General features: G+C 41.9%; 5 protein-coding genes across 10 annotated transcripts; 1 reads left to right on the top strand and 4 right to left on the bottom strand.

Annotated features, from left to right (window-relative positions):
- Window positions 1-13,955: 13,955 nt before the first annotated feature.
- Window positions 13,956-18,612, bottom strand: LOC143125487 (protein phosphatase 1 regulatory subunit 3D). The gene has a single exon (XM_076286990.1). It carries the CDS (start codon window positions 18,265-18,267, stop codon window positions 17,350-17,352), a length of 918 nt encoding a protein of 305 aa, XP_076143105.1. The 5' UTR covers window positions 18,268-18,612; the 3' UTR covers window positions 13,956-17,349.
- Window positions 18,613-22,470: 3,858 nt separating this feature from the next.
- Window positions 22,471-30,250, bottom strand: atmin (ATM interactor). The gene is made up of 4 exons (XM_076286989.1): window positions 30,019-30,250; window positions 27,405-27,530; window positions 26,538-26,737; window positions 22,471-26,443 (listed from the first exon to the last, which is right to left on the bottom strand). Exons 1-4 carry the CDS (start codon window positions 30,238-30,240, stop codon window positions 24,661-24,663), a joined length of 2,331 nt encoding a protein of 776 aa, XP_076143104.1. The 5' UTR covers window positions 30,241-30,250; the 3' UTR covers window positions 22,471-24,660.
- A 319-nt stretch (window positions 30,251-30,569) lies between these two features.
- Window positions 30,570-35,296, bottom strand: cenpn (centromere protein N). Its single transcript, XM_076288079.1, has 10 exons — window positions 34,994-35,296; window positions 34,250-34,295; window positions 33,747-33,806; window positions 33,448-33,521; window positions 33,160-33,333; window positions 32,506-32,607; window positions 32,271-32,325; window positions 31,874-31,983; window positions 31,612-31,738; window positions 30,570-30,913 (listed from the first exon to the last, which is right to left on the bottom strand). Exons 1-10 carry the CDS (start codon window positions 35,162-35,164, stop codon window positions 30,783-30,785), a joined length of 1,050 nt encoding a protein of 349 aa, XP_076144194.1. The 5' UTR covers window positions 35,165-35,296; the 3' UTR covers window positions 30,570-30,782.
- A 458-nt stretch (window positions 35,297-35,754) lies between these two features.
- cmc2 (C-x(9)-C motif containing 2) lies at window positions 35,755-37,803 on the top strand. 4 transcript variants are annotated; one of them, XM_076288076.1, is made up of 5 exons: window positions 35,755-35,940; window positions 36,172-36,260; window positions 36,509-36,611; window positions 36,932-37,003; window positions 37,220-37,803. In XM_076288076.1, exons 3-5 carry the CDS (start codon window positions 36,531-36,533, stop codon window positions 37,304-37,306), a joined length of 240 nt encoding a protein of 79 aa, XP_076144191.1. In that variant the 5' UTR covers window positions 35,755-35,940; window positions 36,172-36,260; window positions 36,509-36,530; the 3' UTR covers window positions 37,307-37,803. The 4 variants fall into 4 exon arrangements, with proteins under 4 accessions (XP_076144191.1, XP_076144190.1, XP_076144193.1 ...); XM_076288075.1 differs by having other exon boundaries at window positions 36,506-36,611; XM_076288078.1 differs by lacking the exon at window positions 36,172-36,260.
- A 1,013-nt stretch (window positions 37,804-38,816) lies between these two features.
- Window positions 38,817-81,380, bottom strand: LOC143125485 (chromodomain Y-like protein 2). 3 transcript variants are annotated; one of them, XR_012987265.1, is made up of 9 exons: window positions 81,130-81,380; window positions 59,058-59,679; window positions 51,857-52,074; window positions 46,559-46,731; window positions 44,586-44,796; window positions 44,079-44,222; window positions 41,472-42,451; window positions 41,237-41,273; window positions 38,817-40,775 (listed from the first exon to the last, which is right to left on the bottom strand). XR_012987265.1 is itself a non-coding variant. In XM_076286988.1 (7 exons), exons 1-7 carry the CDS (start codon window positions 81,151-81,153, stop codon window positions 42,293-42,295), a joined length of 1,551 nt encoding a protein of 516 aa, XP_076143103.1. In that variant the 5' UTR covers window positions 81,154-81,380; the 3' UTR covers window positions 38,817-42,292. The 3 variants fall into 3 exon arrangements, 1 of the variants encoding a protein (XP_076143103.1); XR_012987264.1 differs by having other exon boundaries at window positions 41,237-42,451; XM_076286988.1 differs by having other exon boundaries at window positions 38,817-42,451.
- Between the last annotated feature and the right edge of the window lie 62,711 nt (window positions 81,381-144,091).

Here is a 144,091-nt window from a genome sequence, read left to right as displayed (position 1 = left end):
GTGGGGGAGGCAGGGAGGGGCTGTCTGGCCTGGGGGGTGTCTGTGTCTGGGTGGGTGGGGGTGAAGAGAGATATCACACAGCAGCCGACACTCGGAGAGGCAGCCCAATGTCACCACACTGGCCCTGAGGCAGGGAGATAAATTAAAGGAAAAAGCTGGACAGCAGTGTGCAGAGGTGTCCGGAGACAGAGAGCATGTTTTCAGAAGGGGTCAAACAACACCTCAGCATTTACTGTTGCTGGTGTGAAGAATTTCACCACACTGCTGTCAGCAGTATGTAAGAAGTCATCTACAACAATCCACATTCTCACTCTCTCTCCCTCACGCTCACTGTGGGTGGACCACGACTACCTTCTGCTCTGCTTGAACTTTCTCCCTTTTCCACCCTCTCCCGTGACTAAGCCAAACCAGCCTCTTCTGCGCTACATGATACAGCCCTTTATCATCATGCTTTATCTTGATGACTTGAACACGCGAAACAGTTCAACAAGAACAACAGTTTTTTCCTCACATGACCACACCATGAACTTCAGCATATTACGTTAGTTCACCAAGTTTAGTTGACTGTTTTGTTACCATGGTTAGTGCTCCAGGATGTCTTCAGTTACGAATCTTTCGGTAACAGTGAGGTTGACCGTTCTCCATACTCACAACAAAATAGAAGAAAAACAAGTCATGTTTGAAATACTAAGGAGTCAGATAATAGTGACACTATGTTGTTAACTAAACTAAAATGTTTTACTGGCATTTTTTATACAGCACCAGATGGTATCCACTTGCCATCTGCCACATGAATCAGATATGACTAAATTCCACTAAATACAGCAATGATCCTCTAAACTGGGACAGCAAACAGCTTATGTTAAAGGGCATTACATATTTGTTTGTCAAGCTAATTTGTAAACAGACTTACCTTGCAAAACTTAAAGACAGTTTCATTGCTCCATCCATGACTTGTTCCAAGATGGTCAGAGGTCTTCAGAGCAAAGATGGCATCCATACTTTTTGTTTGCCTGTATTATTTGTATTTTTTTCAAGGGGAAGAAATAGCAATAGTTGATAGTAACACATGGGAATGCATTATAATGATAGGTATGATAGGTAGTATGGAAATAGTCTGTGAGAGGCAATATGCTGTCATTTGTTTGAGGTCAGAAGATAACATTGATAAAGGCATTTTTGACCAATATATAAAGTGTTCACAGGGCAACTATATTACACTGAGCTAAATGGTAGGTGAGAGAACATTGTAGGAAAACAAAGAGGTGAACATTAAATATTTACAGAGAATGTACCAGTGAGTTAGCTTGGCCATGTCCACCTAGATCTCCTTTCAGGGAGATAGTCTGGAACCCCATAATTCACTAACATTTCCATCAGACCTCAGAAAGGTCAAGCCAATCAAAATCAAAAGTGGCTGCAGTAAATGGTAGTATCAATGCCTGCAAACATCAAAAAATACAGTCTGAAGAATGTGTACATTTATTTACAGCAAAGGTAGGCCTGGCCTACATACATTGTTTCCTGAATGCCGATGCTGTTTAATGTTAGTTTGTAAAGTTTGTGCGAAGTAGGAAGCAACATTAGGAATCAATGTGATTTCCCAATTATGAGTCCCCAGATTCTTTTCATGAAGTGAATAGCTCTGGTTTTAACCAGGCTTCCGGTGAGTTGCTAGTCTTCATGAGGTTTTGTTAGTCTGGTCATCTGCATTTTTTGAGTGACAATAAGAAGTACATACCGTTTTTGCTTATTGCTTACACACTTTTTGCAGAATTTGGCTCATTATGTCAAAACTTTACACACAGCCAAATAAGACATAACACTTGGAGATAGACAACTTACATCTATACCAAAATGAAACACTGCAATCAAAACTAAACAATCCTCATAAAACGTATAAACAAAACCATACACACGTGCACCTTTTGAATTACTCTTTCAAATCAACAGCAACACACTGATGTGCTTTATATAAAACACTGCCGTCTTTGTGTTTCTATTTCTATTTTCATTTCCTGAGACTCAGTCTTCTGTGAAACTCAAAAGTAGAATTTCTGCAATAATCAGCTGACATTTTTCATTTTTCAACAAAGTTTTCACAAAAATACAACATTCTTACAGAAAAAAAAATAGAATCACAGTTATCAATGCAATACTGTAACTGAATGTACTCTAAACAAATAAAAAATGTAGCAACAAAACAAAAGTAAAAAAAAAAAAAACAATTACTGCTTGTATGTGTATGTGTGTGTGTGTGTGTGTGTGTGTGGCAAGGGTGGGGTGGGGGGAATTATGGATCCTGCCTTCTATTCAGATCTGGCCACAAGTCCTCGTCGACAACCCAGGAAATGTCATCTTGGGCTAGGAAATAGTGAAAATATCACCTTGTTTGCCATATCCACCCTTGAACTGGCCCCACCTCAGTGTCTCTGCATGTCCCTTCCATTGCGTGCAAAAGAGGTGTGCAGGTACAGTATGTGGTTGGTGGTCATATAGTTTTCATTGGCACACTGAAAATAATTCTTCGATAGGTTTTAGAAATGGGGCGTAATGGGGCAAATACAGAACTGTACACGGGTACTCAATTTAAAAGTACACACTTGAACAGGTACACAATAACTACTTACCTGAAGTCTATTTGTAGTGTTAAGCCTCAGACTGATTGGTGTTCAGTTTTTTTTTGTGTTTTCTGTGGGTATTACCAATTACCATTTTGAATGGACGTGTTTTCCCAAAGCCTTCAATGACAAAATGTCTAATGTAAGAAACCGTGAGTAGTGTTTCGCAATTAGTGTGTTGCAGAATTGCAAACAATGTGCCAGTGTGTTTAAGGTATGCTACAAGAAGTTTAGGCATTGAAGGCTTTGGTCTAAGCATTTGTTTTTAGTGTGTAAGCAATTGGCAAAAACTGTAATATGCTATACCAAGATTTCCAGACAATGAAAAACAGATAAATACTTTGTGAGTGTGACGCCCCAGTGGGCGTGGCTTCCTCCCTGCGCTACGTTGTATTGTCTTGTGTCTGTTCGCAGGTGGTCGGTATGCTGACTGATAGTGATTGGCTGATTAAGGAGGATGGTGCACCGGTGCACAGGTCACCTGACCCCTTTTAAGGCCGCTGGTTCCCATTCTGGGGGGGGCAGCAGCACGAGGCGTTTGCCTTTGTTCAATCTGGGTTGTGTGCCTCTTGTAGGACTATATGCTCAGTCGCTGCCTACACCTGCTATCGATTGTCTTTTTGTCTATCTTGTTGGTCGCAAAATAAACTGTTCAGGCTTGCTAGACTACTCCATGCCTCCTCCATGTTATTTCCCCTTCTGGGTGTAACATAAGTGGGGGCTCGTCTAAAAAAAAAAAAAAAAACCTTTTTGGAGCTTTCAGATTTTGGCGTCTTCGGTGAGTTTATCGGAGAGTGCCTGTTGATAAGTGCGTCGCACTTTTGTTTGAAGGGGGACGGAGTGTGTATAATTTGCTGGCAAGCGGTAACTTTGATTTGGTTCGTAATATTTGCAGTCCTTTTTGCTTGATTAAATTGGATGGTTTCTTGAGTAGCCGTTTTTTGTGCTGCTTAATATAACCAAACGCCTTTTTTCTTAAACTTTGTTAAATCTGTGCGTAATTTGATTCACTTCCTCGCCCGATTGGTAGGCAAAGTGTGCATCCTTGGGTGCACAGTTTGTTTTGTTTGTTTGTTATTTTTGGACGGCACGGGGCCTAGTAGCAGTCGTCTCGGGGGCACTTCCGATTCCTGCGGAGTTGTCTGTTAACCAACAACTCTTTCGGGCTTGCGGGCTTTGGACCAGCGGGTCCTAGTGCTTAAAATCCCCGGCCTCACGCTGTTTGAAGACTAGGGTCCACGATTTAGTGGGTTTTGGGGGGTTTAGAAGGGCGATGGAAGTCACTTTCCCTTGAAATTTGTTTGATTTTTGAATTTGATATAGTCGATTGATTTGGTTTGGCCTACGTCATGGCTTCTCAAATTGTTACTGATTTTGTGCAGGCTCTGTCCATGGCTCTTCTTAACACAATGAACAAAGACCACCTGTTAGAGGTTGCGGAGAGTTATGACATCGTGGTAACGCAGATTGAAGGAGTCGACCAAAAGTGCCGTCGTTGCTGGTTTGGTGGAACAGCAGATACCGCCAGCGTCTGCAGTGTCTGTTGAGCCACCACCGTCTAGCTTGACTTTCGAGGAGCAAAAGGCCCCTCCTGCTGAATTGAATGTGGCAAAACATCTGCGTTTAGTCCCGCCGTTTAATGATATTGATGCATTTTTCCAGCTTTTTGAACGAGTCGCCGATGCCCATGCTTGGTCAGACATTGAGAGAACTTTGCTCCTTAAATGTGTTCTGACCGGCTGAGCACAGCGCGCGTATTCCGCCTTGTCCGCTTTTTTGCCAAACCGTCGGTCCTGGCTGTTAATGTGCCTGCGACCCCGGCTTCGGCGACGCCTACTGACCGGCCTGCGTCTACATCTCTGTGTGCAGCAGAAGGTGATGAGACGTTCGAGCTGTTTATTTCCGAGGGCTTTGTGTCACTTCCTGGTAGTGATGACAAAGTCCCCGTGAGAATTTTGCGAGATACCGGAGCAAGCAGCTCTTTTATTCTCGAGTCTGCGCTGCCATTCTACTCAAAAACCTACACGGGTAACTCGTTACTGATTTGTGGCATAGGCCTGAATACGTTATCTGTGCCGTTGCATACAGTGCGCCTGGAGTGCGAGCTTGTGCAGGGCGAAGTGGAGTTGGCTGTTAGGCCTGCTCTACCAGTTAACAACATTTCATTGGTCTTGGGCAATAATCTTGCGGGGAAACAAATTTGGTCTGAATTAGTGCCACCCTTGGTGGTTAGTGAAAAGCCTCTCTCTATAGGAGACTCAGATGAGAGTGTGGAACTTTTTCCCGAAGTATTCCCTGCGAGTGTTGTGACCCACGCTGCCAGACAATCAAAGTCAATTGTTAAGGCTCTTAGCCAATTCATATCCATTTTCGGGTTGCCGAGAATTGTACAGTCTGATCGCGGCAGTAATTTTACTTCTAGTCTGTTTGCTGAAGTGCTTCGAAAATTGGGTATTAAACAAAATCTGGCGACCGCATATCACGATCAGATCTAAGGCGCTCTCGAGCGCTTTCATTAAACCTTGAAGTCCCTGCTCCGAGCATATTGTGATGAGCTGAATTGTGATTGGGAAGGGGGTCTCCCTGGCTGATGCTGGCAGCCAGGGAGGTTACTCACGAGAGCACGGGTTTTAGCCCGAACGACCTTGTCTTTGCACACCGAGTGCGTGGATTACTATCTACTCTTCACGATCAGTGGGCTGATTTGGATCCGCCAGATAATTTGTCTGATTATGTCTCGGGGTTTCGCCGTAGACTCTTTTCAGCGTGGAGATTGGCTAGTGACCGGTTGGGGGAGTCGCAGAAAAAAATGAAAACTGTTTGACCGTCGCCCGAACATCGAGTGTTTAGTGTGGGGGACCGGGTGCTTGCGCTTCTCCCTGTCATCGGTTCGCCGTTACGCAGGGCCATATAAAGTCCTGCGTTGTGGTTTAAATGACAACTATGTGCTCTCGATCCCCGTTAAGGGGCAGGAGAACACGGAGGTGTCACGTGAATCTTCTCAAGCCTTTTTACCATCGCGACCGCGACAAACGTATTGTTTCGCCAGTCCAACCTGTGGTGCTGGTGGACAGCTCCCCGTTCTCAAGTGCTGTTCATCCGACGGTGGCAGCGCCGGATGAAGAGTTGAAAACGGTGGATGCAGGGTCGTTTGAAAAATTCGGACACATTAAAAAACTTGTACCCAGTTAAACATCTAGACCCGAAACAAACACAAGAGTTAACTGACTTATTAAAGGTAGTTCTGTTTTCAGACGTGCCTACTCAGACCAATGTGTTGGAGCACGATATTAACGTTGGGGATGCTGAACCCATCCGCCAACGTTTCTATCGTGTTCCCTTGGAGAAGAGGGAGGTTTTGGAGAAGGAGGTTCAGTATTTGTTAGATAATGGGTTGGCTGAGCCTTCTTTCTCGAGCTGGTCGTCGCCCTGCCTCCTCATTAAGAAGTCTGATGGTACTTTTCGTTTCTGTACCGATTACAGAAAACTTAACGCTGTAACCAAGCCTGACCTGTTTCCTCTACCCTGAATAGAGGATTGCGTAGACCAGGTAGGGTCTGCGAAATTCGTCACAAAACTAGACCTGTTGAAGGCAGGTATTGTTAACGGAGAGGGCACGCGAACTGTCAGCGTTCATTACGCATAATGGGTTGTTTTCTTACCGTGTTATGAGCTTTGGCCTCCGCAACGCGCCGGCTTGTTTTCAACGATTAATGAACCGTGTTGTGGCTGGTTTAGAGGGGGTGACAGTGTACCTTGACGACGTGGTTCTTGTGAGCAACGACTGGTCGTCTCATTTGAAGCGGCTGCGCTTGCTTTTTGACCGCCTTGCTCAGGCACGGCTCACGGTCAACCTAGCGAAGTGTGAGTTCACTGGGGCGACCGTGACCTACCTGGGCAAGGTGGTAGGACAGGGGCAAGTGCGTCCGATACGAGCTAAAGTGAGGGCAATCGATAACTTCCCAGTTCCAGAAACTAAACAGGAGCTAATGCGTTTCCTGGGGATGGTTGGTTTTTATCGCTGTTTTTGTAGAAACTTTTCGCCGGTGGTCGCCCCCTTAACGGATTTACTCAAGTCAAAGGCATTGTTTGTTTGGACTGATGATTGCCAAAAAGCGTTCGACAGCGTAAAGACGCTCTTAACCTCCGCGCCTGTCTTGCTGGCACCCCAGCTTGAAAGGCCTTTCAAAATTCAAGTGGATGCCAGCAAGGTCGGTGCTGGAGCTGTGTTAATTCAGGAAGACGATGATTGTGTTGAACATCCAGTTTGCTTCTTTTCGCAGAAGTTTGCATCTTATCAGAGAAACTCGCATTGATTTGGGCGCTTCAACATTTTGAAGTTTATGTTAGTGGGCGTTGTTCACCTGTTGTTATTTATAGCGACCATAATCCTTTGACATTTCTGCATAATAATTCTTTCCAGAATCCCAACCAACGGCTGATGAGGTGGTGCCTCTTTCTTCAGCCGTATAATCTGGATGTTCGGCACATTAAAGGCCCAGAGAACATAGTGGCAGATGCTCTCTCGCGTGCCCCAGATTGTGTAGAATGAGTGTGTGAGTGTCTGTGTGGATGTGTGGGATTGGATGTATGTTTGTGTCTGTAGGTTAGTATGCCTTCTCAGTTCTCATATTACTATTCAGCTGATGCTGATGGTGGGTGGATTGGGTTGGCGACCGTGACCTACCTGGGCAAGGTGGTAGGACAGGGGCAAGTGCGTCCGATACGAGCTAAAGTGAGGGCAATCGATAACTTCCCAGTTCCAGAAACTAAACAGGAGCTAATGCGTTTCCTGGGGATGGTTGGTTTTTATCGCTGTTTTTGTAGAAACTTTTCGCCGGTGGTCGCCCCCTTAACGCCCAGGTAGCAAAAATTGTGCGGGCCGAAAGCGGCCCGATTAAGGCGAAAACACTCGGCCGATCCTCGGCATGAATCTAGGTCCGATTGCTCTGCGAGCACTCGGCTGTGACGCGGCCCTATTGCGGAACGCCGAGTGAGATGACGTAAAGCCCCCGCCCCCAATCCAGTTCCTTGGGTTTATTTTAATTTTATTGATTTCCATTCGTGTCAAGTTAATACCAGAATCGCTAAACAGCCGTTCTTTATAGGCTACAAGATAAACTGAAAATACAAATACAAGTAGACAGTTTTCATGTTTAAAACATTTTTTTTATTATTATTGGAGCACACTTAAGTGTGACACCCTATGATGTCTGCCGGTTTGCCCTCTGGCTTCGGCCACCATCCTTGTCACAGGCCAGCTGCAGCCATCTGGTGATGAGGAGCTCTATCTCCTTTTCGGAGGAATCTTTGGTTAGGGCATTCCGGCGGACTGCATCTGAGAAAAACACAAGAAGAGGGCAGCATGATCATGTGATGTATACTCAGTGTAGCACTTATGTCACTGCAACCGCACCACCTTGCAGTTATCACTTGTGTCACTGCAATCACCACATTGCAGTTATCCAGTACTGACCACACTTTTCAAAATGAGCCTTTTGAATGCAGGCTTTTGGTTGGCCCCACTCCAATTAATGAGTCTCGCCAGCGAGGTGTTCATGGCTCTTGAATGTCAATATATACGTGAACACATCTAAAAAGCTATCCCCCTGGCATTGATAAGTCAAACACGTCTGAATTTAATTGCAAACAATAGCCTATGCAAATACAAGATCTATGCAGAAGGCTAGACAGACTTGCTCATTGTTTGCAATTAACTTCAGATATGTCTGGTCTATCAATGCCAAGGGAATCCCTTCTCAGGGACGTTGGGGTAGGCTGCGGTAACAGCCCAGCTAGTCAATGTTAGCTACCTTGAGCTAAATGGTGTTGTTAGCTGGATGCGTTCGCTCCATAAAAGTACAACTAAGCCAGCTAACTTTTTGTTCCACTTTATTTTCTTCCACAGGTCAAAGACCGTGCTCGTAAAAAACACGAAAATTGCATCCAAGCTGCGAAGAACCCATGAGCTAACAACACCCCAGCTAGTCAATGTTAGTTACCCTGAGCTAAACAGCTAGCTACGTTCGCGCCTTAAAAGCCGGAGACACTTTCATATATATTTTCCCCAACTTGCACTACTTTACTCAGGCAGGCATGATAAAGAATTTTAGGTTGTTGTCCTAATTAATAATTATTAATTGCATTGCATTTCTGAATTCTTTCTTCTCGTTTCATCTGGAGGATAGACGAAGAAACCTCATGAACAAAGTTTAAACGGATCGATAATAATCAATATTTAATCAGCAATAATTCGAAATATGTAGAGTTAATGTAAAATGTTAAGGAAACTCAATTGTTAATGCTTTTTAAGGAAATGTTAGACAAGACTTACCTCAAGTTCACCGTTTTCGCAGTCTGCTCCCATCCAAAGTTTTCGAGTCTTCTCTCATCCAAAGTTGTAAACGTCACTCCAGTGACGTGCTTCTTGACGCTTGCTGCAGGGTCATTCCACGAAATCGGTGCCTTTTCAACTTTAAAAATGTGAAAAATATAATTGTTTTAAACTGATTTTTTTCAATGACCATTTAATTAACACATCTTAACATGACAAGAAACTGTGTTGGGCCATCTCAAGCTATGCATTTTTTTTTTTACCATTCACTTATTACATAGAATATTGTAGGATAGTAACAGGACTGATGGTAACAGGACTGATGATTTCATGCTAAATTGCTCATTTCTAGCTAACAAGGTCAAGGTTAGGAAGGCACATGGTATGTAATCTGAAAGGTTATTACTTCTAGATATTGGTAATATCAGTATTGCTAAATAATTGTTTATGTATACACTTTAAAAAATGGTAACAGGACTGATGTTGTATGCTTGCCCCTCTCTCATAACCCTGAGAAAACATGAAAAATAGGACATTTAAGAAGAGAGAAAGTTACCCTTTCTTACACTGTGGAATCTGCTTCTTCTAAATGATGTCACTTCCTTGAAATTATGTCACTTCTAGTTTGTACCATTATTTTATAGGGGGTTTTGGTGAAAGTAACAGGACTGAGATGAAATTAAGGGACAATGAGAAATTACTTATATTTTCTAAGAAAACATATCTATTTATGTCAAAATCATTGCTTAACAATGAGATTTCACTTAAGACAATATAAAACTGTGAAAATTGTATCATTTTACCAACATTTTACAACTGAGAAGTGCTGTTGAAAAAGAAAAAACATAGCGTGGGACAGGCCAAAATCAACCAAAATCCTTACCCATAGCATATATTTATGTGATTTTAATCATTTTAACTTGTATTTTATTGGGTTTACTTGGTCTTATATTGATGCATATGATCTATAGTAACATTATGTTTTTTAAATTACACATTTATTTGTTGTTAAAGCAACTTTAGAACTGATTATATGTTGTGGGACGCAAAAGGCACCGATTCGGTGGAATGACCCTGCAGTTGAAATCGGCTGAATACGGGTAAAAACGGTCTGAGCCGAGCGCCCAGAGTTTAACAGCAATCACCGGTCAATGCTGGTAAAAAATTTAATTGGCCAGTAAAATGAGTTGCACACTCAGTTGCTAACAAAACGTTGTACATGTAGGCTACCCACCCCATCCCAAGTAAACACAGGATTAGTCTGCATGTTAAAAAATATATGGGCCAGTAAAAACTATATAAGATAGGCTATTAGATAGGATAAGATAAGATAGTAGCCTACTTTATTCATCCCGAAGGAAATTCAAGAAAATATATATTTTGGCTGGCATTTTGTTTCTATCACCCATTATTGGTAGATGACCCAAAAGTAAAAAAAAAAAAAAGCTGTAGGTGCGGTAGCATGGCTGCCTGCAGGTGGCAAAATTACCTGGCCCAATTGCGTTTACCACGACTCAGCCGATGCCGCGACGCAGCCGACAGCGCCGCAGGTTTTACGGAAGCGGCCCGCTCCTACTTGCTAGCTGGGCGGATTTACTCAAGTCAAAGGCATTGTTTGTTTGGACTGATGATTGCCAAAAAGCGTTCGACAGCGTAAAGACGCTCTTAACCTCCGCGCCTGTCTTGCTGGCACCCCAGCTTGAAAGGCCTTTCAAAATTCAAGTGGATGCCAGCAAGGTCGGTGCTGGAGCTGTGTTAATTCAGGAAGACGATGATTGTGTTGAACATCCAGTTTGCTTCTTTTCGCGGAAGTTTGCATCTTATCAGAGAAACTCGCATTGATTTGGGCGCTTCAACATTTTGAAGTTTATGTTAGTGGGCGTTGTTCACCTGTTGTTATTTATAGCGACCATAATCCTTTGACATTTCTGCATAATAATTCTTTCCAGAATCCCAACCAACGGCTGATGAGGTGGTGCCTCTTTCTTCAGCCGTATAATCTGGATGTTCGGCACATTAAAGGCCCAGAGAACATAGTGGCAGATGCTCTCTCGCGTGCCCCAGATTGTGTAGAATGAGTGTGTGAGTGTCTGTGTGGATGTGTGGGATTGGATGTATGTTTGTGTCTGTAGGTTAGTATGCCTTCTCAGTTCTCATATTACTATTCAGCTGATGCTGATGGTGGGTGGATTGGGGAGTCTCTAGCCCTTGTCTTTAGTCTATAGTGTTTATGTCTGTGTTTTTGGATATTCTTTGATTATGATTATGTTGATGTTCAGGAAACTGATTGTTTCCTGTTTAGAAGGGGGAGGATGTGACGCCCCAGTGGGCGTGGCTTCCTCCATGCGCTACGTTGTATCAGAGCCCTCTACGGAGAGCCTCCCCACTCTCTATTAGCTGCAGTTCACCAGAGTTCACCTAGATGGCGATCGCGGGCGAGTCCAAAATACATGGGGTCCTATGGAGCTACATGGCTACATTTATTGTTTTCACCTATTTAACAACTGAAACCCTCAGATTTTTATTTTATTTTTCGCAAAATGGATATGGATTATCAATCAAAAGTGAAATAATCCGGGAGTCATGTCCTTTCGTTTTCTTACAGGTTGGGTCGTTGTTGCCCATAACACGCTAGCATTGATGCTATGCTAAGCTATGATCATGCTCGATCTTGGTTGTGTGCCTCTTGTAGGACTATATGCTCAGTCACTGCCTACACCTGCTATCGATTGTCTTTTTGTCTATCTTGTTGGTCGCAAAATAAACTGTTCAGGCTTGCTATACTACTCCGTGCCTCCTCCATGTTATTTCCCCTTCTGTGCGTAACCGTGAGTTAGAATTAAAATGAACATTGTGTTTTTTGATCCCAGGCAATTGTACTGATGCAATCGATTCCCTTGCAGGCATCTGGGTCATGTTCTGCTCTGTTCCGCCTCTAGCAGGTGAGTTTTAATTATCTCATAATCAATCGCTGGTGCCAGACGGTCACAGAAGGTAACACTGGAGGAAGGGTTCCATGATCTCGTCTCCTCGCTTCTCCTCTCGTCTCCATGATCTCGTATCCTCGCTTCTCCTCTCGTCTCCATGATCTCGTATCCTCGCTTCTCCTCTCGTCTCCATGATCTCGTCTCCTCGCTGCTTCATGTAGACCTTGGATTGTTCACTTATCTCATGAGCTCTGGGACCTCAGTCCCACCCTCTGCTCTTACAACTTGACCTTCATATCCCATCTATGACATGACCAAAATAGCAACCAATAACTGTATGCCCACTGAATTAAAATGCTTGCACTGTTATACTAAATATATAACTTCAGTCATTCATTGCTTTAAAATTACAACTGTTAACAGATGTATGTTGCTGTTTATTCATGGGACAACATGAGTTATTCCCCACGCATTGATTTTATTTTCCACTCTGCATCAAGTGAGAGCACCATAGATTTCAATTGACTGATGGGTGCTGCTGAGGTAGCTAATTTGTTTCAAACCAGTGACTCAAAGCCAGTGAGTTCAAAGCTATCAAAGCTGGATTCAATTTCATGGAACAATATTTCCTGGGTCCGTAGTGTTGTTCAGGGAGCCATGAGCATTGTTTTACACTGGCTGAGCTCAGGTGCCTCACATAATCGCTCTAAAGACAGAGACAGATTTTCTAGACCACTATAGACCAAACCCTGCTGGAAATGTGTGTAAACTAAACGTATCAATACCACTAAAGTTACTCAAACTAAACTTGTTTCAATAAAAGAAGCCAAAGATTGCGGAAACTTTACCCACAGACCTAAACAAAAACATTGAAATGTCAAATGTAAAAATTAGTTGACGGTCATTCAAATTTGCTGTGGTCTCTTAATTTTGAATATGACCGTCAAATCATTCTAATAATAATATAAATGCATTAAATCAACGTTGTGCTTTAATACCACAACTAGTTTTTTCCATTTAAAGTGATGGAAATAATGGGGCACAAACAGACAGCAGATGTACTCTGACATATAAACAGACTGGTACACTAGTCTATTCCAGTGATAATCTTGTCAACTACACTAACTAACTGTGCACATTCCAATATGTCTGGAAAACCTAATAATTCCTTGGGAAACTAAGCTTAGTTTCATATTGTATTTTCATAAACACCACAAGGAGCAGGATAAGGATCATCTACAGTATGTTTGTGATAAGCAGACCTCTAACTGATGCCTTATGTAACAAAATAACAGAGCCCTTTGACGCAGCCTTTCTAATAGCTTGTGTTGGTAGTCACAGACAGCCAACACCCTCCAATCTGCCTTGGGAAAGAGAAATGTAGAGGTCCATGGAGGCTGATGTTATCTGATATGGATCCAGCACAGAAATAACCCTGAAAACATCACCCTGGTACATGTTTATATCAAGCACAGCAGCACCAGCAGGCTGATGTTCCACCCACTGCTGAAGGTCCCAAAGGCTACGAGACCCTGGAGCTTCTGCAGAGGAGACAGCCAGAGCGGACACACAGGATAGTGGTGCAGTCACTGTTCTCGCTACAGGATCTTTTTAGGGTACAACAGCAATATTTAGTCTATGATTAAAGGATGTATTATAATATGTGATTTAATCTACAATGGCAAAAAGGGGAAATTAAGGTGAACACCAAGTGTTCATTATGAAAGAGTTACTTGTATGAGTGTAAACTAGATATGTTTCACCTCATCTGATAGAACTGAGTGCTTTTAGGGGTTTGTAACCCACAAAAGTGAAGACCATCAATTCATACACCATCCTTATGCCACAACTATTTAATAATATGACAGTTATGACTTCATAAGTCTAAGAAATAAAGAAATAACTACATTATTAATTGATTGGTTATTATTATTATTATTAACATTAATGTATTGTATAACACTGTTATTGTTTCTATACTATATAACAATCACACTGGCAAATATTTAAGATGAGTGACAAAATGAGGCATAAGCATTAAGTTCCATCACGAAAAGCCTTTAATACCACGAATTAGTAAAATATAGGCTAATATAAATTACAAATCCACTGTAAAAGTAATGATGGGTATTTTTTAGAAGCTGGTCATGCAACAAGTATGGTGTGGAAAATGTACATTTAAATACAGATTTTCTGAACTGAAGCTTACAGCTTAACTGAAGACATACATGTTGCATAGATACAAAAACAAAACCCAGCCAAATTTCCAAAATTATTTCTGAGACACAAAGTGCTATGCAAAATGCCTAACCATGTGCACAAGAAAATACAGTACAGTAAACAAAATAAACATATAAGGAAAAGTGCATGAAAATATAAGTTAAACACCAAAAGCAACAAGTACAACTTGGTTGAACAAGTTTCTCTTAGATGTTGCTACATTTCAGCAAATCTTCTTTTAAACTGAACAAGATGCTTAATCAACATTGAACTGATCTGAAAAACCTAATTACAATCATTCCTGCCTACATGTCATATCATCTCATCAGGGAAAGTGAAAGGTGCTTCTGGAAGCTAGACTATTGTCCATCAATTCCAGTCCACAGTGTGCAAACCAAGCCAAAGACTTTTGGCCCTCATGACAATGTCAACAGTGTCAGCACTTTATCATCAAGCACATTCATACACATTTTCATTCACATTAGTTACAACCAGACCCCTGGATTCAGCCTCCTCAACACCTAATTGCCAGTCACAACAAAATTAACTTTGTGGTGCCATTCATTTACCTCCGACATCTCAAACAGTGCTTCTGCTTCATTTAGAAATTGATCACAATGATTGTAAGCGTACATAGATTTGAGCAGGATAAAAAATAATAATAACAATAATAATAATAATAAATTCACAGTAATGTGGGAATACAGTCATTCTTACAATCTGTCAACACCCTTCTTACAGCGCATGTAAACTAGAACAATTAAATCAAATAATGTTACACTCTGCGTCTGCCTCTGTGTGCTTACTTTTTGGGCTTAACTACTTTCTCCATATTGCTAACATATACATTAATTACTCACTCTTTTTTCAACACTAACCATCTATGTGAAAGTAAAAAAAAAAAATGTTCTAACATTGTATAATTTCATGATAAAATGGCCTACTCAAAGCATACAGTATATTACTATTGCTTTGGTCGATGTCCATAACTGACTGAACCAACTATTTTCACATTTTCGGACTGCAGGTACACTGATGCACTTATTTATAGTAAAACTGTCACAACAGCAGTTTATAGCCTCCCTCTCACATAAGTGTCAGGGCATGTTAGGTTTCACCATAAAATCCATCAGTCTTTGTAAGATAATGTTCAAGTTTCTTTACTGTCTGGCAGGCCTAATCAGCTCCAATTACATAAATATTGTGCCAGTTTTACACAGTAACATAAATAGTATGAAGGCAAACATTTTTAGTGATAGCTCCACACCAACTCATAACCTGACTAAAACAAATCTCCTATGACATTCAACATGTCATTCAACATGTCATTCAACTCAAGTCAATCCCCTCTATATTACCATGATGGACAGAGTTAACCAAAACAAGCACATTTTAAAATGACTGAAACTAAAGAGAGCATAACATGCAATGGAAGATATCCCAACACTTCACTGACTAAAGTTAACAGAGATTAACCATGTGTCCTGACTTTTAACAGGCCTTGTGTTGACATGAACAATGAACATAATTTTCACTCATGGAAAAACAGATTAAAGACCAAATTAAATACCAACACTTCAGTAAATTCATTGCACATTTTCTGATAGCTGGAGAAGTGGAATAAATGAACAGTGATTGTAACATAGAGCCTATACAATAGTTGGCTTGCTGAAGACTTTATGGCACACTGCTGTAGTTATTTACAAATACTGACAGACTGCTTTTGTGGAAGGCAGAATCCTTGATGAAAGGATATTTCAGATGTTTTGGAAACAGTTTAAACAAAATCCACAAAAATACTTCTGGAGGATTATAAAAAAAAACTGCCCATGACAAAAGCTTTCTTGTATCATTGTAGGGCTAGATTTACTAGAAAATAAAAGGTGTTACCCTGAACCTGAATAAACATATTCAACCTGGATTTACTGACACTGTATTGTATTGTGAGATTCACAATAAATATATCTTTTGAGATCTGAGGTAAACAAGTCCATCAAGAAAACAATGCCTGCAACACAAGTCAAGAGAAATACAATTTCTACTAAGTCCATTTATGTCCTGTCACTGTGAATGTACCACTGCATAGCCTACACAGACTTGTACAGCTGAATCCTTGTGTCAAGGAAAAAACATGAATCCTACTGAATTTGTAAGGCAGTAGTCTGAAGCATTGTTCAAAGGAGTATACCTCCACCACATTCCCTGTAGCCTGCAACCTGTTTACTAAGAGACCAAAGCTTACATCGTATATACTGTACTTTGTCCAGGAGAGATTTACAACAGTGTTGAAGAACAGTATTGTGTCTGACAAGCATATGCTATGCTACGAGTTTAATTTTACAAGTGAAATCAGTGACATCAGTTTGACAATGCTGACTGATCTGTGCTAGCTTAAGAGTGGGTGGGGTGTTCTATTGCTCCAGCCCCTGTTCATACTTTTTTATTTTATTATTGTGTGTAGCCTAATTTACCTGATTCTGGGATTTCATTCAACTTGGCATGAGGTAGGCTGGGTGGATGCTACGTTTTTTCACCCCATAGGATAGGCTATTGTTTGAGTATCACATGCACCAGACTGTCTGAATCTGCCGGTTAGTACACTGTGTACCAATGTCAGATAGGTCTACCCTTCGATACGATGGGCTAAGGCATAGATAGAAGTAAGCGAAATATAAGTATGACATGCATTTTTTGTAATATTGGACACTATGGTGAGATCGTATTGAACCGATTTGTAGCTAAAATCCCATTCCCACGACACTGAATGATGCATTTACGATTACAGCATTCAACTGTTGGCGACAATACTGCCATGACTAGACATTGTGTAACCACGTAGACATAAACCATAAAGTAATATTAGGATCTTGTGCAGAAGGGGGCAGATGACTTCGTTCAGTATCTAAGAAAGACACTGGCTTGTGATACGTGAACTACGCATATGCTATGCGTTTCCTTCTGCACGTGCACATGTTACATAAAAGTCAATAAAAAAGCGACTTGAAATGAAACGCGTCTACATTAACTGTTACAATGCAATCTGAAGACATGTCATATTGAATGTAACACCCAGTGTAAGGACAAATTTGATTGCCAAAGAAGTGATGAGAACAAGTCCCATAAAGCTAACAAAAGCCCTACGCAGACCCAGCGTTTGGGTAGCATTTGCCTTTTCTCAAGGTCTGATAGGCTGCAGCAGGAATTTACGCACAAAAACGCACAGTGTGACGGCGATCGCTATGAACGTTTAAATAAAATGAATCCAGCCATCCTCCCATTCCCGTGGCGGCGAAATTTTAAACTTGTGTCGTTTCACCTTGTAGTTATTCCCATAATTGTTGTCCCAGTATTCCTCTCCACCGACCGTGTACTTTATTGCAAATTGCAACGTACCGCCGCTCTCCAAAAAGGTAGGGACAACCATTTTAAATGAGAACCTGTCAGTAACTCCATCATTCGATTGTGGAACATAGGATGCCAGACTGTCCATACATGTCATCCAGTTGTTGAGAGTATACCTTACAGCAACGCTCTTTTCGAATGCAATGTTTAGGACCCTTATAAACCCAGAGAGGCTGAAATCGTCACTCCGAACACATTCCAACAACACTTTTAACTCTTTCACTTTCTCTATAAAGTCGGGGAGAGTGCCTGGATTTGTGAACTCCATTTCCATCAAAACAGTTTGGGTAGGCACAGAAGGAAACTTGTCAAATCTTTTGAGAAAAAGGGGAGTCTGACACCTGAATTTGGCCAAGATGCGTTCTGGAACCTCCGGCACATCAGTGTCGTCAAAGTGCCTGACCGAAGTAAGCTCCAAGCCCAAAGAGTCTGCAAAGCGAACCTTCTTCTGACATGATGGGCTTCTGGTCCGACAAATCTCAAGCTTGGCTCTCTCGGTTGGGGTCGGCAAAGACTTGCACCTGCGGCGCAGTGTTGGACTCTGTGGCGGTTTGAGAAAGCTTTCTCTACCCCTGGGTCTTTCTTCCACCACCTGGAATTCCAATGGCTCGCAGTCTCCATTTAGGTCCTCATCTCCCTCTTCTTTCACTTGATTCACAGCTGCCAAGCTCCCGAAAAGCCCAGCAATACAACTGTAGTTTCTCGGGATGCAGTTCTTTGGAGGCAGCATGACCACGACAGAGTGCAATGCTTCAGCTTCCATAGAAGGCTGCAGAGTGGTCTACGTGGGGTGCTGCTCGGAGTTTTTGGGGAGGCTGAAGGTACGTCAGGTGTCCGGTGACTTGAGCACGTGTCTGAAGCTGTGGTCGTTGTTAGTGACACTGCGGATTTCTTAGCCAATCTTTTTCATGCAGCTGAGAGAGCAGCCGGCGCACAGAGAAATAGTCTTGGAGAGGCACACCCCCTTTTACTTTCAGTGCCGACAAGGTTCTGAAAATGAGGATATTCGTAAGAATTAAATGACATAAGAGTGTAATTATGATAACTGTCGTGGTGATGTGAAAGCTGCGTAAAGTGTTACATGATTTTCACATGATTTTCAGAGAGCAAAGCGATGATGGTACAGTCGTGATGAAAGGGAACACGATGTGCCGACTTGATGTCTACTTGGCAAAATTACTGAATTTCTAATGTTACGTAGCTTTACAACACTATTTAAAACTACTACTATAAGAAACTGTCATTTTCAATTAAATAGCGTTTTATATCAATGTTATAGCCTATTAGTTATTGCAAGTGAGCTGCTGTCAAATTGCACACTGCACACCAAAATTGAAACGTATGAGGAAGAAATACACATAGAATCACAAAATAATAAGCTTAATAATAATAATAACTATTCTTGCCAATTCTATAATATATTAGGCTACACACTTTATCTTGGCAACACACCGAAACTATTTAAAAACATGAAAGAACTTACCCTTCTAATTAACTCTAGGAAATAGATGCAATGCAAACAATCACGCTGGTATCAGCATGTTACAAGTAACTGATACCGGTACATACTTGCAAAGATGAGGATATGTGCGCGGTTACTTTGTTCTGCTTTCTGGCGCGCCCCCTTTCCAAAACGTCACATCCTCGTTCAGTTCGATTGTCATAGCAACGTTCTACACTTTATGACCTCAGGTTTGTTGTAGCGTCCTGTGTGTGGACAGTTAAAAAGAGATAAATATTTGATGTCCTCGGTCGCCTTTGCCAAATAAACGGACATAGATAGCACTTGCAGGTAGTCCCTACTTGGGGTCGTGTGTGTGCAAAATGTGTAACTCTGCAGGTTAGTTGGTAAGTATCTTTCATTAAGTTCTTATAGACTATTTTGTGTGGGGCTTCGGCACTATGTTATCTAGGCCTATCAATGTTGTCACATTTCTTCGCGAACATAAGGATTAGGCAACGCTCTGGATTATAGCTGTCTCTGCATTAACGTTATGTAATTTGCAGCTTTGTCAACTAACGTTAGGCGAAAAAACTGTCAAAGCTAAACGTTCATAGCTTATTTGCTGAGCCAGTTGTCTAAAGTCTGTGATTAAATGTAGCCTAGAGCATAACGTTAACTTACCAAACATTGCCTTGATGTCCATTTTTAGCAAGTTGCAAAGGTTACATCGGTTAGGCTATATACCTCAAAGCTTTTTCACTTTCTTCATCCAAGTCATGCTTATGAACATATTCATGGGTTTCATCAGGTCCCTTTCCACAGGTGTATAAAATCAAGCACCTAGATTATGAATGCAGACTGCATGGTGTTTGATTAATACACCTGTGTAAAGGGAGCTGGTGAAACCCATGTATAACGTTATTCAGTTGCTAAAATGATGGTTAGGTAATGTTGCTGATGCTGACAAGCCTACAACTTGTGTAGCCTTCCTATAACGTCTCGTTACCCTTTCAGCCACACTCCTCTGAAAGACCATCGGAATGGAGTCTTTCAGAGGATTTGAATCAGCCTGCGAGTATGGTGATGATAATAATGGCTGCATGAGTATGGACACATATATGGAAGAACATCAGTTATCGGACAGGGACCTCGTTAACACACTTTTGGATGTGAGTGAAGAATATTTATCAAACGACCAGGACACTGATGGATTTAGAAATCACAATGGCTGGGAAGAAGCTGTGAGTACCATTCAAAACTAATTCTAAGATTCTGTTTTGTGAATTTTAAAGCATAACTTTTAATGAAGATAGCCTAATATGGTGTTACAACAGGTCTTTAACCAGCCATTTTTTTCTGGTCATTATCTAACAGGTCCATGGATGGGGTAGGGGCCCCTCTCTCCAAATGCAAAGGAGAAGCAAGAGACCAAAGACCTGGGATGCAGACTCTCACTGCCTTCTCTGTGTTGACACAAAGGTAGTGGAACCCCATGTATCAGAGACTGCAAGACATTCTCCTGAACTTTGCAGCAGGTCATCTCCAAAAAACTCAAAAAAGACAATCCCACTCAACATAGAATTATTAAAGGCACGCCCAAGCAGCACGTGCTCCGTCAGCTCTGCCTATACAAATACACTAGATCTCCTGCCAAAAGAAGCTGTCTCGGCAAAAAAGTTCTCAGGCATGAGTGGCCTGCTCATCAACCGCACAGCTGCTACTTGTGTAGGCCTCTCCCACCATCAGGAGGATCAGTGTCTTATGCTGAAAGACCAGCATGCTGGAAATGCCACTCTGGTCAACTGCATTGCTGTACTGCCTCCTCTCAAAACTTTCTTGGATGGAAACGCGAGTTGCCCAAATCACCTAGAAAAAAGTGGCGAGGTCAGCTTTGGAGCCGACAGGCAGGACACGGCTGAAATTTGGCGGAGAGGTGCCTCAGCGACTGCCACTGCTGGGGGCAGCAGTGGTGTCGACGGCTGTGGTGAAATGAGAACAGAAGCTCACCTGGACTCCAGGTCTGCTGAGGATGGTTTACACAGCTCCGATGCCTCCAAGTACTGGACGTGTGAGAAGAGTCACAGCCTGCTGACGGCTTTCAGCATTCCCATCACCAAAAGGTCTGACCAGTCCTTCCCCACCATGAACGATGCAATGCCTCGAGTCACGTACCGCCTGGCGAGGTACCCTAGACAGGAGGACCTGGCCAGATCACCTGCGAGGAATAATAGTGGTAAACTCTACTTTGGTTACAAGACCAAGAACATCAGGCGGGCCGAGCCTAAACTGCCAATGCTGTTTGGCACAAGGGTTGCCATCCCTGCCTCCCATCACCGTCTCTGACACACTCAGGGTACAATGTGTTGCTATCATGGGTCAGTCAGCTGATTAAAGAGAGGTTTGACCTCAGGGCATGTGTTCATAAATGGTGTTCTTAGAAAATGTTAACAGTAAATTAAATGAGCACTAAGATTGAACGGTTAGGTAAATGTTTGTATAATTCTTCAAGTTTTGGTATGAGCATTCTTTTGTGAACAGGTGTCATTCCCCAAAAATAGTGTCTATTGCTGAACCAAGGTGTTTTGTGTACTTGGATGACGCTTTCTGTATTCAACTACAAAGAATGTGTTTAAGGGAGAAAACTTGCAGAGGAAGGGCTCACACTAGGACAATAGTCACTTTTGACATAGAATTAAAAACACGGTACCTCATCACAGATAAGCCTTGCAGATGTCTGTGACATGGAATTTCAAGGCTTCCTTCATTTTAAGGCATCAAGGCTCAAATGGGTATCCCTTCAGTTACCAAGCAAGAGAGTTCCTCTTACAAGAAACCCCAGTGTAATTAAGTTTGTTCAGGAATGCCGGTGTGAAATTTCAGCTGTAGTCATCCTAACCTCTCAAACCCAGTGGAAGTCTCCCTATGGCAAACAAACTGTTCAAGCTACTACAACAATCACTGGAGACACTAATTCAATACTGTTGCTTAACAGAAATAGATTTATATGAAATGTTCTGCAGTTTCTGCCATCATTAGATTAAGGTTTAAAACAGTTTTCTTCCCCTACCCCAGAAAGTAGTCCCAGTGGAACCTACAGGTAGAAGTACTGTTAACAGGTTTTTGAACGTGGGAGTTTGAGCCAGCCACCATAATTTTGGTGTGATGACTGTTACATTGTTGGTGGAATGTGAAATGAACAATTAATAAAATTGGAACATGCATTAATAAATGTAAAATGTATTGAACACAAGTGCCATTTGTTTATTCACAGACTCAGAGAACATGTCAGTTCGTACAATTCATTACGGTCACTGCTTGTTTAGCAGAATAAACTTAATTGACAGTTTACATTTTCAGCAAATTAAGACACCTCCAGGAAGGAAACTCAGGTTAACTTAACATCCACATCATGGCACAAACATGAAAGCATGCATTCTCTGAAAAATAACAAAGCGTTTTAAGTAAACATTTTCAAGTAGAAGTGGATACATTTTAATCGTTTTTTTTTTTGTAAATGGTGGGGGGGGGGGGGGGGGGGCAAGTATATCATTTTCCAGTTAGTGGTCAGATTGGTGTAATGTATTGCTTGTTGCTTGAAAGTTTGAGTTTGGAAGTGTGAATCCAGCATTGGAAAATGCCCGAAATAATTACACACATCAAAGGGATTATATGTTGTTGAACTTGTGGCCTAAACAACTACCAGTAACAATAATGTCATTTAGTTTTATGTTTTGAAAAGGTTTACACTTTTTCCACACTCAAGCACTGGTAGTGAGTAGTGTCATGCTGGTAGGCTCACACACACACACACACACACACACTCATCTATGGGCACAGTGCTGCTTACATTCTACATTAGACATAGAATAGTATTCTCCATCTATGGACAGAACATACATGAAAATGACAGTTGAGATCCAAGCTTATTCACCTTATTCTAAAGGGTTGTAGTACGGATGTTGCCACCCAAGACATGTTTAAATAATTTTAGTACCACGTTTCCAATTATAAACATACATAGCTGCTGAAACAAGTTGTTTCTCAATACCAGCATCTAAATATTTTTATAGAGTACATTTGGTTGATATTCTTGGTTTACACCATAACATGTACACATGCGGTAATGCCTGCTTGGAAACAAACGTCAAAGTTAAAGGATACAGCATGTATGGTTGTATAGAAATACTGGTTATGTTCTTCCCTCCAAACACACACAGACACACACACACTCTTTGAGGCACTCACCCAGTCAAAATGCACAAAGAATGAAAATGACTAATTCATAGGCACAGGTATAAAGTGTTAATTTAGAGGGTTGAAGCAGAAGGTGCTGGATTGAGCTAGATTTATAATGACTACCACATGCGTTGATAAACACTCCATAATCTTAAACACACACACGCACACAGAGTGGTAATAGGTACGGAATGCTGGTTAATATGGCTTCCATGGCAGAAATTCAATCATTCACACAAGTATATTTTTGCTTTACACAGCAGTCACCTATGGCTGGGCAATTGTTGCCCAGACTTGAGATGTCCAGCCAAAAATGTATTTAACAAAGAGGGGAAAAAAAAAAAAAAAAAAAAAGTGTTGGTTTATCCACAACACACCATGGTATATTACACCTGCGCAACACAAATGGCAATTGCTTACCTTCTATTAAAATAAGGCACCAACTAAAGGAAAGTACTCGTGCAAATAGTTAGCAACAGCACAAATAAATACAAAAATGCACATTCAATGCAGGTATTTCTGTGATATTTCAATGTTTGATCGAAGTATCTAGGTAAGCTTAATGATGAACCGAACACATGTAAACAGCATTACTTTGAAATAAAGGAAGTTGCCTCATGATGATGACTAAGTGTATTATTAACAGTCAGCAAGAATAAATGTGTGCATGATTCCTGCTAAAGGAGCACAGCAACCATATCTTCACAGTGACAGACTTCTGTTCTATCTAACAAATTGTAGACTCACAATTTACATCACAGGTCATAAAGGTTTCTTTTACACCTACAGCAAGCGCACACATATGTAAAAAGCAATATATTGGTTAAGAAATATCTTTTTGGCCCATAGTGGTATCTGACTTGAGTATCACAGGATCGTTCCAGTTAGGTCTATGGGCAGTTCTCACAGGTGATGTAGCTTCATAAGGGTCTACTGACAGAGCAACAGTCCATGTGGACTGACAGATGTACATTTCAATATCTTTTCATGTGATTACTGTTAGTGTTTACCCTTCACTGTATTGACTGGTATTACCTTCCAAACTTTTTAAAGAGTTTTCACAAGTACATTTACTTTGACATTCATTTAGAACAGGTCAAAATGAAGCCTAATGAAAGAGAATCTTTCATACAGTGTTGAATTTAAACATGTTCAGACTGTGGAGATGACCATATACAAATCTGTACTTTAGTATTTATGTTTTGTTGCTGTGCATATCACAGAGGCATGTGGAGAACTGAAAGTGCTGCCAGTACATTTTCTTTAATGTTTTCATTTACTCACCACCTCACACATTTGGAATGACATTTTAGTGAGTGAACACATTGGCAGGGGGCTTCTATAGGCTTATTGAGGAGTGTCTGTCTGAACACCCATTCTCTGACCCTTCAGCCTCCCTCCGAAAGGTAGATTTCAGAGGCCAAGAGATGCTTTCTGTGGGATCTGAATTCCAGCCGCAGCAGGGGAGCAGGGCCTTCAGCTGTTGGGCTTCTCCGAGTGTTGAAACAGAGAGAACAGCTCTTCGCAGGTTTGTGTTTCTACTGAGCTGAAATGAGACTCCATGTTCCAGGCTAGGTCCGCTGACATAAAGTCGTCCACGACCGTCTGGGTCTCGTTGCTCGTCAGGAACAGGTGGCCCAAGCTATCGAAGGAGCTTGTTACCGTTTGGGTCTCTGCGCTGCTAAGCCGCACCTGGCCATCAGATGTGCAGGGCAAGGGTAACGTGGGCGGACGGATGTCCGTCTGTGTCTCGTTGTCCGAAGACTCTGTGCTTATATTAAAGCTGGACTGCCTCAGAATGTTTCCAAGTGGCATGTGACCACTTGGGTTGAGAATGAAGTTCAGGTCTGTCTGCGTCTGAGTGTCAAACATCTCCATCTCCAAGTCGTTCGACTGGGTCCTGGCCATGTCACCTCCACTGAGTTTGTCCAGGAGCAGGAAGTCGGTTTGTGTCTCAATGTCGAGCAGCTCCAGTTGTGTCTCTGAGCTTAGGCCTCCCAGATCACTCTCCTCAGTCTGTGTCTGAATGTGTGCAGCACTTAAGAACTCCTCCAAGTCAAAGTCGATGCCCGTGCTGTTCTCTTGCACGTGTTCCAGTCCTGGTCCGCAGCCCACTGCAGACACTGACAGTGTCTGGTCATTCTCTAGGGCCCCTTCTCCCATGCCATCGGACAGGATATTCTCCAGGTCGTTCAAAAGTGTCATGGTCTGAGTTTGGTTGTCTGCCACAGAGCTCTGGTTAAGATTATCTGTTTGGGCTTCAAAACACATGTGTCCTTCGGTTTTGTCGCTGTAGAGCACAGAAGCTGATGAGCTGAGGTGGTCGTGGACACTGCCAGTGTGGAATGGAATGTCCGTCAAGACCGTTTGCGTGGAGACACTGGGCGAATCAGAATCAAAGAGGCCGGAGCACATCACAGACTGGTTCATCAGAACCTTTTCCTCTGGGGTGCCACCAACACAATTAGTCTGAGTCTCCCTGGTGATGTTAAAGGGTTGAAAAGAAAGCGGATTGTGGGTTTCAGTCTGCGCGGCGATGGACGAAGTGGCTTTGGCCCGTGCAGGAAATGTCTGGGTCTGCACACTGACCGGCAGCAAGACCTGAGCGCTCACGCTAATGTCTGTTTGCGAGCAGGAGGAGACCGAGGACTCTCCCATGGAGCTCACCAAAGACCCGTCCCCTGAGGGTCCCTTTTTGAGGTATGAAATGTCCGTCTGGATGTCTGTGGAGGTGCTCTTACCTCGGAGTGCCAGCCCTAGACCCAGGTCCCCAGGGGACACTGCACTGTCCATGCATACCTGGACACCAGTACTGACAACACCAGAGCCAGGCCTGGAGTATGGCACAGTGTCTTTAAAGGTAAAATTCTTGGTGTTTAGTGTCGGCATGACCGCTCCAAAGGACTGGGGGATAAGATGGTACGTGCTCAGAGAGCCTTGCGTGTCCAGAGCCAGGATGACGGACCTCAAGGCACTGCTATCTCCTGATGGGAGAAGGACGGGAAGGTGGGCCAGCTGCATCACGGGCACGTTGACCAGGGCCACTTTAGGCTTTGGTAAGAGAAGCTTCTGCATGCTTTTTGAAGGGTTGGGATTCTGTTTTGCCGTGTCGTGGGTTTGGCATGCTCCTTCAGTAGGGATGGCTCCCTCTGAAAGCTCCTTTTCGGATCCAGGCATCGGAAACGTCTGCTCCATGGGTCGGACTTTAATTGGGCTGCAGATCATGCGTTCCATCTTTCTTTTCTTCACCGGCGGGTACCTTTGGGAAACATGTGAGAGAGAGAGAGACTATTTAGCAAACTGTCCAGCTGGATTGCGATGTGACCTGCTTATGTGTAATGTGAAAAAAGTACCGGTGTTCATCTGGAATCTCATGACCAGTTCTGTAGGTGTGAGACAGGAGAGCAGCACGGCTAGCATAAGGGCAGCCACACGTACAGCTGTACGTTCTCCCACAATCCTCTACATGTCTTCTGAGGTCCCACTCTGTGCTGTAGCTGTTGCTACACTTGACACACTTATGTTTCTTCTCAGTGTGCATCTTCATGAAATGCTGGTGTGCACATATGAGCACATATTAGCATGTTGAATGGCACAGTTCATGTACATTGTGAAATGTACTGACAGCAATTTTCCACGATTTACACATGGTGCTAAATTTAACCATTTTCAAACAGATCATAGACAAACTATAGATATACATTGTTACTTTATTAATCCTGAAAGACATTTTGGAAAACATCAGCTATTCATTGTCTCTTTTTGTGAGTAACATTGACTTATCCTAGAAACTGCTTCCGTAATCTCAGTTTAGCACCAAATATAGAAAGTCTAATGAAATTCAAACACTTCCTTTTGCTTTCAGACACATCAATCGGCTTTAATGTGCAGTTATGTTGACAGTATAAGTATACTCTTTTGATCCCGTGAGGGAAATTTGGTTTCTGCATTTATCCCAATCCGTGAATTAGTGAAACACACTCAGCACCCAGTGAACACACAGTGAGGTGAAGCACACGCTAATCCCGACGCAGTGAGCTGCCTGCTACAGCGGCGCTCGGGGAGGGGTTAGTTGCCTTGCTCAAGGGCACTTCAGCCGGTCCTACTGGTCGCGGTTCGAACCGGCAACCCTCTGGTTACAAGTCTGAAGCGCTAACCAGTAGGCCACGGCTGCCCAGAAAGTCAAAGCGATGACAATGCGAAGATTAGAATAACTTTACCTGTTTGACTAAGGAGAACTGTGAGAAGGGTCGATTTGGTCCTCTTGGACACCCCTCTATTGGACAGCAATAGAGTTTTTGTGGGCCTTTCATGTCCTTTCTAACAGTGGGGTTGACAATGCCATCCTAATAATGAAAAGAAAAACTTGTGACATATCATAACATCATGACATCTTTTCTTTTTTAGTATATTTTTAAGCATATTTTTAAGTATAAGTATATTTTTGGGGGCTTTTTATGCCTTTAATGATAGGACAGTGGAGAGTGACAGGAAGCGAATGGGAGAGAGAGCAGGGGTGGGATCCAGAGAGGACCACAGGGCAGGAATCGAACCCGGGTCGCCAGCGTACGGTGCAGGTGTCCCAGCCAGTTGCGCCACAGCTGGGGCCAACATCGACATATCTTAACAACCACTACAACCATTACAACAACCATTACAAAACTGACACTACATTCTCAACTAAATTACTCTTTCACCAGTTCAACACACTGACAATCCCTATGAAAACAACAATTGCTATCCAAAATAACATACCAAATGGCAAATGAATTAACAAACAGACCATCAGTAACCAATGAATTTTTCTGAGGGTCTATGCAAGTGGACAATGATATAAGACTTGCATAGGAGACGATAGTATTCTAATTAAAATGAGGTACATAAATCCCTTGACAACACCCTGTGATGTCTGAAAAGCTAGAGCAATAAATGTTCTACTGCACTGGAAAACTTGGCAGATGCCAGGTCAGTGCACAGAATCAATGTGCAGCATGATTGCTTACATAACCGTACAGCACATACACGGAGAAAGACATTCCTCGTGGGAGATACTGCATTATCTCAACAGCAAACTATACTCTAGCCTGCACTGCTTTTGATCCAGCCCATGCAGTCTCCGCCTTACGTCATGCTTTAAATTAAATTGTGCTAATAATCCTAGTAATCAGTAAAAATGCAGTGTGTGTGTGTGTTTTTTTTTATTATTATTATTATTAGGCTATTCTATGTTTTTGCTTTTTTATTATTATTATTATTAGGCTGTTCTGCATTCAAATGAAAAGGGCCAATATCAATGAGAGAACTGAGCAGTTTACTGCAACAAAGAGAGAAACAGCAAGAAGCAGCCATAGGTTAACATTCAGCCGACATCTGACCAAACACCATGGTCCTGTCCCCCAGTGTCGTGCTACACAGCATTCATTTGTCTGCCAGCCCTGGAGACACTTCAGCAGGGCCGGCTGGGCTGTTTTGTTTTTCAACACTAGAAGGAGGGTAGTCTGGACAGCCCCGAGTGGCGCACAGTAAATGGAGGGAAGGCTTTTCAGCTTGCAATGTTGAAAGTCAACTAAACGCTGAAATAATATTTTTAGCCCAGGGCCCATTAGCCTCGACCTGCTACCACCACACCCCAAATTTCCTTTACTCGCAGCTGTCTAGCTGCTCTCTGCCTGCAGTCACAGAACTGTAATGTGCACCTGAATTCATACACTTTTTTTTCTGCGTGGACAAATAAATAATGCATGAGGAGAGCTGGATGAGAGTGCGCCACACATACTGCTGCTTACTGATCATGTGTTACTCAGAACATCAGTTCTAAACATCCCACAATCATACAGCCTATAACCAAGCTGGAAAATCTTAAATGACCCTAATAAGTCAATATATGACAAAAACATAACCAATTATGTTCTAAAGATTGAAATTAGAGAGCAATTTTAAGCACATTTTAGTCTACTGTACATGGTCAACTGCAATTTCAAGTGCGAGGACAAGTGAGCATATGGGATCTACAAAACCAGATCTGGGCATACTCTTTCTCTGAACATGCATTTTAATTGGTGTTGCGATCTCTGAGCAATTTAATGAGATCAAAACGAGTTCATAATACTTCATCACCAAGGGCAAAGGCAATGAGATGTGTAAATCAATCCAACGTTGTTTCCATTTGTCAGTTAGGACCTCTTGGGGCTTTTTGCTTAATTTTATCGCAGACCTAGTAGATCTACATTTGACAAAGAAATGAATGCACCATCATAACATAGGACAACAAAACAATCAATGCACATCGTGACGGTGGTTTCCCAGTGGACAAGTGTAGGGCCCACAGAGCACGCCAAGGTGGTGGGATGGATAGGTCCTATGGTGCCTTTCCCCATTGTACCGACAAAAATAAATTCTGAGACCATATAATACCCTGAAGGAATACACTGTCAAAGGACAGCTGAACTTTCTTTGATATTGATCATGCTAGCATGCTAGCTAAATAGCTAACGAATAATGACGTTTGAATGACTCCTACCGCAGCGGTCTGAAAGAGAGCATACACTTTAGGCAAAGATGAAAACTCATTGACAATATCAGCTTTAACTACCAAAACTGTTTTACAAGCAACTATTTTCTAAAGACGTGCGCAGTTTCAATTGCAACTGGTTTGTTATTTCACTAGTTCTAAGCGTTAACGTTGTCGAATGCGATCAAGCTAGAAACTCTCTAAACAAAAGCACTCATGTGGTAGACTTTCACAGCAATCTAGTGTGCTTTTGGATTTGACAAGTGTTTATGTTAAATATATAACATTAGTTAGCCAGTCATCGCTGTCGTTAATACACTTACCTTGACTCTGTGGGACTTAACAAGGTGCATGTTCAGGGCCGGGGTATTTGGAAGGATCTTTCCACATCCTTCAACAGTACATAGGATATTGGTCCGCACCTCTTTTGTTAGCTCTGCTATATCAGGTTTTATAATTTCTTTCGACTGTGAAGGTACCTCCTCGATCACATCTCCGTTATCTGCAATATTGCGTTGTGGCTTCTCCGATGCAGAGGCAGCCATGTTTCCTCTGAGAAGAGACCGCCCTGGATCAGAGAAAGCGTAGCGAAGCAGGAGCACCATATATGCGTTCACGTAAACTTCCGGGAGGGGGACCTTTCTTAGCAACCAGTTACGCCCCCTAAACTCTATCTACCACGCGCGTCGCTCCTCATAAATAAATTGATCTTAAAATTCCTAGTTCTAGATATTTTTGCTTATTATGATCTCTGGTTACTACATATAGTCAATCCGCATATGGTGCGTACTCCGTTATTATAATGCACAACTCACCAGATAATTTGTTTAGAAACTTTATTCAGATACACAAACAGATATAAACATAAACATACATTTCTGAATTTAATACCTATTAAAAAAACAGGACATGCTTTCTCCACTGGACGAACACATCAGTCAAACCAATGTGTGACAATATTAATATTATATAGTTAAAACACTAGCTGCTAATAGATTATCCACTGGAAACAGATCTGATTCCGATGAATGAGTTTGGTGCAAATCTACTCAGACAAGCACGTCTCACAAACACTAACTTCCTGCTCTTAGACCTTTGCTCTAGAGTTCTGGGTGGTGCCGTTGTGTCCTTTGTCTGCTTTGTCTGTGATTACAAAGTAATTCCGACCTTTCTGAGTGATGGATGATAACAGTGGGGATACAGGAGCTTCGGCAATACCTGTACAACAACAAAACAAAAGCTCTGGTCAAGAGTCGTAGATCAGAGGGCTATACTACAAAAAAAGTCTACTGGTTTACCCAGGTATCTTCAGGAGTTACAGCTGATCTCAAAACACCACCTCGCCTTTGAAATTATAGATGCTTGGTGCCGTGTTCTTTTAGAGATCAGCATTCATTCATTACCTGGATAAGCTAGTAACCCCACATCATAGTACTCCTCTCCGTAACAATTTTCAACAACTTTCTGCATTTCTCTTGTACAAGAAATGGTGAGCTGACAGGATTACAAGTACTAATGCCCACTTCTTTGTCACGGGCCCTCTTGTGGGATGACAGGAGTACTACAGGCATATTTGTTTGTGATGTAAGATACGGTAATAATATGATACAGTAATGCATTTATACAGTGAAACTGTTTGACAGCATGACATCAGACACAAATCATTTGATATTTCCATTGTCTTGTTTTGGTAAGTGTGAGTACCTGATGATTTGGGAAAAAACTCTGATTATGATTCCTGCTACGATGTCAGCTCATATTTATGTGTGCAGATGGTCTCTAAAGTTCACAGAGATGTAGCTAATCCAATCTCTACAGACGATGGGGTTATGATCAGTCTGATACTCTCACTGGACCAGTTATCATACAGTAAACGCTCTGTTAGACCGGACAGTCAGTGTAAGAGATGGCATTACCTGACGATACACAGTGACGTAGAGATTCTAGGAGGCTGGTGCTGGCAAACTGAACAACTGTTCTGAAGGGTTTCTCGCCATCAGAAAGGGTATCCATGCCTCCACCCCCTCTGAACCTGGTCTCCAACTGGAAATCAAAGAAGAAATACAAATTAAATCTACTGCTAACCTAAGCAACTGTCAATAATAATCAACATGTCATAATAGTCTGTTGCATAAATGTGGATGTGGAGAGGGAGAAAACACATAGTGGATTAAGTACCGTGTATGTGGCAGTCTCCAGTTTAGGAATGCCTCCCTCACCAAATGCTTCATAGGCTACCTGCTGTCTTTTCTCAGCATGCTCTTTGTGCTCCTTTTCAATATTGGGATCTAAAGAGATGGAAGACATAAAACATACCAAAGCAAGTCAGGAGAGATAGTTATATTATTAAGACTAAAAACTAGTATTATTATTAAGACTAAAAACTAATGTTCGTATTTCAATACCAATGCAATACAGGAAAGATAGCAACATTATGATATTAAATTAAGGAAAGACAATAATAACAAAATACAATATCTTTAGTATTTCACTACAACAGAAAAGTATAAATTATTATGCTGCAAAGTGTTTCCCTTCTAAAAGGCTTCTACTATTGACATAGTTCCATACATACGTGTTATAGGAGGGTTTCTCTCCTGAAGAGGCCTTAGGTGATTTGTTGGAAATGACTATAAAAACAGACAAACAAAATGCATTATTATGACATTACTAGATCTGTTTAAATACACATTCATCATTACAGCAAAGTACTATTTACATTAAGTGTCAAAGCACAAAATTACACAGTCAAGAACAATCTGTTGAATGCAAACATACACATAAACCCCATAATATCAAGCTCATATTACCTGCTGGTAGTGGCCCATCAGTAGGTCCCTGACTGCATGAAGGCTTCGTCCACTCAGATGTGCATCTTTAATGGACCCATGTTTGGTGGCCAGAACCAGGCCCTACGGTTGCCAAACATATAATATGTTAAGTTTTAAATTTAGAAATATGTAACATCCTGTGAGTGAATCATACTGGATCAGCCAGGATTTAGACCAACAACATTATCATATGCATAATACATGTAATGTAGTATGCATGTGTAGCAACAAAGTGATAACACAACTGAGCCACTTAGACAATTAAGTTAACAGTTGTAAACAGAATCACATAAAGCGTTAAGCCAATTCTCAGTCGCAGACATAGGTCACCATTAAGATCAAAAACATTTGTAAGATTATTGATCGATTATTTATCTGAGTAAATTTTACACACTTAAATCATAAATGTAAATGCTAAATGGAGGAAACCACCCCAGCACCTTAAGGGCCAATGTCCCATATATTAATCAAGCCTAGTTTCACTGAAGTTTTGTTTTCATCTAAGACTAGGCTTGATCCATGTATGGGGAAACCAGCCCTAAATATATTATAGTAAAGAATACAGAAGAGTTTGTTGCAATGATTATGCTGTACATACAATAGCATCACAGAATATAGTGTATGGTAAACTACCTGGTACAACAGTGGCTTGTGCTTTGATTTCAAATTGGAGATGAAAACATATGGGGTTTGAAGATCATGCACCACATATGTAGGCTTAAAGTGATTAGGTTTGCTGAAGTTGTCTCCCCAGGCGATGCGTATCCAAACAGCACCATTATCATGCTTCTTTATTTTGATTGAGACCTAAAGGAAGAAAAACATTGGAACAATCAAAAATTATGAGGACTGCCAGCAGCATCAGGAATTCATCACATTTGTAGGAATGTTTATGTGGTCAACGCAAAATGTATTACTTACATTTCTGATCAGCTCCGCTAAGTGGGACTTGAACTGCTCCTTAAAACTAAGCAGCTCTACAGATGTGGCATCTTCTAAAAGTGTCAGTATGAAAAAGGAGATCTGGCTATGTGAGATTAAAAACGCTCAGGCTGAAACCAACACTTTTACAAACAAGATTTGAGATTATTAGTGAGATTTAAAAAGTAATGTCATTAATACAGATTAAACAACACATCAAGCGAGCCACAGACTAATGCAGAAAGACTCTTTGCCTTTTGGTTGCTGTATATTTGTGGTAAAACAATAGTTTGCCATACCGTCAGCATCTGTAAGATGACAGGCCCTCCAAGTTCCTAGGTTTGGATTTTCCATACAATCTGTTTAGATAAATGAATGCTAACGTTAAAGAATTCATTATCACGACTTGAAAATTCACCTGAGAGGAACGCTTCACCGTCTGTAACATCCACCAACATAATAACTTCTCACCATAAATCAGTGATTTATTACACTGGTGGGAAGTTATTACAATAACTCTCTTAACTTCCCACCAACGTAATATCTTCATGCAAACGTAATAATTATTGGGTTATTACGTTGGTGGGAAGTTATTACGTTGGTGGGTTTAAAACTTGCAGATTTTTATTACGTTGGTGGTTTATTAAGTTGGTGGGAATTTATAACGTTGGTGGGTGTTACAACCGTCTCATCAGAAAGTAGATAAGCCCAGTGTCATTAATCTCAGTAGCAGTTTTTAAAAAATAAAACAGTAGTGTTTTTAAAAAATAATGGCATTGGTAATCATTGATAATTCACTTACAGATCATCTCCAGTTCGCTCACATGCCGCGTTGTCAATCCATTTTCCTATCAGACACATTAAATTGTAGTATATGATAAGCTTAAATGTATGTATTGTAAATGTATGTATTAAAATTATGGAAACAATGTATTCTATGGAAGGTGGGTAAACTGAGGCAAAGTCCTTTTAGGCAAGTCCCTCCACTCGGCGGCCATATACCAACGTTTTATGGGCACTCATCGGGCACAGTCTTTGGGTCGAACTGCGCGTGCGCAAGGCTTCACGACACCAATCTTGCTCCAGCGGCGAGATCACAACACATGATTGGCACGATGTCTTCACAACACACCATATGATTGGCTCAATGTATTTACATGTCGACGTTTTGCCGAGGAAGGGGTGGGATATGTGTAGACAACGGCCATGTTGGCGTGACAAACTAGCCCCATGCATTTCTATGGAGTATTTTTTGAGTGCTGTGTCTCCTTATTAGAAAGTCTCTGACTGAGGTAACAACGAAACATTTGTCAAAGCACTAACGTTAACGTTACATGACTTAAACTTAGATGCTAACGTTAGCTCTAGACTATTGATAAACATACACTGGTAACAGCTACTACTACCAGTGGTACCTTAACCAAAGTAGTCCTCTGCTTTAACTAGCAGTTGCTGTGTGAGGTTCAATGCTGTTACGGTGAGATAAACAATTCGTCTAAAAAAAAACAAGGCCACCTGCTTGCTAAAATAAAAACCTAAACCTTACCTCACATAGAGAAACAATGTTTTCATGTAATATCCATTTTGATTGAGTGTAGTTCACAGATTGTTGTTGTCTTCTTGAAAGGTGGGCCCACTTTTTTAGCGTTTCTTCTAACTTTCCAGTCGGTATTTTACGTAACGTTCGCTGTAAAAGGGTCCTTGCTACATCACCCATGCTAGGACTAGTGAAACACACATGCAAAAATACACTAATTCATAATGTTAAACAATACGGAGATACAACTTTGTTCAATCATAAGCCCAAACACAGAAAAACGCCAACCCAACCAAACCGCCAAACAACCGCTCAAAACAACCAATCGGCAATCAGATTTGCTTTTGACGAAACTTCCTCTTCCTGAAAATAGTAAATGATGAAGTCTCTACTGCCGCCTGTTGGTTTGGAAGTAATATACATTTTTGTTTTGTTTTGTTTTGTTTCCAGTTATTTTTAAAATTCGTGAAATTGATTTAGCCTACTTACATATTTGCCTATGCATGCTGAATAAATTATGCATTGAAAATTATTTTGATAAATCCTTTTAATTAATTAATGACCATTCTATTAGGCTTGTAAAATGTTGTTTCCCATAAAACATATTCTATCCATAACCAGCGCTTTCTATCTCGCTGTCGCTTTTATAAAACCATTTTATAAAACCATAGCCAGAAACGTTATGTCACATGTCTACTGTAAACAGTCATTGATTGGCCCATGTTCAGTTGGTCTGGCACGCGTAAGTTACTTCCGGGTTTCCATGCCGTTATGCAAGGGTGAAATAAATGGCAGTGAGTCCTCTGTGGACTTAACGTGGTTATAACACAGTATAATCTAACGTGACTTGTATTCAGACAGTCAGACAGAACAAATCTTATTGTACAGCTGTGGCATATGTAGTTGCATATATCAGCTGTACGGGTTGTTACTTTGTGGTTGTTTCAGTTCAAAAGGTTTGTTCAATGTCATGCCCTGTAGCGGTAGGCTACATTTTAAGCTTAAATAGGGTGATAGCCATGGATATTTTTATGGACCTGGATCTATCTGTTGTAAATGTGTTTTATTAGGCTACATTTACTGCACGTTACCGACAGTCTATGTACCGCGATTTGTCGCCTATACAATCTGGACAGTAGTTCTAGGATCAGAGTAAACGTTAGCACTGTGTACACTTGTTCTTGCAGACCTCACAACTTTACGATATTGCATGACAACAGTGGAGTGATTGAACCTCAGATCTGCTGTGACACAGTCCTCCCTTTCTTTCTTGCAGGTAAGTGCTTCAGAGGGGGAAAAGTTTCAACATGAGTGGTGACGATGGAATGGGATGGGGAGGCTCTAGTATCCTTATTATGGGTGAAATGGAAGAGCTGCAGTAACTTTGGTTGTGCTCTTTATAAAGTCTTAATTCAGTTATGATATATTAATTAGAGTGTATGTGTGTATAGTGTAGTGTATAGTGTTTTCACTATAGTCAAAGAAGCCTGCCTTTTTTGTTCAATGTGTTTTAACCCACAGCAGAGAAGTGAGACCTTAACTGAGGATGCACCCAGACCTGTCTCCTCACTTACACACGGATGAGTGCAATGAATTAATCACACAGCTCAAACAGTGTCACAAAGAGGTAATACCAGTGTTTCCCATACATTGACTTATTTGTGGCGGCCCACCACAATATCAACATTGACCACCACACAATGATTTTCCAGGTTGTACTAAATTGTGCTTAAATCTGGTTAGCATCATAACCACGCTGTGCTAATTTGTTAAAAACTGTTGCATTCAAGTTAATTCTTCAAACCAACCACCACAAATTGAATTCAATTCTCTGGGAAACACTGAATACTCTAGTAATTCAAGACAGTGGTTTATGTGTATTTTTCACATTTACACATTTGGAGTGTTCGTCATGACTGAACTCTTCTTTTCCTTTAATGTCCCCAGCATAATGTCCTACGCTTCTTTGGTACTTGTAATGACTTGGATCGTGCCATGCGCCAGTGTCTTAAAAAAGAGGTGAGGAACAAGCAGTGGTGCATTTAAGCATATAATGTTACATGGACCCCCCCCCCCAACACACACACATATCAGTTATATGTTAATTTTTGTCAGTAAGTGACATACTCCTGTCCTGACTGAAGTCCTAATGAAGATGGCAGCCAAGAGACCATACATTTTTAAATCTTTGTTTCTTAACACTAATGGTAGCATCACCCTTCATTCTGTTTGCAGTACCAGGCCAGGAGGGAGCGAAGCAAAGCTCATGCAGCTGAGATGCAGGAGAGGCTGAAGACAGGACCCAAGGAGAGGGACTATTAAGGGGGGTTGGGCCGGCATGGAGCCAAAGCTGAGGCCATCCACTCTGTGATGTCCGCTGCATGCAGGGTCTCTATGACCTGGCCGTTAGGAAGAGACTCACATAGCTCACTGAGCTCATGGTTTCTGGACTAACAAACAAATATGAGAGTGTGTGTGTGTGTGTGTGTGTGCGTTTGATGATGTGAGCTTGGGTGTTGGACCCTCCCTCTTGGATGGAGAGAGAGCCTTCCTGCAGTTTCCCTGCTCAATGGAGCTTGCCAGAAGCAACAGGACATTTTGAATGTGGCACTGTTCCCTCTTGTCCAGGATTATACTTGACCTAAGCTATATCTGGATGCATATTTAAAGCTATTTTAAATGAACATTCTGTTGTTGGCTCAGTGTACTATCAATCAGGGATGTTTATCCTACTTGAGATGCAGTGTGATGAGTTTGGGCAGTTCATTAAAAAAAATAAAAGAAACTTTTTTTGTGGCCGAGAGGCACCAGCCTGTGAACATTTGTGAAGATGTTCTTTCTTTAAGTGCTCAGTTGATATCTGTGAACATTTGTGAAGATGTTCTTTCTTTAAGTGCTCAGTTGATATCTGTGGACATTTGTGAATATGTTCTTTCTTAAAGTGCTCAGTTGATATCATCTGTTTTCTGGTTTATGGTCTTGTGAAATGTCCAAGCTGAGAACTCCTCTCTATGTCTCCTTGTAATCACCTGGTAATAATGCACAAAAAACTTGCATCATTAGCAGGTGATTACAAAGGGCTAACATGGTAAAAACATTGTACATTTAATATTCTTTTACATTGTGGGCCATATCACATTAAGTATCACATAACGTAAAGGCCTAACAGTAAGAGGAATTTCACCAATCTAAGTGCCATTCTGAACTTGGTGGAGAATTGTAATTAGCATTTCCAGCCTAATGCTGCCAACTGAACATTCTTATCAAATTTGTCCACACAATTATATGTAAATTAGTGATAATGTTTAATCACTCTCGATGGAGTGAGCACAGAGTGAAATCAAGCTGTTTGAATAAGTAATCTTAACACCAGAGGGTGCAACAAGAGCATTAACAAGTGCAACTAACCATCCACTCCACTTAAGAGTAGTAATAGTACATTGTGTTTTTGTAGACCCTCTACAAAATACATCAGCATCATTTGGCAATAGAAGATGACAATGTTGAATAACAATCGACTTTTGTGTGGTTCAGATTATGTTTAGAGATTATAGTTGTTTTTGCTCTGCTTAGCAATATGCAATACCAGTACATATTTTATATATTTCCTAGTGCAATACCAGTTTATTATGTGTTTGAACAAATGAAGTCTGTTGCTGTGTTGTCCTGAATAGCTAGCATAGATGAGGCCACCAATGCAAAGAAAGGACAAATTCCTGACCCATCAATTACTACTAAAAAGGTCATTTTCGATTGTTGCATTTACAAAACAGTACATCTGGACATGTGTCTACATGTCCATTGAGGACAAAATCAACACACAAACCATGAATACGTGTTAACTTTTTATTCTTTCATTGCAACCGTCTCTCTCAAAACTAATGTTAAGACAGTGTTCTACAGATCCTACAGGAAACGACTTCTAAGGCACCCAGAAAATTTCAACTGAACTACATTGTGGTGTAGGAACTGTTCTCCCCTGGCGTTGTCAGGGGGACATCAAAAGATTCTTGAAGGGAATTTAACAAATTCATAAAAGCATTATAAGAAAGTTGGCATGCAATAAATTATCCAAATGCAATACAAGAAATTAATTATGTTTTTAAATAATACAGAGGACATATTTCAACACAAGATTGACACATTAAAAAACAACTAAAATCAACAACAGAAGAATAAAGATTTTCCCCCAGTCAAGTACATAGATGGAATTCTTTGTCAGTTTTGAACGTTTGTATGTGCTGTCTTGCAGAGGTACAATCAAAACGTATTTTTCTTTATTTCTTGTTGACATTGTTGAGGTTATCCATCAATTTCATACAACATCAGTCATTAGTGCGATGGTATGAAATGGTGTTTGATATTATCCAGGATTCCATTAATGACACTCAAGGTTGAGAGGACAAAATCAGAAGTTACTTGTGATGTAATCTCAAATAACTCGCCAAATTAATTTTTTTTCCATATTGCTACAGGATGTCAAATGATTACACACATTTTAAACTGTACACTGCATATCTTCCATGGGTCAGACAAATGGATGACAGATTTGGCAATGTTCTTTGTTTTTTAAATGTATGTAGTATATAAATGACATAAACTTACCAATCAATGTCATGTTCACTCATTAATCCTCTCTAAGATTGCAGTGATTGTACACAGGTATGTCCAGCATCACAACCAAATTTGTATATGTTAAAATACATTACACATAGTTCACAAGCTGTTATTAACGCTTTTACATTCACATGAAATCATTTTCTGGGGTTATGTATAAGTCAAAAAGAAACTCAAATGTGCTTCAGGGAGAGTTAAATATTATGGCACTGTCGCCCCACAGGGATCACTGGTTAAAATCTTTAAATAAATAAAAAAATAAACTGTGCAACATTTCTACAATTGCTCACTATGCCTATACAAAAAACACCAGAAATATAACGTTTTGACGGTGACAATTATCTACAATATATTACATGCATAATTACACGATATAACAGCCTATACTATACTGTAAATGTGTACAGATTCATACCATAAACAGTATCAATATTGTAAAAATGCTCGCAAAAAAACTACATCTGCCATTGTATATAAACAAATATATAATATATTTATATATGTATACACATATATCCTGAAGACATGACATGCAGACAGAGTTACTTCTGCAGCACAACCACCATCACAACAAGGACACCCTAACTGATGACAGGTGTGGTGACACGATCTGATAACTTTGGGACGAAGAGGACATTATGTTTCTCTTGATACAAAAATACACAATCTTATGAACCAAAGTGAACGTATAGTTACTTGACCTAATTTTACATATGGATACAAACTATGCACAATGATTTAGACCTTTGCCTCTCTTATATTTACACCACAAAGATTCAATTCAACCACACACTTTAAAACTAAGAGCAAATATACACACTTTTCTCCAGGAAGCATCTTCTGGCAATAAATAAATAATACAAATCTCCACCCCCTCAAGCTTTTCTCTGAGCTCAAATGTCTCTTCTGACAACCATCCTATGTGGTGTTTATTGTCACTTTGGATATTTCAGTGCTTAAAATGTGCACTTTCCACACTGCCAAAACACAGTGCTGTCATCACTGCTTGAACAGCTTTGACAGAATAGAATAGGAAGAACCACAAGTGCTGCATAATGAAGGCGGCAGTGACGTGATTATGGGATGCTGCGATGCTGATGTGGCTCTTGGTACATCACAGCAGCCTAGTGAGTTGCCCACTGCATGTGATCCTTTCGGTGATTATTTGATAAGCCTTAACAAAAAGTAAGGAGCACCATTTTAAAAGTAAACTCCACAACACATTTCATCACCACATCCTTCAGAAGACATGGTGTATGTCATGTAAGTAATGACTGAATACATGAGAGTTTCAGCTTCAGCTCTTGAATCATTTTACAAAAAGAAAGAAATGCATGTGTTCTCGGTCTCAGGTGCTCTATTCACCCTTTATATACAGAGCTGTATCTGTTAGTAATGGCCTTTTCAATGATCCTTTAGTGCAAAGGGCATATCTACACATACATAGGAAGGACCTGACTGTTTACTATAAGCTACAAACACAAACATTGTGAAATAATGTTAATATTCAATTGTTTTCATCACACTGTTTGGATTTAATCTCATAATACGAAAGCCTCTGAAGTCACAACTCCCTAACCAAGTGGCTGAGCAGGATTCTACAGTCGGCTCAAAATAAATTATAAATAAAATTACCTCCTGTTATAATTAATGTTCATGTTGCTTGTTGCGTCTGTGGGAAAAAATACTTAAAGTTGTAAAAACAAATTGTGGTGTTTATGGTTTGCAACACTGCCTCCCCTTTACGAAGACGGTGCATTTTAGAAGCTTTTAGAAAACTATAATTATGTTCATACACAGTTTCAATCCGCACAGTGAAGGCGAAATGCATGCATTCTAGTCAAAAGCAACTGTGATCTGTGTCACCAACCTTTGGTTTATGATAAGAATATGTGTACATTTACACACCTGGAGAGATTAAAAATCATTATTACAAAATTGAAGACTGATGAAAACCCACAATTTAAATATTGTACTGCTAATCAAGTAATCAAGGAGGAGCACAACTAACATGGCTATCATAGCAGTTTTACACTTCATTGCACTGTTTTGCATAACAAATAAATATGACAAAGGGCTTCATACATGAATAAGTTCAGAAAGTTTCTGCCGTACCCATGGGCAATCAACAAAAGAAAAGACATTTCAATTTAAAACATGAAGCCTGCTTCCTCTTGGTTCTAGAAGTGCTCTGAGATCATTACTCCAGCCTTACCACCTTTGGATGACTTAATGACCTACCACTGAGAGAAAGATGGAGGCCAAACCATGACCCCTCATCTCCTCACAGGCTGATCACACAGCTAGCTCAGCGATCCTGGACCTTCCTTGAAACTAAAGCTCTGGGAACGATAGGGGTGCAAAAGCACAACGCTGGCGACAGCACATAGAAAACCCAAAAGACCTAAAACAAGCCACACCTTGCACAGTACACATTAGAAACAGTGAAAGGTCAGAACACATCTCTCTCTCTCTCTTTCTCTCTTTTGTTGTGACCTTGACCAAGCCATGAAATAAAAATAAAAAAACAATCAAGACTGGTCAGGCTTTTTGTTTTGTTCTCAGGGCAGTGGGAAGGTCTACGGTCAATCACACACTCTCGCACTCTCACTCTCTCAAGATCACAAAGCCTTGACCAGCGCCGGCTCTCCAGCTCCCGTCTCCAGACAATGCGGGTGTGCAGGTGCTGGCTCAGGCCTCGTAGCCCTTGTTCTGCAGGTAGTTGAAGAGTGCCTCCAGGCCCTTAGTGGAGCACCACAGCTGTTTCAGCATCTGACACTCCTTCTCATTGACGTCATCGAGAACGGACAGCAGGATGCTCCGCACCAGGCATTTGGACTCTTCTAGAACCTGCACCACACAGAACATGTCATGGGCTAATGTGACCCTTCACATGGCGAAACCAGTACCAATTTTTCAAAATTAAGTTACAGTAATTTCCTGTGTATTAACTGCATTATTTATAAACCGCAGGACAGTGTTTTATGCTAGTTCAAAAAAACAAAAGCATATTAATACCATATTAACTGCCCCCTGTGTATTAACCTCATAGCTGAAGAAATTTTGCAAAATCATTGTATAAACCGCGGCTAATAGTTGGGAAATTACGGTATTGTGTTTTTATAACAGTCCATAAAACTTCCAAAAAGGTTTTTAAATAACGCTAGTGATGGTCATAATTATATGTTTTACTGCCTCCTCAGGAAACAGACAAATAAAAAATACTCAAGAATGCCTGCATTGTTTTTTATTGTTCTTTCTTTTTTTTAGAAAACACAATTAGTCAATAAGTCAAAACCGATGCATTAGCATTGCCTTTAGTGTTAAGATTGAACATTAGTGGAGAGAGTTAGTACTTTGGTACACAGAGCATTGAGACCCAACAGTATGTAACTGCACTGCTATTATAAGCTCTGAATTATTGGACGTGTTGGTTTGCCTCAGAGTGTTTCAAAAGCACTGAGCGCAATAATCATTTCCACCTCTCCACATTTAAACCAAATCCCTCCAGCTAAATGGCTCTGCTTCTACAGCATGACATGCCTCACACTAGTTTGTATTTTCCAGGCTGTGCAACTTTGGCTACACATTTACAACATGCAGATCTGCATGCAAATCACTGAGAGGCTTTGAGTGAGTGTGTGTGTGTGTGTGTGTGTGTGTGTGTGTGTGTGTGTGTGTGTGTGTGCGGTGTGTGCGCATGTGTGTGCACGTGTGTTTGTGCGTGTGTGTGTGTGCATGTGTGTGTGTGTGCGTGTGTGTGTGCGGTGTGTGCGCATGTGTGTGCACGTGTGTTTGTGCGTGTGTGTGTGTGCATGTGTGTGTGTGTGCGTTTGTGTGTGCGTGTACATGCGTGCGTGTGATTCTGTGTGTCTGTGTGCATCAGTGAACACCTAGCCCTCAGTTTGAGCTTTGCATTCTCTGAACTGTGTGCTGTTAGCGTGAGGGAGCTTTTGTGCTTTCCTAGACATAAACCTGTCACAAAGCTTGAAACAGACATATGAGCTTAAGACAGGGCTGCTAAATCCTCCTCCTCCTCATGAGTTTGGCCCAGACAATCCGTCCTCTGTTCAGCTAATCAAGGTTCTGAGGCGCATTTCATTATCGCAGTCTGCACTGGATTAGGAAAGAACCAAATCCTTGTGAGTTGGGAGGATGGACCACTTGTGGCTTCAGTAAAATATGATGTTTTGGATGAACACTACACTGGAGTTCATTTCAGACCGTTTCCTCTTCTGATACTTCCACTTGCTATTTTTGACAGAAAATAAGGAGCACAATAATGCTTATAATTTTTTTGTGTTCAACAGGACATTTTCGACAGAGGCTTGGACAAGTTAAAATTAAATCCAACTTACGGCAGACATATTACAAAACGGATTCAAAGAGTTGACCATTTCTGCAGCAATATTCAGAAACACCCACACAGCACATTCTGGGACACACTCTGACCATTCACGTAATAAATGGGCCATACCACTGCACTGCAGGCAGCCATTTCTTTCACCCGCAGCATCACTTCCTGGTTGAATGTGGTGGGCCAGAAGACCTGGGAGACCAGCCCACGACTGCAGGCTTCCTGTGCTGTGAGCTTCCTCCCACAGAACAACATCTCATTTGCCTGGGAGGGAGGGAGGGAGAGAGAGAGAGAGAGAGAGAGAGAGAGAGAGCAGCATGGTCAGAGACACAGAGGAGAATGCATACACGTAGGCACATTCTCATTCACATTCACAGAGCCTTCCCTCAAATATAAAACAATAATTTGAAGGGTTTCATTTCATTTGAATACGGTGGTAGCTCATGTTAGCAATGGAAAAAAGGCAGAATGTTTAAATGTCAATAAATGCATAATGATAATAAAAGATTGTAGAAAGCATCACTGTAATCATGAGACAAGTCCAATCAAGGTGTAAACAAGTAGGGGCTAACAGCACAGTGCTAGTGTTTTTTCTCCTGACGAGACCCTGAGTTCTCACTCACTCACCAGAGCCACCCCAAGTATCTGGGGGAAGGTGTAGGAAGAGCAGCCGGAGGGGGTGAGGCGGAGGGCGGCACAGGGCGTCTGGAACCAGGCTCTCTCGCTGGCCCACACAATGTCACACAGCGGCAGGATGGACGCCCCCAGGCCCAGGGCGGGACCGTTGATGGCCACCACAATAGGTTTTTTAAAATGGATGAATGCCTTCACAAAGTCCCTAAAGACAGAGACGACAAGGAGAAGCAGTACTGTACACTATAGGCTGGGCTACGGTCCCTCCACACCACACAGCGGTTCAGTGGAAACTAAGGGCTTCTGAGAGGCTGTTGCTGATTGATAGACCTGGCAACCCAAGACATTAAGACTGAAGGTGAGAATGGGTTCAGTGGGCAAAGTGAGCACATTTCTGTGTGTATGATAAAAGCTTACAAAGTTGCTGGAGAAGCATACTGACAAGAGTGTGTAATTCCTGACAAATTTGCAGTCTCAGTCTCTCTCTCCCCCGCTCTCTCTCTCTCTCTCTCTCTCTAGCTCTCTCTCTTTCTCTGTGATTTGCTCACGCGCTCTCTCTCTATTTCTCTTTCCCTCTCTCTCTATCAGAATCACTCGCTCATTTTTATCTGCCCTTCTCAGCTGCAGTATTTCACTTTGCATGAGTCAAAACGTCACCTCTGATTGCAACAAATTACATCCCTCTTTTTTTTTTATCCCTCACAGTGGAGCAGGCGCTGCCGCCACCACTGCCATCACCGCCGTAGCCCCACCGCCCGCAGCTCTGACCAGACTCCTGCTCCAGCTATTTCAGTGCAGATCTCCTGCTGGGGCCCTGATAGAGACTGAGGCTAACTTCTGTCAGCTGCTGCTTAAATACCATTCAAGACGAGAATCTGAGTTGCGTCTGAGAGTCTAGTGAGTTGGCGTGTGAGCTGACAGCTCTGTTAAATAAGCCGGTGATAACATCTACATCAATGACCTTGACAGATCCCAAAATAATCCACCGCTTATCATCCTTAAATGACTGGAAATCACAGCAGAGGTATGAAATGGTGAATATTGGCAAAACAGTGACACTGAGGCACTTCTGCAAGAGATTTATGCAAGCCTTTCAGCCAACAAGAGGGACTTAGAAAACATCATCCTCAACTGCTCAGAAAAGGAAACTTCAAAGTGTGGTAGAGAACTCAATGAATAGAGGTATTCACACCATTAAAAACTGTGATGTGTACGAGGCAAATTTGTTCCTAGAAATCTGCGGAGCATTTATCATCCCGTTCACCAAAAATCCAAGTCTTAAACACCTGTTTTAAGTCTTAAGTCTTAAACAATAATCCCTGCTTCCTTTAGCTGGGAAATGTAAAACACTAAACTGTATCTAAAAGCTCTCTCTAGAGAAAAGCCATGTTTTGTTGTTTTGGTGTACTTGCCTAATTCAGCAAAGCATTCCGTCAATATGACAAGTGACGTATGCATTCTCTGCAGTCTAGGACAGTAAATATTACACTTAAATTGACAAAGTGGAATATCATGTATTTTTTTTTAATATGAATAGTGATATGAAGAATCAGAGCTTCACCCAGCCAACAGGTTTTTACTACCCATACCAATAACAGTCTGTTTCACAACTTATTTAGTCAATTTCACAATTTCAATCAGTTTCAATCACGGTCAATGAGAGCATTATCGCCTTGGCAGGGTAAAGTGTCTTCTGTCCTTCCTGTAGAGGGCACTGTAAAAGAGAGACTTTCTACGACTCTGGTTACATCTTCAAACCTAAACCTCTCCAACCTGACAAAGAGGCTTTGAAAAAGCGCTGCACCTTTAACTGATCTGTTTGTTGACAGCCAGAAAGCAGTGATAGCTTTGACATTTCAGAAGCTTTAAAATGGGCAAATTGCTTGGAGAGAAAAAAAATTAAGGCACTGGGAGTTCTGCAGGTGCAGAGAGTGTTATGGACTGTTGTGTGTGCTGGCCAGTCCTACCGCACAGCATCGGCGATCCGGCTGCTCTCTTTCCGGCGGTCGGTGGACAGGCGTCCGATGAGGTAGGAGGGGTCCAGTCCGCTGCAGAAGATGCTGCCCACGGCGCTGAGCAGCAACAGCTTGCTATCGTCTGCTGCCGCGTTCCCCAGGGCACGACACATCTCCTTCATTATCTGTGGATGGGCAGGAGACACACACACACACACACACACACACACACACACACACACACACACACACACACACACACAGTGCATGCTGAGTGGGAGGTAGCTCGTTTGCAGCACTCTCTCGCCCTCCCTGCTGACACACTCTTTTATCACAGGATGACAAGACAAGATCTGAGGACAAAATGGACAGTCTTTATATAGCATTTCATATATTTATATATTATTAATATCATTCAAGGTAGTATTTTCTTACATCCACATCAAAAATGTCTAGTTTCAATAAATGTGAGCATGATATGATGGTTTGTTGAGATAACAAATCTGAGACAAAATGGGCTGTCTGGCTGTGGAAGTTTAATGTCACGTTTCCTTACATCCACTTCATAAAATGGATTTTTAATAAATGTGAACCTTATACAATACAATACTTTGTAGAGTCCAGAAAGTAAACAACACAGGATTTAATTTTTAAATATACACAGGAGGGATGTTAAATTCCTAGTGCTATAGGTAGGGGATTTCACACAGCGGCCAATCAACAACCAAGCCCATTTACCGTCAAATACACAATCACTAACAAATCAACCTTTATAGGCAAAAACCATCACCAAAAGAATAGCTTTCAAGAGCATTTCACTGGGATTATCAAGCAGGCCCCTTCCTTCATGGGTGTTTCATTGAATTAGGCCCGCAACACCTCCAGAAGGCTCAACAGTGGTAACTGGCGTCCCAGACCCACCCCCCTCCACACTCATGATAGGCTCTCCACCAACAAATACAGACAAATTCTTTGGTCATTCCTCTTCATTGCTTTGGCCATTTATGATCCAATCTGTAATGTAACCAGACAAACTACAAGTTCTTGATGCAGGCACCGACAAATACTAACTAACTCTTCAGTCAATCCTCTTCATTGCTGTGGCCGTTTATGACCCAATCAGCGACATATACAAACAAAATTCAAACCCTTGATAGGGCACCGACAAGTACCAGCAAATTCTTTGGTCATTCCTCTTCGATGCTGTGGTCGTTTATGATCCAATCAGCAGCATAACCAGACTAATGGCAAACTCTTGATGCAGGCACAGACATATACCAACAAATACCTACACATTCTTCAGTCATTCCTCTTTGTTGCTGTGACCATTTATGATCCGATCAGCAACATACCCAACTGACACCAAGCCATTTAGTATAAAAACCAAAACACTGCATAAATCAGCTCTGCCCATTCTGAGGGCTTCTCCCCATCCGCCAACACAGAGGAGGAGGAGAGGGAGGATGACAGTGACATAGTCCCCCAGTGGCTCCAACCTCAGGGTAAAGGCCATCGCTGTACCACAACACACTCATTAAGCAGCCTTCTAACTAGGCTCCTCTCCACCATTATCTGCCAACCCCCCCCCCCCCCCGCATCCTCTTTTGTCTTTTTATAATCTAATCTGATAAAGGGCCCAACATGACCCAATTTAGGCTGTCATAGCATGCTGGATTCAACTGCTCCTGGTCCGTTTTGTCAGAGAGTAATCCCTGCCGTAGTTTCGGTGGAGATTGCACGCAGGGAGTCAAGTGCAGGGACTGACACCGGCTTAGCGGCACAGGGTCAATTAAAGCCATGAGCCTCCCAGACGAAAAGGGAAATGATAGCAGTGCGAAATTAAGAACTGGGAGGGACTTCAAACATTCTCCACACACACACACACACACACACACACATGCCATGGGAAGCCAAGAACCCAAGGGGATACGCACACACATGCTCTGGGATCCGCTGCTGCAAGGGCTTGTCAAACAAGTCGATAGCATGTACCAGTCAATGGTCCTATGGACCAGCACATTTGAAAGCCAGTCAATGTTTTTCTGTAGAAATTAAGTTTTGGACCGAAAGTGCTTACGTGGGAAAATAATTGGTGGGTGGTTTGCTTTTCTAGGATTTTTAGGACACATTTTTAATACTGCTGGTCTGCCTGCATTAGGCACGCTAAATCAAGCACAGAGAATGTTTCAGCAAAGACATGAGCCTTGCCTACTAACTGTAATATGCCTGATGCTAAAATGACTCTTTCATCTATTAATTTGTGTGTGTGTGTGTGTGTGTGTGTGTGTGTGTGTGTGTGTGTGTGTGTGTGTGTGTTTGTGTGTGTGTGTGTGTGTGTGTACCAGCTAGCTGTGCAGCTTCAATAAACACATAAATAAATGTATTTATGCATTTATCCAGTACATGTGTGCGAACACCATCTCTTTGTGTGGCTGGAGTCTATATGGAGGGAAGGCTGAGGGTCACACAGCCACACAGCCCCAGGCCTCAGCTCCCTGCAGCCTTTAGCATTCATCCATCCTGCTCCTCAGTGCAGGGATTGAGGTCAGTGGAATAAGCTTCTATCTTCAGTGTGAGCACAAGAGAGGAGAAGAGAGGGGAGGAGAGGCAGAGCTAGAGAGAGAGAGAGAGAGAGAGAGAGAGAGAGAGAGAGAGAGCAGTGGAGAATAGATAGAAGTGTCCAGTGGAAAACACCACAGTGCAGTGCATGCCAAAGCAGGTTCCACTATTCATATTATTCAATTTCACTCAAACGCCAAACGAGAGGAAATTCTGAGTAAACCACTGAGCATCAATGACCTCAGCCTGATGTCAGTATTAGATGTGAATAGCGGGCTGAGAAAGACCGGAGATCTTTTTTTTCCCTTCTTCATTTCAACCAGAGGGCATGAGCTGTCTGTATACGTTTGGAAATTGTGACGGCAGTGCCTTCTGTCCAAACCGATAATCATTAGTAGGCAGATTGCAGGGCAGCAGTGCATACTTGTGCATACGTTCACATGAAAAGGACTACTCTCTGTCCATGTCTAATGCAAAATACATCAGCAGGGCACAGCCCCACAGTGTTTCTACAGCATGCTGGCAGACCAAGGATTGTTGGTAAGGGTAGAGAGGAAAAAAACACTTTCTTATGTCAGGCTCTAAGTGTAGGGGTGCTTGTTCACACCTCAGTCTCATGCATTAGACCTACTGGTGCATTGATCTCCTCTCCTCCTCTCACTGTCTGGGGCATGAACATGCGCCATGTGACGGAGGGAGGGAGGTGGAAATGGAGGCGATTTCTCCCTCCTGACGGACGACGAGGCCAGTGGGACTGTACCACCGCACAACTCAGAACAGTGCGACGCATTGGCAGAGGGAAAGGGATGGCAGGAAGCAATAACACACTCCCTCTCAACCATTTCTTCTCTCATTCTCTCTCGCTCTCTCTCTCTCTCTCTCATTCTCTCTCTCTTTTGCTCGCTTCAATCCATTTTCCACTTCGCTCTGCACTGTTGACTAACTCTTGAGAGGCTGAGAGCAAGAGGGGATTTTTAAGGCCTAAATATGTTGGCTCTCTGAGAAGGCCCACTGAGCCCCAACATGAGCAGAGGAAGAGAGAGAGAAAGAGAGAAAGAGAGAGAGAGAAAGAGTTAGAGAGAGAAGGGAGACAGAGAGAAAGAGAAAGAGAGAGAAAGGGAGAGAGGGCTCTGAACATCTTCATAAGCCACGATGGAGTTTAGGATTGTTGAACGACACACACACACACACACACACACACACACACACACACACACACACACACACACACACACACACACTAATTCATCGGTGTTCATCTCCTCACAATTCGCCCCCCTGAAGGTTGGCTGGCATTATCAGCATCCCCCACTGTCTCTGCGGAGGAGGAGGAGGAGGAGGAGAGCCGGGCCGTCCTGGGGTGCTTATCATGCTTCCCTCGCCCTGCTGAGAGCAACTGTGAAATGAACGGACCACCCATGTTTCAAATGTGTGGGTATCCACCACTCGCCTACCACAAAAATAGGTGACAAAAACACTCTTGACATTCACAGGAAACAAAATAGATCTGCAGCAAGAAAATGCAGAACTATCGTTCAGGTTCACTGTTGAATTGCTCTGGTCTCATTCAGCAATGCTCCAACTGGCAAATGAACAGCCAAGCCCCTTTTGTGATTGTGTGGGGAGACTGTCAAAGCTTCCAGCACCATGGACAGAGCATCATTAAAATGGCAATATGGTCGGACAGATTTCTCCAAACCTTTAGGACAGTCTGCATCATTTATGCACCTGCTACAAATTACAACCAGGGGCAGTCAGCGGCTGCTCCCTGTACTGATCAGACAAGACTGCCCCGCCTTCAACTGACAAAACATTGACCTTGTTTCCTAACGGTGCTCAGGGCAGGCTGCCTTGTGAAGTGATAAATGGGTGTGTGGCCACAGTCTGCATATCAGTGCTTCAGCAACGCTTGCGCAGAGTAACTGCTCGTTTGAAGTCTGTCTCTTGTGAGTGCGGCCGAGGACACACATTTTTTTTTTGAGCAGGAGGGGTGGCTTTGCTGTAAGGTGTAATTAAGGTAGCTGACGAAGACAACTAAATGAAACATTTCAGCAGCAATGACATAAAATGGGAAAAACATCTGATGTTGGGATTTGGCATAGATGAACCTGATTTGGTTAAAATGTCAGGTGAAAATGTTGATGTATTGAGGACAATTAAAATGTTGCAACGTGTGTAAAATACACAATTATGTAAATACATTTTACAGGATTTATTTTAAGGCCACTGCAGCCATTCTGCCACAATTGTTGCTAGTTCTTCAATATTTGCAAATGAAAACATTGTGTAACACTACCCAGCACAGATAGACATGTCATTATTGATACATTTGGTCTGTAATCAATGCATGCCACTCAAATGTCGGCAATCTCACATGAGAAAATGAGTTGTAACACACTGAATACATATTGACATGATACAGTTGGTGTGTTATTTTCATAACAAATAACAGTAAAATGAGTCACACAAAATGTGTAATGGTAACATTCTTGTCATTGACATTGTTGGCCAAATAGGGAATCGACCAAATTAAATAACCTACTGTATACCATGTATACTATTTAGCACACATCCTCTGCATCTCCCAAGAACATTTTGATGCGATGTTATGTCATTGTCTAATGGAGTACCTACCCAGTGCTCCAGATAATAGTAATAATTTGCTGCTAAAATTGGCTTCAGTCTGAGTGTGTTATTCCCACTGAATGAGTCCTTGCATTGTTCCAGTGACTCTGCTGGTCGGTGGCTTACCTCTGGTGTGAGTGCATTGTTGTCTGAGGTTTGGCTCGAGAGCAAAACGTGCGTGAAGCCTTCTTCCTTCCTGACTACAATGTCTCGGAACCGGCAGTTGTTGTCGCTCTGTCGCACGTTGTACCTAAGTCTCTTGTCAAACACATAGCCTTTGTCCTCTGCCAACTTTCTTTTCACTGAGCTGTGCAAATTTAATCCTCCATTTGCGAGAGTAGCTCCTGTTTGAAAGCAAAAAGATGAATGGGAGTATCAGTATACTGGGTTTTCTTCTGTAGACAAAATAAGGTGGATTTATCTACGGTTACAAAAACCTTGTGATCCCAGTTAAGTAGGAGTCCTGGAGTAAGCAAAGTAAATTTTTTTATCATAATTACAACTGTAATACAACCCTTTAGAACCATGTGCCTGGCATGGAGAACCCTTTTCCTACAGTACTGTCAAAATAGCCAAAGTGAATTCAGAAAAGTCCTAAATACACTTACTTACACACACTTTCACATTTCAGATTACATGTTTAGATCACTCAAATAGGGCTCATTTAATAATATGAAACAGGTGCTATAGTAATGAAAATATAACACAGTCCTGAACCCGGGCACCATGTAATGCAAATTGAACATCATCATCATTTATCAACATTAACATCATCAACATCATTCATCTCTTGTTGGTGGAGTGGGCATGTAAAATGCACTACCCTTGTGTTCTCACATCTATCATTGTATATGCTCTGAGAAACAACTCTAGCCTCTCAGACTGCTCGAAACTCAGTAATAGGGGGGGATCTCAGCCCTCCTGAGATCCAACCAATCAGGAAATTGATTTGCCTGTCAATCATATGTCCTGCCAGGGCAGCATGCATCCAGGCAGAAGAATCTCTGAGGGGGTTTGTCTGGGGGGAGGTGTATCTGTTTGGCTCCCAAGTCCCATTATACTGACCCCAAAAAAACATCTATACTGTGAATATTTATCTTGGATACGTTCTTGTTCAAAAAGAGGGCATTTAGAGTCATGTCTTTTGTGTTGAATCTGTATGGGTAAAGCAGGCCGTGGATGGCTTTGTAAATAAAGGTCTGGAATACATATTCTCATGACTGCCAATTCTTAAGAGTCTCTTGAGGTACTGAGGAGAGGCCCATAATGCTTTCACTTACTGAGCGACCATGAAGCCATTCAGAATCAATACGAGCACTGTCATTGACAAGCCTGAACTAAAAAGGCAGCCACTCGAAACGCTTTGGGTTTATGGGCCAGCAATTCTTCTGGGTTGAGGAGGTTGTCTCTGTATGTTCCCATGTAGATTGTGTGCTGATCGCTGGTGCAACCTATCAGACAGCTCCGAGTCTCTCCTCAGACACAAGGTGGAGTAAACCTAATAATTTCCACCTGGTACAATGGTTCTCTGTGAAGAGTCCATAGGTGCAGCTGCAGTGTGGGATCTCGCCAGCTGTTTTGAAGCTCATCAGTCAGTGTACAGTGGAGTGTGTGCAGAGTCCCACCTCCTGACACGCAGGTTGACTTAGTAAAGCTAGACGTCTAACAGGCAGATGCTTGTCCTGACGGGCACAACACCTGTTCATCCTAATTAAGACAAATGATATGTTACACATTTTGGGCCAGTCACAGAAATTTATTTCTTTTCTCCACAGCATTTGCTATGCTGGCAAGTGCTAAAAATACTATGAGAAATCCACCAAATATGCCATGCAGTGTTTCCCACATAATTGAATTCTATTTGTGGTGGTAGGTTTGCAGAATTAACTTGAATGCAACAGTTTTTAACAAATTAGCGCAGCGTGGTTATGATGCTAACCAGATTTAAGCACAATTTAGCACAACCTGGAAAATCATTATGTAGTGGTCAATGTTGATATTGTGGTGGGCCGCCACAAATAAGTCAATGTATGGGAAACACTGCCATGTGTTCTGAATTAAAGCTGTCGAACCCTTTGAAGGGGTTGTTAAACATGTATAAGTATAAGTATATATACTTTTTTGATCCCGTGAGGGAAATTTGGTCTCTGCATTTAACCCAATCGGTGAATCAGTGAAACACAAACAGCACACAGTGAACACACAGTGAGGTGAAGCACACACTAATCCTGGCGCAGTGAGCTGCCTGCTTCAACGGCGGCGCTCGGGGAGCAGTGAGGGGTTAGGTGCCTTGCTCAAGGGCACTTCAGCCACGGCCCACTGGTCGGGGCTCGAACCGGCAACCCTCCGGTTACAAGTCCAGAGTGCTAACCAGTAGGCCACGGCTGCCCATTAAATGTATTTGACTATGGCAGGGACGCCAGCAGTAAGCAATGTAAACCATTCCAAAAGATAGGCCTCAAAGCTTGGAAATAAGTAGCCTGACGCAGCCATACTCAATTCTATTCAGAATTTGTGTCTGATACTGCATGTTTGGGACGTGATTATTGGGTGTGTGTTTCAACCGATACTGGGGAAAAATGCATCGCACACAATTGGATAGACCTAACTAATCAGAGCAATGAAACAGCCTACTGTGAATCCAGTAGGCAGAACAGCCAAAACATCCTTCTTCCTAACACATGCCTTAATTGCCTTAATTGCAGTTTCCTGTTCGTTATTGTGCTGTCAACATCTTGTACAACAGACGCAATATCAAAATCTAAAAATCTAGCATCTCTAGCGACAGCCTAAATGAGAATTAGACTGTATAAGATCTGTCCTTTTTGTTGTTAATCAGAACAGGCACAGCAATCAGTATCCTAGGATGACAATCAGAATGGAAAAGTACAAAGATTTAAGGACAAAGTGTGGATTCATATGGGCCCTTATATTTGTGCATCAAGACTATATGTTTACTACATTCATCGTCCTACTGTTCAGGGCCCCCATCTATCAAATGTCTCAGTTAGAGACATTTGCTCTAAACAGCTCTCATAATATGCTTTCCCAAATCCAGGCTCCAACAAAGGGCAATGTCTTTACCTTTTTTTCAGAACTGATATGAGGGTGGATGGGTGAATGTTGAAGCATAACCAATTCAGAGATTCTAGATTTCTACGCAACATTTTTAGATATCCAAACAACATTGGTTTCCATTCCATTCTCTATTTGATGATTTGACCTTGCACAACAGATGCAACTTTTATCAAAAGTGTTAACCAGTCTCAAGGTATAAACCCTGGCAGTCTCAGGTCAGCAGTCATGCACCATACCCATGTCTTTTCAGTTTCACAATATTTTCTGCCAATGACCAGACATGACTGCTAGAAGCCACATGCAATAAGCTGAATCTGAAGAAACAAAGAAGAATTGTGATGGGAATAACTCCCAACACTGGTCTACATATAAATCATATGGGAGATACATTGAGCTAATAAGATGATACTTTTAAAGCAACACTAACAAACTTTCCCTAAGTCGCATGCATGCTATTTGTTTATCCAGCACCGGCTTTGCAAATAACGATGTCCAGAGACAAGGTAGAATATGTTGCATGATTTTGTGAAAGTATGATGTATTGCAACATCAGATGCAAGGCAAATTTCTAGTTTCTTACTGTATGTCTCATTCCATCGAACTACAGATCCGCTACCTGATCTGGCAAACTTACACAGTGCGGTTATAGCTGATAGAGGGCCGCGAAGCGAATGCAGAAGTGCCGTTCACCCTGTTACGAGTTGATGAACCACAAACTGAAACAAGTTTGGAAACATTATTTTAAGGTACAAAAAACTCGTTGGTGTTGCTTTAAGGTAAAACAAAAAAAAAAGCTAATAAGGGTTTACTTTTGAAGTAAAACTAAAAAAATCATTTAGACATATTTTAACTGCAAAATGGGACGTAATGTTGCAAACAAAGTAGCAGGCTGCTGGGAAAAGAACCATGGCTGAGGGAGACTACCAACACCCTGCTGGGCTGAGCAGCTGGCCAGTCGGCAGCAGCCCTCCCTCCGGGCTCCGGTGAGCACTCCTGCGGGACTGTAGCAGTTCCTGGGATGATCGATAAATATGGGACTTGGCCCCTCCAGGGAAGGAGGTAAAATTCCTTGCCAAATGCAGACACTGCTAGACAATGCAGAACAGGTGGTGCAGTCTGTAGAAACGTTGAGACTTCACGCAAAGTTTAATCCATGTATTCCTCTCCATCATGGTTCAGGTAAATAACCCAGTGTAGGCTACATAGGTCAGTGGTCTATAGAGACAGACAGGCATTTGAGATGAAAGAAATAGTACTATTGAAGTGTCTTCACAAGGCCAAGGGGATAAAAAGAATACAGCAGGTTACTTTTGGGGAACAAAACTTTTCTTGTATACACGCTGTGCAGGCAGCTGTTATGTTCTCTATATTTCTACCAGAAAAACTCAGTAGACAATTTAATTATTAAAGGAACGGCTTGGATACATATATAAACATTCAATCCTGATCAAGACCTTCGCTGTACCTTCAACTCTTCTCCTTCATATTCTAACTCTGTCCACATTTCAGAGGGAGGGAGGGGGGGCTGACTCACACTATTCTGATGCCCTCCCTAAGCCTCACCAGCATTGCATTGCATTGCATTGCATTGCATTGTATTGCACTGTACTGTATTGTTCTGTATTGTACTGTATTGTTCTGTATGGTACAATATTTATTTACCACAGAGTACGTAACATATATTTAATCACTATATGTATATTTACTTATATGGTATCTTTGTTGTCATGTTAAAAAAGTGTCACTGACCCAAAAACAATTTCAGACAGACTAGGTCAGTATTAATGGACACTTAAAATATTGATTAAGGCTTTTCTGCCAAGAGGGTTTGTCAGGTCTCCTTAAATACCATCCCTGGTAGCATGCTGTTCTTAGAAGTTCTTGGAATTTACATATATTTTTTAGGGATCTATTTTTACCACGCTTCACCCTATTCCATTAGCTTATTTATAAGACATTCTGGAATTCTGCTTGCGGGCGCTTTTACCTGAGTGGGTATTCTTTCTTCAATATGGAACCAAACTTTCGGAATTCCTAAGAGCCCAATTCCAGGGGGAAATTCTGTAAGTAGTTCTGCTGGTTCACTGGTTTCCCATTGGCCACACTGGTAGCACAGATGTGGCCACATACCCCGTCTCTGTACAGCTTGATGGTATGGTTTAGTGGTGAGAACAAAAACTGTCCAATTAGTGCCTTTGTTTTCAGGGCTTATTCCAAATCACTTAATCAAATCAAATGGTATTCTGCTCACTGTGTCTGTGTGTTTTCAGTGTCTTCGTAAGAGCATCTCAATGCAGAAAGTCAGAGAGACCTTAACCTTCTCTGTCCTTCTCCGCATCTCTGTTGTAGCTATTGTTTTGGCTTCAAAATGGTGCCGTCACCTCCAGATTACTATCTTAATTCACTTTGACAAAGAGACTTGAATTGGCATTGGCAGAAAATAAATGTTTGGTGGAACAACACAATTTTCAGTGTTGACATTAAACCTTTCTTGGCACTAGAGGGGTCTACTATATAATCATCTGTTTTCAACTGAAAGCATGACCTTGATAATCTCTGGCAAACCAAAATATTCTGCACAGACCTGCAGACATTGATAGCATGGGACAAGAGGACATTACAATATAACCACAGAGCAAATTACTGAAGAGGAAACAGCGCCTACGAACACTGTGCCTGACCTCTAACCTAATCATATTACATTTCAGGGTCTTTGCCTTCCCTTGAATTTGGAAAGGCAAATACCAGTGTACAGCTGAACTATAAATGTGCTGCCTCACCATCATTTATTTTCATTCCACAAAAGGAACTATACAGAATGTAGAACGGCAGTATTCACATGATTCTACCAGAGTTATATGGAACACAATGACCAAGCCACAAAAGGGGGCAACGCATGGTACTGTATGGTTGCTATCCCAAAACTGTCACAAATGTAGGTTATCCTATTTGGCCATCTGTAGAAAGGAAATACAGATGTTTAGGAAATACAGCTTATTGTTTGTTAGTTAGTTTGTTGGTTTGTTTGTATGTATGTTTCGGGCTTCACTACAGAAACAAACATATAAAACTCATGTCTCTCATTTGCAGACATTATTATTGCAATTACAAGGGTAGACAGCTTCAGAGGATATGACTCATAGAATCTATTTTGATGGCAATGTCAATGGTTAAAACAGCGGAAATAGGACTCTGTCTGTCTGTCTGTCTGTTTGTCTGTCTCTCTCTCCCTCCCTCCCTCCCTCCCTTCCTACCCGGGGACAGACAGGAAGAAAAAAGCCCAGAAAGAGTCTCTATTATTCTGTATTATGCTGATGTGTGGTATACTCCACTATTATGTTGTGATACTGAACTAAGCAAAAAGACTAGTAAATTGCACAGTGGATGTTTTACAAAGAATGGCTATCAATATTGACACTATTGAGTGATACCGCCAATGGTCAAACTATTTTGGATTAGATTTATCTTTTGGCTTTTCTGTAAGAGGTTTCTAGCCTGTTGAACAGCACATGAAACACACTGGAAATTGTAAATTTGCAGACGACAATGAACAAAGAGATAAGATGGATAAGGGACGGGAAGGGCACTTATGAAGTCAGCTCACACAGTGAACAAGAATGTCCTTACACTAACAATCATTGCTACATGAGTCACTGTCAGCAACAACTCTATTTATTTCAAACTTTCAGAAGTCCTAGATGAGCTCTTTCTGCCATGATTGAGTCTGGGTTGTCTCAGTGAACTCTGTTTGTTATGACCCGCTCACATAGTGTATGGTCATAAGTCTTTTCCCAGCATTAAAGAGGCACAGGCCAAAGACAGCACTGAAGACATCCACTGTCCTTATTCTTGACCCCTGAGTTTATGGAACATACAATTCTGTATTTTATCACTGCACTGTTATTTCTGACTACATTTCATACTTCACACATGATGAAACTGGCTGAAAGAAAACCTCACGGCAATATTTTAACCTGCCCAAGGCTCCGTTGCTAGAGAGCCAAATTAAGGAGATTACTGGAATAGTACACCCATTACACTAAGCAGGTGTTGCGAGACATGTAGATTATGTTGTAGATTATGCCAAATCTAAGTTCATTTGCATTGCAAATTGACTGAAACTCTCTTAATATGCAATGTTAATCCACCACTTCTAAAAGCCGTAGCTGACCACCGATTTCAACAATGTGGAAAAAGAGAGAAAGGAATGGGAATAAATAGCAATACGCCATAAGAATGAAGCACTAACCTAATCTGCTCATGTGCGGTGGAGCTCCACTGATGTCCATATCCCCAAGCATTCTTTCCATCCTCTCCCCACCAGGCATCGCATGTGCTGTTCTGGCATTAGTCCTGTAATGCAAGGGGTCCACATCCCCATTCTGTAGTCCGTTAGGGCTGCGAGGAGAAGGCACAAACTGAAGCCCTCCTGGCACGCTCTTGTATGGCATAGTTTTGGTCACTCTGTCCCCGGTCGGCTTGCTCCCTGCTGGCACCTTTCTGGGTTTATGCTGGGAGTCCAGTCCTGCTCCTCCAACGGCCCCGAGCCCAAGCCCTCCCCCGACCCCAGCCACAGTCCCTGTCACAGAAGGACGCTTTTTCTTCCGATGGTCCCCTCGAGCCCGCGTGTGCTCCGGGGCGCCTGGACGGCTGAGGTGCCGAGGGCAACCCCCGCTGGACTTGGCGGCTGGTTTGGTTGTTCGGCGATCTGTGTGCAGATGCAGGCTGTTGAACTGGTCGATGAACTCCTCGCAGTGGAGCAGGTGGTGCTCGGGCTCCCAGGTGTCCTCCTTGCTGCCGTAGCCTTTCCACCGGATCAGGTACTCCCATTTGCCCTTCTTGTTCTTCCGCTTGTCCACTATTCTCTCCACCTGGAAGTCAAGATCAATAAATAGTCAACAAGGTGACTTTAGAAACGAGAAATGTGTTGACTGTTGACTGACTGACTGACTGACTGAATATGACGCTGTTTTGACAGTCAGACAGGTTTAGTCACAGTATTAAGGATAGCACAGAGTGAAAGGTGGTGCTTTAGTCATGCCACAAAGTGTGGGTAATTGGTAAGTACACCTGTCCCCATGGTCAACAATTCGTTTGAAGGCCTACTTGCGTCCCATAAAACTCAGTGATTTTCTCAACATTATTGGGTGTACGTTTTCACTGTAGATATAAATTAGTGAAATTGATCCAGTACTCAGTTTGAACGCTAAAATCATACATTTGAAAAGCCTTTACAATGGAAGTGTATGAGTCAGCAAAACATAAACATAACTGACTAGGCACAAAATATTATTAAATGTGCTTAGTAAAATGGAGAAGACTCTTACTGACATAACCCCATGTTTACAGTACTTACTTCCAAAAGTACATTTTTAAAGAAGACAAGGTATGGCACTGAATGCACAAACGGTCTTTGTTTTTGGGACACAACATGAAATAGGTACCGGTATATGTCATTTCTAAGCCCTACAGAGTTCCACTGATCATTGTCCTATGCTCTTTATTGTCCAAGGTATAAAAGCCTTCCTTGAGTGCAGCTGCTCTGAGGTTGGGGCAAGCACTTAACAGGCTCCACTGAACACACCATCTTGTTCACAAGCCTTAACATTTATATGACAATACTTATGTTTATGATTCTAAGCACACTTTTGTCTGAAGCAACTTACAATGGCATCAATAATTATTACATTAACATCAAAATGAACAGTTTAAGGTAAAGTTATAACCTAATATGAATATTGACTAAATACAATTCAACAAAATAATACCAATACCCATAAACATATACAAACCCTAACTTTGTAAGAACTAAAATGTTCAGGAAGTAAATTATTATTAGCATACTGTTTACTGAATGGTAGCAGCTGGAACTGTCGGCAGGAACATCAATGACAACTGTGGTGTTTGCTGACCTGAAACAAGCCCTTCAAAAGATCCACTCAACTCCCTACTCAAGTGGATATTAACCAACATGAAACTGAATCTGATCAAATGAAGTATGCCAAACGAGTTCCAGGGCATGGTAGTGAATGCACAAGCCTCTAAATAAGACTTGTATATGTGTCAAGGATGTGGAGAGAGAGAGAGTCATAGTCTCCCATACACAAACTACACCTTGGCAATAAAGTAAAATGTGAAATTTAAAAGAGCAATACAGGTATGTATAGATATTATGGAAATTATATAAAGAGGCTGCTTGTTCAAAGTCTGGAAAACAGTAGTCACAATATTTGTCTGTATTCTAACAGCACCAGATCAATTTAAATACATGCAATGAATGTCCTGAAATTGAGAAATGGAATGCACCATAACACTGAAACTCTATTTGTGGCTTCAGAACGACATCTGTTTTAATCATAATAACAACATAAATTACGCATTTCTCTTTCAAATGTATACATGTAGTATTTTACAAATACATCTTACATCTTTAAGTTGTTCAGTTCAGACAAACAAGATTTTCTTTTGGCTGTGTGTGGTGACTTATCCCCTCCTCTGTGGAAGCTTAATGCATCCTACCTGTTTGGCATTAATGCAGGAAATGCATTTTTAATTGGAGTGTGTTTAGGGTCAAACAGAGATGCACTCAGGTAAATGTGTCTTTGGTGCAGAATTTAGATGAAAGTACAGATCTTGCTAGTGCACTTTTTATTGTTAGACCCATATGTCGATACCTCCTCTGTACAAATTAGCCATGGAATTAGTAAAACTACTATGTCTCAAAGTGTGTGAATGTTTTTATAAAAACAAATGTTTTTATTTTTTATTTTGGTGTATTTAAAAAATCAATATTGCAATGCTACATTTAACCATGTATATGAAATTAGAGGCCATAAAATAAAATTCAGAATATGGAAGAAGTCGGCAAACCTGTCTCAACATAACATTCACTAATTTAGTGTGAACAGTTGAAATTGTATATGATGCAACAGGTTGCTTTGACGAGATAAGACCAGCTCACTGTGGAGCTGAGATAAGGAACCATATGCTGTAGAGTATGCCCATGTATGAGTTACCTCAGTATAGTTTTGCAACAAAGTTTGTTCCTGGTCAAACAATAATAACTCCAAAAATGTGTAGTCATAATAATCTATTCAAACAATATAAAGCATATTATGAACAAAGCAGAGTAGTTACATACCACTTGGTGGCTGTAAAATGAAGGTTTATGTTCTATGCATGTTTTACTTCTACACATACCGATAAATGTGACAGCAGTATACTAACATAGCCATTTCTTCGATAATGGCATTTACGTATACTGTATTTTTTTCTAACCTCATTTTCAAAGATCACTAAAATAACAATTTAGTTGAGGCAAAATAACTGCCATGCCAAAACTCCAACTCCAATTATATACATCTTACTTGTTAAGTGCATAGCACTTGCATTACATTGCAGAAAAAACACAAACCAATCAGTCTTGGAGGGGGTGTATACATGCAAACCAAAAGTACTACCATAGCATACAATCACAATGAAGTTATTTTTCCAAGATAAATGTGAGATGGCTTGGACTCATATCAGTAAAAAACGACTGGGGACACAACTTTTCCTGCCTAGCTCTTTAATAGGTAATAGGTAGTTAATAGGTAGAGTTTTGATGTTTGAGCATTTATTGCTCATGAGGATAAATTGCTAGCCTGGGTGCCAGCCGAACTTAGTCCCGCCCACAACATTTGAGGTCGGGAAGTTTGGTCTGGCATTGCTCCGTTGTGGAGCAACTATGCTCGCCCTAGATCTGGCGGACCAATCAAACCGGGCTTTATGATGATGGACAGGTGAGCAACAGCGCCTCATCTATCACGTCATCTGAGCACGCTTAGATTAGGCCTATGTTTGCAACAAAAACATTTCTGTGGGAAACACTGCTCTGATTGGTTAGGTCTATCCAATTGAGGGCAGAGGCATTCCCCCCCCCCTGTATCGGTTGAAACACGCCCCATAATTACGTCCCAATGGAGCAGTATCAGACTCATATTCTGACTAGAATTGAGTATGGCTACGTCAGGCTAATAAATTGCCATCTTGTCAAATGTTCAGCACAACAGTATGAGTTGTCTCACATACAGATATATGTGTTCCCGGCCAACTGGAAAATTGACTGAAATGTGGGTGGATGGCATATTTTTTGGGTTTGAATTTTATGAACTAATTCAATGATGTGCAACCCGAAAGTGGCAGAGCTGCCTAAAGGCACATGGAGGAAAACAGCAATGGTGAGTGGTAAAGAAAGTCTGTTATGATTTCACTTGAACATTTTAACACCATGTTCAAAAAAATGTTCAAGCTGTGTATCTAACCTAAGGGAAATAAGATATGCAAGTCATATGGTGAAGACATGTAGCAATAACTGGTGGAGCTTCTACCCACTTCTTTGCTGTTTAGGGAACTCGTGCCATTTCTATGCCATAACAATGTTCAGAGTTATTCACGTTTGTCATCCAACTATCTATCTGGATTCTTTTGATTGAGGCACTAAGTCGATCTGGCATATTGGTTTACCCAAAACACAGTCATCTGTGTGTGTTATATAGACCACCACTAAAACCAGAAAAACTCTTGAAACTGAACCACTTGAACTGAGCAGAAAACCAATTTAACGGGGTGCTTCTAAATCTTTGCTCGGACTCATAAATCTTTCAGTGAGGAGCTTCAGAGCTTTTAGTGGAGGCCCAGCATCAGACATGGTTTGTGTATTTGTCAAGGCCTTTGAGGGAGTTCAGAGGTCAAATGCTACCCATCTCCAAATATCAGAAATATAATGGTGAATGAAAGTCACAGTACCAGCAAACTAAATAACTGCTACTAATCAAGTTTATATGTTAACACAATTCAGTGTATAAGTATAAGTAAGTATATAAGTATATATACTCTTTTGAAATTTGGTCTCTGCATTTATCCCAATCTGTGAATTAGTGAAACACACTCAGCACACAGTGAACACACAGTGAAGTGAAGCACATACTAATCCCGGCGCAGTGAGCTGCCTGCAAAAACAGCGGCGCTCGGGGAGCAGTGAGGGGTTAGGTGCCTTGCTCAAGGGCACTACAGCCGTGCCTACTGATCGGAGTTCGAACCGGTAACCCTCCGGGTTACAAGTCCGAAGTGCTAACCAGTAGGCCATGGCTGCCCCTAAGTATAAGTAAAGGCTTATGGTTGTTTTACATAAGCCTTTACTTATTTAATGATGTCTTGGATAAGCTTAACTCTCAACAGTAATTTATTATGACTGATAGGCACACATTCACTGAACTCATTCATCAATTTGACACACTCATTTCACAAAACATGTAACAAGGGTAAACAAACACACAGGCCAATCTGTTTTAGATCTTGGTACTGCATTACAGGACAATGGAAATATTTCTGTTAATTTGTTCCCATGTCTAGAGATGGCACATAGCCATAAATACAAACATATGCTGACAGGCTCAGATGGAAAATATTGTGTTTCTGAGATAATGTGAGCTTAGATCCCGCAGTTTGGAGTGTTTGAAAATCTAATTGTTTTTTTTGTTTTTGTTTTTTTCTCACTGTGAAATTCTTTGATTGTGTCATTGCCAGAATCTGATTCCCAGAATTGATGGGCAAGCTTTATGCACATCCTAAATCTATTTCTGTAACGCTGTTTCTGTAGAGCTAGGACAGATGATTTCTATCAGCTTTACAGCACATAGATAGATGAAGCATAAACCACATTTTAAATTTTTTTCTCAATTTCTCTCTCTCTCTCTCTCTCTCTCTCTCTCTCTCTCTCTCCCTCTCTCTGTCTCTGAAAGCATCCTCCAACCTCCACAGTGACACTCTTGCTTCAACTATGCACAATTTGGACCTGATGTCAAATTTGAAGCTAGAGGTGAAAATTTTGGCACTAAAAATATCAGTAGACAAAAGACAAAAAAATGTTTTGTTGCTGCCTGAGGATCTTGTATACCATTAATAGGGTGCAATCTGTGCTTCACAGTCTGCTCTCTCTCTCGTGTGTGTGTGTGTGTGTGTGTGTGTGTGTGTGTGTGTGTGTGTGTTTGCTTGTTTGTTTCTTCAAGTGTGGCAGGCATCTATATAAATGGCTGCAACTCCGCCACAATCCTGTTCCTCACCTAATAACATTCTTAGAATTCGATTGTCTAGAATTTCAAAATCTAGGTAGATTATTTTCAATTTAGGAAATCATTAATTTTGGATGCCTATTAATTGGCAGCATTAACTCAAAAAGTGAAACACTGTTTCTATCATGCCGTAGCTGCAGTAGGTGCACAGTCTCTCTTCTCTGGCCAGCCAGGTTTGCCTGTGTCTGCCTCTTTCAATAGCCAGGCTGTGGTTGCTTAATCTATACCTGGTCAAGGGTTTCCTCTGTTTGACATTGTTTCCTCTGTTTGACACTGGGGACAGGTAGTCTGCTATAGTGTAGTCTCTGTTCAGGGCCAAACAGCATTGCAGTTTATTTTGTCTTTTTTCTGAATATGTCAAATATGTAAGACAGTTTTGTTTTTCTGTGTTTATAATTTGGTTTGGCTGGACTGCTTGTGCATGGATGGCATAGTCCTGAGGCGACTATTGTTCATATTACTGCGATTATTCTCGTTAGTTTGTGTGAGCCTCAATACTAGCTGGCAGAGGGAACTTATTTTTGTACTTATCTGTTGTCTTTTCAGGGCTTTAAAACAATACGAGTTAGGGTCACTTGCCAGAATTTGATTTTGTTCCCAGAATTTGATTTTGGCTTGTTTTTTCAGTTTTAATTGATAACGGTTATTGGCCTAATTCAGCCCTGCATACATTGTGTGCTCCTCTTTACTTTGAGGATGTTTTTACAAAACTCTGCATGCAGGGTTTCAACTGGGTGTTTGTCCCATTTTCCAAACCCACTGTGCTTAAGATGGGCCCCACACTTCACTGTCATATAATGCAATTGGGCTATGACTGATTGGAAAATGCTGAGCCAGATTCCCTAATTGGTATGTCAAATTGGATAGACTTTTTAATGGCACAGAAAGCCCTTCTTGCTTTCTCTTTCAAATCATTCAAGGCCAGGTTGAAGTTTCTAGTTGTAGTGATCTTAATTACGCAAGGTATGTGTAATGTTTTGCATGCTGAATTTCTCTCATTTTCTCTCTCTCCCTTCTCTCTCTCCCTTCTCTCCTCTCTTCCTTCCCTTAGTGTTGTAAATAGAAGACAGCAACAAGATATAAGGAAACCGCACACACAAATGAGTGGTGTCTTCTTTCCTAACAGCCTACTGTAGTAGTATCTCTCTTTAACTCCCTTTGGCTAAACAAGTAAACGCACAAAAAGAGGTCCGGACAGAAGGTCTTTAAGGGTAAATGTTCAAGTGGCCTTTGAAGACAAAAAATAGAAAAACAAAATAAAGACCTGTCTTTCCTCAGAACTTTTGTTAGTAGTTTGTCAGTGTTTTCAGACAAGCACCCTGCTGAGTAGCTCTTTTGAACAATGATCTCCATAATACAATGTGATGACTCAGAGGAAGCTGCTTGTCTCACTTTTGCATCAGCAGGACGTGGATGTCATTCATTCAGAGCGTTAATTTGATTTAAACACACTCTTGCTGTTTTTGCAATCATCTATAATGGCATAGTTTTTTTGCAACTTCATACTTTATCTGTTTAAATAAGCTTTTAAACTTCTCCATGTGTGTGTGTGTGTGTATATATATATATATATATATATATATATATATATATACACACACAACGGATAGTTCTAGTCCTTGATTATGATCGGCTAAATCTCGTTCGATGTCGCTTGCGCATCGTGCCTAACAACGCCCTTTACCTGCTTAGGCCTCAAGCGGCTTATTGCTTAAATACGTTATATATGGGTTTTTTTTAATGCAGCTATATACTGTACCTGTTAAAAGTGCTACCAATGTCTGATCATGTTATCAGTTGATTAACAAACTGGAAAAGACTGTTGAGTCATTTTTTCATCTAAATGTATAATATACCATTTCTTTCTATTCGTCATCACCTAAACAATGTAACTCTCTTACATTATTGCATACCAGTTGCATATCACTTTACATTGTAGCAGCGGGAATCCATCACTTTGAAGTCACTTCTATGCCAATTTCATGACATAAACAAATCAGCTACTCACTGCATAAAGGTCACAATACTATATCGAACTTTTCCACTCCCCAGTTGGTCAGTCTAACCATCAACAAGAACACAATGTTTTTGCTAGCTATAATCAGAGGACACTGCCATGAGGACCATCTGTCTTGTTTATGACTAGAGTTACAAAATGTGTGGATATCATGCCAACAAATAGGCAATGTTTACTCTCTAAAACAAACCATAAGCATGCTTCGCCGGCCAGGTCAGCACACCGTGGGGAATGCCAGAGACTTGGCACAGCTTATTATAATGTTGTACTAAGAAATGCCCTCCCTAATTTATACAATTATTTCATCCATTGTATTATGACACTGTACTCTGAATGTAAATGAATAAATTCTCATGTAAAGGCAACTATAAACTGAACTATATTGTAAATCATCTTATGAGGACAGCTCTGAGCAGATAATATCTAATATCCACCTAATTTACATAAATAGGCTATAGCTACATGTACTGCATTTTTTGCATCTATTATGCTGAATGAATATTTCAGAGTAACTAATATTGCATTACACTGTTTAGAAGAACTCATTATACCAGTACAGGGTAACGAATGACACAAATCCTGTCCACACTGTTAGTGCAGTTTCCATTTTCATCGCTGCCAACTAAGAGATAATTATTATTTATATACTATATACAGTAGCTAATGGTCTTTTTTATTTTCCTTTCTCACACAAGCTGGAAGTGCGATGTGTTGTGGCAAGACAGGGCAAGAAACATGAGCCCATTTTTGTTTGAATCCAGGGAACACAAGCTACAAGGCACGCTTTGGTTACACTGGCAATCATCAAGTGAAAAAGCTAATTAGCCACAGCATCGAGTGGCATCTGAACAGTGACACATCTGGTGCATCTATCCCGACAGCGCAGACATTTCTGCAGAAATTGTCTGCACGCGTAATGGCAGCTGACAGTGGCTGATGCATTGGCCTCATTTGGTCAACTCCAATCTAGTGAAAAATCTACCCAAACTGGATCAGGGTGTTGAGCACAGAGTGTGCTGTCGGAGTAAGGGACGTCACGCACACCTGTAGATAAATCACTGCTGTGCATAATACCGAATGGACCAGACCAGGAGAAAGCATCTTCCAATTACAGGTGGCTGATCTGCCCAACAAATCACAATCTTTTCAACACATTCACAATCAACAATCTCAATTGCAAATTTGCAATGTTTCTTCCCAATTTTGGGAAGACTAGACATCCAGACTTGATACAGTCTGTGGACTAGTTTATTTCCACTTTTATAAACACAGGGCTCTCATTTGAAACTGCAAAGTGCACTGCAATTTGGGTGTAGCCATCCATTGATATTAATGCATTCATCTAAGAGCAAATAAACCAGTTTGCTCAAGGGACTTATAAAAATCAACACTTGTGTTTATGTTTGTTTATTTTGGAAACAATGAGATCAATACTGTTTTAATGTCCATTATGGACAAATGTGTATATCTCATGATATTCCATTTACACCACAACATGTATTTTGTTTTCACTGAAGCTCAACCACTCCTTTCTCCACTCCTTTATGCATTGTTCTTATGCTAACACATCATATGTCCATAATCCACAGACTGAGCTGTGAGCTGTGAGTTGACATAGGGAGGATCCATCACAAACACTTTTTGACAAGTCTGTGTTCTCACTGGGTTTACACAACAGATCTAGGCTACATAACTTTTTTTCAGGAAGTTTAACAAAACAATGCAACATTTTAAATCAAGTTTGTCCATTGTCCAGACAATGGACAAACTTGATTTAAAATTTTGCAAGCTCTGTGATTGCCACTCTGGCCCCTAATGTGTCACAGTGTTTGCCCAGCTGTCTCCCTGAAAACACACACAAGCACCTAATGTGCCTTGAGGTCAAAAATAAATGAATGGGCTGTCTAATGCCTGGCCACTTAGGCAGACGATCCTGCTTCATCCAACACACCTTGTTGCACTAGGACAATAAATAAAATACTGTACTATACAAAAATGGCAAACAACACTGTAAAGCCTTCCATATTGCAACAAGTGTAACATGCCTTACATTTTCACATCTGTCAAGAACACATGAATATATATTATGGCATTTTATGTGTGCTAGCCACATGGGATTAATTTTCCTCTTTTATATTTATCTAATACACAATTCAATTTACAATTCTCTCTGTGAAATGCAACTAGACAGCATGGACAAGACCTTAACTGCAAACATTGATGAGTCAGCACAGTCCTTCCAAATGCCACACTATAGCTATAGTTTATGTGACTTTGCTTGTTGACAGACTCTGCACTTTGCCTGCCATTTGAATTAGGGCCCAAAAAGTGCTAGAGGATGGCCATTTTATGGTGTAAAAAGTAAAAATAGCAAGCAACTCTTGATTTCCCAGAATATATAAGCTTTATTAGAACATTAGGATGAGGAATGACCACTACCCTGTAAAATTAAAATCTTAATAAAAAAATGAAAACCTTTATTGTAACGCCTCCAATTATCACCACTTTCGTTCGAAAATTCTAAAACAATGATGTCTTTCAATACTTCAAAATACCATTTGATAAATGAACCCTACATTTTTCAGTAGCCATAGGTGTGTAGATTTGAACAAAAACTGTTTTGGTTCTTAACGGGAGTATTTACTGCCTGAAATATCCGATTTTGCTTACCACACTCGGAGGTTAGTGCTGGCCTGGTGGGTCGCCTATTTACACCGTTTCAACAGCACATGAACGGTTAGACCGAGAATTCTCATCATGAAATTAAAATTCCACTGGAGCTCCAAGCGGATGTGTACACGCAGCCTTACAACACTGTTTACAGCTCTTCGAGTCACGGTAAATTGTCATTGTCACATAGCTCATTTAGATACACCTATGGTGTGGGTGCTTGCGTTTCTTTAGGAATCCGCCGTCTTGGTTTGTATAGAAATGCATATTAAGTGACATATACACGCAAGACGGCGGAAATATGGGATCCAAGGTTAATAGGGGGAGTTCCGATAGCATTCTAGGTTCAGCACTGGTGCTCTCCACAATGTATGTACCAATTCAGTCATTTACTCAAAAAGCACTCTCCCATGAAATCAACAAGCTTTCCACGGGTTTACTTTCATGCCCAAAATAAAATAACTGATGAGAACTAAGCAACCTACTTGTTAAATAATTTTAACCATAATTATAATTCTGGACTTTTGCTCTCTAGCCATAAATGCTCTAATTTCCAGTCACATTGTTCCCCTCTCACAATTTTCACATGCCTGTGGGACTGTGAAAGCAGCTGCGATATTATAGGTTGGCATAGCCTCGTTAAAACAACAAGAGCTGCACTACACCCATGTGTCACTGAAATAATTCTGCTCAACATTAATGGAAAGGAAAATGAAAACCTCAGAGTGATAGCATAAGCACACCATATGGCAACATTGCCGAACTTTACGAGCTGTCCCTGTTCTTTTCACAGCTCTCCACACACACTGGGGGGTAAACATCTTCCCACAGCAAACACAGACAGCTCAGTTTTACTTGGATGTGGTCTGCTTGAGGGCTGCCTATGTGGCCTACTACATTGGATCCTGTAAACTAACAGAACAATCCACAGCCCAGCAGGAGCCTGGATAGGATACAAACTCAAGGACATATTTTTGGGTTAGGGCTAGGGTTGTGGTATGGATTCCCGGATTGACATGAGATGATGGCAACCCCCCCCCCCCCCTTCCCTCCCCCATCACCACCACCAAATGACCAATGTGAAACCAATGTGAAACCCTAGCACAATATATTCTCCTGGGTATCCAAAAACATGGTTCTTATAGCATTTCTTCTTCACCTTATACTCAATCAAAGATCTATGGGTGCCTTTACATTTCATTATTACGCTAACAAATCACTTGCTGCAAAGTGCCAACTGCACAAGCTCTTGCAATTTATTATTGCAGCATGATGCATAACCCAATCGAGTAATCTTGTTGGTTTGACTCTAGTTAAATTGTGTCAATGTGTAGTGTCAAGTTTATTACACATAAACATGAAACTACAGCACAACTTAACTCAACAACATGACTTAGATAGATAGATAGATACTTTATTGATCCCCAAGGGGAGATTCAAGAAATAACTTCAAAGAAATTCAAGACTTGACTGGGTTATGTCGAGTGCACAATTTTTTATTTAACCGTAAAGATAACCACCACTTTCTATTCCTTCAAACAATGCTGGCATGCAGCAATTAGTTTCTGCTCTAGTTCTCAACAGCCTGTTGACTAACAGCTGTGGCATGACTAAATGTCTTCCAAACATCCTTGCCACACAGAATCATGGTCAATTACATGACCTAGTGCAGTCTAAAATAGCTGAGTAAGCCACTGTAGGATCAACAGCTGAGGTATCAACAAGTCTTGTTGATTCACAGCTAGGTAAAAAAAACCTTGACCTGACTAAGACATAACTCTCTATTGATATGATTGATATCTTTGTATGTTTAATTAATTAATTAAGGAATGTCATGACTGTGTAAGCAGTGTGTTGACCTACTTTGTTGTTTTTACTCTTAGTCGTGTTTCCCACAGAATTGAATTCTATTTGTGGTGGTAGGTTTGCAGAATTAACTTGAATGCAACAGTTTTTAACAAATAAGTGCAGCGCGGTTATGATTCTAACCAGATTTAAGCACAATTTAGTACAACCAGGAAAATCATTGTGTGGTGGTCAATGTTTATATTGTGGTGGGCTGCCACAAATAAGTCAATGTATGGGAAACACTGGTCTTACTCTCTAGACTAAATGAAAAAACAATCCAGAAACACAAAGCCACTAAATTTAAAGAGAATGTTTTTAGGTGTATGAAAAGGTTATTTCTCACTCTAGCTGTATGTATTTCTCAGAAAACAATATAAATAGTTTCACTAATTTTGAGAGCATTGTATTATATTGTTTACATTAAGAGAACCAGTAGCAACCAGCAGCTTGTGACTAGAGCAATAAGTGCGGCCATCAAGTTTAAACAAACACTTTACATATTTTGCAGCATTATGCAAATGTGCTTCTTGAAAGGACACTGCATTCTTGTTTAATTTCGCCATTGGGTGTGACTAAAGGAATGATTGGCAGGTGCAAATACGAATGATTAATGTTTACTTCCAGTAATGTAAGATGTTTTGTAATGAATATTGTTGAATGCTAAGTGTTGCTTTTGTCAAATGTTTCCATCTGTTCCTGTACTTTTATGTGGATTAGTTCATGGTACACACAGAATTCACAGTAGGCTAAGGCAGTGGTTCTCAAACTGGGGTCCGGGGGCCCCTATGGGGACCGTGACCCATAGCCAGGGGGTCGGCTAAATAATATGCTTGAAATTATAAAGTTGAGTTTTATCATTTTAAAACAGATGATGTCTACAGATGATGCCCCTTTTCACACATAAAACAAGCAAATTGTGTCTATTTGCTCCTACCCACATTTAACTTCACTTAGGTCATGAAGAACCATTCCTACTACTGCTTAGCTTGGCTTATTTGTTAGCCAGCTAGCTGATGAATGTGTAGAAATGTTTGAGTCAGTCCATGTTGTCAAGTGACAGAAAAAAAAAACTGACAAAAGACGAAGTTGCACATTTGCCAAAAAACATGGGATAGTGGACCTGGCCACAACTGCAGAGAATACAAATGGCATGCTTAATTGTTACGGTTATGAGGGAGTCCTCGGAAAATGTTCTCCCCCAAAAGGGCTCCTTGGAACCAAAAACATTGAGAACCCCTGGGCTAAGGAATCGTGTGCACAGTACACAAGGAATCATGGCATGGCACCACTAACAATCCTAAATCTGAAACCTGAAACCGAAATTAAGAATTGCTCGCTAAATTGAATCCTATATTGAAATTAGCTTTTTTTTCTGAAACTACAGTATAATGAAATACAGCGCATACGGAAAGTATTCACAGCACTTCACTTTTTCCACATTTTGTTGTTTCAGACTCATCTTAAAATGGATTCAATTAATTGTTTTCTCATCAATCTACACACAATACTCCAGCACTCCACAAAAAACAGGTGTTTGGAGTGTTTTGTAAATTTAAAAAACATAAAAGACTGAAATATTCCATTTACATAAGTATTCAGACCCTTTGTTATGATGCTTGTAATTGAGCTTTGGTGCATCCTACTTCAATCATTGGTCCTTGAGATGCTTCTACAACTTGATTAGAGTCCACCTGTTCCAAAATTAGCCATGTCACTATGAATCCAGAGCTTTGAGAGGATGAGAGAAGCTTAAAGAAGGACAAACATCAGTGCATCACTCCACCAATCAGGCCTTTATGTTAGAGTGGACAGGTGGAAGCCATTTTTTTGCCTGGAGTTTCCCAAAAAGCACCTGAACAACTCTCAGACCATGAGAAGTAATATCCTCTGGTCTGGTGAAATGAAGACTGAACTATTTGCCCACAATTACCAACGGTGTGTGTGGAAGAAACCGGGCACTGAGCTGCACTGATGTTTGTCCTTCTTTACGCTTCTCTCATCCTCTCAAAGGAACTCTGGATCTCATTCATAGTGACCATTGAGTCCTTGGTTACCTGTCTGACCAAGGCCCTTCGTCCCAGATTACTCAATGCTGCAGAAATTTTCTTGTATCCTTCCCCAGATCTGTGTCTTCACACAACCCTGTCTCGAAGGTCTATGGACAATTCTCTCGACCTCGTGGCTTGGTTTTCACTCTGACATACACCATCAACTGTGAGACCTTAAAAGTGAAGCTCTGTGAATACTTTCCATATGCACTGTATTAATTAGACGTCAATGAGGCTTCTTTCTTGAATTTGCAGTCATTGGATTGAATTAAACTCTGTACAGTTGGATGCTACACACCATGACTGGCACAACAATAGTCCTAGTGCAGACTAATATTTATAGTGTAGGTCTACCGTTTGGTTTGTCTTGGGCTCAGCATGACGTGAACAGCATAGGGGCAAGTCTATTTCTGTCCCAGCAGCTTCCTATTAGGGCCTGCTGACGTTCCATATATGACCATAGATTTACATGGGGAAGTTATGGGGCGCTGTGAGTTCCTGTGGGCAGAGACTCTGAACCCTGATGTACCAAAGCTACACTGACACAAACACATTAAGCTATGCAGAGGGGTTTGACCTATACCTGCTTAGCAAAATGTGTTATCCACATGTTTGTAGCGCTAGCTCAGGTGGTATGTCACACATTTCAAATAGGGACACATGTGTAATACACAGTGCCCAACCTTGCCTGTTGTAAAACGACCACTGCAGAAATGAGATTTCATCAGTCCAGTCTGTTCTTCCTTGCGAATATAAATATAGTTTGCTATTAAAGGGCATTTAACGTGGCACAATACTATAGGTTTTTATTTTTGCCCAACAGCCTTAAAGCCTAAATCAAAGCACATACACAAGCTATGTACCTGTACTCTGCTAAATGACAATAAAGTTGAATCTAATCGAATCATATTAGATATTAAGGCTAACAGCTAACACTGTGCCTGAATTCAGGCGTGGGGCGAGATTTGAAAGTAGGCAATTAGCCTATATAATATTAGCCTAACTTCAGGCACAGATAATGCCCTTGCTTTAAGCCCTGTAATAGCCTAACCTATGTGTGGTGCTACCAACTGCATGACAGGCCTATAGATATTTTACAAGTGTCCTTGGTGGTGTCTCAGTAATTTAGGCTACATACTTGGAAAAGGCAGTTAGACAGTGTTGGATATGAAAATCTTTTTTATCAACTAGCAGGTCTAGCCTATTGTACAGGGGAGACACTTATTCATAAAATTCATCCTATAAGGGGTCTGGGGAACACTGTGTGGGCAGGTGACTTTCCAAGCCTATGGACTTTTGAATAATATTCAAAGAAAGATTAATGGGAACAATAAATACTGTTATTAACCGGTTATCTAAAATTAGAATAGCGTTCTCACTCAAGAACAAGTGAAATTGGTTTTGTTCCTATTTTCGGTTACGTTCACCCAAAAATGTTGTTTGTTTCCGGTTTTCGTCTTTAAACCGTAATCCCTGATTGTGATTCCTATTCTGACATCCAATAGCATAACAGGAATAGTAAATATCTAATCTATGTTTTGCTATTTCAAAACATAAAACTAAAAAACAATTCTTCACTACTTCCTCCTAGCAACAGGAATGCCGGGTGCTCCTTTGTTTTAGCGACTCATGGTTGATTCTAAACATTGTTATACATATTTTATTATTATGTTGTTTTATCACCTTCCCAACTTTGACATGCATTCAAGTATGATGCATCAGACATGATCTATTTTGATTCTGCAACTGACTTGGAAGAGTTGGATGCCACTTTCAGTGGTAACATCGCCTACCTATGCCAACAGGTGTGTTACACCAGTTAGCCTATAGCTAGCCTCTAGCTAGAAGGTAGAGAATGGAGGAGACTGGGTTATTGTGCACACAGAGAAGAGAAAGGTATGTATCCTCTTATCTAACCCGCATCTTATCTAGACGGCAAATAAGTTAATGTTCCAAAAAGTAGGCGCGTTCCATTGAGAACAGACTGCAAAGACCAGGAAGTAAGCTCCCATTACTTGCTTTTATTCTATCAAATGTGTGATCACTGAGAAATAAAATGGATGAGCTTGTGAAATGGAAGCTTTAGCGTTAAATTCTGTCAGGAAGACTCAATGCATGCGTCACTCATTCATTCATTACTTCCGACCAATCACCAGTCTGCATCAGCCTTCATAATCACTTTACTTTGCACCTGCCTGTTGCTTTCAGGTGCCGATTTTCGATGTTCCCACCCTCCCTCCCTAACCACCACCAGTTTGGCCTTGTCCAGATGTCCAGGGGGTAGACTCCGCCCCTGCCGTCTCATACCGGCAGGATCTGCAAGGGTCTGCACACTCGGTGACCTGGACCGAGGACGGGGCCTATGCCAAAGACTGTCTTATTGTTGCTTATGCCTTTTGTATATCCTTTGATGGATTAAAACGTGTGTTAACTTTCATTGTACCTCAGAGCAAGGCAAGTAAGGCAGATGCAACCAGAAAACGACAGATGCATCCAATTTCACAGTGCGGAGACCGACTGCTCACGACACTCCAAAATCGTTTCTGTGTCATTTCATCCCCACTATTTACCTTGTGAGTTCAGTCCGCTGACTGTGATTCTTGCATATGTCCCTGGACCCGGACTACATGCTAGCAGCAGAATGCATTTTTTAGAGAGCTACAACAATCCCCTCCCCAGGGAAACTGATCAGCTGGTCTTTCTGCTTGGGGATTTCAACAACTGTGAACTCACCACGCTACTCCCTGGAGCAGTGTGTAACATCAACGGACAGGACAGAAGGCTGGACCTACGAAACATACCTGGCACATATGTCTCCACGCTTCTCCATACACATGGCTTCTCAGACCACAATTAAATATTACTGCTGCCAAAGTACAGACAGAAATCAAAAATCAAAAATCAAAATCAATCATTCTAAAACCATCCAGGTCTGGAGTAATGACTCTGTGGAAAAACTAAAGGAGTGTATTGAGCTCACTGACTGGGAGATGTTCTGCACCAAGTGAGGGTGAGGGTGACCTGAATATTCTCAGTCTGCTTGTAAATGTCATTCTGTGCTGACAGTGTCACTCCAAAAAACAGGTCAAGCTCTATTTCAACAACCTCTACGCCAGGTTCAACAGAACGAATCCTGTGGAGGACTGAACCCCAACTAACAGCTAAAAGCAAAAGTTTGAGTCTTCATGCCTCGACAGCTCTCGCAGCCTCTGCCATCTTGGTCAGACTTTTTTGTAACTCCCACCTCTCTCATGCACCAAACACAAACACGCTGAACTGATTGGTTCTCAAGTGGTTCTCATTTGAATAAAGTTAAAGGTGCTATAAGCGATGTTATGCGGTTTCTAAGCTAAAACATTTTTGTCACATACTGCCAACATCCCCTCACCATCCGCTAGCTGCCTGTAACCTGAATACTCTCTAAAAAAACACAATCTCTGTGGACAGCCCAGGCTCCAAAAATGGCAACAAAAACAACTTGGTCCAACCTGGACCATAAAAATATAACAAACATTTCCAGCAAATCACAGACAAGATGTGCGTTTAGTAGAGTTTCATTTGCATGGGAGGGAGGGGAAGGGAGTAACAAGCTAGCTCTCTGTTTTGTTTGAACGTCAACAATAGTAAACTTTCGCCTTTATTTCGTTTGCCTTGGTGAACGAGAGCAAAGCTAAATTCGCTGCAACGGAAACGCACCATAACTCTTCTGGACACAGTTGTCAGGCACTTTGACTCTCCAAACTTATATGGCAAGATTTTGTTTGTGGACTTTTAATCTGAACTTTAATACACTGAACACATACAGACTGCTGCACTGACTGGTGTTATGGATTAAGGACTTTTTAAAGGTCTGTTTTTTTAAATCCAACAATATAATGTTAAATACTGGTGTCCCACAGGGCTGTGGTTTGTCACTTATCCTCTTTTCTAAATACACATACGAAATCACCTACAACAGCAATAGATTGTCACTATCTAAAACTCTTTAAATACGCTGAAGACATGGACTTGGTGGCCCACCTGACAGATGACCACTCACTGTTTTCATACGAGAAATGTGTAAACACTGGCCACTGGCCTTTTGGTATATGGAGCTCCCTGGAATTGAATCAGGTAAGACCAAAGAGCTGTGTTTGGGGGGGGGGGGGGGCAAACAACTAATATGCCACACCCTCTCTCCAGACCACTCAGGCTAGAGGGACAAGTGGTGGAACCAGTTGAGGTCTTTTAATACCTGGGCAAAAAGATTGACCACCACCTGTCCTTCACACAGTATGCTGGTATGCTGATGGGGTGTATACATTGGCCCAACAGCACATGTTTCAGAGGAGGCTGAATGGCAGGCCATTCAAACAGCAGTCTATCAGTCACTTATTTAACCCTCCTATTGTGTCTGTGGTCAAATGTGACCGATTGACAATTATTTTCTCTCAAAAATATTGTTATTCTGACTAGCATGAGGCTCCATGACTTTGTTAACACAGGGCATCTGAACTCAGAAAACAAATTTGATAATTTTCATAACAATTTGAGTGTTTTATTTAACTTTAGAACACTCATGTGTATTGCTTCTATGCCAGCCCCCACTGGAACCTTTCCCCAATAGAATCTTTCCCTTTCTGACTTGCATGAGCTCAGGTCAATGAGGCCTGCAGGCCATAGCAAATGGAATTTCAAAACTGGTTATAGTCTATCCAATAGAACACAAGTTGATACAAAGGTCTATCATAACATTAGATGATAATATGTGTGTTACTATGGATTTATAACAAGTTATAATGCAGCGGTCATTTTTGACCGGGAACACAAAATTAGTAAACATATAAAACAAACACAATAGGAGGGTTAATCAATACTCACTTTTAACATCACATCCTGGCACAACTTCCTATCAGAGAGAAGCAAGAAAAGACAAAGATGCCACCAAGATAACTGGCACTTCTCAGAACAAACTCTCAGACCTTTAGAGTTGACCAGTGGGAAAAAAGACTCCATAACAAAAGATTGCTAACAGGCATCTGCTTCACAACTTCAGCTGCTCCCGTCAGACAGACGCTTTAGAGCTGCTCTAGCCAGAAAGAAAACCTACAAAACTCTTTCATAACCACTGCAACACATATCTTAAACATGGACAAATAGACATATTTCATTGTTTTAACATGCCTTAATCCCAAGACAATTTCCTGTCATTATGTGATACACAGTAAAAGCTTTCTGAATCCCTGAATCCTTAAAAACTCTAATTGAATATATGAACAAGCAACAATAAATCATTGATAACGCATTCATGGATGAGCCATGTCTGAAAGCAGCTTTTATGAATACCAGGAAGTTGGATACAATACAGTATACCCAGTGAAAGGATATGCAGTGATGATTAATCTGCCACCATCCTCCACACTGACATGCTAAGCAGAAAAAAACATTTGCATAAAAAAATGCAGTCTCTTAACACAGCAAGCTCACACATTTAAAATATATATATATTTCCAAGAGCAGCACTGGAGGAGGACACCTGGCAAAAGTAATATGCTGCTGGTTGTGCACCATGGTGGAACAACTGCAACTTTTCAGTCACGTTTCAAAATGTTGTGGTTATAATACCAGCGGTATTCATTTGGAATTGAAAATTCAGATACCGGTGGACAATCTATCAAGCAGTCCATGCAGTTTTGGACAGAGTAGATGGCTTTCACTACATATTACACTTTTGGCAGGCTGACAGGCTACTTCAATCTAATTGTAGACATCAGACAAGATACACCAAGCTGCTAAATAACCAAATGAAACTATAGCTAACTATAATATCGCACAAGGGAAAATCTGTATTTCATTTACTTTTATAAAATGTTTGGACACAATTAGAGTTCAATACAAGTGAGATAGTGTGCAAAATGGTCCATAAGATTAATTAAAAAGAGCAACTGAGACAAAGTCCCACAGGTGTCAGTTTCAAGCCTGCAAATGCTTGAGTGCATACAAAGAACGCACACAAGTGAAAGAAATTATTTGTGCCATTGTAAGTTAACAGTAACACTTCAGTGTAACGATAATTATTGACCCTTGTATTTTCAAACAAAGACAACAATGTAAAGCCATTCTGGACAGGCCTATAGTCAGACCATACGCCAGACATGGCAGATTTATTACATGGAAAGAACAAAATGATGTTTGACAGTCTGTCTACATGCCTGTACACTGTATACATTTCAGGGAGTATTTATGTTTTCAACATTCGTAAAATCTCTTATCCTCTGTTATTTTGTGATACTGTATAACATATGCACATTACTGGTGGCACAAAATTAGACAGCAGGGAACAGGACTGCAAAGATGACACTACAAACATATCCATGTTAACATGGAATGGAAGCACTCTCTATTCCATACAAACTGTATGAGTAGCCTATAATGCAATACATTCACCTGCATGCAAATGTGTAAGTAAATCATTATGCAATACTTGAACACTGACAGAATGCCTCTGACCCATGGTAAGACACCTGTAGATCTGATGGTAAAACATCACAGGTTGGCATTCAAGTCAAGTGGTCGCATAACGACGATTTAAAGCATATGCCTCAGTTTAAAAATCAACGTCGGTGCAGAGTCGACTTGACTCCTCACCTTTCAATGAGCAAAGCACACCTGGATTTACGCATGCCTGTTGGGATATTCCTAGTAGCTGCAAATACACAAACCACCACACCTTTGATTTGGCTTGAGGAATTTGTTAGAAACAGACACCTCAGGTCCACGGTGGACAAACACATAACCCAATTTAACCCGTGAGCAAGACACCTGAATGACGCAACAAAACATTATCTACTTTTGTGGCAAGAGCAACGCAAAAGGGAAACTGAAACATAGAAGTGGTAACATTATCAAAGTAACAAGCTGTCATTAATAGTTTTACTTGTTCATACAAGTCTACATTACAATCAATTGCAAATAATTAGGCGTAAGTTAGTTGATATGAAATAAACAGGCTATCAATGTCAAAACTTTCACGAAAGCCTGTCAATAACATATGGTAGCCAATCAATGGGACACACGTACAACCTCAAAAACTCGTGGAAATAACTTAGTCAACTAAAAACTGCAGACATTAACTCTCCAATAAGACAGTGCATGGTTAAATGTTCTCATCTTTATGAAGTCTTCCGAACACTGTTTCAGTAAAGCGTGGTCACCTGCTATAAGCAGTGTTAAACGTGAGCTATTTGTTGACATATAACTTAAAACAATATTTCAGCTTCCACTAAAAAAAAAAAAACAATCGTGCACTGCAAAAACCTCTCTACCGCTTAAATGTCTGCACTGTCATGTTACGATAGCCTACTTTATCACGACTTTAAAGACTGGGGACGTGGAGTTGACATCTTTCGATGCCGTCGCTATCAAATTTACCCGGCCCCGAGCTCGACACCCGACAAAAGTATAGACCCAGCGAGACAGAAAAAAACGGAAAGGTTTCATCTTCATATTGCTTAGTGGATTGGTTAGTTTCGCCTGTTAAAAGGCTTAAGATATAGGTTTTCCAAGCTAGAGGACCTCCCCTTACTTCCTAATTCCAATATTCGTCTATTTTGTGAAGTATAACCCTCTGACAAGGACTAACCGTACCTCATAAAGATCTCCCGAAGCCATCCTTGGGTGCGGAACTTGGTCTGCGCGATGTTCTTGACTGCCTCACTCGCCTTTTTTTCGCTATCTCTCGCTCGGTGTATAGGAGAAAGCCCCGATAGACGGGTATTAACGAACTGCCTTGTTATTCTGTGCCAGCCGCAGTAGCAGATCAGCAGACAGTGTCAATCGAGCCCGGCTGCGATGGATTGTTCCTCACTTAAGACAAACAAGTAAGGGGGAGAGCGGGGCGGTGCTGTTCGTACAGTACGAAGTGGTGTATGGAAATGAGTCAACCTAGTTATCTCCAAAACGCTGTTTACTCTCCTTCGTTGGTGGGTAGCTTCACAAACCAATGGTGAGGTTACAGGACTCCGCCACGCACAGGCTACCATTGGTTGACTCCATGCGCTGACACCAATTTGGTCTCCATTTATTTTTTCCCTCCAGGAGTTGACAAATGACCATCTCGAGACCTTGTTTACTTGTTTGTTAAACATATGAGAAAGCAAAAAAACACGTCGCGCGCAATGTTCAACATAAACACAAATTACGCAGAGAGTCCACAACAAACGTTGACAGGAGGATGAAATAATAGCCTAACAGACATATTAAATATCTTCAACAACAAAGCACTGGCAACTTAATGAAACAGAATTACAGTGTGGTTATTCTATCAAAGCATTTAAATGTGAAGCAGTGCGTAACATTTTGAAATATTATGCCAGTAATTGTAGGCTATATTCATTAATTTATTCTCAAATAGGCCATATTCAATCATCTTATGTGCGTAAAGAACAACAATGAATAATTTACACTAAGACAGGGTGCATATTTTACATAATGGTTCCTTGTTGCCTCTCCTGCAACCCAAAAATTCTGCATTTAAAACGTGCCATTCATAATTTTTGGACCATCAATGGTCCATGAGAAGTTTCCATGAGCTGTACATGTTATGAAATTAAATAACACCAAATTAATAGTGTTAATATAACACAAAGAGACATTTACCAACTAAATGGAGAACTCCATGATAACTCAGAAAGGTATACTATACAATGACACTCACCTTAAAGACAGTCAGCATAATTGCCTAATAATTCCATTGCGTGTGATTCTGCAATGGGATGCATTTTTAAATAAGTTATGCAACTTTTCTTACTGTACTTTGTACAGCTGGACACCCTCACTATTGCTTCACTTATAGATGTTGTATCAGCAGTTTTTGGCGAAGACTGCACCATCACAGATGCCTTCTGGCACAGTAAAGTTGCACCAGAGACCCTCTGCCTTGTGTCGTCCTTAGAGTGTCCCCTAAGTAACCCCACATGTGACATTATTTATTTCAACACGTTACAAAGACTATGAATGAATGGTAAAGTAAAGTATTAAAGAAATTAAATTCCAAAAAGATCTAAATGCAATCCATAGAAGTAAAGTACATATATGCATTGCTATAATATAGTAATACACATGTAATAGCTACAGTTATGTTCCCCATGTGTAGCAGTCTGTCAGTGGCCTTGCCAATTATGAGCTCTGGAATTGTAACCCCTGCAAGAATGCAGACATAAGACTCAAGCATTCACCATATAGTGAGCCACTTCAGTTTAAACTCTTTGAAATCCTTTGATATAAATTATATGTTGTATATCTATAATGATTTTCTCAAGAGTATATGTAAAAACATTTATCATGTACATGTTTAAATTGATTCTAAAACAATGTTGTGTCATACATTTTTGTAATGAATGCAGTATTATTGACCACTGTGCAGTTGTGACCTGCTAGCCAGGTGTTTGGGCGGAAGATCAACTGAAATGGCTGCTTTTGAACACAATAAATGCATTTGGTTAGTGGGTGTCTAACCAGTTCCTTTCAAAGCCCACCTCCATCAGATGAGGGAATAATAACCAAGAAGTACGGAATGAGACTTCTTTCATATGCTGGTGTTTGGACTTAAATGTTCCTATCCTCCTCAGCATTCTCTCCATATTCCACTACCATAAGACCAAGAGTGATTGTCTGGCAAGCCATCAGCTGGCTCCCACTCTCCGAGTCGATATTCTGCAAAGGAATCCAAAAGGTTTTGGCTTAAACAAAGACAGTAACTAAGGAATGCCCAATTAAGGATCACATAACCATTTTCTGGACGCAAGTAATGCAACACTTTCACCAATCATACATAGTATGAATGGATAGTAATGAATTGTTGCTGATTGTGGAGTGTTGAGGTGCTGATTGAAGTATCGCACAGAATTTTATAATCATATCTAGCCTGGTTACATTTGCTGAAGAACCATAACTAGCCTGACAAAAGTTTGTTAGGTGCTGGTATGCAATGATACATGTCCTCTGATTTTGTTCTGTCTGTGCTGTTTGTGCTGCTGTTATGTGGGGAAATCAGTCTCACTCGTGTGGGGATCACACTGCTCCACCTGATGATAAGAAAGTGCACTCTTGCAAGAAAGTGCGTCTCTTTTAGAAGGCCGATGAGCATTTGTCATTTGCAGTCAGTTGTTGCTCTCTGGCTGATAAGGTGATGAGACAAATCAACAGCAAAGCAGTCTATACCTTATCCATTAACTTATTTAATAATGGTCATTCAATCCCCATGGCCTGTAATCACCTGTATGTTGACCAAAACCCAAGGTAATTTTTCTGCTCTTGAAAATAGTTTCAGTAAGACAGTCTATCCATGAAAATGCAGATATGCTGTATAGGCTACATGTGTCTCATAAGGGTGTATTTTCAATTCAAGCTGCCCTTTCCATGGTATATGAACAGGGGCGCTGTATGAATGTGTCACTTAACTGAATATCTGATTAGCTGTGGAAGCTATTGGGGTTTTATACCACTCTAACCAACCTCTAACGGCAAATGCAACAGGCTTACTGCCTCAGTAAGAATTGTACCTGCACTATCCCTACATTCCTGATACAGCGATATACAGTATCATTATGTAATTAGCTGAAGTGAGATGTCAACTCTTGTATCTCATGGATACTCTTTCATTGTTTCCCTAATAGCTTCATGCTGCTATTCCACTCTCACTGCATTCACTGTGTTCTGGACACACCTTTCATTGGATTCCATTAGTGTATGCCAATGGAAGACTCAATGGCAACAGTTAGGAAAGCAAATACACACTTCCAAGTTGGTGTGCCATTAAATTGATATCCTCTTGAAAGGCCAATTTTTGGAATATGTTTCCATGACTTAAAGTAAGCTATGATCAATTTAACCTCGAAAGTGTGGCATCTTTTCTGATGAGAGGCCATCTTGTCAATGTAAAATTTGTGGTGAAGCCACTATGTCTCATCATTTGCATTGCTCCCCACAGTTCACTGTTTGACAGCCGGCAGTTCAAAATCTGTGGAAAATTGAGTTGACCCTCCACTATTTTCGCTCAGGACTTTGCTTGTTGAACTAACAAGTGAATTTTGGCAAGTTATTAAATTAGATTTAGTTAGACTTTACACTTTTGCCAAGAGGCTGGTTGGATTAATCAAGAATTCCAGCCTGTTCACAGTGAGAATAGGCTACCAATGAGGTGCACCCAGTGCCACCACTTCCCTGACTGATAAGCAGGCTTTCAGCTTCTCAAAAATATGGGGCTGGATCCTGTGTAAAGGCGGCAGAGACGAGGCTAATGAGGAGGGAGGACACCACACACCTTGCAGCCTAGTCAGTGTGTGTTCTGAATCAACAATCCTTTAGTTGCATTCATGCTTACTTCTGAAGCCTCTGGTCCAAGCTTCAATATCACTGGGTTTATAGTTCCTTTAAAACAGTAGGTAGGCAGCTACAGAGATTGCAGTGCATAATTGTCTTGGGGATTTTGAGAAACAAATTCAAGAGTAGCATTTAATGTACAGTATATGATATCAGCTATTTTGTAGCTCAGTTGTAATGGCTGCTGCCACCATTTAGCATGTAGGTAAAATAGCATTAACACTTCCCAGAGAGTACAACATTGTCTGCTAAATGAATGTCATCAGGGCCTAGGATAAAACACGTGTCAGTCTTAACTTTAGGACTTTTGACTAAGGGTAATTCACATTAGCATTTTAGTACTAAGAATAGGACTCCTAACTCACTAAGACCAATTACCAAAATACTAGCAGCCGCTTGTATTAATTTAATCCATGTTGCAATGTTTTTAAATGCACATGCAAAATCAATATGAAATGTCAATCGCGAGGAAATAATTGTACAGGGTTGCAATAACGCCACCAACAACAACCAGGGGGTCGTTTCTAGAAAGCATCGTTTGCTAACTTGCGTCGCAACCCTGGTAGTTCGATCCATCGTTCTTGGATTTGGTGTTTCTAGAAAGGGTAGTTCGAACTCTCAATCGCAAACAAGGACGCAAAGTTTGGTCGTTTGAACTACTGCCCCTAGGCAGTCGCACTTGTGTCGTTCCTTGGTAGTTCCTGTTGGTGTCCGGAGCGCCTAACCAAAAATCACAACCGCCTAACCAAAGTTTGCGAAGTGGATGTTTATCTTGTGACTCAATGATTGATCTATCCTGTAGCTTAATTTTGATTAAGACACTGCTCCCCTACTTGGCTCATTCTTGCTATTTATGTTAATTAAAGTATTGTCTTGCTTTTAGTATTATAATCTTCGCGTCCCTAACAACAGCAGTGTTAAATGGTGTAGTGGCTAAAGCAGATGAGTTATTATCCCAACGTTGTAGGTTCAATTTTCTTATGATGTGAGATTGTCCTCTTGCTTCTCGCTACCTGCAGGTGAACTAGTGTGACACGTAGATTCAATTGTTTTTGACTGATGTATTGTACCTATGGTCTCTCGATGTAGAGTAACTATATACATAAATATGTATGGTCAAAACCTATTGTTGTGTCTCGTAGGCCTACTCTTACTCCGAGATGAAAAGAAGAGATAGGATGCGAACTCCGGCCGATCGCGCAGTGCACCAACGCGCTGCCGTTAAGCCACGAGACAGTTGATAACCTATGGGATACCCAGATATTTGTCCAGGCTATATATTTTTTCCAACACATAGATATTTAACACAAATAATGACTCATATTGGTCTGCTTAAGTTAACTGTTTTATATGCTTGCAATAGGTTTAGGTTTTGGCTGATGGCAATGACAATGCCAGCATTAATCACTCGGTTTAGATTAGAAAAATGTCGACATAGGCCGTGACAGAACATTTCTAGGGGGTGGGGTATTACACGTTTCCACTGTTTCCACCAATGATATGTATCGCTGCATCATCAACAACGTTGTTGGAACTACGGTGTTTGAACGTCGGAGGTAGCGAATTGCGACACAGGTACGATGCTTTCTGGAAACAGGTGTAACAGTGTTGTTGTTTGGTCGCAAGTGGCGTCGTACCATGGTGGTTGACCAACGTCGTTGCTAACTTTTCTAGAAACGACCCCCAGAACCATTCATTGGCAAAGTCTAAACTAATGTAGGGTTAGATTTGATTGTTTACTGTAATTGTTTACTTTACTTTATTATTTTTTTTATTTAAGTTACTTCCTGCATCATGTGATCATAAAGATACATACAGTACATGCATTTGTATAAACTTTGCAAAGATACTGTGTTCATCTGTACTGTGTTCTGTTACTGTTTATATATCTATCTACAGTATCTATCTATCTATTTATTTATTTATCCAACTTCCTTCGTCTACTCATGCAACACATGCCTCCTCAGCAGCACAGACCCATCACTCCTCAGGACGCAACTGTAAACAAGCTTGTGCATGAGAATTGACATCAGTCATTATAGCAACAGAGATCTTGAGTTGTCATTTCTCCTCATATTACTAAAGGTTGGTTTGTGGCTAGTTGTTAAGAGAAAATAGGCCCAGAAATATAAGGCAGTAAACATGTACAGTGCTTATTCTCAGCTGATTTATAGATTTGTCCTTGTTTGGGTTGGGCAATATACTATTGAGTATGCAGAGAGGCCTAAGAAACTCTAGCTCAAGCTTTTCAAACAGGATCCAGCTGATAACATATAACATACGAATATAGACCTACATCAAAGTCCTTTCAGGCAAGTCCCTTCACTCAGCGGCCATATTGTAACGCTTTTTGGACGCTTATCGGGCATCTATTTCGGCAGAAATGCATGTGCGCAAGGCTTCACGACACCAACCTTGCTCCAGCTGCGAGATCACAACACATGATTGGCACAATGTATTCACATGTTGACTTTTTTGTCGCGGAAGGGGCAGGATATGTGTAGACAACTAGTTACAAACGAACCCCATGCATTTCTATGGAGGAATTTTTGAGTGCTGTCTCCTCATTATAAAGTCTCTGCCTACACCTTATTTCTATCCTCAGCATTTGCTGGGTTTCCATTCAACTCATTCCCATATTTGTATGCGTATTCATGCAAACATTTGGCTGGGGCCAAGCAAATCAAATTTTTATGCTCATTACAAAATCATATGCACATTTCAAGTGCTTCGGGTCAGGATTACTTATTCAAATGGTCAAAATGCACATTAAAAAAAGTTGAATGGAAACCTAGCGACTGGCTTTCAGCAGAACAAAGAGGTCCAGTATAGCATGCTCCTCCTCTTACTGCTCCACTGCAGTGTAAGAATGGACACACATCTGCTCTAGTGCAAATCAGCTATATTTACATCCCCTGACATTAAGGAACGCCAACTGCATCCTAGAAGACTCTACCCATGTCCTACACAGAGGTTTTAAATGGCTACCCTCTGGCAGGCGTCTGCGCTGACTTCTGGCTAGGACTAACAGGAGGAAGGCCACCTTTACTTTTGAGGCTATACTCCTTTTGAACTTGAATATGCTCACCCGTTCTGTTTATGCAAAACGACTAGAAGACTTTGACAAGATTTGGGAAAGATTCTTGAAAGATTGGAGTCTTTTAACTAATGCCCCCCATTCAAGCTTCACTCAAAAGTCTACAATGTTTCAATAATCTTTCCCAAATCTTCAAAGTATTCTGGTGTAAGGATGGCTTTATTTTTGTGCAGTTTGGACCCCCAACACCAGATTGGTGTTGGGGGTCCAGAGGGGAAATGTTTTGTGTGTTTCTGTGGTAACATTTTAATTCTTATGATTATTTGAGTAATTCTGAATTCAGTATTCTCACCACATGTATATTCTTATGAAAGATGTTAATGCTTTAAATGTGTGTGTTAATCGATTTAATGTTGAGTGTGTCTGAACATTGTTAACATGTTTGAATATTTAAGTATTTATATTTAAAGTTGAGTGTGTCTGAACATTGTTGGACATGTTTAAATATTTAAGTATTGATGGTTAAAGTATTTTAACTAATAAATGGAATGCCAGTGTGCAACACCTGAACCTTGCCTTGTCCGTTCTCTTTGTATTTTAAGCTCAAGCAAGAGAACGTGGTTGTGCCGTGCCCCAAGCTCCCCTAGACTTGGAGGCCGGTAATATTTGGGGGCTTGCCGGGACGTGTGAAGTGTCATTGGACTAAGAGATCCTCTGGCTTGAGAGGGCGACCATCTTGGGAAGGTCATCCAACACAACAGGAAGGTGTGATCTACAGAAAATGACAACGTCGGAACCACGTCAAGTGCTTCTGTGGGAAATCCACAAAAAGCTCCTTCTGCTAAGCGCTCCCCAGTTGTACCAGTTAGCAGAAACCTTGGAGGAAAATGGTGACTCATCACAACTGTCTGAAATGTCTGAACCTCAGCTCTACTATTTTATCTCGGATTACCTGAAAAGCGACAAGCTGTTGAGTCTGGAAGACGCAGGTATGTCCCACCTGCTCTTGTTCCAAGATAAAGTCAATGAATTGATTGCCAGCACAGAGCCACCTGGGCCACAGGAACGCTTGAGTAAGGCCAATGGAAGAATTTCAGCAACACAAGAGAGTTCAGCAAACATTACATCAGCCCAGGTGGACAATGCGGTACATGCCACTTTAACTACTCCACATACAGACTTGTTTGTGGGGAGTTAAATAGGTCAAATACTCAGTTCAATATGCCAGACCAATGGGTGAAATTTACTGATGTTGCAGCTTTTTTACCTCGCAGGGAATTTAAAATTCAGGGGGGGCAAATATCTGACACAGGCTCTGAAATTTCATATGTTCACATTTGCAAGCAGATTGATGAAGGTATTTGTGATGGTTTTACTGAGTCTGAGGTCATGAGGGCTGTTGTGAGGGTGACAAAGGGAGGGACATTTAAAGATTCACTCACTAATAAGGATGACATGACAATAACTGAGTTAAAAAGGTTTCTGAGATCTCATATTAGGGATGAAAGTTGTTCTGAGTTGTTTCAAGAATTGAGTAATGCAAAGCAACAGGACAAAGAAACACCTCAACAGTTCCTTTATAGAATAATGGCTTTAAGACAACGAGTGTTACTTGCATCACAACAAAATGATGCTGAATTTCATTATGACAGGAGGTTAGTGCAAGGGAACACTCTACCACGGATTAACTGACAGATGTAGTAACATCTGGCAAGATTTAAAACCCTTTGTGTCAGACCCCCAAGTAACCGATGATGTTCTTTTAGAACAATTAACCAAGTCAGCCTGTATTGAAGCAGAAAGGGCAAAGCGATTTTCTGCTGTTATAAAATCAAGGCCAGTCACAGTAAATGCCACTCAGCAGTCAGAGGGTGAACAGAGTAATCAGCCAAACTCACACGCATTAATGGACAGTGAAATACAAGCTATGCAGTTGACCGCTCAAGTATCAGCCCTAAGTAAGAACGTGGAGATGGTGTCTAAACCAGGAACATCAGAACCCCTATCTACAGGTACCCAATCTCAGTGGAGGTTCACAAAAGGAAAATGCAGGGAGTGTACTCGACAAAAACTGGTTAAATGCATCCACTGTTTTCGCTGTGGCCAAGGTGGACATCGAGCAGTAGGCTGCCTAAACAGACCAAAATCGGGAAACGAGGGGAGGTCACAGGAGCGGGACGACCATTGACCAACACAAGCCTGAAGTCCCCCGTGTACATCCAATCAGCTAGTACTGTGACTCCAAGTCTCATTGGTGCAAAAATAAACCCACCCAATGTGAAAAAAACAGCTCAATTGATTGGTGGCAAATGCCTCATTTCATGTGTAGTTAATGGGGTTGAGGCCCAGATGCTATTAGACACAGGGGCACAAGTCAGTGTGATTGGGAAAGATTGGGTCAAAAGGAATCTACCTGCATGATATTCAGCCGCTTCACCGTCTAGTTACCGAACCTCTGTATGTGATTGCAGCTAATGGCTCAAATATTCCTTTTGAGGGATGGATTGATGTGCACCTGGACATTTTAAGCGTGAGTCAAGGACAGATAGCCATTCAAGTTCTTTTTAGTCTCCCAAACTTGTTTGGACAACCCCCTGCTGGGTGCGAATATCATCACTGAGTTGATTCGGGAAAATTGTGAAACTACTGGCACCGTTAACCTTAGTGCTCTTCTTAGTGAAGCCTTGAACATCAACCCACGTACTGCTCAAACCATCGTCTCAGCAGCTCAATGCCAGATTATAGAAGAAGTATTCCTTAATTGTGTGGCGAAAGTGGTAGGGCTGTAACGATACACCAACCTCACGATTCGGTTTGTATCACGATTTTTGACCCACGGTTCGATACGAATCTCGATTTTTTTTTTTTTTTTTGGGGGGGGGGGGGCTAGACATTTTATTAACATTTTAATAGCCTCCCTTAGAACACCAGAGGATTACAATATAATTTATCTATTATTTTATATCCTGATATAAAATATTTTTCTGAATGACTGAAATTTATGACGGCACACTTTATGCAGATTAGCCTATAGCCTAGGCCTACTATTTTTTATTACAACTCTACCTCTTTAATTCAGCTGTCTGGTTGAAGCCTGGAAATATTGTAAACAAAGTAGCATAGTTGGCTAGCTTAGCCTATCATAGTCTACTGATTGGACTGTTCAGTTTCCCCATGTGTGTTTCAAGGTAATACTTGTTCTCCTTGGGACAGGCCCTTTTGGGAAATGTTGGTATTGAGATGATCAGTCAACTTCAATGCAAGAGTTTTAAACAAATATGTGCAGCATGCTAATGATGCTAAGCGGATTTAATAGTAATTTAGCTAGTCGTCTTCTATGCGTCCTTGCTTTCACAATTGTGAATGTTTTATTTAAGTCGTGCGTGTTCATTGAGCAGCGCAAGAGAGAGCGGGGCAAGGAGAGGGGGTTTACTTCTATACTGTTTGGTGAAGTTGCACACATAGTCTACAATGAAAGCAAGGAGAGGTTTGAAATTATTTATTTATTTGTTTTTGGACAACGTAGGCTACCGATAAGTAAAGCGGGAGATGTGGGTTGCTTTTGCGGCTGCGTAAGCTGCAAAGCACTGCGTGAAACACTAGAAAGGGTGTGTCGCGATTCTGCCTTTTCACACCGCGACACAGTATCGTGGGTATGAATGTCTCGATTTTGGTTTCGAATCGTATATCTTTACAGCCCTAGAAAGTGGGTAAGAAAGGTCTTGTGATTCCCGCCAGGAAAATGGTTGAGGTCAAGTGCAGGATTAGGGGGTGGCCTGAGGGGGGAGCTATGTCTTTTGAACCTGCCACAGAAAGCCATTGGCCTGATGAGCTAGAGCTCTTTCCAGCTATCATTGATGTTCCTGCCGGCCTTTCGAAATCCCAATCCAGAATTCTTCCCAGCATGATGTTTACTTACCACCAAAGACTATTCTTGGTCAGATCGAGGCCATCTTGCCCGTGTCCTGCTTACAGCAGGATCCCCCTGTTGCAGTTGAGGCGCAGTCAGCTTCAACTTCCAGCGAGGCACCAGCCAGAGACAAGTGGCATCCCCCTGTGGACCTATCCCATCTCCAAGAAGAGGCACAAACACTAGTCAGGGAGGTCCTGTATGAAGAGTCTGATGTGTTTTCTAGAGGCGAGGGTGATCTAGGTTGTATACCTTCTTTGAACCTTAAAGTCCATCTTAAAGATGATATTCCTGTTCAGAAATGCTAAAACTCAATTCCAAAGCCTCTATACAAGGAAGTCAAAGAATATGTACAGAGTCTTCTGGAACGTGGCTGGGTTAGAAAGTCAACATCCCCGTACTCGTCACCTGTGGTCTGTGTACGAAAAAAAAGATTCCACCTTGCGCCTCTGTGTAGATTACAGAGAGCTCAATCGTAAAACCATCCCTGATAGGCATCCATTGCCTTGTATTCAGGATCTTCTAGACAGCCTCGGGGGGCACTTGTGGTTTTCAATTTTGGACCAAGGCAGCGCATATCATCAAGGCTTTATTGATAAAGAATCCCGTCATGCTACCGCTTTCAGCACCCCCTGGGGGCTATATGAGTGGATCCGCCTCCCATTTGGGTTATCTAATGCGCCCGCCTGTTTCCAGAGATGTATGGAAGGTGTCCTTGAGGGGTTGCGTGATGAATGTTGCACCCCCTATCTTGATGATGTTCTTTGCTATTCAAAGACATTCACAGACCACATTTCAGACTTGAGGCGAGTGCTGGCTAAGTTGAGAGAGAGCGGTATAAAATTGAGACCCAACAAGTGTGAACTGTTTAAGCAGCAAGTACGTTACGTAGGGCGCCTCGTCTCTAGTGAAGGAGTGAAGATGGATCCCAAGGATGTGGAGGCCGTCTTATTGCTCAAAGAGAGGCGGCCAGCGAATGTTGGTGAAGTTCGGGCCCTGCTAGGTTTCCTATAGGTTTCTCCTTTATTCAAGATTTTGCCAGATTAGCAAAACCTTTATTTGAACTCCTGCAAATTCACGGGGAAGGGGTTGCGAAAACAGCTGCATCCAAGCTGGTTAAGGGGAAGCCTAGTCGACAGTTGTCCTCCAAAGTACCAATTCATTGGACACAAAAGCATAGTGATACTGTGGCAAAATTGGTAGATATGTTGACTAACCCGCCTATTCTAGCTTTCCCTGACTTTCCCTTGCCCTTTGTCTTGCATGTTGATGCTTCTAATTCTGGTCGGGGAGCAGTTTTGTATCAGCACCTACAGGATAAACTCTGTGTGATTGGCTATGGCTCAAGAACACTCACGCCAGCAGAGAAAAACTACCATCTTCACTTGGGGAAGCTGGAGTTTTTAGCTTTAAAATGGGCCGTTTAGAGACTACCTATATTATGCACCTTCATTTACCATTTATACAGATAATAATCCACTTACCTATGTCTTCAGTACAGCAAGGCTGAATGCAGCGGGGCATCGTTGGGTAGGTGAGCTGGCAGATTTCCATTTTGATATCAAATATCGGCCAGGAAAGATACATGTGGACGCAGACACTTTATCCCGATTCCCTGTTCCCTTTAGTGATGTCACAGAATATACAGAAAGCCTGCCACATGACATCATCTCAGCTGTATGGCAAGGGAACAAGGCTACTGAGGAAGAAGAGGTGCCATGGGCAGCAGTTTTGCAACTCTCTAATGTTACTGATGGCCCGACTCTAGATGTTCCAGTAATTCCACCTCAAGACATAAAAAGGGCACAGCAAGAGGACTCGGCAATCAAAGAGATATTGAGGTTGAAAAGTAGAGAGTCCAAGCGCAATAGACAGGAAAACCCTGTCGCGAGATGCCAGGAAACTGATGCATGAATGGAATCGCTTGAGCCTCGATGGCAGAGTATTGTATTGACAAGCAGGGTCCCGTCGTCAGCTTGTTCTACCCTGTCAATTCAAACCAGTTGTTCTGAAATCCCTACATGATGATATGGGTCACGTGGGTGCTAATAAAGTGATCCAGTTAGTCAGGGAAAGGTTTTACTGGCCATATATGCAGCAGGAAGTAGAGGACTATGTCATTCGAAAATGTGCATGTATTATTCAGAAACGCCCCGCTGTCCCAGATAAGGCACTCATGGGGTCCATCTCATCCACAGCACCTTTTGAACTTGTGGCAATAGACTATCTTCATTTAGAACCGAGTGGAGGGGGTTATGAATATATTCTTGTCCTGATGGACCATTTTACTCGATTTGCCCAGCCAAGATAAGTCGGGAAAAACTGCTGCAGAGAAAATATTTAATGATTTCATTCCTCGTTTTGGATTCCCACAGAGATTGATCATGATCAAGGCCGAGAGTTTGAGAATAAACTATTTCACAGATTACAACAAATTTCTGGTATCTCGCACTCCCGAACAACCCCTTACCACCCCCAGGGGAACCCTGTAGAGAGGTTAAATCGTAATTTACTTCAGATGCTTCGTTCTTTGGCAGAAGAGAAAAAGACACAGTGGAAAGACCACCTCCCACACATGATCCATGCGTACAATTGCACTAAACATTAGGGAACTGGATACTCTCCTTATTTCCTTGTCTTTGGCAGGCCACCACGCTTGCCAGTTGATTTACTTTTCAACCTTAACACAGCAAATCATGGTGAACTTAGAGATCAGTTTGTGCAGAAATGGGCCACAAGGATGCAAGAGGCATACAAGATTGCGGCAGAAAACAGTCAAAAGTCCTCTGCTAAAGGAAAACGTTACTATGACCGAGGGGTGAAGGGGCCTCCACTTCAACCTGGTGATGGGGATCTTGTAAGGAATCTGTCAGAGAGGACTGGCCCTGGTAAGCTCCGTAGCTATTGGGAAAGGAGTGTGCATCGAGTTATGAGTAGAGTGGGAGATTCAGCCAGTCCGGTGTACAAGGTCCAAGCAGAGAATGGTGAGAAAACTATACGTACATTGCATAGGAACTTACTCTTGCCGGTGAACAGCTTGCCTCTGGAGGAAGAACTGCATTACCAACCTGTGGGGAGAAAACCTGTAAGGGGAAAATCGAAAGGTGACGCTGTTTTCCTACTGCCTATGTACAAACAGAGAAGTCAGACGGACCCCCCAGTGACGAAGGAGGTCAAGCGCTGGACTGACCAATCGGAGGCCAGGCTACAGAACGCCCTTAGCAACGTTGACTGGGAGATGTTCAAGACGAACTCTGCTGACATAAATGAGTTTACAGAAGTATCATTGAGTTACATCAATATGCTAACTGATTCCATCATCCCAACTGTAAAGATCCGAAGCTTCCCTAACCAGAAGCCATGGGTGGATAGAGAAGTGAGAACGGCATTAAAGACACGCACCATGACTTATAAGTTTATAAGCATCTTATAGTTTACGTAGAGCTATTAAAGATGCTAAGCGGCGCTATAGAGACAAAGTTGAAGCTGATTTCTTGGAGGGTGATCCAGCACGAGTGTGGAAAGGACTCCGAACCATCACTGGCTTTGAAAGAAAGTCCCCTCCTATGATGAATGTGAGTAAAGCCCTCCCTGATGAACTTAATGCTTTTTATGCTCGCTTTGACATGAAAAACACAGACTATCTTGCACTAGCTGCAGCATGTGAAGCAAATGAGGATGCACCTTTCTGTGTCTCTGAGGTCGATGTGAGCAATGCCTTTAGGAGGGTTAATTGTAGAGAAGCTGCTGGACCGGATGGAATTCTAACAGGGTTTTGAAATCCTGCGCTGCTCAGTTAGCTCCTGTGTTCACTTATATCTTTAACACATAATTGGCTCAAGAGACAGTTCCTACTTGCCTCAAGCAGTCTGTTATTGTTCCAGTACCGAAAAACAAAAGTCCATCATGTCTGAATGACTACCGCCCAGTAGCCCTGACATCTACAGTGATGAAGTGTTTTGAGAAGCTTGTGTCGTGGCCAGACAACCACTTTTCTTTCAGGGGGATTCACCACCCAGCATTTATCAATTTATTTTAGCTAGGCGGTTCCCCTCACAGGAACTTTTAGGACCCCTAGACCATAGACACCACAGACTCAGAAGTACAAATCATGATATTTATTAAGGGCCTACACACAACCTTCAGACAGTCAATCTGCAGCAGGGGGGGGACAAATCACAGCAAGACACACAGGTGACCGAAAGGAGTTCTTAGTATAGATTAGAATAAATCATGTCACACAGCAACATTTCACTGCAGAACACACAGGGCTAAATTCCACCACACGGCTAACTATAACAGCACAGCAAACCCACAGTGCATTATGACCCACTGCTGCAGCCCTCTAGTGATCCTCTTTATGGGCAGGCGACACATGAAATGGACATACAGGAAGGAAAACAAAATACCATAAATCTGGGGGGAATCAGCTGGCTCTGCCACAACCCACAGCTGAATCCCCCAAAGAAAAGAAGCAAAGCACAAACCAAATAAGGTCAGCCCTCCCAGCAGGTACCCCCAACGAGTCTGTCTGCGGTAACCCGCACTTAACTGTCCGTCAACAGTCTAAAACGGCTTTATGACGATGGAAGTGCGCAGCGCAGCTCCTCGCGAACGCTCCCTCTCTTGCTCCGATCAGCTGGTGGTGACGCCCAACCCGGAAGCAGCACACAGCAGCAGCAAGCCGTCTGGAGAAGGCAGAGGGAATTCTCAGGGCAAAAACACAGGCAAATCACGGCTGAATCCAAGCACACACAGCAACGACATGGTTACTTTCCTTTTAGATGCAGCAAGAACGCCAAATCTCTCGTCAGCCTTCTCCGAATCCACCGCTCATCATCTCGAGGGACTGCCGCCTGAGAAGGAAGTAAACCGACACTAAGCGACCGTCCGAGCCCGTAGCTAGCCCCAGTCACTCACTCAGAATTCTACCGTTCCTTGCAAGGTGTGTGTCAGTCGTTCCTCAGCATGGCACGTTGGTTTCAGTCAGGCAGCTCCAGGGTCCTCCGATAGGCGATCACCAGGACACAGGCACAGGAATCTGGACAGACAAACAACCAGACAGAACCACCACCGCATTCCCGGCACAGTGTGTCCCGTAGCTCTCCCCTTCCCGCAGTGTCCGGCGTGTTTTTATTGGGAAGCCAGCCAATCCATGTGTCCAAGCTGATTGCCCACCAGCCCAATCCCAATTGCATACAGCTTGCCGTAAATCTTGTTCATCAACTCGTACGCATCATTCATCCCCCAAACCCACATATAATGACCATAACACCCAAAGTCCATTGTAAGTCCATGAGTATACATACAGGTTTCCAGTTGATAATAAAGTACACATTACCATTACAGTACATAAGTCCATCTTTATACAAACAACAATCTCATCTCTTTATTCCCAGACACGACACTTGTGAAAAACATTATCTGCTCATCCCTCCCTGCCTCCTTCGACCCCCTCCAATTTGCTTACAGAGCCAACAGGTCTACAGAGGATGCCATCTCAAACCTCATGCACACCACCTTAACTCACCTGGAGGAAGGGAATGGAAATTATGTGAGGATGCTGTTCATTGACTTTAGTTCAGCAATCAACACGATAGTACCTCTCACCTTGGTCACAAAGATGAAGGCCTTAGGACTGAACACCACCCTGTGTCATTGGATATTTGACTTCCTCACCAACCGTTCACAAGTGGTTAGAGTGGGGGGTCTGACATCTGACTCATTAACCATCAGCACTGGTGCTCCCCAAGGCTGTGTTTTGAGTCCACTGCTGTACAACATCTACACACATGACTGCAAAGCCAACAGTAGTCATACCTCCATCATCAAGTTTGCAGATGACACAGTGATCTTGGGCCTGATTAGTAACAACAATGAACAGCTCTACTTGGATCAGGTTGATGAGGTGGCACAGTGGTGTCAATCTAACAGCTTGACACTGAATATCAATAAAACCAAGGAAATGGTAGTGGATTACAGAAGGAAGCAGTAGAACTAAAGTTACACCCCACTAATGATCAGCGGGCAACCAGTAGAGAGAGTCACAAGTTTTAAATACCTTGGTGTCCACATTACTGAAGACTTAACATGGACTGTTAACACTCAATATGTTCTGAAGAAGTCCAGACAACGACTCTACTTCCTTCGTCAGCTAAGGAAATTCAAAGTTTCTACATCCATCATGAAGGCCTTCTACACTTCAGCAGTTGAGAGTGTTCTAACTGGTAGCATCATCACCTGGTATGGGAACTCCACAGTTAGAGATTGTAGTACTCTGCAGAGAGTAGTGCACTCAGCTGAACGTACTATAAGAATTCAACTCCCTGCTCTACAAGATATCTATTCCAGAAGAGTACTCCTAAGAGCCCAAAAGATTCTGAAGGACTCTTCTCATCCTAACAATGGATTATTCCTACCACTGAAATCAAGAAGACGCCTATGTAGTCACAAAGCCAGAACTGAGAGACTCAGGAGAAGATTTTATCCCCAGGCCATCCGAACTCTGAACTCACACTATACTGACTTTGCACACATTCACTCCTCAGCACTCTCAAACATTTCCCAACTCTGAATTCACACTATACTGAATTTGCACTCATTCACTCCTCAGCACTCATGAGCCCCCCCCCACACACACACACACCTACATGATACAGATCTTTTATTTATTTTCTTATTTCATCACACGTCAAAACACACACACACACACACACACACACACACACACACACACACACACACACACATATCTGACTTTCTCCAACTTTTGCACATCTCCATAGAACTTTTTATTTATTATTTTTGATTTCTCCTCCATCTATCTACCCATGTCCTTGATTGCCTACCCTTTCTGCCCCCCCCACCCCACCCCCATCCCCAACACACACACACAAAACACACACACTTACATCATCACTGTCATCACCTCACATACATACAGCACACTGCTTGCTACAGTAAGCCTCCTCTACATACTTGCTGCACACTGCCCCCCCTCCTCCCTACATACACAGCACATTGTCTTCAGGATCTTCTCCAACACACATCCTCTACATACTTACAGCACACTGCCCCCACCTACCCACACACACACACTACACACACACACACACACAGTCACTGCTCCACTCCCCTCCCGCCCACACACACATATTCACTGTCATCACTCACATACATCATACATACAGTACTCTGCTTGCAATAGTCCCTTCACCATACTTGCAGTACACTGCCCCCCCCCCTCTCCCCTACCTACACAGCACATTATTTCATCAGGAAGCTTCTCCAACACACATCCCCAACAAACTTACAGTTCCATGTTCCATATGTGTTGTGCATGCATTATTTGAAAATAACTAGCTCCAGTTATGTATGAACAGTGAACGTAACGATCTCTTGTGAAAAACGTGAACTTGAAGAAGTGAAAATTGAACAATATGAACTATGAATATTGAACAACTTGAAGCTACATCTATAAGTGTGAACATGCTTAACAAAACATGGGAACTAAACGTGCATTACGAATATAATCAGTGGGAGCCCTGCTTGTTTCCCTGCAACAAGACGCTTCCATCTGGGGGTGATGGAAGACAGTGACACCCTCAGTGTGTTTGAAATGTCCAGTTGATTGCGCAATTTGGTCTTAGTTGCAGTCATTGCCGAAAACCCGGCCTCGCATAGATACGAGGTGGGAAACGTTTTCAGCGCGTTTACGGCTATCTCGGGATTCTGCTTTGGTTTTGATCCAAAAACCCGCCAGAGAGGTTTCCTTATACACACTCTTAAGACCACCGTCATTTGCAATTTCGGATCGACTGCTCTTCCTCCTGCGCTGACAAGTTAGGACTATTCGGGATATTGACAAATGGGTTGCGGACCCACTCATTGGTTTGCCGTGGATCTTTGGAGGATGGGAAGTAACGCTCAAACTCATTTGAAAGCGCAACAAGGTGATCGCGCACCAGCTGCGAGAGAAAGGGCCCCGCCTCAGTCTCTCCCCAAACCCCCACTACTGTTTGGAACATACACCCCGGTCCACTCGTCGTCCCCACAAATCAAGCTTGGCTTTAAATGCAGCGACTGTATCTGCCAGTTTAAAGACAGTCGTCATTCTCCCCTGGAGTGATAAGTTGAGGTCATTAAGCAACCCGAATATGTCACACAGGTAAGCGAGTTTTGACACCCAGTCCTCGTCACTAAAATGTGCAGCTAACGGTGACTTTTTTTCTGTAAGAAATCTCTGCAGCGGCTCTCGCAACTCAAACACTGGCCAGTGACCTGCTGAAGATGCTTGTTTTTTGTTGCTCATTCTAGCAGTTTAGCTAACTTCGTGTGACACTACTGTAACCCTAATTTTTAGAGTACTACCTGGTTAACTATCCAGTCTCGTTGAGGCGTGGAAGGAAGACGGGTTACAGGTGTGAAGTTTAACTTCCAGGAGCTTTATTTTTACGGGACATGTACAACCAGCCAGCACACTCCTAACTCTGCTCTGACTCGAACTTTTTGTTCCCCCTAATTATCTTCCCCCTGGATACATTCCCCGGAACCAATCTCATAACAGCATATCCATTATTTCCAAGACATCCACAAGGGCGCATAAACAAAATACAAAATTGACATTAATATATAAAATAAACAAAGCCATAAAATATACGGCTACACTACCATTCGCCAACAACTGATCAAGTGATGTGAGCTGACCTGAGGCTGCACAGCGCTGAAGGCAATATGTGTTGAAGTGTTGAAGGCGGGACAGACAGACGTAAGAAAATAGACCTTGCAAAATGCAAACATGCGTGCAATCAAAGAACTGCATATACTGTAGACCTATGCCATGTAAAACGTGACATTATTGCGAATTAAATTTAGTTTAGTTTGCATGCATTTTTTTAAAACTCATGTCGTAGGCTACGGCCTGGTTTGGAATGTCCTGCGGCCCGGTACCGGGCCGCGGCCCGGTGGTTGGGGACCGCTGTTCTACTGCACTTTTAACCCCCCCCCCATAAATGCACAAATAGGCTGACACCAGACATAATTTCACTGCATTTCTTACTTCCAGTAACTATATGCATGTGACAATAAACTTCCTTGTATCCTTGTATCCTTGTATTAACCATGTGGCCATGGCTTTTTAGTGAGGTTACAAAGGAATGAAATGGTTGCTAAATGTTGTGTTTATTCTCACCACATGTATATTCTTATGAAGATGCTTTAAATGTGTGTGTTAATCGATTTAATGTTGAGTGTGTCTGAACATTGTTAACATGTTTGAATATTTAAAGTTGAGTGTGTCTGAATATTGTTGGACATGTTTAAATATTTAAGTATTGATGGTTAAAGTATTTTAACTAATAAATGGAATGCCAGTGTGCAACACCTGAACCTTGCCTTGTCCGTTCTCTTTGTATTTTAAGCTCAAGCAAGAGAACGTGGTTGTGCCGTGCCCCAAGCTCCCCTAGACTTGGAGGCCGGTAATATTGGCAATAAACAAACAAACAAACAAATAAACATACAAACAAACAAACACCTAAATGTGCAATTGGCTTGCCAAATTCATGACCTTTTTTGTCAGAATTTCCTTCTGTAACATTAGAATTCTGTCCTTTGGTTGGGGGGATTATTGTCCAAATACGGTAGAGGGTAGAAAGAGGTAAAGTGGATTGATTCTGCAGCCTAAGATTTACAGGCTATACATCCACACTATTCCATTTTCATTTTAAAATGCTGTTTTGTTTTAAATATACGCTCCCCTCTTAAAAAGTTGTCCCCGAATGGGACACCTAGACAGTGTGTGTGTGTGTGTGTTGGGGGGGATGCACCTGAAGCACAGATCACAAATTTGCACATTGTAAATGTGTAATTTAACTACAGATGCTACCAAATACACCAAGGCTAGGAAAGCTTGTACTGTATTTCAGTCTCTGTTGCATTCTGACATGGCCGCATTATCAAATAATACCAGGCCAACAGAGTTTCCAAATTGTTCTGTTTCGGGAGCTCGAAAATGTCGGTGTAATGTGGAAAAGAGGCACAAACGAAACAAAAGTCTTTCGGATTCAAATGAAAACAAAAATGTGATGTATCCACAGTGGCAAGACCAAGAATCAGAAAAATCTCCATTAGACAAAGAAATAACTCTGAAGGTATATTCTATTTAGGGGACTATTTTGGCTATCAGAAACGGACGGTCAGAGGAGTAAAGTTTATAGACATTAAGGGCCTTATCTTGGCGATCTAAAATGCTGCGCAAAGCGTATTCTTATCATGATGTAAAGCTTATTCCTATCTTACACTCAAATTTTTCGCCATGCGCTTCTCTTTAATTGAAATCCATCACTTGACAACATGGACTGACTCAAACATTTCTACACATTCATCAGCTAGCTGGCTAACAAATAAGCCAAGCTAAGCAGTAGTAGGAATGGTTCTTCATGAGCTAAGTGAAGTTAAATGTGGGTAGGAGCAAATAGACACAATTTGCTTGTTTTATGGGGGAAAAGGGCATCATCTGTAGACATCATCTGTTTTAAAATGATAAAACTCAACTGTATTATTTCAAGCGAATTATTTTGCAGACCCCCTGGCTATGGGTATGAGCAGATTCCTTTAAATGCCGATCAAAATACTGGTGCACTGTTTGAAGTTGTGCTGCTTGCTGTTAAAGGGAATGACAGATGTCATTTTCATTGGTTTAAAGGATGTTACGCCTAAAACACACCCATGACTGATTAAGAAACATAAGACCAACGTTTTTGCGCCAAACACCCGAGAGTTTGGAAATGTTTTTAAGGTGGAAGAAGGTTGTTTTAGTGATGCAAGTAATGTGAGAGTCAAAGTAGAGGGTAGAGTCATTTACGACACCAAGATTTTTGACTTCAGAGGTAGTGGGGGTGAAATGAGTGAAAAGAGAGAGGGACAGAATCAGTGGGAAGAAATTAATTTATAATGTGAACAAGGAGGGGGCACAGGAAGGCAGGCAGGCAGGTTTTGACCAGTGGGGCAGGCATAGGGTCCAGGAAGCAGGTCGGACCTATAGCCTTAGTAGCATGGTTATGGACAAAGTGCTCGTCCACAGGTGTAAAGGCAGAGAATGAATGAGCTGGTAAATCAAGGGTAGTGGGGGCATCACTTAGTGTAGTAGCAGTAGGGAGTAATTGAAGCTGCCTGTAATGTTGTTTTGGAAAAAAAATGAAGGAACTCACAGCAGTGATCAGTTGAAGGGGTAAGTGGAAAGGGATTGGTAGGCTGGAGTAGCTTGTTGACTGTGGAGAAGAGGGCTCTAGGGTTATTCTGACCTTTGGCACTAATGATGGAATAATGTAGAGATTTAGCCTCATTAAGAGCCTCCTTGTTGGTCAATACATGGTCTTTATATGCCTGTACGTGAACTGGTAGGCCAGTCCTTCTGCTAAGTTCTCCAGTTGGCGGCCAGCAGCCTTTATTTTGCCTAGTGAAGTGAAGAGTCCAGATACAAAATCCTCTAAATCCGTCTGACCACTTTTCTTTTAAATGAGCATTTTTTTATGAGGCTCCTGTAGGTTCAAATCGATATTTCAGACCAGGAAGAGAGTGTTTAGCAGGTTTTTTAGCTAAATTATTTGATTAACATATACTATGTGTGGAGAATGGAGAGCATTCACTTACCATTGTTATCACATTTTTGACAGAGGTGGCGTTTAGAAGCGTTTGCATTTGAACTCTTCAAGTGTTAAGTTCTCTAGGAGATTTTTTGATCCGATTCTCAGAACCCATGACTTGATAAACTTTGTAAATTAAAATAATAGTTTTTAACGTCATGCACATGCTCAGATTAAATAACAAAACAGACTAGGTAACAGACCAGGTAACTAAGTCATGGTGTCAATGTGATGTCAACCCCAAAACACGAGGAAAGTACTGATGGTATATCAACTAGATGTACCGCAGAGCGGTACAAAATATGACCGCCGCCCAGTCCAGCACATTTTTTCCACAAAAATAAATCACGCTGAAAGGCCTACAGTATATGATTTTAACTGTCTCACTAAATTGCATTATCCACACTGATATCTGCTAGACAACAAGTACCAAAACATGATTAGTTCATAGATTTCACATGTAAAATTCATTTTATACAACCCCACCTCCATCTGTTCATAATTCTGAGAAATTCTTGAATTGTGTGCATGTGTGCATGTACATGTTTATGTTATGTGTGTGTGTGTGTGTGTGTTTGTGCGTGCTTGTGTGTGTGCCTGCGTATGTGCCTGTGCATGCAAGCGTACATATGTCTACTGTGTGAGTATGTGTCATACGTATGATTACTGTGAATGTATGTGTGTGTGTGTGTATCTGTTTGTGCACATGTGTGCACATGAATGGGTTAACATGACCCCTGGAGGCAAACATACGGAAAAAAATGGTCATCCTAGTCCCTACAGTTCTCAAGATATTCACAGAGAACTGGGTCTGCCCTACCCTCCTTTCGGGGGGTCCAGTCCAGCGGGGGGGCTACAGATCAAAACGAAAAACGACGGTTCCATGCTATCCATGTGGGGTTACATGCCCACCAAGTTTTGTGTACCCCGGTCTTTCAGTGTCCTGGGAATTCTTGTTGGTGTACGTCACTAAATGTACACATACATTATTTTATTGTAAGGCCCCCCATGAACGAAAGTACACAAAACTTGGCATGCATTCGGAGGGTGTCATAATGATCCTACACTTTTAATTTCGTGCAGTTTTGACGTTGTCAGCCAGAAATATTGTGATGAAAACACCTAATTTTTTGCTTTTTAATTTTTAACTAGGTGGCGCTATACATGAAATAAGTGGTAATGGGATGGGTTGACATGCCCCCTTAAGACCAACATACATAAAAAAAAGGTGGACCTCCTAGGCCCTACGGTTCTCGAGATATTCACAGAAAACTGTCTCTGGCCACCTACAGGCCAGTTGGTGTATAGTAACATAAATTAATTTATTGTGTGGCCCCCCATGAACGGAATTCCATGAAACTTGGCGTGCATACAGAGGGTGTCATAATGATCCTACACTTCCAATTTCGTGCAGTTTTGACTATGTTAGGTCACAGATACCTGCGATTACACCTCATTTTTACTTTTTTGTGTTTAACTAGGTGGCGCTATACATGAAATGACTGGTTATGGAATGGGTTGACATGGCCCCTTGAGATCAACATACAAAAAAAATGGTCCTCCTAAACCCTACGGTTCTCGAGATATTCACAGAAAACTGTGTCTGCCCTACCCTCCTTTCGGGGGGTCCAGTCCAGCGGGGGGGCTACAGATCAGAAAAACGATGGTTCCATGCTATCCATGTGGGGTTACATGCCCACCAAGTTTCGTGTACCCCGGTCCTTCGCTGCGCGGCGGTCATAATAAAGACGTCTGAGGGACTTGACAACTGATGTGGAAAGACCTGGATAAATATCAAGACCATAATCACTTTAAATCTCCCAAAGGGTTAAGGTGAAATCAAACTGGCAGGTAGAGCTGAAATGAGGGCAGTGTGTGAGTGCCTGAATAAATAAATGCCAAATTTCTGGAGAAAAGAAAATGAATAAAACATGGCTGATGCAAAAACTACTACAGAAACAAAGTTAACTTGCTCCTCTGGGCTGAAGTGGTCAATTGTCCAAAAAAATTACTCACATTTGATATGAATATAGAGAGACCCTTGCAACTCATTTGCATGGTGATGAGTATATCCTCATGAGAACTGAAGGTTAGGAGTTCTGTAGCTCCACTCAAATTCTGCTTTTTAACCTCCAGTTGTTCACCACTGTTGAGTTGGAATACATGTTCGAGGATCAAATGAATCACCAGAATGTGCTTTATTTTTCAGGAAAGAGAGATCAGAAGGGATGACAGTATTGTGGTTGTTATTTGCTATTGCTATTTATAATGATGAATTAAAATGATGTATGCGTCAGGGTTTCCGTTGTCCGGTAATTACCGGACATTGGCCGGAAAAAAAATGAAATGTCCGACAAAATTAAATCTCTCCGGTCAAATTGTCCGATTGAAATTGTCTAATAATCCCGTCCCCCTAACGCATCTGAATTTGAGAATAAGCCTTAAAATGTAAGCCTATATTAAAGCAATACGTCCTTTGGCTATGTTTTTAAATGTACAGGCTCTACCTTTTGAAAGCTATTAAACAACACGCATAGCCTATGCTGCATTTCAAATACTGCGCCAGTAAATAGTAAAGATGTCAATGAATCACAAACGCGACAGGCTTAGTTAACATGTGTTTACTACACAACCAGATGGGAATCACACAGCCCCGAGTGGAACATCCGGGTCACAGGGTTAACTAATTAACCAATAACACTCCTGGCGCTACCCTCTTTTCCTTCAAAACAAAAAAAACACCAATAAGCAGCATGGCAAATGACATACAGCATATACAAAAACAATGCACACAAGCCATACACACGACTGACTAGGAAGACAAAAGGGAACCCAGAGACACCCAGAACATGTCTCAATACATTTCAAACCCCTCCAGTCTTTGTGGCAGATGTCGCTGACGCCCAGAACGTCTAGGCCCAGCGCTCGGGATAAGCGCAGTCTCATCTGACTCCACCGGAGGTGATGCCACAACAAACTGGTCCATGTCATCACGAGGGAGACAGGGCACAGGAGGAGACTCCGACATGGCCGGAGGAGGCTCCGATATGGCTGGAGGAATGTCAGGGCCCTGCGGAGGCGTTATATCCAGGTCGTCATCCGACACAGGGTAATCAGGAACCATCCCCGCAGTTGTCTGGGAACTCGCCACCATGTAGCAATCGGCCAATCTGACTCTGTAGGAGGTCCGACGGAGCTGAGATCCGGTGAACTTACGTATATTGCACCAAGCACCGTCGACACTAAGGACCAGGTATCTGTCACGGGCCTTTGACTTGTTACGGTCCCCATAGAGATACACAAGATCCCCGGGATGCATGGAGACAGGCACGGAAGTGCGGCCAGAGGGTGTCTTAGACTTCATACTGTATGGATGGTTGGTGATACGCTGCGAGTGCTGCGACATAATAAGAGCCCGGTCATCGACAGGCAGCTGATTATGGGAGAACTGGTCACGCTGAAGCAGCATTTCACGGGCAGACAGGCCACGGGATCTCACACGGCTGTTCAAGCGTGCTGTGGCAACAGAGAGGAGTAGGGGAGTAACAGCACTGCAGTTGGGCTCAACACGCAAAATCTCACCTTCAAGCTCTTGAACGGCTTTCTCAGCGACCGGGTTTTTATTGACATTCTTGGCACTGCCCACCTCAACAGTCAATCTGTGTTTAGCCAGCAGCTCATCTCCAGCCAACGCGGCAAACCCAGGCCCTGGATCGGTCCTAATCACTGCAAAAGGACCATCAAGGGGACACAGGCCCAGGCACAGGCGGAGCAGGGCATCTCTGAGGGTATCACGCCGTTCATCTTCAATGACAGAGGCCAACGTGAACGATGTGACACATTCGCGGACAACAAGAATAAACTGGCGGTCACGCCTGAACACATCAGCTGCAAAAGCAGAGCCGACAATCTCAGGTGGGTCACCCGCTGACTGGGTACACATGAACACAGGAGCCTTTCTCAAAGCTGCACATTGATGGCAGCCATAGGTGACACGCTGAACAGCAGAATCCATGTCTAGCGCATAAAAGTAGCGCTGCACAATTGTCTTCAGCTGGGTGGAGGTGGGGTGGTCAAGCGTGATATGAAGGGAAGTGAGCAGACCATCAAGGACAGACCTGGGCACCACAATGCAGTCCGCTGAAGCGGCAAGAGGGGTGTGCCGACGGACAACCAACAGGCCATCTTTAGACAGAGTAGTAACGTGCAAGTAGCGTTTCACATCGCGAACATTGGTCAGTTTTTTGGAAGGGCGTGTCCCCTGACGGAGATGAGCGCAGGTCCGTCTGAGGTCAGAGGTCACTCAGACTGAATAGCCAGCCATGCTGACCTATTAGTAAAAGGCAGCTTTCGGGAACCACTCATGACATCATTGGCAGTAATCTGGCGCACAACAGTGTCAGCAGCGGTGTGGACAAAGGAACATATCTGGCACGTAGGGCTGTCACACTCTGGAGCATTGCGGCTTGCAAAGTCAGAAGGCAGGATAGCTGCTCCTGCTACGTGCCGAATCAGCACCTGGAAGCGACTGGCTGTAGAAAGGAAAGTGGTGACACGTGGGCTTGCGGAAAACTCCCCTCTACACAGCTTCTCAAATGCCTGAACGCAGGGCTTGCTGTCCGTCAATACACACGTTTTCTGAGAAGACTGAATTAGGTATGGGGCAAAATGCTTCAATGCCGCCGCTATGAACAAAGCCTCCATTTCACAGGGCAGCCAGGAAGTCTGATTCTTACGCAGCTTTGCGCTGAAGTAGCCCGCCACTTTCACAGTGTCTTTACAGGTGATGTACAATGTAGCCAGGTTCCCTAACAGCACCATCAGTGACAATCCACAGCTGATCATCAGGCTGGGGTAGAGTGATGGCATGATTCGAGGACAACGCCTTCTGAGCATAGTTGAAGGCACCCAGCAGTTCGTCTGACCACTGAATGGCATCCTTGGAATCGCGTCCTGCGACCACATCATCCAGAGGAGCAAGTATGGTGGCACAGTTTTTAAGCACACGGGCTAGCACCTTGTATGCCCCAATGAATGAGCGCAGTCCAGTCACAGTCTTTGGAGGAGGGCATGTGGCTAGGGCAGATACACGGTGAGGGCTGGCTCGGATGGTTCCTTGACGCCAGACCCAGCCCAGGATGGTGGTCTGTACAGGCGCAATAGTGGTCTTGGTGGCGGACAGGTTCAGTCTACAGCGCTGTAGGGCAGACAGAACCGCTCTCCAGACTGCTAACAGCTCCTCAAGAGTGTTTGCTCCGCAGTACAAATCATCTGCCACCTTTGCTACACGGCCTTGTTCAAGGAGATCGCCAAACACCCTGCACGTCAGCTCTTCTAGTGCTGTCTCAGACCCTGGCATGCCCATTGCACTCCGTACATATACACGAACACCTTTAAAAGGTGTAACAACTCCACAATACTTCCATGACTCTTTGGACAGTGGAATCTGGTAAAAGGCTTTGGTGAGGTCTGTAGCAATCATATACTTCCACTGAGCTATCAGGCGCAGGGTGGAGTTGACATCAGGCATCAGGGAGGGCTGAGGCTTGCTGTAACGGCCCACGTCTGCGAATGCCGTAACAAGGCGAAAACCACCTCCAGGCTTCTTGACAAGGAACGAGGGGTTAACATATTCCACAGAGACGCCGACATCCTCAGGCTTCCTGAAGACACCCATGCCCTCCAGCATGTCAAACTGGGCCTGGAGGTCTTGCAACTGACCCCTAGAGTATTGTGGGACCCTGCCCTTGCGCTGTGGGGGTTGGACTGGCCCCATGTTCACCCTAGCCTGGAATGGGCCCACAGCACCGTTGTAGCCCTTAAACTGTGGATCAAACACCTCATCAAATTCTCTGTGCAGTGCACAGAACTTGTTCCGGACATCAGAGGGCATGATTTTATCTGGGTCCAAAAGCACACAGTCAGAGTGAGGAACAGACCTGATAAGTGGGCCAGGTTTGAGGGGATGAGCTGACACTGCTGAATCACTGAGAGGGGGGACGTAAGTAGCGCATACACGGCACACATGGGCATTCTTCTGGACTAGCCATGGCTGGCCAGTAAAGTTGGGGATGCGAATTTTCCCTGACACACTCTGAAGCATAGTCGGAGCAGGCCATTGAAGTGACCCCACCTGCCTGCAGGAGTTGTCCATATGTGGCTCAACGGCCAGTTCCCCGTCCAAATCGCATAGCTCAAGGGGCAAGTCGAGCTCAATGTATTCCCCTGGCCACACAGTAGACTTAGTTGGTGCACGAAGCACGTGAGCACGACGCACAGCATGCCTGTCCATAGGCGTGTGGTGGGAGCCATAGCGGTAGACATCATCGCCAAGGCAGACCTGATGTTTGGCTGGTCTGATGGAGACATCGTTTTTCTCCATAAATGGAATTCCAGCTAAAATGTCTGAATCAAGATTTTCGACGACAAGGCCCTCAAAATACAGTTTGTGGCCATCTCTGTTAAAGTATGTCCGCGTCTCACCCAATACTTTCAAAGGGGACAAGCCATCTGCTTGGTGTGCTGACTGCGTACTTCCTGTGATGGTGACGCCCAGTCTGGTCGCACACGAGGCCCTCATCATGTTCCCAGTCGCACCACTGTCAATGGTGAGCCGCGCAGACAGGTGGTCATGAAAGGCATCAAGGTATGGGGACTGTTTGATAAGCACACGCTGCACAATGGTAGATGCTGCTTCGTCATTCTCTGAACTATCCAATATGTCCTCCTCCTGTTCACCCAGCACCTGGCGGCTCTTCGCCATATAAGTTCTATCATGTGGGGGCAGGAAAGGGCATTTGCTGAGGAAGTGACTGTCAGGCCTCCTGGCCTCTTTACAGAGTGGACACGACTTCCTAGCACGGATGAAATGGGTCTGCTTCGCCTTTGGGAGCTCAGACACAGCTGTACGCATAGCCTTAGCATCCTCAGAGGCCTGCAGCTCATCCAATAGTGACTGAAGGGCTTGTGAGATTTCTGGTTTAATGGATGCCAATGTGCGGGACCGCAATTCTGTGCCATATCACTGCTTAACAAGTTTAGGCAATTCAGTGTGAATGAGACGAAGCCATGTGAGCACAACAAAGTTCTCAAGTGAGGGTGTCAACTCCTCATCTTCAGTCACGAGAGCCCCCATATGGCTAATGTTAGAGTCTTTGCGTAGTAAATTGTCTTCCATAAAGGCCATCAAGCGCTGAAACAACTCTTCTGGTCTCTCACTAGGCTCCAGTTTAATAGCAGCAAAGTCAATAAAATGAGCACCAGTGCACTGGAAGCCATAATGCTGGCGAATAGTTTGCCATATATGGTCGATTGAAGTGGAGTTTTTCACCATAGACTGACGTGAAATAACAGGACAGTAATTCGCTATTTGCCCTAACATTAATTCCAACATGCTTACTTTCTGCTCCTTCGTGCGACGCTGTGCGCGGGCGACGGAATCAGGATCATCCGTGAAGCCTCTGTATGGAGAAGTTTTCGACTTTTTCCCTCATTCCACACCGCCGACCAGGAAAGGAGCAAACTCGTTGTCGAGTGACAGTGTGTACAAAAGATTCTGACGCCAGTTCTCGAAGGAGTTCACAGTCTCAATCTTAGTTAAGCACCACTGCTTTGGAGCTCTGTGTGAATTCGCCATACTGCTGGATTACTCCGGACGCGTTCTGACGGTAGAAATATTTCCACAGCGTGACTCTCTTGACTGGATACCGCAACGAACTCGGAGTTTAATCCATCTTCAGGTCGAAACGTAAGTCCGGTAAACGCTGTCACCACGCCAGTAAATAGTAAAGATGTCAATGAATCACAAACGCGACAGGCTTAGTTAACATGTGTTTACTACACAACCAGATGGGAATCACACAGCCCCGAGTGGAACATCCGGGTCACAGGGTTAACTAATTAACCAATAACACTCCTGGCGCTGCAGGAAACATTTCAAATAGGAAGCGCGCGCTTAAAACGTCCATGTTAAACAACGAACAAATGAGGCGGTTCAAACATGGCCAGGCCCAGGCAGACTAGCCTTAAAAGTTTTTTTAGAGGCCAGACACGATGGATGATGATAAATTGGTAACGTCTGAAGCCTCAGATGTCCGGTCAACTCCACCACCACCAGATAAAAAGCATAAGTGTCGGGCGTATCTGTCGGAATCATGACGTTGGAAGTGGAGTTGCGGGGTTGTGGCCGCTCCAAGACACTGTCATTCTCCGTGTACACTGGACATGCAACTGTGTTCTGTACCCAAAGCATAGGCTACAGTAGGCCTATGCTTTCTCTGTCTATGATCTGCAGGGTTAGGGCCTCCTCGACGAGGAGATTGCTGGTCCGCGGATAATCCGGCACAATTAAACGGTATCATTGAACCGCGGACCGAAAGAAAAATAAACAAAACATTTCCCAGGATAGGAAATATTTCTTAATTTATTGTTATCAAATAAAGAGGCATAGCCTTAGGGGGTAGAGGCGTGAGCGCTCATTCTTGTGTGTGCGCATCTGTGCAAGTTAAACCACTGGAGATAACGTGGGTAGCAGCAACAAACAACGTAGCCTTTTTAAAACAATGAACGAAGCGGACTCTTGCTGTCCATGAAAACATAGATACTGGCTAGATCTTGTTAGGCATGTTTACGTAAGTTAGGCTAATGAACATGTTGCATTCTATTCAGCCTGATTATGTCATTCTTTAAGCTACATAGCCTGTCTCCAGTTTTCCTCAACTTGACTAGGTAATTAAGAAGCGATAATAGGATATTTGACCGGCATATCATCAAAATGTCCGGAAAACGAAACCTCTGCCGGTCACTTTGACCGGCACCATTTTTTCCTAGCGGAAACTCTGGTATGCGTCTAAGTCAAAGGTAAACACATGGCCAATGCATGGCACAACAATTCCATCTCTATCTATATCTCAAATGGTGCTTGCCCATGGCCAGCTCAAAAGGGACACCGATGAATGCAACTTGTGTGTCAAATGTTTCCCAGTATTTTAAAACACTTTTTGATGTGGAGTGAGTCTCAACATGACAAGGATTTATACTGTACAGCCTCCTCTCTAGACACATAAAGACTACAGATAGCAAGGATATTGTTACATCCAACTGTTGAACAAACCATAGTGATGAATGCAGTTTTTTTAAGGCATAACTCAGTAAAAACAGTTTGTGGAGATCTCCCTTTCCCCTGCAAAGCAACGTGTCCCTTTCACAAATGCCTCACACTAAAAAGTACAATTGGCAAACAAAGAATTTTGTTCCAATTAATAATGTGACTGAGATTTGGAATTCTTTTGTTCAAACAAAAAGTACTTTGAGGCCATACATACTAATACCCAGTACAACGGATATGAAACAAAAGAGAGTCTTCTCTGATCAGCCGTGAGTTAAGCCCAATTCAGTTGATGACTCAAGTGGAAGGGAGCTTTTCTTGTGGTAGAACAAATGACTGTCATTCTGCCCAGAGCCATGTACTGTAGGCCAACGATGATGATGAAGATGAGTCTGGGGTTGATCTATGACAGAGTCAAGGGCAAATGCCAGGAATGGAGGATTATCTCACCTTATTGCCCTTTCCTCTCTCTGTCTCACCTTATTGCCCCTTCCTCTCTCTGTCTTTCACTGTATGTTTATCTACTGCTGTTGTGTGTGTTTTTATGTTTGTTGGTTTGTTTATTTCTGTACAACTAATTAAGTGAGGGATAGCAAAAGCTTTTATCTAAAGCAGCAGGGGGCCTCAACGTTAGGTTCAGTAGATGAACTGGGGCCGACTGCTTTCTAGGCAGCAATGCTACCACTGTTCCACCTCTTCCTTTTGTTATACTGTAAATGGACTGAACCATTCCATGGTTCCTTCATCTTGCTCTTCATAAAAGCCCAAGTGTCCATCTGCTGTTGTTTGCATTAAACAACACACACACACACACACACACACACACACACACACACACACACACACAATTACTTGTTCTCACTCATTCTTTCTACTCATTCCTACACTCCTACACATGTTTTACTACATTGCTTGCAAGTCATCCAGATCAGATAACAAAAGAAGGTGGTACAACCAGTTCACAACCAATCCAAACCATTACTTTAGCTTAGCTTAGCTTATGCAGGCTAAGACAAGTTCTAACGAATGACTGAATATGTGTGCATGTACGTTGTTTGTTGTTTTTGTTGTTGTTTGTGTATGTGTATGTATGAATAAATGAGTGTGTGCATTTATGTATGCATGTACAGTATGTGTTGAGTGGTAATTTAATTCATGATACCATGAATCCATGGGTGGTTAGAAATTAAAGTATGAATACAATGATCTTAAAATGTTGCTATTTGATGGAAAACATTTTATCAGGAGAAGATCTGGCTTTCCAAACATGGGGAGACAGGAGGCATGGTAAATGTATGGCACTTCTCTTTGTATCATGCCAAGAACCACAAACCTGTAATTACACACAGAGACAGACATACAGACATTAATTCACCTACTTATTATGTTATATGCCCATTCAATTGCTATCTGGTTACAAGCACTCTCACACCATGACTACTCTGAAGGGCTTTCAATTCATTTTCTATGTCATGGAGAGCATTATAGCAAGTTTGCATTAGCACTTAAAGGGACACCAGTCAAGCCTGATGCTTTTTCTCTACGAAACTCCCCCTCGCTTGGTCTGAAGCTCTTTTCCTTTTCTTTGAGTCTTCCGTCAAGGGTTTTCGCTGCTTCTTCGCCGGCTCTGCCATTATACACACGTTTGCAACAATCTCTAGCGTTTCGTTAGCCTGCCTCTGTGCTGTAAACTGATCCTGCTTCGGTCGGTCGGCGGGTAGGATACACCGAACTTGCAAGTGCGGTATTCTTTCTACAGGCAGTAGGGGTGGGCGAGAGAGCCTTCATTCGCCCCGTAATGATTCATTTAACCATATACCGACTTACGAAGATGATTAATTAACACGAAAACGTTGCCTGGTGTCCCTTTAAGTGCATGCATGTGTGCATTGTCTCCCCCCCTACTGGTTATTTCTGGACTACCTGAAGAGGATGTGAAGGTTGGTGTGGCAGGATGACACACACACACACACACACACACACACACACACACGCTCATCAGAGAGCACATGATGTTATTTCTCTGGGAGCTGATTGGAATTAAGAAATTTCATCTGATTTCATCACAATTTTCTCTTTTGCAGATGGTTCTATTTTAGCAGACTGAGGAGACATGATATTTGTGTGCCTAAGTATAATTTTAGAAATATGTTACATAAAGACTTACTGACAACAATGTTTTGTCAAAGGTTGGACATAAAGGGCAGTAGACAGGGCAAAGCTGGATGCCAGGTCTGAATATGAGTGTGCATGTTTCACTGTTCTGTGTATATAGTGGGACTGCAGCTCAGAGATCTGTAGTATTATGCATCTTTGGTACAACACTGCATGAACACCAATTAGCTTTGGTACAGGCTGGCAGTGCCAAGGAGTGTGTAGGCGGCATCTTCTTTCACGCCAGTTATTTTCACAGTCATGAATAAAGTGTAGGCTATGCAAGCAGCTTTTTGGATGCGTGTAGCATTTTCTACAAGAGGGTGGTGTACTGTACTACTTACCCATCTCAGTAAATGCAAACAGGTGGCTCAGAGAATCCCAGTCAGTGAATTCCATTTTCTGCCTTCAACAGGTGAGGCTAGAATCTGTTCATGTGTATGCCATCTTGTTGTCTGAGGTCACACTGCAGAGTTTCTTGAAGTCGGCGGTGACAGCGCTGCCTTGAAGTCGACGGTGGCAGCGCTGCCTTGAAGTCGACAGTGGGGGCCCAAGAGACCATCAAGCCTAAAGTAAGGCATTGTATGCATGGCTATTGCTTGGTCTGAATCCAAACAGTCTGCTGAAGATAACCATATTGATTAGATCATATATCTTTGCAGATGTTGGTGTGCTCTTGTTTTCATCGTGACCTTTCCGATGATAGAGAGCACAGATATGATATCCTGACTGGCCAGGACTCCGGAGGCTTGTGTAAGCACTCTGTAGTGTGTTTTTGGAAAGACATACAATGAAACCATCTCGGAGGGAGGAGATTTAAGTTCAACCCTGTTTCACTGCAGTGGTGGGAATTCATATTGTGGTTTTACAAGTTTTAGGTTTCTCAGAAGTCTCTGGTGGATTTGGGGGTTTTAATAGACAGGATGCATTGTGCTTCTTGCTACAAAACAAACATTTTCACACTAAGTTTTCACATACATGTTTCAACAGTTCAGCTTTATTTAATATCTATTTTGCATTACTTGCATACTGTAACTATAATAGTGGTTCAGATAACTATATAATAGGCTTGTAGTCAGGACATGAAGAGTAGACAGACCATCTGTGTGTGTGTGTGTGTGTGCGTGTGTGTGTGACAGTCTTGTATCATTGATAAAGATAACAAGGCAGGGCAAGGCGATGTTTACATATCACTGTGTTAAATCTGCCATTGGTTCCTTTTGTTTTCCAGCAAGAGGATGTGAGTTTACTCTAGCTGTTCTTTCAGTTTTGCTTTCATATGCACCTTTATACTGATAGTATATTTTTACTACCATATTTCTCAAAAGACTCAATCAGGACGATGCAAGATCAGGATCCAGGCTTTATTCTTTTCAATGAGGGGCCAGTGGCCCTCAAGGGAGAGAAGTACATGTTTGTTTCACCCCATCATGGATTTCACCAGATTCTCAGTATTCTCTGACTTCTCTGACTACACAGAAACAGTCTACCAAATTTAAGTTACACACAAAGAGAAGGAGTGACCTACTAGTATGAATATGCAAGGTAAAGGTGTGGTGTGTGGGATATGTGGCCTTTTGGCCCGCTTCTATTGTCTTTTTATTAAAACTTCCCCCTTTCCTGGGAAGTCCTTCAGAGGCCTGGACACATGCTGTTCTACAAACATTAACATTTCACACCTGGTGATAGGCAAAAGGCCTCTAGACAAGCTTTCATTGAATTCAAGGATAAACAAAGGATGCTTGCATACAAACCAAAGACACACACAGGGTACACATGGGTACAAAAATCACAGATGACCATTAGAAGTACGCAGTATGTACCTTTACAGAAATGAGGCTGATTCACAACACTTTCAATACTCAGCTACGCTATTAAGGACAGACGCATAGACACAAAAATACCCACAGTGTAGTTCCCTGCCATTAGGAAATGTTATGCCAAGGGAAGCATTTGATAATGGGTAGGAGAGCACTGTGGAGTGTTAAAATGTCTTCATAGCTGCAGGCCAGGGACGAAATCCTGATCTGCCTGCCTCATCAGTATCCAGACGAAGCACAGAGAAGGCAGCAGAGACAGTTTGGGAATGGTCGTTTGATGAAGTCCTGCTGCATATGTATGGGGAAAGCTGAGATAAGAAGATTCCTCATTCAAAAAATTAGAAATGTCCTCAAATTATTTGAGCACAGAGTGCTGCAACACCAGGTAGTGTGGTAAAATAACTGTTTATGTATTGTTACTCTTTTTGTAAAGCACAGTGCATGGAATTACTGCGTCCCAAGTACTGGTGGGACAAGCCACGGCCTCATGGGTGCTCCGGTTTGAGCTGCAACTGCTCCTGTCTGAGGCTCTGACATCTTAGTTTACCAACAACACATGGTTTTCCCATCCTCCTATCGTTCCTTCACAAAATTAATTAGAAGGAGGGGCCAAGACTGGAGGGAGGGAGGACAGACAAAAAGATAGATGAGAAAACCCCATAACATCCTCCTCTACCATCAGAAAGCATCAGCTTTGGCACTGTTTGGGTCACTCATTCTGTTACTAGGGGTATTCATGCCGTGGCTTAGTGACACCACTGGAGAGACAAGAAAACGTGGTAACACTTTACTTGTCAGTATCGACATATAAGAGTGACATGACACTGTCATGAACATATGGCACTGTCATGACACATGAACCCTAGCCCTAACCCTAATCCTAACCCCAACCTCTAACTCTTATCTTTTCTTTTTAACTTTTATTTTATTCTGTTTTATTTTATATTATTTGACTTTTAGATGGGATTAGTGGGGCGGGGACAACTGGCCAGTGCATAATGGTCCAAACAACCACTCACCAAAGTAAATTTTAATTCTAATTTCCTAACCCCAACCCTAACCCTAACCCTAAATTTAACCCTAACCCTAATCCTAACTTGTTATTACAAAAATTGAATGTCACTTAATAACAGAAGTGTTGTCATACACGTTTATGACTTGATTATGACACATTCATGACAGTGTCATGTCACTCTTATGTCGATACTATCAAGTAAAGTGTAACCGAAAACGTTCCCTGAAAGTAACTTTCGATTCATTTCGCTCCAAAAATCTACTGCTGAACTGGCCAATCTCCATTATGGTTTTGGTCAGTCTAACAATATTAGAGGTTGTGGTACGCATAAAAATAGTAGTTTGACCAAGACTTTGGCTATATGGTGTTCCTGCACCGGTGGGATAACCACTCCTTGAAGTGCAGGGACACCGTATGAAATGCACCCCTGTGAGGTGTGACAGCAGTGAAGCTCCGATGTATGTGCTCTCTATGGAGACATCACAGACACAGTTGCACACCCACTCTGTTCTGCCTCCCAGTCTATGTGTCAGGCTCCACTCAGCACAATGGAGCGCTGTTTCACACCCACACAGACCTGCTCGCAAGAACACTGTAGTGCTCCCCTCTGCCAAACTGTGGGCCTACTTACAGTATGATCAACTCAGAGGAAGGTATTTCATGCTCTGTATCTTATGAAAGAATGAACATTTTAATAGAAACATTTTATTAGAAAAGTTTATTCTACCACTTTGATTTCTTAACTGACTCATTGGCAGCTCAGTGAAAGAGTGCATCCTCACTTACCCTTCCAACATGTTTTCTTTTGTTCTTGAACGCCTATACACATTCACACATCGGCGATTGGTTGCAAGACATAATCCTCTGTTATGATGTTCATTTCCAGAGACAATCTTCCCTGGACCAGACACCATCAGACTGTTCTGGGATCAGTTTGTCATTTAGATATAAGGCCAAACCATTGTTTGGGTCTGAGATAGAAAATCCCTCCTGATAGAAATCTTCAGTGTCCCTCCTCCCTCCAGCAGAACCATCAGATTGGAAAAAGCCATGCCTGGTTGGGTCGACGTGTTACAACTAAAAACAGTCTCACCCTGTCTTCCCAAATATTGTTGGAAATAAAATCAGGAGGCAGACAAATGGTCAGGAAAAGCATGAAGACAAGTCACGGGCCATTGGTGAGTGAGTGCATCTATGCCTAATGGGGCTTGAGTTGCTGTGGAGGACTACAGAGAGCAGTGGGTCATCTCGTCTCGGCTGACACCAACAGATTTATGTCCGTTCTGCTGCACTGATCCAAATCTGTTGCACCACCTGCGACCCCCACTCGCCAGACTTGGTTCCATCTCAGGAGAGAGGACATCACGTGACCCAGGACGTACATTTCGGGCTGCGCCAGTGTGTGTGTATGTGTGTGTGTGTAAGCCTGAGGGAAACTCTGACATTGCAGTCTGAGCATGGAACGGGACGTGAGTGCAACCCCCACCCCCCACCCCCGCAATTATTTCTGTACGTCATCAGTGACATATTGTCCGTTCTGGATTTCTGCTCGTCCAGCAAAAAGAAATTCAAAGCCATGGAAGCCTCTGTGCAGTTCTGGAGCATTTATGAGGTATGAAATGTGGCGGTCTAAAAAAGCGGTAGTGTTACAAAGTGTGGCAAGAAATGTCAAAGTGTTGCAGAGTTGAAGTGAATGTCAGGAGAGGGAACAACAAGTACACAAGTAGAGTAGAGGAGCAAAGGTACAGGGCAATAATATTATATATTATAATTATAACATGTTATATCAAGGAAGTATGAAGCCTAGATAATGGGCTCGTTTAAGACACACATTCAGGTTTACTGAAAAACCCAGTCATCTGCTCCAGTTTGGTTAAGATGACATTAAACTCCAAGCAGTCTCCAAGTTAGTTAACCAAGTTAGTTAACTTTAACAGTTAAAAAGATAATCCCCATTATTCTGGGAGGATTTGCTTGCTGTTTGCATATACTTTTCACTATGGCCTCTGTGATTATACTGTTGTAGGAAAGGGATTGGCACTGGTTCAGAGGCACTCAATACAGAGCCATAAGGCCAGGGGCCAAAGTCCCAGTTCCTTCTCTGTCATATTTGCACTATAGAAAACACTGTGTTACAGTCTAGTCTACCCTATCCCGCTGAATTGCAGGGACTTGTAGTTCTAGTAGCTATGATAGAATCATAGCAACTAACTAAAATGCAAGTGTATATTAAGCTTTACATATTGTATCCTGCTTTGATTTTAAAGACTGTTTGTGGTGCTCAAAAGCTTACTGTGCTCTCCTTGTTTAGGCTTCAGTGTATGTTACGAGAGGGTGTTTAAATCATCTGTGTTCTGTTGTGCTTATATAAATGATGGCCGTGGTCACAGAATTTGGCTTTGTCTGCTTTATTGCTGTCATAAAGAGGATACAATGAAAAGGAATAAATGATTGGATAAGCACAAGCCAGGCACATCTCATCGCCTCTGCCCTGGGACAGGGCCAAAACAGATAAACACGACATGGTCCTGGAAATGCAACAGAAGCATGGTGCTGCCACCTGCTTTATCTGTGCCTGCAGTCGATGAGCGTTAATGCAAATAAAACAGAACATTTACTGTAAACACAGGAGATGTAATATTTAAAAAAAGAGGTGACGTCGTAATATGAATAATTAGAAAAAATAATTTCTGAAAAGCATAATGTATTATGATTGGAAGATTTGTTTTCTCCTTATACAGTATTTTTAGTGCTCACATTTTAAGCATCCTCACATACATAAACAAAATGTGTTATTTTAGGAACAACTCATGTTGGTGCACTTTATTTATATTTGCAGGGTGTTGAAACATAAAAGTAAATTAACTCTATATTTTTAGAGTGTTATGTTTGAGAAAATGTGAAGTAAAGTTTTGGACATGATGCTACCACAGCTTCCCAATCCCTCTCCTCTTTGGCATGGAAATAATAGGGGCTCATTAGTCACAATAAATCAAGGTTCATTGTGACATATCTTTAACTGATTATTTGACTTGAACTTTGATTAACTATGCTTAATATGGTGCAAATTCAGGAAATTTGACAACATAATACGAAAAAAGTACATGTATAGGTTCAAGATAGTGGCATTGATTAGACCTGTACACATTAGATGGTGATGCTGCATGAAATCTAAAACCCACCATTCTGGCTTCTTTGCCTTGTCTATGAACGGATGCTTTTTGACAGCATAACATTTCAATGATGAACAACAGACTTTTCCAATCAGACATTAATTTTGCACATGGAAATAATAGGGGCTCATTAGTGGCAATAAATCAAGTGTCATTGTGAAGCATAACAGATAGCTCCAGCTTAAGTAGCATACTAATGGCCCACAGACAGGCCCATTTCAATGAGAGGAATCAAAAAGAAGGATTAGAGGTGTCACAACGTAATTTTACCCTAGCAGCAAGGTAGCCTGCATCCAGCGACGTGATGACCAATGCCGCCAAGCGATACTTGGTGTTTTAAGCCCCCAACGTCGTCTTCCAGGCAGTGCTGCATGGAAGGCACTAGAGTTAGGCAAGGTTTAGGGTTAGGGTTTGGGTTAAGGTTAGGGTTAGGTGCCTTGAAGTCGACGGTTGCAGCGCTGCCTTGAAGTCGACAGTGGGGGCTTAAAACACCATCGAGCATGCCAAACATCTACAGAACAAATAAAAGTTCATGTAACTTGCATTTACATGATGGCACCTGATTGAAAAGTGAACAGTTTTTATTTTATGTGCTGTGTTGGATATGAGTGACAGTCATCATTATTTGTATGATTTCAGTTAATTTATCTTAACAGGTTTATCTTTCTTTTTTTTTTTCTTTTGCACTAAATTCAACAAAGGTCAGAAAGTGATGAGAAGATGAAAAGGTTGATATTTTGAGAAATACCTTATGTTCAAACAAATTATTGAGAAAAAAACAAGATTAAGGAATTGTGAACCACTACAATGTGAATGCCACTAAGTCACGGTTATTTCATAGCTTTCTATTTAGGCCAGTAGATGGCAGTCAAATCCTACTCATAAAAACAAAAACAAAAAATTCTTCACTCATTGCCTCTCCACAGCAGCGCTGAGTGATTAACACAGACTCCATGAGGACTTAAAATGACAGGCTATGACAGGTGTCCTGGAATTTGGAGCACATGTCAAGCTTTCGAGAATATTTAAATGTCTTAGCCCTTGTCTCAAAGTCATTAGGGAAGCAGAGGGCTCATTTTCATGTTCTACCTTTCCAGCCTAAAATCTGATTCGGTGGGAAGAACAGCACTTGAATACTAAATAAAACAATGTAGGTCCCGATTAATGATTTGCCATTAAATTGATTTGATGCCCAGAGAAGGCATATTCACCTTTCCCTCTGCCCCTGCTCTACTGGAGGACACTAAATATTAATTATTCAGCGACAATTAGCAGGATGTCAATAGTAATTGCCACTAGTGCTGTTGGACTTTGACATCAGAGGGGCCTGCTTGTGAGATGCCCATGCCTACACCTGAAACATGTTAATGTGCTCCGTTGAGAAGAATCCAGAATTTTTTTTCATAGAGGCTACCAAATGTAAATCTTTTTAAAATAAACATCAAGAAGATATATAAGCTGATGACTGCAGTTTGTTGTAGAGATTATTAGTGGGCACCTTCTATGTGTACAGTAAAACATCAGGAACTCACAGTGAATATTGATTTCAAGCCCATTATATCTTCTTGTTAATAAATATATAGATACTTTACTTAATTAGTCAGTAAATTCTACTATACATACTAGACTTTACTAGTGAAAACCACATATGCATCTCCTGAATGCAAAGCAAAACACACAAACTTAAACAAGAGGTCCCTTTCCCTTTACTTTACAAATTAAAGCCTGCACATAAGACAGACTTCTTACATTTGCCGTATCTACATCATGTAGCCTTAAACTGAAGCAAAAATCCCAAATTAGCCACATGCTTAAAGAACAGCATTACAGTCCTTTGAGAGGTTACTTGTTTACAAATACATTCCAGAACAGAATCCCTAAATTGAAATAAGGGACATATGTTCTTGTCTAAAGTTTGACATGCAGTGCATGGGTCTGATTTGCAGTAGCTTGCCTGATTTCAGCCCGGTGGGCTTTTGTACGGTTTCCATACCAGGACAGCAGAGTGCTGCCGTTTGGCCTCATGAGGGAGCCAACGTCTGTTCTATAAAGCAAGCCTGTTACAGGATATGTCTTGTCTTTGCTCATCCTTGCTTAAACAAAAGCAGTTCTGAGTTGGTTTTCTGATGTTCTTCAGATAGAATTCCTGTTGGAGTCTTTTGTTTGGCACAAAGTCAAGGAAGTTTGAGGAACACTGAATGTTTGACAGTAACCAAATGTATTTGTTGTGGAAGAATGTCATGCTCTTGTGTGCCATCTCAGGCCTGTCATTGTACACAGCTTTCCCTGCTCATGACAAAGTTCTCTTTCACAGTTAAATATAATAAATAAGGCTTCGACGCCATGATGTTGTAGCTTCCCGATCCTTCTCCCTCTTTGCCCTTTGCTTTGTTTCTTATCCGTCTTCAGGTGCGCCCCCTCCACCGAGGTGCTCAGCAGCACCTGTGCCTCTGAGCACCCCTACGGTTCTCACAATCCCTCACTGATGAGCCTCATTCATCCCCATTAACAGCACAGCACAGTTGCCTGGCTCGGCGTCGGCTCTCTCAGGCTAAGTGAGTGTTATTTAACATCAGCCCGCAAAGCTGGGTGTTTCAACCCTGCAGCACACCTCTGCCAAAGGTAGTACCTTGTCTCCATGAGTCATTCCCAGTGCCTCAGGAATGGATATTTCTCAGCTGGCAACAGTAATCTGTACAGCATATGGATATCTGCTTGAATAATGACCATTTGTATGACTATGTTGGCTGGAGTAACCACATATAGGTCTTTGATGAAAAAGGAGCACTTACTGGAGGTATTTTCCAGAACTGGAAAGAGCACGTCCCTGCCAGGATGTAAGGCAGATGATCTACAAGACACGTGCCTTGCATGTACCAATTTTCATAAGGCGGTAACTTGTGCAGTTTATAAGCTATATTTATCATCACTGACTATCCATCTCTGTCTCACTCTCTAACTCTTGTCCTAAAAATATTACCTCATTCTTTACACTTTGTCATTCCACCATGGAGAGCACCATCATCTCCTGTGGGTTACCATATCAATCTTCAGATGAACTGCTCTGCCAAACCAATAGACTGCTTGCTCTCTCCCTCTCCCACTCTCTGGTCCATCTCTCATTCTCTCACCACAGAAAAAAAAATGACCTTAAGACATCCCAAGTGGACAGGTTTATACACTAGAGCTATTGTGGTGTCAAACAGGACAGCCAAGTCTTGCAGGGTTTTATCTATACTTTTTAGATAATTCAAATTCCAAATTGTTTTTTTTTTTCTTCATATTTTTAGTTATATTTTTTAACAAACACTACTGAACACATGGGACACGACCAAGAGATTTCAAAAGGCTGACAACTGCATCTCATAGTAAGTGATGTAAATTCACTGGTGAAGCTGCATGGCTGGGACATCTTGGCAATTCGTGAAAAAGCTGATTTATTTTGGAAACCTCTCATTAGTCCCTACATGCAAATGAACTATTCTGAGATTTTTGGCACATTTGATTGATGCATTTTGGTTCATACCAGTCAAACAGTAAGGCAGACTGCTTAACCTAACAAATGTATGAGTGTGCATGTAGCAAATTCAAATGCACGTTTCCTTATTCTATATTAATGATAAAACTATGAGGTGAAGATCACATATGCAAGTACTGGTTTCAGCTTTGTCAACCAAGTGAATTACAGCTAGTGATGAAAATTGAATTTCCATATAGATTTGTTGCCTATGTGAAATTTTGTTTTGAGTCTTTTCACGCATGTACAGTATTTGGTGATTTCAATCGGTGGATGTGAAAGACTGTGTAAAAGATGCAACACTGCAATGACACAATTGAGGCATCCTTTGATGCAGTCATTTTTAATCAAAGTGAGCAGTTGATGTAAAGACAACCCGAGGGAGACCATGTGAGCTTAGAATGTGATGCGGTCCTCTCATATGTTGGCAATTAAAATATGTCTTTATTTTCTTTCTTGCAGCACATGCTTTTTTTAATATCAAAAGTGTATGTGTACTTTAAAAAAAAAAAAAAAGCAGTTTTAGAAAAGGTGTGGATGAGGCAGCCAGCTGGTTTCCCCTCTCCAGACTGTCAAAGTCTCCACGCTTCAAACGGCCCCCTCTCCAGCTTTCCATTTTCTCTGAGTATGATTATGATGATTAAATTACAGTGGGCTGTGCTGGAGAATCTGGGCTTGGGATTGTGAGGAGATGTGGCCCTTCATTATTTTTTATTGTAATATTCCATTTCCTCCCGTCAACCAAGGAGATGTTTCCAATTAGTGCCAGTGTGTGCTCTATATGCTGTGCACACCCTGCACAATATGTGTAGTTGAATAAACATGTAAATATATTTCATGAAATATTGACCGGACACCATAGACTCTCTGTTCAAAATATGTCATTAGATGTTCTGCACAATACATTTGGTATACAACACTGGTGATGATGGAACAATTATGTTAATCGTGGTAGCCACTCTCTCAGATTAGGATGAATGATTTGTCACAGTTCAGTTCACAGTTAAGCTTTCTTAATTTGAAAACTATATTTTGAAAGGTATGCCTTCACCTGTGTTCCAGTCATACATTTAATCTTTCCTCAAAAATGATTCACAAATAATTTGTGACAATACCAAGTCCTGAGTCCACAGAGACTGATGATCATGGACTTTAGTTCCGTGAATGGACCAGCAGAAACAATTACATTTATTTCCACTGTGTCTTCAGTTCACTTACTCTCGCATCTGACAATCTCACATAGCCCATGATGCCATCTTATTTTTTCAGAGTTTTCAAAGCCTTTTCTGATGGCCGACCGTGTTGTAAAGAAAACACTGCGTGCATCAGAGGAAATCTGTCCTGCTGAAAGAGACAGACGGCGCTTCAGAAGTGGAGTGCAGAACAACGCGAGAGAAAGAATGAGTGCGAGCACCACTTGAGAGATGGCTGAGCTCATTCATGTCTGGATGAGGAGGCAGACTTGTAGTAGTAGAGGGTTGGGGGAAGGAGGGAAGCAGGGGGGGGGGGGGGGCAAGGAAAAGAGGTTGGAGGAGAGGAAACAGGGAGAGGGAGACCCGTGTGTCATTCAGCCCCGGCTCCTTTCGTTTGGCTTGGCGCCTTCGTCACCAGTGGCGTCCAACAACAACAGGCCCCAGCGATCGCTTTCTCTCCATACATGCAGCGAGAGAGCAGAGGGGGGTGGGGGTGATGGGGCGGGGGCATGGGGGGGGGGCTGGGATCAGGACGTAGACCTCTGTGGAGAGCAATGGAACAAGGGAGAGGGGGATCGGCGGGGATAGGGAGAGATAAAGACAGAGAGAGAGTGAGGGAGAAAAAGAGAGAGAGAGGAAGAGAGAGAGAAAGAGAGAGAGAGCGGTAGGGAGGGAAGGAGGGAGGGATGGAGGCCCCTTTATACTACGAGGGCCTTGGAGCCTGAAGATGCAGCATGCAGAGCCACGTCCAACCTCGAGTACTGGATTAAGTTCCCCTCAGCTTCACACAAACCCCACATCTCTTTGGCTGGGCTCCCCCAAAGCCTTGCCTCCCCTGACATGGTCACCCCCCAAGCCAAAGCGGATTTACAAACCACCAGCTGGGTATGGAACATCTCATTACAGACCTGAGGGGAAAAGCTGCCTTGTGGCCCCTTACCAACCAATTCCATGGACTGGCACGTCTACGACCACTGTGTGCATGAGTGTGTATGTATGTGTGTGTTTATTGTGTGTTTATGTGTGTGTCTACATGCCAGTATGTTTGTGTTCATTTAGGTTGGAGCCAGGGATTCATGAGGCCAGCTTGCATGCATATATGTTTGGCATTGTACTTTAGTCCTGCCACTGGTGGTTTGCTCAGCTCCCTCATCATTGAAAAATGTGGTGAATTAAGTTGTCATCGACAGTAGCTGAATATAGAAGGACTTGTCATATTCGGCCCAGTAGTTCCAGCATGGGGCTTAGTCCTCACTTTTGCTTCTGTGCTGTAGCGTCCTGATCTAGGATAAACGAAAAGAATAAAGCATATTTAGTCCCTGTGGCTTGTCCCAGAGCTCTGACTCAGGTTACGTCAGGAGACAGGAAGACAGAAGGCTTCCCTGTTCAGTGATCTTACCATTTTTTCTGAAGGAACGGGTTAAATGCTAGAGGAATCAAGTATGTGTGTGTATATTGCATTGATCAAGAGTGAAGTAGTGCTGGTAAAGTATAGCTATTCCCCACACAAATGTACATACAACTTCTGTTTGAAAAACACCGGAACAATCCAGGATGTGTGTGAGTGTGAGAGTGTGCAATATGTGATATAACTGATATGTTGATATATCATGATGATGATGTATAAAAGTGTGAATATATTAGGAATGACTGAAAATGAGCCCTTCATATCTATAAGAAGCTGGACCTTTATATCTATAGGAAACTGGATGTTATGCCACCATGTAGTCAAGAGTGGACAAACCTAAGCACTGGCACTAGAGAAGGCCTTTCACAATTGCATGGCACCTGACGGTCACAGTGGCTTCTCCTAAATACTTGGCAAGGGAGAGGTATTCACTTGGTTGCAATCTGCAGCTTCACTGCAAAATGCCACTAAATCCTACATATTGTACTGTTAAATGAAGGAGAAAAATATACAATTTGATAGAACATACAGGTACAACATACAGGCCAACATCACCAACACATTTAAATTGGTTGAGGCTGAGGCATTACCTTACTTGTCATGCAGGATCAATTGATGTTAAACACTGTGTTGGCAGTGTTTTTAATAAATGTGATGGTTGGTGTACAAATATAGAGGTAATAGAATAATTTATACATGCCTAATTATGCTTTGACATGTAAAGCATTTAATTTGGATAATTCACAAAAAGACCGTTTTACAGAGCACCCCATAGGCAACTACATTGTTTTACATTTGAGAGTGAGGAACATGAGAGTGGCTACTTGACTCGTTTGGCAGGGTTACGTGTGTCCATGACATGCCTTCTCTTAGGGCAAAAGCAAGCCTAGCCATTAAGAGTTTATTTGGACAGCTGTGTCGGTACTGCATTGCCTGCACCATCAGCCAAGGAGCTCAGGTGGCTGTGCTGAGCTCCAGCCCAAACACCTTCACTCAATTCCTGGCTCGAATCCCGCTGTAGGGCGGCCGCCGGCCTGACTTGGTTGAATTAATACATGTTCCAGTTAGCAGGTTTGAAAACAAATGAAGGGACCATTCTCTATGTTTTTTTCTCTCTTTTGAGTTCTTGCAGCCTGTGTATATCTTTAGTTTAATGTTAATATCCTCATGTCAAATGTTATATGGGCTAACAAATTGCTGTAGACACCTACGGTAGGTCAGTTCACAGCTAAACAGAAATAATAAATGAAGGTCCCTTGTAACTTAATTTGTTTAGACAACCCTTTTATAGCCTACCCCTCTGCAGCAAATGTTAACATTTACTGAAAATGCAGTTGTTCATCACCAACATAACTTAATCAAAGTTGTGTTCTAACCACAACTGACTTTTTTTTTTTTTTTTTTATAAATTGTTTTATTGTTGTCTGTTGGTGAAATCGCCTGTCAAGTTCATCAAGGGGTGGGACTTCAACAGAGCAAACATACATGCTCTGAAGAATATGGAACTGTTCCAGCTGAGAATCTCTCCACCTCTTGGAATTCTAGAGTGTCCAAAAATCCAAAAAGACTGGTCCACTTATGAAACATTATAGCCATTTTAAGGTAGGCTATCCTTTTGTCACGTGTTGTGTTTGCCTATTTACTCGATTTTGTTTATCTGTGTGCTAATCACCATAGCTGCTACAAAGTAAATGCAGTTAGCATAGCATTTTTGCAAAGTTGACCAAGCTTACCATTTTCTCAACAGTTACAGTATGTTGTGTCTGGAATGACTAGGCTACTCTGTTAATATTGACAATAGTTTCTTGTAGAATTGAGTGGGATAAACTCTTTGTCACTTTAATAAGAGAAGCTCTTACACTCCATAGTCTGCTGTTGTGCTAGCCTGTAGCTGCCCTCTGTCCAATGAAAATGTCTGATGGTCTACCTTTGTGAAAAACATTCCACACCTTAAAGGTGAGTGAAGTAATTAGGCCTAACTTTTGGTGCTAGTAAAGTAGCATGTTATCTTTAAAAAACGTATGGAATATTTCACACTTTACCTGCAGTGACTGAAAGCTACATTTAGTTTAGTGTTAGTGCTAGTCTCTTGTTGTGAAGTAGGCCTAGCCTAAATTTGTTATAGCCTAGCCTACTTTGCATTGGAAAAAATAAAATAATTTAACTTATGTGATAGGCTACTTGTTATTACCAATATTCAGTATATTACAGAACTATTATTACTGATATATAATATTATACTTTAAATAGTTTTCCATAAATATCTAGAGTAGGTTTATCAATAGAATGTGTTCCATCACGTAACACAGTGGTTCTCAAACTTTTTGTCATTCCCCACTTTGGAGTTTTCAAGCCCCACCTGATTACGCATTTTGGTTCCACTTTACATTTCCCTTCTCCGTCTGCTGGATCAAGATGCTATTTTAATTCATATGTTGGTCTGTTTAAGACACTTATGTTTGCGTGTGGCTGTATTGTTTTGAATCTATAATCAAAATTTTATAATCAAAAAATAAAGGCATTATTAAAGAGGCACAAAAAACAAATTCCCTCCTGTTCCCTGCGCCCCACCTGTTATATCTCTATTCCCCACTAGTAGGGCCCGCCCCACACTTTGAGAACCACTGATGTAACAGAAAAAAATGCTGTAAGCCTGGTATTCTTTATTATTAGGCATACCGCTAAATTCCTGAGAATTCTCTAGGCCTTCAAGCACAGTGCAACTCACCTAAGCTAATGGAGGACCCTATGGGACACCTTTTTCATGTGGCTATTATAGCTTGAGTATTATACGTTTTTATTTACAATTCAATTCTAAAAAAGTGTTCAATTTCAATTTATTCAATTTATTGTGCTTATAGAGCGCCACAACATTACACATGTATCATGGTGCTTTACAGAGTGTAGACAATCAGAGACACTTGTTCACGAAGACACTTGAGCTGTTCCTCTAGTTCTGGTATGAAGCCAGGTTGAGAAGTTTCTTCCAAGATGGCGGCCTACCTCTCAATATTTCATGTCTCATTCCACACACTATATCTGATAGCTTTATCACTGCAGTGAGGTCAGGTGCTGACACTAGCATACGAGGGGCTTATATTGCTCTAAACAACATCTATCAAAGACTCTATAAACCCGCTCCAGTGCATGCACCATACTAGGACTGGCCTTGCACTAAAGAAATGCTCATCTATCTTGGAATTTGGCATCCAAAAAAGCACTTTTTGACTGAGGTGCAGACTGAGTATCTTGAAAGGAAATAATCACTCTTTATGAGTGTACAGAGAAGCTCCACCAATCATAATTTTGTTGTCGAGAGGTGTTTGGTGAGTGATGCTTTGACAAGTGCTGTAAGAAAAAAACGCAATAAAAAAATAAAATAGGGATGTTAATTGCAGAAAAGGGAGAGTAATTGGTTAAATATACAGGAAAGAAAAAAAATGTACATTGTAATACACCACCATTACAGCTGATTAACTTGACTATATGATCCAAACGTAATACAACAAGCTCCTTTTTAAGGCATGTAAGCCAAAGAAAAAGAAAGCATGGCCTTGTATCTCTGTTGAAGTTGTTGGCAATCAAAGCATTGGCAATAAATCAAAGTGTGTTTGGGCATTTTCTAAAGACACTGTCTAGCTTAAATAATTTACGCCAGTGTGAAGACTCTGTATAACTAGTCATTGTCCTCAATGATGATTCAGGTTTTTGCACATTCCCCAGATAATTATGGCCATTTAAACAGTTGTAAGTGAGATGGAACAACCCTAAACCATCCATCATTTTAAAAGAAAGGAAGAGTTGGGATGTCTCCTAAACGGAATGTCAATGTGGGATTGCACCCAAACCAAACATCTAAAAAGTTAGTGTAATGTGTTACCACCAAAGTCCTTTTAGGCAAGTCCCTCCACTCGGCGGCCATATAGCAACACTTTTTGGGCACTCATTGGGCATCCTAATCAGCAGAAATGCGCGTGCGCAAGGCTTCACGACACCAATCTTGCTCCAGCGGCGAGTTCACAACACATGGTTGGCAAGATGTCTTCACAACACACCATATGATTGGCTCAATGTATTCACATCACACCACATGATTGGCTCAATGTATTTATATCAACGTTTTGCCAAGAAAGGGGTGGGATATGTGTAGACACATGCGTTACAAACTAGCCCCATGCATTTCTATGGAGGATTTTTTGAGTGCCCTGTCTCCTCATTAGAAAGTCTCTGTTATCCCCAATGCTATGTGTATAGCCACCTTTATGAATATCTCTAAAATTTGGCCAGAGCTCATCTTTGTACTATTCAGGGACAAAGTGTTCTCATTCAGTCAAAGTGTAGCATCCAAATATATCAGACACTGCATAGAAGGTGTTCTATTCAGGAAATGGTGAGAGATCTTAGAATATCTCAGAAAATGTTAATGGCATTTAATATGAGGACTGGATTCACCATGATATTCTCTTAGGCCTTCAGGTCTAACTGTAGGTGGTGGTATTCCCCCTGCTTAGGTGGATTCTATTCAGTTTCAATTCTAAAACAGGCCAAACATACTAGTTAAGAAAGAATTTTGAAAATCAGAAGATACTTTAAAATTATTTTAGTGAAATGCCACTCTTCATTAGATATATTTTTTGCCATTGCCTACTTCAAGGCCTAATTTTGTTGTCAATATCTCTTTGATGGCTTTTTTGGAAGGCAACAGAAGGGCACTGCTTGCTGAAAACCATGCTTTGTACAAGTCTTAAGTCAAAGGATAGTCTTCCACTTTGAGGCTATTTGTTCTACTCATTCTATTCAGTGCATTCTACACTCATTCAAGCAGCGGAAATGAGGAACTCAGAGGCTTGATTTATTTTAATCAGTAAGGAATCATTGAGCGCATGTCTCAGGTGGTAAGTAGAAATGGCCTCTTAGGAGCCAAAAAGAGGAAGATCAATGTCCAGGAAAAGACAAATAATTGTTCAGGCCCATCACTTAATTGCCTTAAAAGCCCAGAAAGAGCAGTGCTGGCTAGCATAGACGTATTGAAGTTAATATTGTTGATATGCTAGACAGTTTTAATTATTTTGAAATGATTCATGTGTACATCAGTCGGTAATTGGGTCATGCCATTCATAAGGCAAAGTTTTTTCTGTCTTGTGTTGAATACAGTAGCCTATGTTATGATATAATCTCTATAGGTGCTCAAAGAACACTACCATCAACATTTACACACAAAACAGCCTTAATAATGTTCCTAATGAACTTTAATTACTGTTGTTTCTCATTTAATTTCCCCTTAAAGGAACACGCCACCCAATGTCAGTAGTAATATATGTTCTTACCTTAACTTTCACGAGTTGAGTCATACCTCTCCCGTGTTGGTACGTGCACTCAAACGCTCTGGTGTGCGGCTGGACTGTGTTAGCATGTTGCTATGCTAGCGGGCTTTGCCGGTAACTAAGCGTAGAAGTAATCAAAAACATCCACGTTTTCCCGACTTAAATACAGTTGCACGAGTAGTTGATAGAAATGCTACGGCCACGCAACATGAAATGTGGCGATTTTCCAAGCGAATAAACCGGAGAACTACAATGTGTGGCGCAATAGCACTTGGGAGTACTTCGACCTAGCGTAGTAGTATTGTTAACACCTAATTGTAGATCCTATCCACCACAGAGTTTAGAATCCATGCTGGATCGACCCTCAGCCTCTCCCTCCCCTCTGAGCGAGAGAGAGGCACACACAGAGATGCGCTGATGGGCTATTATTTCAACCATAACTGCATAGCAAAACTTATCATCCATCAGCCATTCATCAGCACTAAAGTTTTTTGACCAATTTTCAAAACCGCACCCGCCCACCATCCGCTGGTTGTTTTAATGTAGGCTATATGGGTGATGCAGCGCTGCTGACGTGAGGCTAGAAAGCCCTTGCCTGTTCTAGAAAGACTGATCCAATGCAGCAAATATATTAAAAGGCTAAAGTCGTACATTGGCTATGTTGTAGCCTATCCCCAGAATATCAGCAGCAAACTCAGTCTCTGTCTCGCAAAACAGTCTCCAAATAAGACGCACATCGGCCTGCTGCCTATTCTGCCAGCTTGTGACAATATATCGTCCAAAATGCTTGATTGCATTGCATTCTCCACATTTTTAACTAAATTTTCATGTACCACATCAGCATTTTTGTTCAGTGAATCTATTGTAAATTGCTTTACAATAGCGTCGGGCCCTTGTCAGCAGCCTTCGGCTTGCCTCTTGCCACTATTCACTCCTTGTCTTCCGATGTCATTTCTGAGTCATCTACAGATGTTTACACACATTCACCTCCCTAAATAGAACCAACTTGACGTTGACTTCAACCTGTGTTATATCCTAGATGAGACTGCCTGGGTTATTTTGTTTCGATAATAGCCTATATATAAAACACATTGTAGCCTACCATTCAGGGAATATGGCATAAATGCCAAGGGCCCGACGTGGCCGTAGCATTTCTATCAACTACTCGTGCAACTGTATTTAAGTCGGGAAAACGTGGATGTTTTTGATTACTTCTACGCTTAGTTACCGGCAAAGCCCGCTAGCATAGCAACATGCTAACACAGTCCAACCGCGCACCAGAGCGTTTGAGTGCACGTACCGACATGGGAGAGGTATGACTCAACTCGTGAAAGTTAAGGTAAGAACATATATTACTACTGACATTGGGTGGCGTGTTCCTTTAATCTATACAGAATCAGAGTCTTGGTTTTAAGATACAAAGTATTAGCACGTGTTGAGCAGATTATGTATTCTCAGGATTCACACCCATTTTTAGGTCTGTAGAATTATTTAGGTCAATTATCACTGTTTCCATTTTGTCTTTCTCCAATATAGACCAAGTTTCCTCTATTTCCTTAGTTACGAGTGTCAAAAGTAAATGTGCGTTCTTAAATCTTGCATTGTGATATTGTAAAACAACAGATTTCAAAAACTAAAAGTAACAATTTACTCTGCTTGAAGAAGGTCTGCCAACCGAAAACTTGCACAGATTTGAGTACAAACTTCTTTGGCACAGACTGGAGTGTGCAGATTTTTCTTCTATCCTTTATAAGTTACCTATCAATCCTGCACCTCGACAGATGAGCGGTAATCTTTGACTAGTTAAAATAGTTTTTCATGGTTTTAATACTTAACTGCTAACCAAACTTTAGAGGAGATGATTTGGAGAGGAGATGATCAACCCAAAGAACACACACACACACAGACAGACACACAACATTTCTCCCATGGCTGCCTGCAACAACAGCGGTGCTCGGGGTGAGGTTAGGTGTCAAGGGCACTTCAGCCTTGCCTACTGGTCGGGGTTCGAACTGGCAACCCTCCGGTTACAAGTCCGAAGCGCTAACCAGTAGGCCACGGCTGCCCACCCAGTTTGTTATAGATACAGTTGGCATCTAGTCATAATCGTGGTTACCGTTCCCAGTTGCCGTGGATACTGTGGCTGAAATGCTCGTGTGGGAGAATTTTCGATTTAGGGCTAGTCCACACGTACGAAACCGATCTTTTTTTCCTCCGTCTTCCCTGAAACCGCATCAAGAATATTTGCGTCCAAACGGATCCATCTCAACACGACTCAACACGTTACTTCATACCCCAGGCCTATAGGTGGCACTGTTTCTTTACAGAAATTGACCAAAATTTGCGCTTTACAAACAGACAGAATAGGCTACGACCAAATGGCTAGTGCAAGGTAACCAGAATTGTTTGTGTGGACTGATGGTGAACTGTCAACTGTAGTCAACTGTAAAACTAATAAACTTTATTTTACGGTTTGTGAAGGGTGCATTCCCGTCCTTTATTTGGCTAATGCAGGTAGGCCTACTAATCACCTTTACTTTCTTTGGTTGTAGGATAGTCCGTGATTCACATTAGTTTTGGCCATCACCGCAATTAGGCTACTAAACGCAAGGGTTACCCAAGTTCTAGGCTATTCTGTCGACACATTTATACTATTACTATAAAACCTTCGTTAGTAACAGTCAATACTTTTGCCTGCATCAAATCGCGCATTCGCATTCAGTGTGCTACCATCGGCTTAACGTGAGTTCTAAGCGTCTTTGTATGCTTATATCTGATTTCACTCGACTGTGAATGCATGTATATATGTTGTAAGACATGTAAAATAAATGAATGACACTGGCACTACGCACAAATTAATGTAGCCTAAACTTACACCGCACTTTCCTAATAACTTAAGTTCTCTCGCGTCACTGACAGTAGCTAGAATGCATAAAAAAAACACCGGGAAAAACAGTGTTCAGTCCACCAAGTCATAAGCTATCGGCGCTGCGCAGCACCAGTTGTGATATTTATCTTACGGAGTGTAATCGTAGGTAATCTCATGTATGAAAACTAGTATTGTAAGGCAATACTACAAGTGCAAGTCCAGGGCAGCTGAGGTGTGGCAATGACATCATCGCAAGCAGGATGTGCGGTTTCGCTGTCTAAACGAATTCAAACGGGCTACGGTTTCAGATTTCTCCACTCTGGGACCAGGTTTCAGAAAGGTGCGGTTTCGGGCAGTGCGTTTACAGGATTCGTTTGGACGCTCGGCCAAGACGAAGCAAAACCTCTGCGTTTAACCTAAAAAGCGTCTCCGTGTGGACGGGCCCTTAGCTAACAATTTCACCCAATTCCATTGTGTGCTGTTAGCATGTTTTCCCCCAACATGGGGGGTGGGAACATTTCTGCTGACTCTATGTTACATGGTCCAGGCTGGACCAGGCTGTTGTTTTGCAGTTTTTTGGAGCCTGGGGTGTCCACAGAGACTGCTTAGAAACCGCGTAACAAGACTTAGAGAACTTTAAACATGGCACTTACATTTCCAATATTTATGACATAACATTTTTGAGAACTCCTTTATTTGGACTAAGAGAATTTAACCAACATCAGAATGAAACTCTTAAATTGGGAAGAAGATATTTCAACCAATATCAGGATGAAACCAGACTATGCCCTGATATGGTGGAGGAATCTAAGTGACATCCCTACATTGGTTTGTTTACACGGTGGAAATGTTAAAAAATTGACCGTATGCTTGTTACTGCTGGGCATGGACAGGAGCTGGAAATAGAGGGGGCGAACCACATGGTATGAATGTGTGAGACTCAACCAGAACCGCTATGCAGCGGTCTTGATTCGATTTAATATTATGACCTTTCATGGGTCAATATTTGTAGAATCAACATAGCGTTCAGAGAGGGACCCCACAGCGTGATTAGCTGAGATAATATCACAGGTTGTTTTTTATTTTCTCAATTTGTGTTTGACTTTCACAGTAGTACCTCCAATTCAAATATGCCCAACATAAACTGTGCACGGATAGAGATGGCTGAGATTTTTTACACCTCCTATCAACCTGAAAACAGAGCATCTTTTATTTCACTCGAGACACTGGCCTTGCCAAGATATGTTTGATGTGATTGCTTCCAGATGTACATCTTGCTGAACAGCCTCGCTCAAAACCCTGCATTTTCTGTATTTCAGTATTGAAGTGCCACCCAGGATTTTTTCAATCAGACACAGGGCTGCTTCTATGTTGATGAGCAAGTAAATGCATCAAAATAATTACCTTACCCACACATGCAAACAAGCATTGTTGACACTGTGCTTCAGATAGGGTAAACCAAATGCATTATTAATGTAATGAATGTGTCCACATGGACTACGTTACTCAGATGAGCCAAACTGGGATGTTTTGGAGGCCATCGTGTGACTATCTGACGCTGAGTAGGCCAGCCTTTTGGCTATTGTTATCATTCCAGAATTGAGTAACTGTGGCTGTGTGTGGTTGTTTGCCTGTTGCAACAGAGACACAGAACCCATCACAGGTCTTGGCTTAGTGTTGCAGATTGGGGAGCGTGTCTTGGCAACCAAGCCATGATTCTATTTACGGCTTTTAACAGAAATCTGATTAAGGGAGGCATTTTAAGCGGAGTGACCCGAAAGAGTGAGGAATGGGAAAAGTACAGGGAGCCAGAGGGAACAGAAGCTTTCATTAAATCAGCAATCGATGCCAGTACTCCTCAGAGACCATAAAAAACCCCAACCATTTCCCATGTTTGTTTGAGGCAATATTGGCTACAAGTGTGTAAATGATTTAACGATGCACTCACGGGGAAGGGTAACTTGTGTTGGATTTTGGATTATCGTTTCAGAATTAATAGTTAGTGTGTTTTGGCGCCATGGGACTCATTATATTGTACCGGTTAAATGGCTTGTAAATGTTTTCATTAGGAAGTAAATGAGAATTGCATTCTTAGTAGTATGTGTTTCTTGAGCACCTGTTGAAGTTGTTCCTTAGTGTAATTCCATAAATTGAGACACAACTCCTTTTTTACCTGCACTGGAATTCAATTCAATCATATACTGTATGCTTACAGATAGATTGAATTAGAAAGTAGACCGCCTCTCATGACATAGCAGCATAATGAAAACTTTTTTGTCAGGGTTAAGACTTTTTGAAAAAAGGTTAAACACACACAACGATCAGTCTGAGGCACTGACTAACAAACTGAAAACATCAAACTAGGAAAAGGGTCTAGTTTCACACTTGGACTCCGATGCAGTTGTATTTGAGTATTGTATTAGACTGATGTTTCTGTGGTTTTCGTCTTCATCAGGGTCACTGAAAGCGTTGACACGTTAAGATGGATTAATGATCTGAAGACTCAGAGTCTTGACTATCTCTGACAGCGCACCCTTACACCCTCACACACCCATCATCTCATTACCATTAACACACCCAGTGCCTAAAATCTCTCGTTTAAAAATCAGACATTATAAAATGCTTAGTGACTCCCAGGGATATAAGCATGAAGCTATGGCCTGGGGGCTGCTAACGATCTTAATTTTGTACAAAGACAGAACTGTCGCAGTTAGCATGATGGGGCTAATTAGATATGGCTGAGGCTCTAAATGATACGTCTGCCTATAGATCACACCTTATTAAGGCACAAGTGAATTACAAAAGCTCCTGTAATGGCAGTCTTGTTCTCCCATTATTTGATGCCTCAAAAAACAAACACTTCCCCTGCTGCTGTGTTACAAGGTACATCTACTTTTAAAGCGAGCCAGAGCACCACCGAAAAGATCGTTATGGTTACTCACGGGTGCAAACAAGTCGTTTGCAAGATAATGTTATGAGGTAAAAACACTAATTTCCTTACCTCAGCATTTCACAATGTCAGACTAAAAAGTAATGTGATGCACCATGAACAAATTATTGTTTTACTTCCAGTATTGTCTATTTAAGGCATTCACTAGTGTCATCATTGTGTTGTTATTATTACACTCACCCCCAATAGGTAATTTAATCGGGTCTGTGTGCCTTTCTGTGTGTATGGGTGTATTTGGTCCCATAACTTAAAAATTACTTCTTCGATTTACTTTAGATTTTCAGACAAGGTAGTGGGTCTTCCCACTTCCCACTTCCCACTTCCCACCATTGTGGTCCTCCGACCAGATAATCTGGAGCCAAATGGTGGAATTTGGTTTCACTTTCTTTGAGATTGTAAGATAGGGTAGTCGCCCGACTAACATATGGTTATTTGTTTTAGTACAGTAATGGTGGTTAAACATATTTGCTATGGTCATGATGCATAAAATCGGTTTGACCAAAGTGTGTGTGTGTGTGTGTGTGTGTGTGTGTGTGTGTGTGTGTGTGTGTGTGTGAGAGAGAGAGAGAGAGAGAGAGAGAGAGAGAGTGAGAGAGAGGTAGAGAGAGAGAGAGAGAGAGAGAGAGATAGTAATGGTTTTAATAGTTTGTCAGGGATCCATTTGCGGTTGCCATATATAAGCATAACTTTATATTCAATTGGACTTGTTCTTAAAGTATGACTGTCAGACATGTGACCTGCCTCAAACCTAGAGACTCTTGACTGGCAAGGAGACTAGTCTACTCATACAGTGGTTAGTATCTTCACACCATAAAATCTTCATCATGACATCTCCTGGCCTACAGGATCCCCAGTACAATTTGGTTTGAGGGGTAGCCATGCAGACGGAGAGTCGAATGTCCTCTCAGAGATGAAATAAATGCAACGGTGTCCTCTCTCCAACCATTCATTCACTTTCTTGGCCGGCGATGAGACTTTCCCTTTGACTAACTTCAGTTAGCGGGAAAGCACTACCTTGATTTCCGTGCAGGAATTTCTTTTGTTTGACCGTAATTCCTGTATGGTGGATGAATGGCTCAAGGTGGAGCCTGACAGGTCCACAGGCAGCTAAGCTGATAAATAGCCCGGATTTGTTTTAGTTTCATCTATTTAAGAGATGGTGGACACATTTCCCCCCCATTCACTAAAACACTCCCATGGAAATACTTTTCCCCCACAGCAGGTGGCCTGTATATATGGCGTTCCCCTGTTTCGGTAAGCGCTGCTGTTATTTTTTTGCCCTGACTGTTAATGATCACACCAAGCATCTGTCATCCGTGGTCTCAGTGATTACTCATGCTTGAAATAGAGTGGACAGAGAGCTTGAGCTGCCGGCTCTGCTCCGTGGGATTCTAGAAGGTGGCGTGAGACTGGACAAGGTGTGAGTAAGGGGGCACTGGAGTAAGCTTCATGGACAGTGAGGCGGCAGTGTGCTGTGCTGTGTTTTGTGGTGGCTAATATGGCAATGAATGATGTTAAGATAATCTGGGCAAACTGCTTGGGAGAACTGGAAGTGATTTCGGGATGTTGGAGATATACAGTGTTATACTGTATGAGATTTAAAGCTTAGGCTGGCATTCTAAATGTAAGCATGTGTAGTCATGGAGATCCCAAACATCCCAGTGCATGCACGCTACATGCATCTCTTGTGATTTTGAACACACAAGCTCATCCTCAATGTCAAATGTCTCTCACCTACTATATTATAATCCATCCCTCTTTTGCACTCTCTCTTTCTCTCTCTCTCATTTTCTTTCTCTCAGTCCCCCCACAGCCTCCCACCCTCTATGTATCACCGACATGTGGTTAGAATTTGTCAGCTTCATTATGGGAGTTTAGAGTTAAGAGAGAGAAATATTTATGTTACAAGGGCGTTTTACAATAAGAGTGCTGTTCCTCTTGTTTGGACGGTTCCGCAGGTGCGGTTCTTATGGCGCGCGCTGATGCCTCCATAAACCACAGCAGAACATTAAACAGCAGATGTGCTCCCCTGAGATACGCCATTAGAAAGACACTCCTTCACTTGACTAGGGAGCGAGAATTGAAAGAAGGAAGAGAAGGGGGAGGAGGGCAGTACAGTTTAGCATAGTAGGGAAAAGCTACCCAGCAACCTGTGTACGGAGGCCCTCCATGGAGAACGACTCAAAGCAGTGTAAGGGGCTTCAGGGGCCCTGGCAGAGTGGGTGGCAGGCAGACTAGATGGATAAAACAGACACCTGCCCATATTCAAAACGGCTTCGCCATTCTTCCTGGTGAACATGTGAAGATGGAGCATTTAAGTTATTAAGTTCTTTTGTGATATGCTATCACAAAAGAACTTAATAACTTAAATGCTCTATTGTAAGTTTGCTCCATTGTAAGTTTGCTTGTACAACAAATGAATTCAACTACATTAACCAATAGGAATACTTTGTTCCCTTTCACTATAATTACTTTTTATACTTTTTCTGGCAAAATGATGAGCTCTAATTATATCGTAATCCTTACGACTTGGCAGCAGGTATATACTGTAGCACTGTATGTGACAATCGGAAAAGAATGACAACTGTGCAAAGGATGACTACATGATGAATCATGTTTCATTCATATCATATTGAATTGGTCCCTGTGATCCAAATAGGAAAGTTTGACGATCAACTCTAAACACAGGCTATGCTGACAGTTCAAAAACTAAAGCCACAGAAGCACACTTTAATATTCATTATTAAAATGTAACAATTTTTCTAGACCAATCTCTCTTCCCATTTGTGTTGTGTGTATGTGTGTGAGAGCGTTTGTATGTGTTTGTGTGTGTGTGCATGTGTGTGCGTGTATGCGTGTGTGTGTGTGTGTGTGTGTGTGTGTCTGTGTGTGTGTGTGTGTGTGTGTGTGTGTGTGTGTGTCTGCAACTGTGTTTGAAAGAGTGAGGGCAAAAGAATGAAGCAAAACCCCTAAAGAGTTTGATGACTGATTGGAACTTCCACCAGGGCTCTTCTGTACTTGTAAGAAAGGTCTGCGGTGCCTTTTAAAGCCCCCCCCTGCTGCTTTGTTTTATATGCCTAAAGGATGCAAATGAGCCACTTAGTAACCACATCAATTACCCCACCTGGTCTCTTATTAAGGCGTTTGTGTTGTTTGTAAAGCGATCGTTACAACTGCACCAAGATGAACAGCACGGGCGTTTGTTGAAGATGGTTGTGTTAGGGTGTGCTTTGGAACCAATTAGGGCGAAAAGGCCAAAGTCCTTGGGGTACTATGAAAAGCAAAAGAGGCGAAAAAGACGCACAGCTCTTGACAATAACCGTAACTCATTGGTAATCTGATTGTGTAGTGTGTGGCGTGGCGTGATGTGCACTGCACTCTTCTGCTTCGTTGTCTGTCTGGAGTGACTGCAGTTGGGCCTCTCCAAGACAATGCCAACGCGGTGTGTGTGCCACTTATTTGTGACAGCTATTCAGACCTTCAATTCTGAGGGAACTTGTTCTACCTTGGGAAGGCTCATTTTGCCTATGCAGACCTGTATTGTATGCCTGGCAGGTTCATTGTCATCACTTTGACATTACTGCAAAAGATGGTCCAATTCACTGTAAGCACCATTGTTTAACAGTTTCAAGGGCTTTTAATGCACAGTTTAAAGAAAAAGAAAAACATGCGTGACCACCTTCACGCATTGTTAAGGCAATGCACACAACTGAAAGGAAAGAAGTGCGCACCAAAAAGTGGCAAGGCCTTCAGAAATGTGTTTTTAGATGAAACAAACCTGAAGCTCCTTTCTCTCTTTTTAAGTATTTTTTTCCCTTCCTAGTTTAAATGGATGAAAGAGATTAAAATCTGCATTAATGCCCGAACACTTAGCATGGCACTTGTGATGGAGAGACAACGGTTTTTGAAAGAGTGGAGAGGATAAACAGAGACCCTGCTGAGAAAGGGGGATCTCACCCATCTCTGCATATTGAAAGCAGGGGCTTTAGATGAAGATGAAAGAAAACTTTAAAGCGCACGCTGAAGAGCTATTAATTGAGTGCTGCATTGTGCAACATGAATCTAAACACAGTGCAGTGCCGTCACAGGCTGAGTGGAAGACACATGCGCCTCACCATCCCCTCCCCTTCCCTCCCTCCTGAGATAATGGGGATAGGTGCAGACATTTTTTGGGGGAAAAGAATGTTGCCTAGGGCTTGTCACATATGGCCATCAAACATCTACCAAACTCTGTTTCTCAAAATGTATACGTAATATGACATCCTTTTAGTAAGAGTTTTTTTTTTTCTGAATACACAGATGTAATGTTTCTTCCTCCAAGAAGAGACTATTCTTCCCAAACTTTCCCCCAGTAGTCTCCACTGCACTGTTTTGTGTACAGCCATGTGCATGATGGAGTTAATTCCATCGTCCCTACGAAACCTTAACCGCTGACCCCTTAACACCGCTTAGAGAGAGAGAGAGAGAGAGAGAGCACAGGCCATACTGTATCGCACATTTTATTTTTAGATTCTCATACTGTAATACTCTCTCCCTCCTCCCTCACCCTCTTTCTCTCTCTCTCTCTCTCTCTCTCTTTCTCTCTCTCTTTATCATCCTCCCCTGTGTCCCTATTTTCGATAAGGTGACGTAAGCAGACAGGATTCTGTATCTGGTCCCGGGGGTTATTTCTGGAGGGGCCGACTTGTCTTTTTATGACCAGGGTGCCGTGCGAGATGGAAGGTCCGGATAGCATTGACCTCCGCCTGGGAGAGCGGCACAGCGCACTGAAGCAGAACGGTGGCATGTGGCGGAGGTGGTGGCGGCGATGGGGGGAGGGGGGGGGGGGGGGTTGATGTAGCGGGAGTGAGTGCAGAGAGAAGGGGGGCGTGTAAATGAGGTTGAAACCGATCTCCCATTACACTGGCCCTCTTCCCCTCTGATGGCCCAGGAAGCATATCAGACACATCCTATGTCATTTTATTTCAAGCTTTTCATTAGTGCTCTTATTTACGGCCTGATATGCACCATAGCGAAACAGAAAACCCATCAAAGACACAGTCAGAAATCAAAGATGTGTGGGTACAGTATGGGCACACTATTTGTGGTGTGTGTGTGTGTGTGTGTGTGTGTGTGTGTGTGTGTGTGTGTGTGTGTGTGTGTGTGTGTGTCTGTGTCTGTGTCTGTGTCTGTCTGTGTGTGTGTGTGTGTGTGTGTGTGTGTGTGTGTGTGTGTGTGTGTGTGTGTGTGTGTTTGCATGATGTGTTCAATGTCATGTGGATTCATTCCATCTTTAACTTCATTGTCACCTCTGCAAAGTTGCCAGGACTGTGACCAAGTCTCTGGTCACATTAGAGCTATTGTATGTTGGGTCAACCTTGACTGAAGCTTATCTGATGACGTTTGCAAGATCCTGGTATAGTACACAAACCTGTACACAAACCATTTTTGATGCAAAACCAAAACCACTTTTTTTATTCACTGGTCCTCAGGAAGCAAGTACATCCTTGAGATCCCTAGGGGTCACTGGTCATCAGATTTGCAGTTATGGTACATTGTATTTTAATTTCCTGTTTATGGAAATGGCACAACAACAAGACAATAAGACCTTTGTGAGAGAATCAGCACAGTATCAGATAGGAAGCACAAAACAATAATAAAAAAAAACTTGGCCAGTAGCCAAGAAATTAACATGTCCATGTCAAAATCAAATTCATAGTATATACATCCCTCAACCATCCTTTACATAGTATACTTTTCAGATTATTTTTCAGATTTCAGATCAATTTAAAGAAGCATCTTACGATAGATAGATAGATAGATAGATAGATAGATAGATAGATAGATACTTTATTGATCCCCAAGGGGGAATTCAAGAATTCTTACTGCATCTTTTCCTCATGCGGACTCACAAAATAAATCGTTAGATCACTTTATTATATAGGATAATATTTCTGTACACATAATGTGAGACTTAATGTGCCAATTTGCTGAAATATCTAGCATGGACAATTTTAGGTTTTCAGCTGCGAGACTTTAATTCAAACCAGTGCAGCTTGTACTGCTCAGTCAGACCTGTATAAGAATTCACAAAGCCCCTGCTTGGACTGTACTGCTCAGTCAGACCTGT

The sequence above is a fragment of the Alosa pseudoharengus genome, unplaced genomic scaffold, assembly GCF_046254945.1.
Source record: "Alosa pseudoharengus isolate Yale_2024_CS ecotype anadromous, Long Island Sound unplaced genomic scaffold, YU_APseudo_1.1 YU_APseudo_1.1_scf_16, whole genome shotgun sequence".
Taxonomy (NCBI): domain Eukaryota; kingdom Metazoa; phylum Chordata; class Actinopteri; order Clupeiformes; family Clupeidae; genus Alosa; species Alosa pseudoharengus.
Note: the sequence above shows the minus strand (reverse complement) of the source record. Positions and strands in the feature narration are given on the sequence as shown.

Bases quoted from the DNA above. Each gene is read 5' to 3' on its own strand.
- cmc2 (XM_076288078.1), top strand. From the start codon at position 36,531: ATGCACCCAGACCTGTCTCCTCACTTACACACGGATGAGTGCAATGAA. The intron at 36,612-36,931 runs GTAATACCAGTG...TAATGTCCCCAG, and splicing joins TCAAACAGTGTCACAAAGAG to CATAATGTCCTACGCTTCTT. The intron at 37,004-37,219 runs GTGAGGAACAAG...TTCTGTTTGCAG, and splicing joins GCCAGTGTCTTAAAAAAGAG to TACCAGGCCAGGAGGGAGCG.
- cenpn (XM_076288079.1), bottom strand. From the start codon at position 35,164: ATGGGTGATGTAGCAAGGACCCTTTTACAGCGAACGTTACGTAAAATA. The intron at 33,522-33,746 runs GTATGGCAAACT...TGACACTTTTAG, and splicing joins TCATCTTACAGATGCTGACG to AAGATGCCACATCTGTAGAG. The intron at 33,334-33,447 runs GTAAGTAATACA...TTCTTCCTTTAG, and splicing joins TAGCGGAGCTGATCAGAAAT to GTCTCAATCAAAATAAAGAA.
- LOC143125487 (XM_076286990.1), bottom strand. From the start codon at position 18,267: ATGGAAGCTGAAGCATTGCACTCTGTCGTGGTCATGCTGCCTCCAAAG.
- LOC143125485 (XM_076286988.1), bottom strand. From the start codon at position 81,153: ATGGCTTCGGGAGATCTTTATGAG. The intron at 44,223-44,585 runs GTGAGTGAGTGA...CCTCCCTCCCAG, and splicing joins AGATACTTGGGGTGGCTCTG to GCAAATGAGATGTTGTTCTG. The intron at 42,452-44,078 runs GTATGGCCCATT...TGTGTGGTGCAG, and splicing joins TGGCTGCCTGCAGTGCAGTG to GTTCTAGAAGAGTCCAAATG.
- atmin (XM_076286989.1), bottom strand. From the start codon at position 30,240: ATGGCTGCCTCTGCATCGGAGAAGCCACAACGCAATATTGCAGATAAC. The intron at 27,531-30,018 runs GTAAGTGTATTA...TTTCATTATTAG, and splicing joins TTAAGTCCCACAGAGTCAAG to GATGGCATTGTCAACCCCAC. The intron at 26,738-27,404 runs GTAAAGTTATTC...TGTGCACACCAG, and splicing joins AGTTCTCCTTAGTCAAACAG to CATTTCATGAAGATGCACAC.